We start from the raw sequence: 144,179 nt of genomic DNA on the forward strand, positions 1-144,179 counted from the left end.
CTAGCAGAGGCCTTTATCTCGAATTTTCACACGTTTACTCCTGGTTGTCAAATAGCTTGAAAATTGTACTAAATTCAAATGGAAATTCTTCAGTTTCTTGCGGAGATTGTTTAAGTAGCTTTCTTAATCCGAAATATTTCCTCATGACGTTTGGTTAACGTGGTTAACCAAACATGTCTTGAGAGAACATTTTAGAAAATGTTAAAAGGGCAACTGAGGTAAATAGTGCAAATTCTACTTTGGCACCTGCATTGTTCGTTGGACAGCGGCGAAAACACCTAAAACTGACCATCCAAAAGCTTTAAAAGCCAATATTACGGATGTTCATTGGTGTCAGGTTTTCGTATAAGCAGAGGAAGAAAAAAAATATCTCATTGAATTCTGGACGGGTTTCATTTTTCCTGACTACGGGTGACCCTCTCCTTATACATAAGTATTTCTAAAGCTTGTTATTCCTAAGGTTCGTTATTGCAAAATGGGACTATTAAAGGCTCGTTTCTCCGAAGGTTCGTTAATCTGAAAATGAACTAAGGTTCGTTATTCCGAAGGTTTACTAATCCTAAAATGGGGGGGGGGGGGGGAGAAAAAGTTCGTTATTCTAAAGGTTTGTTAATCCGAAAATGAAAAGAAGTTGCGCACAAACGAACCTTCGGAATAGGGAACCTTATGTCATTTTCGGATTTACGAACCTTCGGAATATTAAACGAACAATGCATACGATGAGGCACAGGGGTAATGGTTTTAGATAACTGTGTAATGGCAATGTCTCTGAAGTTAATAAATGTAACATCTTCATGCAACATTCTACTTCTGCTACTACCATGACTACTACTACTCATGGCCGGCGCCACCCCCGGTTCCGCCGGCCCTCCTACTGCTGCTGCCACTACCACCACCACCACCACCACCACCACCGCTACTACTACTACTACTACTACTACTACTACTACTACTACTACTACTACTACTACTACTACTAACTACTACTATTACTACTACCACTACTATACTGGTATACTACTCATGATACTACTATTGGTATTATACTCAGAATTATCATTATGTTATCATCGTCATATGATAAACGTTATTATCATTCTTAATCTGCCTGTGGACACACGGGGATGTTCTGAGTAGTATCACAAGATGGCACTGTTGATGATTTTCATGGAAATGGCAGCCCCCTCCTAGTTCAAAGTTATTACGAGTTTACAATTTAACGCAATTGCGCGATCATCAGTGCTTCTATGTCACTCCAATATCTTATTATTGTCATCTGTCTGCCCGGAACTGTAACTGATAGTATTTTATGCTGCGCATAACTTTCTTGTTGAAAATATATATATTTTTTTCTTCATAGAACAGCCCCCTTATCATTATCCTAAAAAAACAACAACAACTGCATACCAACGATATCGAAAACCCTTGCTATTGTGTTAATCTAATCCTTACGTTCAACATAAAGGTCTGCGTCCAACCCATCTGACTGAGTTGGGATTTAAAGGGATGATAATTACTATAGTTGTGGTTGAGATGGGGATTCAGGTTTTAACTTTTTGTGAGATAACTGATAACCACTTGTGAAATATTAAAGCGCGTACAATAAGGAATTCAAGCTTATTCTATGAGAATCGGTTTGAAATAGCTAATTAAGATGTCCAAAAACAGAGAAGTCCTAATAAAAGATGGGACCCACCATCTATCAGAACCACTTTGTTTTTACTTTGTTTTTGGATATTTCATCCATTTCAAAAACAATTCTCAGCAAAATAAACTTTGAATATTATTCTTTTTAGAATTGTATGCTCTTTAATATTTCATAAGTAGCTCCTAATTATCTCACACAAACAAAAATGTGGATCCCCAACCTCAGCCAAGACTGTACCATCCCTTAAAGAAGGAGAGAAAAAGAAATATTCGTCCTTTTTTTGCTTTAAAAAATATGACAAAGGATATGGCGTGCCATACTCATCATTACAGGTCGTAATAAATGTATTTTGGTTCAATATCTGTATTATTTGAACTGCCTATTTCATTATTGCATCCTCACAGTAAAGTAACCCGCTTCAAAGTTGTTCTCTTGTTTCCGTCACGGTTAAAACATCGCAACTTGGAATATTATATTTCAATTTACATGCCACCGTTGCAATAGAATGAAATTATATCCATCAGTTCAAGTCAAAGCTTTGGATGGAATTAGTAATGTAGTGTAAGATTACTGAGCTCTATGGATATAAGCGAGAACCATAGAATAAATCTCTATAACACTCTACACCCTCAGGGTAGAGATCATTGGCGAAAACACAGTAAAGAAGAAGGCCGCCATCTACGTTAGAAAGTCGGCTACGAGAATGAACCTAATCATGCAAGGGACCGTGCCAGTGGAGTGTGTAAATGAAAACGTAGGTGCCTATTCCTGTTTTACACAGCACCTCGGTCCTTTTAGCGGAAATCATAAAATTGCGATTACTAATTTAGACTATTAATAGATGTGAAGCTCTGATAATGATATGATGTACACAAGTGAAACATGCGGATATTGGCACATGCGTGTTGTATGTGTAAACAAAGACGACAGTACGAACGTGAATAATCGACTTACTGGTTGAATCATTCTTCATTTGTCGATAAAATTTCGGATTTTTATTCTTTTTGCACCATAGCTATCAGATATAGATGAGCGACCCTGAAACGGGAAAATCGATTCCCGATGTGGGTGTCCCTGACCAAGTGCAAACGCTCCGAAAAGCATCATTGTTGGGGACGGCGAGAATCCTCAGAAAAGTACTAGAAGTGTTTGGCTTCAGAATAGAACTTGACGTGATATTAACTTCCAAGAGGCATGTTGTGATGATAAAAACAATAATGGTTTATAGTATTCATAAAACACTTATCGCATGAAAAAAGAAGAGGGAGAGAAGAGAAGAAGATGCAATTTCAGAATGTTCAGACGTTAAAGGTGGAATGTTTTGGTCGAGACCTAATTTCAGGTTTCTAACATTTTTGGTGAGATAATGAGAAACCTTTTATGAAATATGAAAGAGCATAATAATACTAATTCTATGAGGAATTCAACGTTTATTTGATAGAAATTGGTTTTGAAATGGCCGAGATATCCAAAAAAGGGCGATTCTAATAAAGTGTGGGACCCACACTTTGTTACGCTCGTTTTGTTTTACTTTGTTTTTGGATGTTTCAGTCATTCTTAACCTGATTTTCATCTAATAAACCTTAAATTCCTCTAAAAATGGTATGCTTTGTTCTATATCATAAGTGTTTTCTTGGTAAAAAGTTAATAGCCCAATTCTCATCTCCACCAATATTGTACCATCCCTTTAAATAACAATTGCCAGCTGTGTATACTAGAAATGAGACTCTTGGATGAACATATCATTAGGTTTTAAGCATATTATTTAAATGTGCATTCAGCATGCCTTTTATGCTTTCAGAGAGATTATTCCACAGCTGATGGGATGCTGACTGAAAAAGAGATCGGGGACCGTATAAGAGTTATGTTAGTTATAGACGGTAAGTTCCGGGAAGGCGCGCATTCCGGTATTAGCTCTTGAAGATATAGATCGGTTCAGTGTTTTTCAAACATTTAAAAGTTAACAAAAGAATCTCAAAGCTTTATCATTTTTTGAGAGGGACGGGGACACCCTGTTTAGAAGATTTCTTTTCTTTAATGTCTTAATCGTGCGTATATTCTTCCTAGTCGTGTGTATAGTGCTTGGGTGCCGTCACAACGTCCTGAAATTGACACAAGGTTGCCATAATATGAATATGGGATTTTCAATTTTACACGAAGTTGACCAAGAATTTAAATAAAAGCCAATCAACAGTCAAAGCAAATACGATGCCTACAGAAAGTCAAACGATGAAACCCGAACCTCATGAGAAGGTTGCACGAAGATGTGAATCTTTATCATAAACTGAACCTTTGGATTGCCAAACATCAATTGGCGTCACTCACGAAACACGAAATAATGTTGTATCCATTATGCGAATGACCTGAAGTTTACTAAAAGATCAGAGCAGAGTTTGAACATTTCCTCTAACATGTGTCCATCTTTCCTCAATTTCTGAACAGTGTGGCACCTATGACTATGCACCTCCACACACTCACAACCCCACACCCACCCCAGAAGCGGATCTAGCCAACCCCCCCCCAAAAAAAAAAAAAAAAAATCCGGGGATCTTAATCTTATCTTTTTTTAAACTTGCATTTTTTTTTCTATTTATGTATTGCACATGGCAATGACCTCTTTACCAAAAATAGTGGTGTTTTAGATGCAAGAAAACGCCATTTTCACACACAGATTTTCAAAAATACTCCCTACTGTGGGAGGGGGGACATCCCCCTCCCACACCCTCCCCCCCCCCTCGCTCGCTCCGCTCGCTCGGGCTCGGTCGCTACGCTCCCTCGCATACTGTCCCCAACCCCCCTCTTATAAAAAGCTGGATCCGCCCCTGTACCCCGCGCTTCAATGGGAAGGTACTAGGATGGAACCCTCTGGAAGTTATTTTCCCCGGTCTTTTGTTATGTTTTCGATTCATTCGATTTGTATTTTGTATTTTGTATTTATTTACTTACCACTTGTGGGATGGATATCCCTTTCAGCAAATTGCTGTTTTTCGAAGGGGTTCAACCAAAGTAAAAACAACATAACAATACACAAAACATTCAGTAGGGGAGAGTAGTAAAAAACAACAACAAATTAAAAATGACTATACAAGAAATACACAAATTTAGCTGAAACAGTAAACAAATATAAATATATGCGAGGTACATCTAAGGAAAAAAGGAACTCTAACAATAAGGAGCAAAAAAAAAGTCAGAGGTAGGGAGGGGAAAAATGAAGAAGAAGAGAGAGAGAGAAAAAAAAGAAGAAGAAAAAAACAAAAATAATATCTCGTACATTATACCAAATCAAAATGCCATAAACTCAATAATGTAAAGCATTCAATGCAATTGGAATGGTCTTCAAACAGGATGCTCGCATTGGTTCACATTGTATGGCATATCATTAACAAAAATAGAAAATAATAAAGGGCCTAGAAGTGAGCCCTGGGGTACACCACATTTCAAATCGGATTCAGTAGATATATAACCATTCACAGACGTATATTGTTTTCTATCTTCAAAATGATTTCTGAACCACCTCAGTGCATGTTGTGTCGATATACATACAATTGTTTATATATATCTCTGGTTTTTTTTTTTGTGGAAGAGCTAGAAGTATATCGATAGGTGTGTGTGGGGATGTGGGGGTGGGGAAGGGGGCTGAAGCCCTAGTCTCTCTCCCACCCTGTCCCCCTGCCCCTGCAGAGTATATAAAGACTGTTGAGAGACTCATCAGGGCGGATCCAGGAATGCCGTAAAGGGGGGCGCAAACAATATTTTTGGTGCTACTTCCGGGCTTCATCTCATTTTTTAAAATTTCTTTTGTCTTAAATAGGAAATAATGGGTTAAGGGTTAGGTAGGGTTGTATTTATGGTTAAATTGGCCGTTAAATTAGTCGAAGGGACATTAGGGAGTCCTTCGAGAATAAAAAGTTGAAGACCAAAGGAAAAAAAAAACGAGAAAAGGGAGGAGGAAAGATGCTATGCTGTGGAAACTCGCGTAAACGCCGTTTGGTGGGGCCGCATTCACGAGTATTTTTTAGGACTTTTCGATTGCGTGGACGTGGCCGCCAGTCTCGTACGGAAGCGGCTCGAAATGGCCGCAGTCCACTTGGCACGACCGCGGTGTTATCATACATTTCGATTTCAGGGCACGCCGTTCGTGACGTACTGTGATGACGTCATCACGTCATAAATCTCTGGTGGCCGTGAAATCCCTCGAATACATCACGCGTTAGCGATTCTGGCGTTGGACGTGCTGGAGAACCTTGAACATGAGCAGTTCCTTAAAATGACGTCATTTCCTCGACGGCCACGTCCACGGGGGGAATCGAAAAGTCCCTAGGATATACGGTGGAAGAAAGCCCCACCGCCGTGCTAATCTTCCGATGAACGACACACGGCGGGGCTGAATTCATGAGTAGAAACAGGCGAACCGCTGTAGTATTAGTACGGACACGCAGTGGTAGGGCCTATTTCACGAGTATGCCCACTATACTCTAATTTCGTTGACTCCTTTGAGAAAAATGAGCAAGTTAATAAGCGTGTTCGAAGCTACTGATACGCAGGGAGGATCTGTCGTCAGGGGCCTGCTGGAAAATACATCTTACAAGGTGCGAGGAATCACAAGGAATGTGGAGAGCGCTGAGGCAAAGGCTTTGAGCGAGCAAGGTACTAGTATGGCGTATAGACAAAGCTCTTGTTCTTTTCTTGTGTGTGTCCTATCCTTTTTATGTCGCCCTCTTGTGTTTAATAACCGCATAAGCCTATCGCACCGCGCGGCGAACGAATCGTTTTGTGTTTAATAACCGCATAAGCCTATCGCACCGCGCGGCGAACGAATCGTTGGCAAAGTGATCGCGACACCTCACAAATTACTACTCCACGAAAAAAGAAAAAAAAAAAAGAAAAAAAAAGTGGGGTTGGGTCTACCACATAGTCTACCATCTACGAGCCCTCTCTGATACTGAGCTACAGAGGGTGGTTTTATTGATGTATGATATTCAGCTCTTCTGCCATATGCGTGAGGGTGATGCAGATCGTATGTCGACAGGGGAAATCCCGTTGTAACATGATTCGATACAACGAGAATCCGCTTATAACGAGATGAATCGCCCGGTCCCAAATAGATTAGCGTGTTAGCCTATGGTGATATGGAGTTCCGGTTATTGCAAGATAATTTTTGGACAAAAAAAAAAAAAGACGATTATCTTTGCGTGCAAGCAGAGACTACTAACATCTGCCAGTGCAAAACAATCACAATCAAGGTGACGCGCCGCAAGTTCATACAGTTAAGATCGTTTCGAGGGCTAGGGCTGTGATGAAACAGCATCGGAATATTTATAAGCTAAAACTTTCGCTATTTATGCCGAAATGTTATCACAAACACTATACAATTCGAATTAATGTTCTTCAGTGTCTAAAACAAGAAAAAAAAAATGGTGTACATGTATTTACGTATCCGAAATGTTTCCAAAGATACGTAACGGGATCAAGTTTCTAACTGTGAGCGGAGAAAACAGCGAATTGAAATTTTGAACATGTTCAAAAATCCTCTGCGATAAGAAAAACTGGTTGCACAAATGAAAACTGTTTTTTAGTTTGATCACAACTGTTACCGAGCCCTGACGAAAGTTAGAATCTACTATTATTCGATACTTTCGCAAACATTAGCCGCTCAGTTATGATACCCATTTATTGTATAAGATAAATTGAGTTAGATGTCAAAGTTAGAATACGATGGGGGCGTCGGATGATAAAATTCTAATTAACTCAACTCTAGCTTCTCGAAATACAAATACATGTACTATTTAAGTCGATTTTGCAATCCACAGTTACCCGGTACGTGTACTGGTTTTTGTTTTCGTAAACGGCTTTCACCCGTCAGTCTCGTCGGTTAACCCGTTCCGTACGGGAACCCGGTGGTTTGTATATTAAGTCTATGGGGATTTCAGAATTCAGTATGGAACGGGTCAAAACATTCAAGCAAAGCACGCATTCAACCTGATGCATCGCAACAAGCTGGAAGCACATGACGCTCTTGCAGTAAAAGTAGCACGCGTTTCGCTCATCGCACTGTACCGTATGTATAATAGCGAGAGAATAGATAGGATGTTGGGCACGGTCTCCTTGGAGGAAATAAAATACAAGAGTATAAATATTGTGGTGTAAACTTTCACCATAATACAAGTGGTTTATATCAATAATTTGTCATAATATCACTCGCAGCTTTCATCGATCCACGCGAGTTTGATACGCTAAACGCAGCGTTGATAGCGCGATTACCTTACCTTTGGTTGCATCAATTTTGCTTCATCTCTCTCGCTCTCTTGTCAGATGTGCAGATTGATCGGCATGGGGATAACAAATTCAAGGCAGGCCCCATTTACGACATGAGCATATGATTTGTCAAATCTGAAATATTCGATAACAAGCGTCGGGAAAAAAAATAATTGTAATTATCGCGAGAATGCTGCTCTTGCATTTTACTGTCGCATTTCTTGTTTTTCTACTCATCAATATGACGTCGTCATGTTATTTAATGTATGTAACCCAATTTTAACAGAGCATGTTTATAATTATAAAGTGTACACTAGCCTGCAGCCTGGATTTTGATCCTATGCAAAATTCTTTCAACCATAGACCTATGATGCAGGGGTTGCGGGGCGGGGGTGGTGGTGGGATGGGAGTGCTTAAATGGGCTGCAACTCTCCCCCTCCTTTGGATCTTGGGAAAAAAAAACCAAATACAAAAAGACAAATCCTTAAAAAAAATAAAGCAAAGGACTCCGGGGGAGGGGAGGGGGAAAGCAGAGCACTACCCCCTCCCCGGTCGTATGGTAGTTAATACGGCTTACAAGGTGCGTGATGGAATCACTGTAGTAACGTAGAGAGCGCAAAGGCGAATTAGAGGGTTTGCTGGATTTTGAGCTCGCAAAGGGATGGTGTATGATAATGATATCGCCGTGTATGTAATTCACCTGCTTTTGTGCAATGCCATGCGCAGGTATAATGCCAAGATTGTGCATTTATTTTTGTGTAGCGCAGAGTAAGGAGGGCGCGCGCCCTTTTGTTGTCAGCACGCTCTTCGAGAAATGGGTCACTGGGTATTATAATTATAGCACTTCCAGTCGGTCTCTAATACCGGAGGAACTTCGCGTGTCGAGTGAATTTCCGAGGATGGAGCGTGCATTGATTGTTTTCCGATGATAACAAAATTGAACTGCGACCCAGTTTCTTCAAAAAACTGAAGTAGTATACTAAGTAGATCCTTTTAACCTATAAAAAGGATACATTTGTCAGATTTTGATTTCGTAAAAATCAGCCAACCATCCAACCAAAAACTCAACGGCAATTTCCTTTGTCCCCCACCAAAAATTATGTAAGTATAGAGTCTCTTTCCAATGGCTGGAAGTATAATTGATTTCCAACCATGCGCTACTTTAAACCGTTCTGGCATTGTCTTAAATTATACTTGGCTAAGCATATGCAAATAAGTATTTCATTAGATTAGCTTGCTTTTTAGTGGACCTCTCAGTTCTTTTTTTTTTCCAACAGAAACATAACCTTGTATTTTTTTGCGTATACATGCATGTAACTTTATTATTGTATCATTTGATATCATTTGCAAGATGTATGTACACGATTGTGATATGATTCCTAATTTATACTGTGTTATGTTCTGTTGGAAAAAGGAGAAGAATACAATAAAATGAAATGAAATGAAATGAAATGAAATGTTGGTTCACGATGACCGGATATCAATGGATATTGCAGCCATTTGTCCCATCAGTCAAAATCTCTCTCCCCACTCCCACTCCCCGACACACACACAAGACAGGAAACACACACACACACAAAACAAAACAAAACAAAAATAGAAAAACAATTGGAGAGTGCAGACCCATATTGTGAATTATACCCTGTATTTTAGTCAAACATTTATATCACCTGCAGGGGCGGATTCAAGAATTCCGTAAAGGGGAAGCACCTTTACAAAATCAAAGGGGAGATGCGTACTCACCCCCATTTTTTCTATTCATTTCTTTTGCTTTAACAAATAAACCACACACACACACACACACACACACAAAACCACACACAAAAAAAGAGGGGCGCCGCCCGCCCGATGCGCCCCCTCTGGATCCGCCACTTACTTGCGTTATTAGAGTTCTTGACCATAAAAAGATACCTTCACGACCGACCAATCGTTACTGCTTCCGCCGTACTTTCTGGCTAAGATCGCGAGGACTCAGAGGGTCGCAAAAGCAACCGCGCCATGTAGGACTCATGACGGACCATACTTTTGTTGAAAACGAAGAAAGTACCTGAAAAACGAACAAAACAAAACAAACAAACAAACTGAAAGGTCATGTGCCAATATGCACATGAGCTAATTATGAACTGCTTTTTATGATAGCAATTAGAACAAACCCAAGCCGCCAAAGCGAAATTTTGCCCCATTAGATACATATAAAGGCGTTACGAACGGGGAAGAACTTCGAAATTATCACAAAACAATATGTAATTTCTAGCGATATCATGAGCGTTTGTGTGTAACTTTAAGGGAAAACTTCCGGATGATCCTCATACCTTAGCATTTGAACATCTTAAATTGGTTAAACTAGTTACAGAGTTTCAGAAATATACTTGCGATGAGGAAATTAGAATGTTTTCAAAATTCATTAAAAAAATCAAAATGAACGAGGATGGTGAAATTAAAGCTTTACACACGAATGCATGATTGGATGTTCAAGGAAGCAGAACAAAAGAATAAAGCATGCATGAATTCTACACAGGTGAAGTTAAGCAAGTGCAATTACAGTGCTGCATTACTGAAATATGTATGCCTCCTATGTCATCTTCCTCGTTCAATGTAATTCTTTTTTTTTTTGATTTTTCAGAATATTCATTTATCTTCTCAGGGACCACAATGAGTTCCCCAAATCTATCGATTTAAGTACTTCACTTACTGAGTAAATTATGAAAATTGTATGGTATTCTCCTTTAGGGACCTACAAATCAGTTATGTTCTTCTGAAAACATGTCCTCTTTGTCTTGCCTCACACCATCTCAAGTGACTCTATTACACTCGATAACTACACCGAATAAAGTTATTTTTTCCGTTTCTGTATTATACAATGTTAGGGTGTGAGATCCGCGGGAGGAACTAATATCTAATATCCAAAATTTGAACTTACCTGGCAAATCAAAATTACGAATACCAGGCTACTTTATGTGATATTTGGTATTTTTGAAGTTATTTGTTTATTTGTTTGTTTTTTACGTTTTCTTGAATGTGTTAACTTTCGAATTGCCTCTTTACTGTTCACGTTGACATCTTCTGTAGAGACGTGACAACAACGTAGGCCTACAGAATTGGTGATACAAATTCAAGGTGGACTGTAAAGTATACTGGTTGAGGTGAAAATTCAGCTTGTAACGTTTTGCGAGATGTTTAGAAACCACTCTATGGAATGTTAAAGAGCATACAATTTTAAGGGGAATCAAACGTTTACTTAATGAAATCGGTTTTGAAATGACTGAGATATCTAAAAACGAGGTAAAACAAAGAGATCCTAATAAAAGTCATGGCCTGTCAATTTTATATGGATCGCTTTTTGGATATCTCGGCCATTTCAAGGCCAATTTTCATCAAATAAACATTGAATCTTGAAATTACACGCTCTTTCATATTTCATAAGAGGCTTCTCATTATCTCACTAAAAATGTTATACTTAATTAAATCTGAATCCTCACATCAAGCAGTACTGTACAGTCCCTTTAAGGGCTATCTCACTAGAGGAGAAGTAATAGCAGCGATTGTCGCAACGCTTGCCCCTCGAAAGACCCAAAAGTGGCACGCCCTCTCACCAAAAAGGCGACTCCGGAGCGACGTCTGAGACATCTTCAAACAAGGTAACGCCTTATTCTTCCGGAAGTCAGCAGGACTTCTCCGAGACGCTTTCTTAGTTGCCAGGACGTCTCCGCGAAGTCTCCACATCGTCGCCATTTATAGAGGTTGTAATTGGTCTCCGCAAGGTTGAGAGACGTCTTGCAGACGTTGCGGACAATGTCATTCACTGCGACGTGGCCGCAACAAGGGAGACGCCGCGGGGATGCAGTCAGTCCGCAGCACCCGATAATTCGCTCGTATTTATTCAACTCGTATGCAAGCCCGCTGTAGGCTTGCATACGTAATGAGCTGCGTAAGGGGATTTTGTCCTTGGGCTTTCGGCAACAAAAATACACTTTATGTTCAGAAATTTGGTATCAAATTCAAGGAAAATATGTAAAATATCGTCACATGTTACTCAAATTATTGTAAATGAAAAATATCATCGCGTAATTTGAGCTTGAAAAATGATGAAAAAGGTAATTCGTGCAGTACACGTTCAAGACGTCAAAAAATATCAAGTTCACCATGCGTCTCAATGAAAATGCTTTATTTGGTAGTCCATCTCCTAATCTTTGTATCCACGTAAATATCTTGACAATTTGTTGCTTAATCCGGTCAGGAACCAGTAAAATATACATCGATGTCAGTGCTGATCAGCTTGAAACCGTGTAATCTCAAGAGTAAGCTCTCTCATTGGACAGCGCTTACATTCAGCGCTTGCATTACGTTATTACGCTGCTACATAACGGTTTCATGCCACTTGCGGTTTCTTGGCATGCGTGTAGTTCAAGCGCTGAATGCAAGCACTGTCCAATGAGAGAACGCTTTCGCGCCACAGTACACTTTGCGTGGAGCATACTTCCGGCTTAGTAGTGAATTTTACAGACATTTCAAAACGGAAAAACTAGTATAAATCATGCTTGCGTCTCCTTGACTCCAATATATGATGAGCATCTAAGTTTCCTCTCTACGAAAAAGCCAAAATCAGAAACAACAGTTTCTTAATCCGGTCAGGAACCAAAAAAGAACTTTAGACGACAAAATCTTCCGTGAAAAGCAGGTAAAATTTACGCAAATTCAACTGATAATAGGGAGTTTTCGATTGGGTGAACGAGAAGGACGTGCCGCCGAGCGCAACCGTACGTCAAGGCGTCACGTCAGTACGTTGACCCGCTGCTAAAACACATTTCGATTTCGTGACGCCGCGGCGTCACGTCTCGTGCGTGGCGTGTGCAGGAGGCAACCTGTGCCTTGCGTGCATATACTAGTATGCGGAATTTGTGACTCGTTTATGTACTTGTAATATTTATTTTGTCTTTGACTAGATGCGTATCCTGGGAGGAATTATGTGGATTTTAAAACATGATGCATGGTAAGACTACTAGGCAAATGCACTGCTGCACTAGCTAGGCCAAAAGCACCAAGATCTGTTTGCGTAAAGCATTACGTGTAAATGCATGTGTGGGACTACGGTAGGCAGTTGCAAATTGCGAAACAGTGAAAACGGACAAATAAAGTATGTACCAAAGGCTGTAGTTTGTATGTCAGCGCTGCTGCTGTGACGTATCGAGATCATAAGCTTTCATGTAATTAGAATATAAATATTCTCTCGAAAGAAAAAGGAAAACAGGTGAACTGAGCACGGATTTCCCGAGAGTCATCGTGCTCTTCCGCACGATACCCGAGAGGAGTTTGACGTCATAGCAAGGTGGGTTGAGCGCGGCGCAACCGATTTGGGTGGACGGTGATAACCGGGGTTAACGCGTTCGAAATTTGTGCGACGAGCCGAGGGTCGACACTCGCGCATGCGCAGTACGTAAAAACTACGTCATAACAGGGTGACGCCTGGCTCAACGTGCAAATCGAAAAGTCCCTAATATAGTCATGATAAGATCCGATGTTTTACGCAAATTTAGTATCAAAATAAAGATCAAAGTCTGGAGAACAATTTACTGTGACTTGTAGCCATGACAAATGTATGTACAAGTCGCTACACTGTGAAAACCATAGCCCTATCAAAGTCTCGCAAAATCTCGCACGACGAGACACCTTTCGAACGCAAAGATCGTCAACGAGAGTGCTGAATAAATCTTGCCGGATCGGCTCATTAGCATACGTGCTGCGGACTGACTGGGATGTCTCCAACACCAGCTGAAAACTACAAAAAGTCTCCGGCTGGTCTCCAAAAGACATCGTGGACACGTCTCCGCAACTAGCAAAATTTTAGTCACCATCAGCTCGCCACCGAGTCTCTAAACCAATAATATACCAACAGCATGTACTTTACTGGAATATAAATTATTACAAATTAGCACACTCTTTTTACCAACAGGTGTCGAGATGGTGCAGGCATCCATGGAGGACGTTGCGTCTCTAGAGGGGGCCCTGGCGGGAAGCTACGGTGTGTTTGCAGTCACAAACTACTGGGAAATGTTTAAAGTGCCAATGGTGAGAATGGGTTTAACAATCTTCTTTTATGTATGAGGATCTTTCAGTGATTTTTGGAAGACCAGGTTACGCAGGAATGGTATGTTACCCTCTCCTTTTTTTTTCATCGTTAAAATTTGCGAAATTATAGCAATGGTATATTAGTATATCCTCGATTTCCCTCTTTTTGAAAACGTTTCCAACAACATAATTAATTGTTAGAAGGTGTATGTAGAGCACCTGCATTATCGAAGGAAATTGAATAAAATTCGCTGATTAGAAGGGGAGATCCAAGTTATATAGACACGGTCTACATGAGAAGCCGTCAGGCGATATAGGTTTGATTGTATGCGAGTAACTGCGTAACTAACCCAAATTTGTACGTTTCACATCTGTTTTCGCAACCAGTAGGTGATCAATATCATACTAAGTAGTAGGTACGTGATAAACAGTGACGTGAAGATTATTTTGGGTTGTAAACAGCCCTCTTCTACATGTTCGTAGAGTTCTTTGGTGCGGCTCTTCCGATTTTGAAGATGTTGTTCCAAACATGGACCCTACCACATAGGGTCCATGTTCCAAGTGACTTGGCAACGAGCCATCTAAAGACATAATATCCCAAAGACAGGGATTTTTTTCCTTCTATACCGTAGTATGTCCAGTAAGCTTAGGATTTGGGGGGGGGGGGTTGTTTGTTTGTTTGTTTGTTTGTTTGTTGTAATGAAATTCTGCATATTCTTGGAATATTTTATTAACTTGTCAGTGGGTATCTTACTTTTCGTTCTTCTTCAGGGCAAGAACATCGTTGATGCAGCTGAGGAAGTCGGCGTCCAGCACATTGTCTATAGTGGCTTGCCTGCGGTCAAAAAGGTATGAATGCATAATGTCAACGCAAAGTAATGTGCTCTTTCAATATGATGTACATGTGAAAATATGCTGATTTTTCGTCATTGGGTATTATGTTCTTTGTATCGTTGTGTATGCATGATTTGTTCTAATATTGCTGCATTCCTTAACTCACTTATCAGGTATTAGGGTTTAGTTCTACTTAAATCTCTCGGTGTTCCTGATACATGCTTTACTTGTTTTTCATTCATCTGGATATCATTCGCTCAGCTGATTTTGTTTTTGCCATTTATTCTTATTCATTTGTACAAACACAACATATATATATATATTTTTGTTTAATTTCTTTCTTTTTTGTTTTAAGCTGACTGGTGAGGCATGCTCCCATTTCGACGGTAAGTCAGAGGTGGACGAATACATGTTCCAGTCTGGTTTGACAGCAACGTCGGTTCAATATGCAGCATACATGGAAAACTTCCTGGCAGAAACAAATTACACGAAGCTTGAATCGGGAGGATATCTCTTCAGTAAGTATGTCATGTCTGTCGTCAGGACCAGCTAATACGCAACTCATGTGTTTCCAATTCGGAAATGTCACACCTTTTAGATGAAACTTGATTTCAGAGAAAACGTTGCACTGTGTTTAAGATTTTGCGCTGATCGTTTGACGTAAATGTCAATAAATGATTGCCGCTAAAGCCTTCAACGCACTGTGCATGAGCGCATGTAGGACATTATTACTTGCCCTTGATATGTATGTGTTCGTATGGTCAGTCTGTCGTTGTGTATGTTTGTCTGTCCATTTGTACCTTAGTTCCTGTAACCTTTGGAACTTCCCATATAACCACTCAAAGTAAACTCATTTGATTTTAGTCCTTCGGGGCTTACAGCCAAACAAGCTTGCTTTCATGTAGGTCCCGTTATACTTCTCTTTGTACAACCCGGAACGGAGATTTCGACCAGTTATCATTATAGTTATACCATGTGTATCATACTACAAATGTATATTGTTTTTGTTTGTTTTGTTCATCATTGACAAGGTACAAGAACTTGTGCTATTACTTGTGATGTAATATTGATATATATGAGAAGTATGAAATAAAAAAAAAGGATTGAAAATGAAATTGAAATAGATTGCGAGGCCAGTTGTCACAGATAAAGGGCTTATGGAGAAATGAAAATTCATGTTTGATGCAATGATTCCAGAAGCATTGGCTCACTTCTACTAGTATACCAGACTCTGTTATCCCGTTACACCGATTTACACTGGCTTCCGATTCGTAAACGAATATTGTTTAAGATTTTTTTGATTGTATATAAGTCACTCATCGGTCAAGCCCCCGGGTACATATCCGAATTATTATTATTTAAACCTCGTAGTCACACTCACAATTTGCGCAGTTTTAAGGACACTCTTCTTTTACAAATTCCAACATGTAAAACAAAAGTAACACTGGGAGACATAGCATTTGCCTGTGCAGCTCCCAAACTCTGGAATGATCTACCAATAGAAGTCCGGAAATCCCCAACAGTAGCAGTCTCTAAATCGCGGCTCAAAACACATCTTTTCGTTTAACTGTTCATTATTATCAAGCACATCAGAAGCTTTTGCAGCGCAGAAGAATATATGTCTATAGGTTTTGCGCTTTATTAATTGATATATTATTATTATTACACTGTGTGAATGACCAATGCGATCCTTGTATACAATAAAATTGGTCAAATTAAATTCCATCAAAGTTCGTATGAGGACATGCCCTGAGATGCCATTGTGATAGATGTATATCAACAATCAAAGAAGGACGTGGGGAAAAATGTTGCTGTTTACAGCCTTTAGGTGTCAGAAACATCACAATGCACTTTCTTCATTTAGTTATGAAAAAGGGGCGTGGTATACGAAGTTTGAAAGTTCCCAACGCAAGCCCAGGAAGCAGTATAGGTCTTCAGTGCAGCAGATTACGAACAGATATATTGGGAACAGAGCGTAGTCCTTGTAATGACAAAAACGAAGACTAATTATTTTCTTCATTCCGACGTACCATCAGACTTTCCAATGCGTGAGACACCGCTTGACCTCATCTACGCCCGCTCTGCGGGGGCTGCGGTGGCCGCTATCTTCAATGACGTCGAGAAGTTCAAAGGAAGGGTGATTTCGCTGTCAGGGGACAGGAAGACGGTGGCAGAATATTGCGACATCATCAACAAAGTTCTTGGGCCACCAGCACAAGTGAACCCCAATCCCGTATGTTAGAACATGTTATTCAATTTTAGATTGGTCAGCTTGATTCGTTTAACATTGAATACTCACCATTAAGCAAAAACAGGATGCTTAATCAGTCACTTATGTACGAGCGAGCAGTAAAAAATAATGTGCTGCTGCAACAGTAACAACATCGTACGAATCATGGTGGACAGTTGAACAACACCTATAAACATTAAACATCATCAAGCCAACCACATTAGCCATACCCATGAAATATTTCTGTTGAGTCATAAAATAAGTCTTTGAAGTCTGTCGAGGTCTATCGAGAACTTTCACGAAGTCAAAATCACGTAAAAGCAGCCGATGTAATGATGACACATTGTCTTCAGTAAATGAAAATGAATAAGCATTGGTTTCCTTTTTATTTATTTTTTTTCTCGTTTATTCACTTTATTCAACGGCAGATGTCTCCTGAAGAATTTGGAAAACTAAGCTTCCCCGGAGTCGATGACCTTGCAGCTATGTTTGCCTTCTACCAGACGGAGCACCCCAAGTACAGTGTCAGCGAGACAAAAAGCCTGGATCCTAAGACTAAGGATTTTATGGCGTTCGTACAAGATAACAAGGAGAAGATTCGTACAATCCTGAAGTAATACCCCCCCCCCCCCCATATGAGGTTTTACATATCAAATGTCGTTATACCAAGGAGGTATACCTCCTTGGTTATACAGTGTATCCCCGTTATAACGACGTCCTCGGGACCGGCAAATTTCATTCATTGTATCGAATTTCATTGTAGTTGAACAGTATAAATAGCATATAAAGACATATAGATGATACTTTTCGGGCCTGGATTTTGATTTCGTTGTATCAAGAATTTTGTTATAACGGTAGTGCACTGTATTTGAAGTAGTATAGGAGCCCTTGTTTCAGAAACAGGCATGAGTAGCATCAATAAAGTTATAATTACATCATTAACTGCTACGGTGATTGGTAATGTAATTATTTCAGATGGTGTGGTTGTAATGGAAAGAAAGAAAAAATAGCAAACTGACCAAAAAAAGTTATCTTCAAAAGATTTTTTTTTAAAATCAAAATAATAAACAAGCCATTTTATTAGAAATACGAGAATATTCTTGTCTCTACGAAATAAATCAAAGAAAGAAACTAACAGACACAAACCCCACAAACATTACTTCTCCAACTTAAGTGTCCTCTCTGAGACCAGTAAAATGGCTTTAGAAGTGCTACTTTTGCAATTGCAGGATATGTTGTATTACATGTATATTGTTCTGTTCTTCTTGGAAGAAGCGAAATCCGACTTGGTCAAGTCCACATTCGAACCGGAGTTGGGACGTCCTTTGTATAGTCTGCCCAACAGTGGGAAGTGCATTCGTTACAAGTCTTGAAGAGAGAAAGTATAGGAGTTTCTTTCTAATTAGTGATGAATTTTGAAGACATCTTCTGTGGTGATTTTTAGCAAAAAGACTGGTAGAAACGCATACAATGCGAATACGACTGCATGTTATAGCTATTAAGCCGAAATCCATTAAAACGATACAGTATATTGTAGCTTCATTATATCTTTGCACTCTGTATTATACCAGTCATTTGCATGAATGTAAGGAGGGGGGGGGGGGGGGGTGCCTACGTATAACATGATATGCCAAACAAACAGGAGATCAGGGTTAACTGTAGTTATAGTTTAGCAATAATACTGGAGGCTTACTTAATGACTACATGAAGTCGACAACGGCTGAATATTGTATGCAAGACAGAAAATGAGACAAAAAAACAACAACCAAGAAAACAAACTTGGAAACAGAGAAATGTTTACTATGAGCTGCATGACGTGTTTTAAAGTGTTAGATAAAAGTACCCCGTGTAGGTAAATGTAATGGGTGATATTTGGAGAAGAACCGTCTACATTCTGTACGTGTCAATTCTCCTGCTTTCAAGTCATAATTCGAAGCAGTTATAAGTAATTGTGAGAAAAGTAATAATTTTACCATCATTGGATGGATTGTTTTGGACGGATGTTTACATGCTTGATCAGAAGTGTTTTTCTGTTGGTGATATTATAACCATACGGAGATTTCTCATGTCAGACGTAGGGAATGAATTCTATATGCCAGCTTTTGTTGCCAATGTATTATTATGTATGAGTTCTGATACATATCTATATAGTAAATAAAATGTGTCAGGTGCCCATTTCTGTTTTATACAGCAATTCGGTCCTTTAAGCGGAACTAACAACATTGCGACTGGAAACCTAGACTAGATGTGAAGCTCTGATAATGATACGATGTAGGGAGTGAAACATGCGGGTGATTAGCAAACATGCGTGCTGTATGTGGACCAAAGACGACAGAACGAACGCGAATAATCGCCTTACTTGTTACAGGTGGAATCGCCCCTTACTTGTCGATAAAAATTCTCTCCAGAGATATCAGGTATAGAAGAGCAACCCTAAAACGGGAAAATCGATTCTCGATGTGGGTGTGTCTGACCATGGAGCTACTAACAGAGAAGCTCCATGGTCTGACCATGGTGCATGTGCAAACTCTCCAAAAAGCGTCATTTCTTAGGACGGCGAGAATCCTTGGAAAAGTGCTAGAAGTATAAGGTTTCAAAATGATTGACGTGATACAAAATGCATTGATCCCCGAGAGACATGTTGTGATGATAGAGACAGTAATGGTTTAGGTTTGAGAAGAAAGAGGAAGAGGAGAGAAGAAGATACCATTTTAGAATGTTCAGACATTTATAACAATCTCCAGCTGTGTATGCGAAGACATGAGACTATTGATGAACGTGAATTTTAAAGGGATTGTATAGTTTTGGTTGAGACCTAATTTCAGGTTTCGAACTTTTTTGGTGAGATAATGAGAAACCTCATATGATATATGAAAGAGCATGTAATTCTATGAGGAATTCAATGTTTATTTGATGAAAATTGGTTTTGAAATGGCCGAGATATCCAAAAAAGAGTGATTAAAGTGTGGGACCTACACTTTATTACGATCGCTTTGTTTTACTTTGTGTTTTTGATGTTTCAGTCATTCCAAACCCGATTTTCATCAAATAAACTTTGAATTCCTTATATCTAAGTGTTTTCTTGGTATCTCGCAAAAAGTTAAAAGCCCAATTCTCATCTCCACCAATACTGTACCATCCCTTTAAGCATAAATCCAAATGTATCTGTTGAGTCAGTATATGTTTAATGCATTCAGAGAGATTATCCCACTGCTGATAGGATGCTGACTGACAGAGATCGGGAACGGTAAGATTGAGTATTGGTAGGAGGAAGTATCTGTGAGACCGCAAGTTTTGGGAAGGTGAACATTCCGTCACTATAAAGGTGTTGGAGATAGACCGGTGCAGTGTTTCTCAAACATATTTTGAAAGTTAACAAAGGAATCTTCCGGCTTGTTTTATCATTTTTCGGGGACACCCTGCTTAGAATATTTTCTTTCTTTACTGTCTTGATCATGGGTATCCTTCAGCCGTGTGTATAGTGTTTCAGTGGCGTTACTATGTCCTGAAATTGACACAAGATGGAGATATGAATATGGAAATTTCAATTTCACACGAAGTTGACCAAGAATTTGGATAAAAGCCAATCACAAGTCAAAGCAAATACAATGCCTACAGAAAGCCATACGGTGAAACCCGAGTGGCGCCAATTAATGTTTGGCAATCCAAAGGTTCAGTTTATGACAAATATTCACATCTTCGTGCAACCTTCTAATGAGGTTCGAACCTCATTAGAAGGTTGCACGAAGATGTGAATATTCATCATAAACTGAACCTTTGGATTGCCAAACATTAATTGGCGCCACTAACGAAATTAATGTTGTATCCATTATGCGAATGACCTGAAGCTTACTAAAAGATCAGAGCCGAATTTGAACATTTCCTCTATCGTGTGTCCATCTTTCCTCCATTTCCGGACAGTGTGGCACCTACATTATGCACCCCACACCCCTACCCCACGCTTCGATTGTAGGACGGAACCCTCTGGAAATAATGCATGTTGTTGTTATTTTCCCCGATCTTTTGTTTTGTTGTCGATTCGTTCGAATTGTATCGATATTGATGTGTGTGCGTGTGTGTGTAAGGGGGAGGGGGTGGGGAAGGAATGAAGCTCTAGTCCCCCCCCCCCCCCGCTCAGTCCCGCTGTCCCTGCAAAGTAAATACTGTTCAGAGACTCATCAGAGGCGGATCCAGGAATTCCATAAACAAGATAAAGGGGGGGGGGGGCGCAAACAATATTTCTGGTGCTACTTCCAGGTTTCATGTCTTTTTTATTTTTATTTCTTTTGTTAAAAATAAAGAGGGGGCACGGGCCCGGTGCGTGCGCTCCCTCTGGGTCCGCCACTGCTCATATTTCACGAACCAAGGAGCCTCATGTACTAGTAATCACGCCACATAGACACGAGGTTCCTGCTATCCCTTTAGTCTTGTTTTGCAGCCGCTCTTCGGGAGTCACTGCGCAAAATGACAGAGCAGCTACGGTATAAAAGATATAGTATAGTACGTGTACATGTAACAATGAAAGATAGGCGTGGCGGTTCGTGCCTAGATTCTGACCTCTCACACACGGGATCAACACACACACACACGCGATCAATGGGCTAGCTCCATGGAGCTAGACCTCATCGTTCCACACACAGGTAGGCTGCACAGGGCGCTGGCGTGAAAATTACCTAAACATCGACCCATACACGAGTCTCTAATCACTTTACTCAAATTTCGTTAATTCCTTCTCTAAAATGAGCAAGTTAGTAACCGTGTTTGGAGCTACTGGTACGCAGGGAGGGTCTGTCGTCAGGGGCCTGCTGGAAAATACGTCTTACAAGGTGCGAGGAATCACGAGAAATGTGGAGAGCGCTAAGGCAAAGGCTTTGAGCGAGCAAGGTATGGCGTACGTATGTATGGTATTCAACTCTTCTGCTATGTAATGGGGGTAGGTGATGCAGATCGAGATATAATGCGCTTTGTGCGAAGTTTCAGGGAATACGTCTGGCTCTGGAGGGCATATGTCCGTACCAACGACGAATATGTTATGACTAGATGTTGTACCAAGGAGGTTCTAGAGAATGGAGTCACAACCGTCTTATTTCCTTTGCTAGATGTTCGAAGCCGCCGCTCAAAAATATTTGAAGCATGTGCAAAACAGGATAGGAAGACAATTGACTCGTGTCTCATTGCACAATACTAGCCACTTTCAAAGGAAGATATTTCTTTGTGATGGTAATTACTTTTCGCTATCCCTTCTTATAAAAGGTGAGTGGTACAGACATGAGGATGCGCGAATAGAAATTGAGCAAAAAATGCTGAAATGAAGATGAAAATTACTCGACTGGGCATATGCGGGCACTAGGCCTAATCTAATATATCTATCAATAAAGATCAAGAATTATACTTGAAGATTATTCCATATTAGTTTCATTTGTGGAAACTAAGCGGAAAAGTGATCAAACCAGTTTTCCAGGATGGTACCGTTTTAAACATTTTCACATGATGTACATCTCATATTTACACTTTTGCGCAAATTTCTTGACGGAAATGTCTTGTGTTTTACATGCTTTAATCATTAATTGAAATTTCATTTTATTTAATAAATAGATAAGTAAAATATGGCCAAAATTATGATAACGTTCAAAATTAATCATCAGAATGCTGAGCAAGACGGCGGCAAGGAACATCGATCATCAAAGGCACAAGTGCACCTGTGGAATTCCTTTGTACATCAATAGAAATCTGACAACTGTTTGAATAATCACAGCCAGTTGGAACTCCAATGTATAAAACCTCCTTGGTTGTACCATGGAGCTACTGAGTAGCTCCATTTATACAGTAATGATAGCTAGAATGAATTGCTTTGGAAGTGAATAAATATCACGGGAAAAACAAACAGTCCTGTAAAAGGTTATGGAAATGGTATCAACAAACTCTTCGGGGTATGGTTTTAGTGGGAAAGTAAACGCTTCTTATTAGGATTTCTAAGTTGAGGATCGAGGAACTCCGAGTGAAACTCCCGATCAGTGTGGATTGAGAATGTATTGATTCTGCGTTACGATACTACGATAAAAAAGAACCTATTACCTGATTACGCAAAATTCTTTAACATAGACATACATGTAGTAATGATACCGGGGTCACGGGACGGGGGTGGGGTGCTTAAAGGGGCTGCAGCTCCCCCCTTCTTGGACTCTTCAAAAAAATAAAAAACAAAAAACCTAACAACAACAAACAAACAAAAAGAGAAGTCATTACAAAAATAAAGCAAAGGATTCCCCCTCTCCCCAGGAAGGGGGGGGGGGGGGCAGGGCCAGGAACCGTAGCACTACCCCCTCCCCGGTCCTATGGACATGGTGGAAAGTACGGCTTACAAGGTGCGAGTAATCATTATGTAGAGAGCGCAAAGGCGAATTAGAAGCTGTTGAGCCAGCGAGGGATGGTGTATAATATACATTGTAATATGAGTATCGCCGTGTATGGAATTCACCTGCTTTTGTGCAATGTCATGCGCGGGTGATGCCGAGATTTTGCATTTTGTATTGCGCAGAGTCCAGAGGGTGGGCTGTGTTCGTGTCGTGTCAGCACACTCTTCGAGAAATGGGTCACTGGGTTTAAGCAGGGAGGTGAGAGCCTTTCCTCTCACCTCCCTGGTTTAAGTCAAATTAACTTCCTATCGGGCTCTACTGGAGGAACTTCGCGTGTCGAGTGAATTTCCGAGGATGGAGCATGCATTGATTCCGTGTTTTCCGATGATAACAAAATTGAACTGCGACCCGGCCAGTTTCTGCGGAAACTGAAGGAGTACTGAGTAGATCCTTCCAACCTAAAAGAATATATTTGTCAGATTCAGATTTCGTCAAAAGCAACCAACCATCCAACCAAACACCCAACAGCAAGCATTAGTATTCCTTTTGTCCCCCACTCAAAATTATAAAAGTGCAGAGTCTCTAACCTAGTAATGGCTGGAAATATATTTCCAACCATGCGTTGCATTAACCATATGTGCTGGCATTGCCTTGTTATTCGTCCACTATGACTGGATATCAATGGATATTGCACCTGCTTGCACCATTAGTCCAAATCCACCCCCCCCCAACACACACACAAGACAAGAAACAAACAAACACCGACCAAAACAAAACAAAACAAGACAAAGACAAAGCAAAAATACAATAGAAGAGCACTCGCAGAGCGCAGACCCATATTGTGAATCATACCCTATATTTTAGTCCAACATTCATATCACTTGCATTATTAGAGTTCTTGACCATCAAAACATTCCCTCACGACTGATCAATTGCACTGCTTCCGCCGTACTTCAAAAAGCAACCGCGCCATGTAGGACTCATGACGGACCATACTTTTGTTGAAAACGAGGGAAGTGCTTGTGAAAAAAAACCCCCAAAAACAGAAAAACAAAAAACAGAAAGGTAATTTGTGTCAATATGCACATGAGCTAATCATGAACTGCTTTATGAAAGCAAGAACAAAATCTCTAAAGCTGATAAGGCGAAATTTTGGCCCTTTGCTTACATACATTGCAAGCATGACCACTACAGTGAATTATAGTTAATTACCATTTCACAGACTCTGAGGTGAGGCGTTACGAACGGAACTTTGAAATTATCACAAAACAAAATGTAATTCTTAGCGATATCGTGTGCGCGCGTGTGTTACTTTAAAGGAGACTTCCGGGTGATTTTCGGACCTTTGCATTTGAACATAAACTTATTATAGTGGGTACAGAGTTACATAATTTATAGTGATTGCGATGTGGAATAAGACTGTTTTCAAAATTCATTTAAAAAATCACAATGAATGAGGATGGTGACATATCAGCTTTACATGCGAATGCCTAATTGGATGCTGAAGGGAGCAGAACAATAGAAGAAAGCGTGCACAAATCCAACACAGGTGAAGTTGTTAATCAAAGGGTATTGTAATGAATTACATCTCTACATGACAGGAATATGTGAGCCTTCTATGTCATTGTCCTTGTTCAGTGTAATTTGCTTCGGATTTTTCAGAGTATCGGTTTATCTCCTCAAGTACCATGGCACTATCGATTCAAATACTGTATCATGTGAAATTATGAAAATTGTCTGGAATTCACCTTTAAGGGCCTTCAAATTAGCTTTGGATTTCTGAAAACATGTTCTCTTTCTCTTACCTTACGCCATCTCACCTGACTTATTACACTCGATACCTACACCGAAGAAAGTGATTTTTCCTTTTCCTTATTAAACAATGTTAGGGTGTGAAATCCGCGGGAGAAACTAAAATCTAATACCCAAACAACTAACCTTAACTGACAGATTATAATTACGAATACCAGAATTGGGCTACTGCTTACTTTGAAATGATATCTCTCGTTTTTTATTATTGTTATCATTTTTTTTTTTGCTTTGCTTTGCTTGAACGGGATATTTTTCACATGCCTCTTTGCGGTGATGTTTTCTGTAGACTTGACAACAACGTACAAAATGGGTAACTCAAATTCACGGTTGGCCTAACCTCTCAAAGAGCCTTTTAAACGTACGTCGCAGCCTGTCTCTTGCCACTCGAAGGGACAAGAATGACATGACCTCTTACCAAGAAGGCGACTTTTGAGCGGCGTCCGAGACGTCTTCAATTAAGGTGTCGACTTCCTCATCCGGGAGTCGCGGGGACGTCGTCGCAACGTCTCCAGCAGTCGCGGGGATTTCTCCGAGACGTCCTCTTAATTGCCAGGACATCTCCGCGACGTCTCCACATCATTGCCGTTTCTACAGGTCGCTATGGGTCTCCGCAATGTTGCAGAGACGTTTCGGAGACGGCATGGATGATATCAGTCCCTGCGAAGTGGCCACGTCAGGGAAGTTGTCGCGGAGATGTCCCTGACACCAGTTTAAGACAATAAAAAGTCTCCGAAAAAAAAAAAAAAATCGAACATGTTCGTTTTTCCCGTGACTCCTCGGAGACCCGGCTGGTCTCCAGAAGACATCGCGGACACATCTCTGCTACCAGCAAAACTTGAGTCACCATCAGCTCGCCACCGAGTCTCCAAACCAATAAGATACCTTCGTGTACTTTACCGGAAACGAAATTATCAGCACACTTTTTTTTTTTTTCTCTCCAACAGGTGTCGAGATGGTGCAGGCATCCATGGAGGACGTTTCGTCTCTAGAGGGGGCCCTGGCGGGAAGCTATGGTGTCTTTGCAGTCACAAACTACTGGGAAATCTTTGATCAAGCAAGAGAGGTGCAAATGGTGAGAATGGATGTAGCAATCATCTGTCATAATGTGAAGATCTTTCAATGATAACACAATCCTGATCCCCCCCCCCCCCCAGCATTCTAGAGGAAGACCGGGTTGTACGCAGAAATAATATTTAGCTCCCCGTTTTTTATCAATGTTAATATTTTCGAAGTTGTAGCAAGCGTATGTCACTATAACCTCGATTTCCCCCAGTTTTTGAAAGACATCTCTCACAAGAATTTTGAAAAGCATTACTTGGAGTATCTGTAGTTTTGAAGGAAATTGAATTAAATTCACTGATTAAAGGGACAGATCCATTCTATGAGGGGCCGTCAGGCGATAAAGGTTTCGTTTATCTGCGAGTAACTGCGTAAATCCCAATTTATATGTTTCACATCTGGTTTTGCAACCAGTAGGTGATCAATATCATAGTACATGTATAGGTACGGGATCAACAGTGACATGAAGCCTGTTTAGCGCTGTAAATGGCTCTTGTATGGTTCTTTGGTCCAGCTTTTCCGATTTTGAAGATGTTGTTCCGAATGTGACTTGGCAGCAAGCCATCCAATTACCCATCCCAATAAAAAACACATGGATTTCTTTTTTTTTTCTGTACATTAGTATGTTCAGCAAGCCTAGATTTCGGATTTGTTTGTGTTTTTTTTTAACGAATGTCTGCATGTTCTTTGAATATTTTGTTATTCAAACTGGTCAGAGGGTTTGTCGTTCGTTCTTCTTCAGGGCAAGAACATCGTTGATGCAGCTAAGAAAGTCGGCGTTCAGCACATTGTCTTTAGTGGCTTGCCTGCGGTCAAAAAGGTATGAGTGCATAATGTCAACGCAAAGTAGAGTGCTCTTTCAATATGATATAAATGTGAAAATATGTTGATTTTTCGTCATATGTTCTTTATATCGGTATTCATGCATAATGTGTTCTACTAATATTGATGCATTCCTTAATTCACTTATCAGGTATTTGGGTTTAATTCTCCTTAAATCTCTCAGTGTTCCTGATCCATGCTATGCTTGTTTTTCATTCATCTAGATATCATTCGCTCAGCTGATTTTGTTTTTGTCATTTTATTTTTATTCACCTGTACAAACATGAAATATTGTTGTTGTTTTTTTAAATTTAATTTCTTGTTTTTCTTTTTAAGCTGACTGGTAAGGCATGCCCCCATTTCGACGGGAAGGCAGAGGTGGACAAATACATGTTCCAATCTGGTTTGACAGCAACGTCGGTTCAATATGCAGCATACATGGAAAACTTCCTGGCAGAAACAAATTACACGAAGCTTGAATCGGGAGGATACCTCTTCAGTAAGTATGTCAGATCGGGCGCTGTTCGTTATTCCGAAGGTTCGTTATTCTGAAGGTTCGTTAATCCGAAATACACAAATTCTCTATACCTAAATGTTCGTTAATCCGAAAATGAAAAAGGGTTCGTTAATCCGAACATTTGTGGCGTTATACCGGTTAGTTATTCCGAAGGTTCGTTAATCCGAAAATGAAATAGGGTTCGCTATTCCGAAGGCTCGTTTATCCGAAAATGAAACAGTGTTCGTTACTCCGAAGGTTCGTTAATCCGAAAATGAAATAGGGTTCATTATTCCGAAGGTTCGTTGACCCGACAATGAAATAGGGTCCGTAAAGAACCTTCGGAATAACGAGCTTTGTTTCTTTTTCGGATTAACGAATCTTCAGAATAATTAACCTTATTTCATTTTCGGATTAATGAACCTTCGGAATAACAAACCTTATCACATTTTCGGATTAACGAACCTTCGGACTAATGAACCTTCGGAATAACGAAATGTAACCGTCAGGTCTGTCGTCAGGACCAGCTAATGTGTAACCCATGTGTTTCCAATTCGGAAATGTCATACCTTTTAGATGAAACCTGAATTTGGAGAAAACATTGCACTATGTTTAAGATGTGCGCTGATCGTCAGACGTATATGTCAAAAAATAATTGCTGCTAAAGCCTTCAACGCACTCTACATCGGTGCATGTATGACCTATAATACTTGTAATAGGCCTGTATGTATGTGTTCGTATGGTCAGATGGTCAATCTGTCCTTGTGTACGTTTGTCCGTCCATTTGTAGTTAATTTCCTCTGACCGTTGGAACTTTCCATAGATATAACCACTCAAAGTAAACTCATTTGATTTTAGCTATTCGGGGCTTAGAGCCAAACAAGCTTGCTTTCATGTAGGTCCCGTTATACTTCTCTATGTACAACCCGGAACCGAGACTTCGACCAGTTATCATTATAGTTATACCATGTATATCATACTGTTTGTTTTGTATATCATTGACAAGGTACAAGAACCTGTGTTATTACTTTTGATGTAATATTGATATATATGAGAAGTGTGAAACAAAATTGAAAACGTTTACGAGGCTAGTTGTCACAGATATAGGGTTTATGGAGAAATGATAATCCACGTTTTAAGCAGTGATTCCAGAAGCATTGGCTCACTTCTACTAGTATACGAGACTTTGTTATCCCGTTAGACTGTGTAACTACCAATGAGGTTCTTGTTTAATTGGTCAAATGACATTCCGTCAAAGTTGGTAAAAAGACTACTCTGAGGGAGTGTCTTACCTTTCCACAATGTGATAGATATATGTCAACAATGAAAGGAGGAAGGGAACATTTTGCTCTTTACAGCCTTTAGGTGTCAGAAACATCACAATGCACTTTCTTCATTTAGTTATAAAAAAGGGCGTGGTAACTGAAGTTTGAAAGTTCCCAACGCAATCCCAGGAAGCAGTATATGTCTTCAGTGCAGCAGATATATACGAACATTTTGGGAACAGGGCGTAGTCCTTGTAATGGGACAAAATGAAGACTTAGTATCTTCTTCATTCCGACGTACTATCAGACTTTCCAATGCGTGGAACACCGCTTGACCTCATCTACGCCGGCTCTGCGGGGGCTGCGGTGGCGGCTATCTTTAATGACGTCGAGAAGTTCAAGGGAAGGGTGATTTCGCTGTCAGGGGACAGGAAGACGGTGGCAGATTATTGCGACATCATCAACAAAGTTCTTGGGCCACCAGTACAAGTGAACCCCAGTCCCGTATGTTAAAACCTTTTATTCAATTTCAATTTGGTCAGCTTGATTTGTTCTACATTGAATACTCATCCCTTAACCCTATTCCCACTGGGGGGCATTTTGGCAACGCGCAACGCGTGATGCTCTCGCCGCGACATTTTATGACTTTTTTCTTTCAAGTATCGCGCAACTTTTGAGACCAAATTTGTCGCTCCCGGGCATACCATTTTGAAGCCACGCCCCTTTGAAAAAAAAAATCGTCGACCCAAAATTGCTCAAAAATATGATTTTGTGTACAAATCCAATGTAAATTGTGTTGTTGCAATTAATTTATATAAAAATAAATGTTCTTACTTTCAATGGCTGATAATGATTTATTTTAGCCTGATTATGCTTTAGAAAGTTTCTGCAACAAATTCTGACGAAAAAACAACAAAAACAAAAAATAAAAACAAAGAAATACATAAGAAATTCAATAAACAATTAAATACATAAGAAATAATTATGAAGCCGAATGTTTGCTTCAATATTATTGTTGGGGATATTGAAAGGAATATGTTCACCAAAAATTAGAAGTCTTGAAGTTTTATTTTTCTATTCATAGGCAAATTTCTTTTTGCATAAATTAGCATAAATTAATTAGTAAAAAATAAATGAATTAAAATTTGAAAAATCTAACTATGCAGTCTTGTAGATTACATTGGCCTCTACTTTCGTGCAAATTTTCGCGAGGATCGCGTGATCCACGACCGAGATCTGAAGGGGGCCAAAAAGGCTCCCCCCCCCGACCCCGTGGTTTCAAGTCCCTAAAAAAAACAAAACAAAAACGGTGGGATTAGGGTTAAGCAAAGCAGGATGCTTAATCAGTCACTTATGTACGAACGAGCAGTGAAAAATAATGTGGTGCTGCAACAGTGACAACATCGTACGAATCATGGTGGACAGCACCTTACATTATAAACACCACTACTACCAACAACGAGCCAACCACATTTAATATTTCTGCTGAGTGATAAAATAAGGCTTTGAAGTCTTTCGAGGTCTATCGAGAACTTTCACGAAGTCAAAATCACGTCAAAAGCAGCCGATTTAATGATAACACGTAGTCTTCAGTAAATGAAAATGAATAAGCATTGGTTTCCTTTTTATCTATTTTTTTCTCGTTTATTTTTTTTTCATTTACTTTATTCAACGGCAGATGTCTCCTGACGAGTTTGGAAAACTAGGCTTCCCCGGAGCCGATGACCTTGCAGCTATGTTTGCCTTCTACCAGACGGAGCACCCCAAGTACAGTGTCAGCGAGACGAAAAGCCTGGATCCTAAGACTAAGGATTTTATGGCGTTCGTACAAGATAACAAGGAGAAGATTCGTACAATCCTGAAGTAATACCCCCCTCCCCCCATATGAGGTTTTACAAACCAAATGTCGTTATACAGCGTACCCCCGTTATAACGACGTCCTCGGGACCGGCAAATTCCATTCAGTAAAACAAATTATATTGTAGTCGAACAGTATAATATATGAAGACATAATTATAGATTATAATTTTTAGGCCTGAATTTTGATTTCGTTGTATCGAGAATTTTGTTATAACGGGAGTGCACTATACTTGAAGTAGTATAGGAGCCCTTGTTTCAGAAACAGGCATGAGTAACATCAATAAAGTTATAATTACATCATTAACTGCTACGGTGATGGGTAATGTAATTATTTCAGATGGTGTGGTTGTAACGGAAAGAAAGAAAGAATAGCAAGCTGACCAAAAAAAAAATTATCTTAAAATGATTTAAAAAATCAAAATAATAAATAAGCCATTTTCTTAGAAATACGAGAATAGTCTTGTCTTTACGAAATAAATAAAAGAAAGAAACTAACAAACACAAACACCACAACTTCTCCAGCTAAGTGTCCTCTCTGAGACCAGTAAAATGGCTTAAGAAATGCTACATTTGCAATTGCAGGATATATTATATTACATAAAATTATATACTATTCTGTTCCTCTCCTTGGAAAGAAACGAAATCGGACTTGGTCAAGACTTAAAAAAAAGTCCACATTCGAACCGGAGTTGGGACCTCTTTGTTAACCTCTAGTCTGCCCAGCTGTTGGAAGTGCATTCTTTATATACAAGTCTTGAAGAGAGAAAGTATAGGAGTTTCGTGCTGATTAATAGTGCTGAATTTTGAAGACATCTCATGTGATGATTTTTAGCAAAAAGACTCATAGAAACGTATCAACATGGGACTACGATACGACTGCATGTGATAACCAAGCCGGATTCCATGAAAACGATTTATTGTAGCTTTATTATATCTTTGCACTCTGTATTGTACCAATCATCTGCATGACTGTAAGGAGAGGGGGGGGGGGGGGTGCCTACGTATAACATGATATGCCAAACAAACAGGAGATCAGGGTTAACTGTAGATTATAGTTTAGCAATACCGGAGATGAGGCTTATACTGAATGAGTACATCAACTCGAGAGACGGTAGAGAAGCAAAGGCTGAATATTGTAGACGAGACAGACAGTGAGACAAAAAACAAACAAACAAACAAACAAACAAACAAACGAACACCAAAAAACCCCAAAAACAAAACAACAACAACAAACAAACAAACTTGGAAACAGAGAAATGTTTGCTATGAGCTGCATGACGTGTTTTAAAGTGTTAGATAAAAATACCCCGTGCAGATAAATGTATAAAGGGTGATAGTTCCCTATTGATGCGTTCTCTTATTCTTTTCATTAATCTGTACACGTATATCTCAGTTATGTTCGAATGTATACACGTATGTTCTATTGTCTTGAAAACAATAAGAAATGACTGTATTTCATTTGTACATGTAATATACATTCAATGCAGAAAATTCCCAATAAATTCATTTGAATTTGATTGAAAATTTGGAGAAGAACGGTCTACATACTGTACGTGTCAATTCCCCTGCTGTCAAGTCATAATTCGAAGCATTGTGAGAAAAGTAATAATTTTACCATCATTGGATGGATTGTTTTTGACGGATGTTTACATGCTTGATCAGAAGTGCTTTTCTGTTGGTGATATAATAACCATACGGAGATTCCGCATGTCAGTCATAGGGAATGGACTCTATATGCCAGCTTTTGTTGCCAATGTATATAATGTATGAGTTCTGATACATATCTATGCACATTTATTAATCTGTAGTATCCACTTTACACTCTGGACTTTTTTTTTTCTTTCAGGCTGACCATCCCCAACTTTCCAAACTATACCGTCATTAAAATTCTGTCATGATCACGAAACAGTCGCATACTAGTGGATACTTTTGGACGTTTGTGTGTTACAATAAATTAAAGCGCACAGTTTCGATTTGCTTCCCATATATCCTCAAAGATGGAGGTGATGACGTAATTCAGGGGCGGATCCAAGAATTCTGTAAAGGGGGGGGGGGGGCGTGACTAATTATTTCTGGTGCCACTTCCGGGTTTCATTTCATTTTTTCTTTTTATTTCTTTTGTTTTTAACGAAAAATAAAGGGGGGGGGGGGCGTGCGCCGGTTGCGCCCCCCTCTGGATCCGCCAGTGTAATTGAAGACATCGTATTCCGCACAGCTTGTATACTGTATAGGGCTCACACGGGTAAATAACTCCCCATAGAGACGTGCGTTAAAATTCAAATGTCAAAAAAATCTGTAAAATAGCTGGGAGAAATGAGGTGTTTCATCTTCACTAACCTGAATAAGTGAGATATACCCTTTCATCCATCCGAAATTTCCAAGGCAGGTTCTTCGGCTCAAACTCTGTCCAAGGGTCCGCAAAGCCAGACTACGAGTTCTTTTCACTCAAAAAATCACCTATTTTCTGTACATGCAGCCAATGAAATATAGTCCCCTCAAATTCCATCAGAAAAGCTTTCATCTTCCAACCAAAATGCAGTTTGTAGAAGAATTCATACTCAATATCCACAGCTATTCAGTTTTTTTTTTGTTTGGCCAAACTGCATCACTGATTTTTAATTAATTTTTTTCTTCACTTATTTTGGTATCTTTGGTACGAATTTGTGAAGGGGTCTGGGACATTCCATTTTATTTACAGGTGTGAGCCCTTTACAGATGGGGTCAGCCAATTAGCGCCCTCTTTGCACTGATCTAGTTAAATTCGTAATGTTATTGATCATTAATAATTTTATGGAATCTTGAAAGGCGCACTAGCCTCAGCAAACATTGGGCCCCTATGGAACAATGATTGTGTATTGGTCTAGGGAACATCACTTCGACCATTCTTACTTTGGACGGATATCATAGTCATGTATGAATGTGACATTGTCGTATATGATGTATAATACACTACGTCAATAGTGGTTGTGGAAGCTGATTTTTGAAACTGCACAGGCGATATTATCGGACTGTACACGGTGTTCCTGCAGTGGGAAACTAAAAAAATGATCAGTCAAAAAAAAAAAAAAAAAAGAAAAGAAAAAAAAAAGAAAACAAATCCAAACAAATCCAAACAAATCCAAACAAATCCTTAAAACAAATCAAAACAAATCAAAGTAATCAAATCAAAGCAAATAAAATAGAATTAAAATAAAATAAACAACACCAAAAACAAAACAAAACAAAACAAAAAAAATCCTGTAGAATCTATATCATGTGACATGTTACAGGAAAGAAGCTTCAGCTCATGGCGTTTCATCTATGGCCTAATTCCCATGGATTGCATAGTAATTTATGTCACTTGCGTTTGCTCTATAGATTGACAATGCAAGGACGGGAAAGTGACATGAAGCTTTCTCACACAATGAAACGTGAGAATTTGATATGGAACGATGATTGTAAGTGACTGATTTTATATTCCTCCATTGAAGTTGATGTACAGAAGTTAGATAAAATCCGGACTGCAACATACCACAGATTAAATCAAATATACACGAAAAGAACAAGGGCAGAAAGAGATATTGTATGATATCGAATATGCAGCAGCAAGTAATTATGAACCTCGCAGAAGTCGATATCACATATGTCGACAAACCATGTCAAACCATGACAAACATTACTGGCTTTATTGGGTTGCCAGTCCCCTTCAGTTTTTATAGCAGCACGCAGAGCGTTTCCTCTCACCTCCCTGGTTGAAAATAGCGCCCTCACACTGCTTACTGCTATCCGAGGAGCAATACCTTGATAAAAATGATCCAGATCTGAGTCGTCGCTTTCATTAGCTATCCTCCTTCTCACCCAGGACACTGAATTTGCTTCTTCTCGTCGCTTCTAAGACTTTTCTTTTGCTTCGATTCGCCGAGCAAAACATGAGAAAGCTGATAACTGTGTTTGGAGCCAGCGGCACTCAGGGTGGATCTGTGGCGAGGGCTTTGCTGAAGGATGGTACGTTCAAGGTTCGAGGAATCACGAGAAACGTGAACAGCGAGAAAGCCAAAACTCTCACTGAGCAAGGTAAGGACTACCAGCGGATTTTTGAAAGATGGACAGAATGGACCAATGGAAGAGTGGAGGGGAATGCTTAGGACATCGGAGCAATGTTAAGTTAACATTACTAGTACTTTAATAGCCCCTCTTTGACCAGCGAACAAAATCGCGGGCCGAAAAATGGTACTGCCCGAGGACGAAAGTCGATGGCATTTTGCATGCAAGATAGATTATCTAAAGTGGAGTATCAAATTAGAGTATTTTGTCTCGTCTGGCTACAAGCGTGCAAACTCTTTCAAAAGCGCAAGCAGAAAATCCCGGTGAGTTAATCTATATTCTTTTTGTTGTTTTTTTCTCTCCTTTGAAATGCAATTTAAAATGCGACTACATTAATTGTCAATATTTGCGAGTTCGCTATGGATGTCTGATTTTGTTAATACTAATGATATGGACTGGCTTCTTTCGGGGGATACGACAGTCAGGTCTAATTGTCCTCGTCTCTGCAATTCGGGCAACGCGATTCTACTTCAGGCAATAATGTCCAGTCCCTCTCAAGGCCAGTCCATATTAGACTAATGTATCCACTTTACCAACAACTGTCGGAGAAATAACTTATGATATGTGTGTGTGCGTGTGTATGTGTGTGTGTGCGCGCGCGCGTGTTCTTGTAAACGGAAATAATTGATTATTGCAGTGTTTCACCATGGAGCTACTAATCGAGCATGGTTCAAGTTCAAGTTCAAGTTGATTTATTTCATTTCCAACAAACAAATAATTAGAAATACAATGAAACACTCGTATATACAGATGTCAGGAAATCAGTACCACAATGCGATGAACAGAATAACATATTGCAAAAGAGATACAGGTAAATTATCAACAGAGATACAAATAACTTACGTCACTGTGGTAAAGGCAGAAACAAAATTGCTGGAAATGGAGGGGACTGCTAAAAAGCAGAGCTTTTAGAATGCAGTCCCCTCATTAAAAGAAAAGAAATGGTATAGGTAGCTCTACACTTTTGAGTCTTTCACTTAATTTCGCTTAATCTCTTTCCAGTCCTCGGGTAGAATCAAAATCAAAGATTACAGACAATTCTTAAATGCCCGAAAATTTATATGGTTATTTCTATGTTAACAAATAGGGAGAAAAACATTTAACGTAGAAATTGAAAGTGAATAAGCGGGATCCGGGAAAAGCCGCGGATTGCCCACATCTATTAATATATGCATGAAATAATTTTGAAAGTGAAAGGAAGTCAGCATGTGAGTTGTGGTAAAAATGCTTTGGCGAGATTAAAGAGTGTACCTTCACATGGATTTCATTATTAAGTAAACTTTTTACCGCTTGTTCATATATGGCAAAAACAAATCTTCTGATGGAGAATCTATATACACCCCACAACCACGGGGCAGGCTCACGTGTACCTTCACAATGCGGATTCCGGAAATTATATGTGAAAGTCGCGCTATCGAACAAGCAAAGTCGTCAAAATTAATTAAACGTGTTTGATGTGTTATAACGAGAGTCATAAATTAGATATGTACAGTAAACAGATGCAAAGTGTCAAATATCGCCGGCATTACTTTGTATCTGAATCCCCCCCCAAAAAAACCAAAACAAAACAAAAAAAAAAACCAAACAATTCAGAAATATATCAAGCCAAATTAATGCAAACCAAAACCAAACCAAACAAAGCAACAATCGTGGGATCATAATTCTCCTGTAAGCTGGGAGGTGGAAATCTCTGATTCCTCTTTCCACCTTCCTGGTTCTATGTGCCGCGTTTTTTTCCTGCCTAATCATAAAGCTTGTGCAGCCATTGTCCTACAACACGCAATATTTAAAGAATGGAGAAAGAAGAATGTTAACAGAGTGTTCACAAATCCACTGGGAGAACTGTTTAGATTACCAAAACATCGTTCATTCCAGCCTGGATGAGCCATAAAAGAATATCGTTGATTAATTTTTGAAAGTTCCCAACAACCAACATTTAACAAAAATAATGTAATCTAGTCTCATTTTCCCTTGAAAAGTATCATGTTCTCTTAAAGAAAATCCGTAAAGTCAGTGGTAGGGAAGAGTTGTTGGAAAGAACAAATTGTTTCCAGTGGTCACATAGGCCTATTTTTCTCCAGTTTACACATCTGTCATGTTCCATGTCGACGTATGATTAAATGTTTTATATAGTTGATGGTACACAGAGCCTGCTAAAGTAAAGTGATGATATTGAAAGTACTGTAAATTTTACACCAAGTCAAGAGCTGGAGAAAGGAGGGGGCGCAGGGACGATCAAAAAGGCAATCACGTATGTGGCTGCATGAAACATTTTGTTAATTGAAAAAAAAAATCACTTTATCATCTTTATCATAGCAGCTATCTTGTTCGATCAGTTACTTCCCCCAATGAATTAAAAAAAAAATGTATTCGTTCCATTTGAAATAAAGAAAGGAGTGTGCTTTACTAATTGGTATTTTATTGTATTGTATAAATAAAAGCATGACATTGGTTACAATTTTTGATTATGTCTGTGTGGGTAGGGTGAAGGTAGAAAACAACATGGTCTAGGTACGAATGCCTGGACAACAATATTATGTTTGCGGAGCAAACTTCCTTTCCTTTTTCGGTCTTTGGTGTTTGGCTTTATTTCAATAACAGCAACCCTTTTATCATTCAAAATGATCGACAGGAATCGAAATGGTTGAGGCCTCGATGGAGGATCCATCGTCCCTCAAAAGAGCTCTGGTTGGTAGTTACGGCGTTTTTGCGCTGACAGACTTCTGGGAGGTGCTTGATAAGGACAAAGAGGCACAAATGGTGAGAAAAAGGAGAGAACAAATCACAGTGATTAATTTGCTGACCACACCCAAACTCTGAGAATGAGAAAATTTAAACCTGCTTAAAAGTTGGTTTCCATGCACTGGTTGCGTCTGCCGACATTGGTCGTAATAATTTGAAAGGAAGGCAATGTTCAATCTTTTTACCTATTAAAAAACAAGTACCAGCAACCCCGGCCTTTTTTCACGAATATAACCAGCACTGACTTCAGAAATGAAGTGCTGATAAACACGACATCACTTAGAGCAGGAACAGAAACATAATTTCTAACGTTCAGATGGGAAAATCTGAATATCTTTGCACTATCTAACATCTAACTTCACCATGTTCCAAATTTCTTGTGTTGACATCATTTCAAAGGGCAAAAATATCGTTGATGCGGCGAAGGATGCTGGCGTCCAGCATATGGTATACACCGGGCTGCCCTCTCCGCTGAAGCTGGCGGGAATCCCTTGTCCACACTTGGATGGCAAAGCCGAGGTGGACGAGTACATGTTCCAGTCCGGCGTGACGGCGACTTCCGTCCACTTCCCTACCTACATGGAGGTGACCTTCCGGCCACATATGTTACGGAAAGTTGAGCCGGGAAAATTCGTCTTGGGTGAGTGCGTTATTTCTGGTTCGCCGTCAGAGTATTATGTACTTTATACCCTTCGGACCTGCCCAGTCCATGATTATGTCTAGGGGCCTATACCTCATCCACAACCCTCATGTATATAGGACCAACTTTACTGTTGATAACAGGATCATCACGTTTTATATTCATTAGTGTGGCCGTAAATCATTTTGTTTTGTTTTGTTTGTTTGTTTGTTTTTTTGGATGCAGTATTTCAGTTTGGTTGATTTAAAATCGCCTTAACTTAGAATCATCATGGTTTAACTGAAATGTAAAATTTTCCGAAGGTGATTACAAAATATCTCCTCTATCTTAATTTCCATAAATACTTAAGCAAAAGTATAATACAAAATGCAAGAAACGTCACTGCTAACCCCTATCTTTGTAGAGTCGTGGCGTAACCGCCTTTCCGAGTGTAATCATTCGCATGTCCTACTTGCTGAAAAAAAAAGAAACGAAAAGAAAAGAGAGAAAAAAGGGACTTGTCATTCAAGTGCTCATGAAGTTGCCTGAGCTCATGATAAGCTTTAAGAGATGTGAAAATTATGAAGTGTGAAAATTATGTAGAACACGTCGGTTTACTAATATTTCATATAGGTGTTGCATATTTCCTAACAACCTAAATGATGAGTTTTATTTATGTTTTTCTTCATTGATTCGTCCTTTTTTCTTCCTGCCTTCTTCTTTTTATCTCTCTCATCGCACCTAATATCTTATCCCTATAGGTTTTCCTATGGAAGGCAAACCTCTGCATTTGATCTATGCAAGAGAGGCGGGGACTGCCATTGTGGCTATTTTCAAAGACGCGGAGAAGTTCAAGGGAAAGGTGGTATCGCTTTCTGGAGACAAGAAGACTGTAGCAGAGTACTGCGAAATACTGAGTGAAGTGTTAGCACCAGCGCACTTCACAGCCAACCAGGTACATGCATATAATCATAGTATTTACATACATGCTTACATAACACACAAACATACACCAACACACGCATACACCACCAACCAACAACCCCCACCAACAACAGCAACAAACTACAGTGAATGTGTATGTACATTATCATGGTGTTATGGCATTTAATTGAATGAATATATATATATATCAATCCCATATAACTAGATATATAGAAAGATATATCAGATGAGTGCCCGGACATGCCCAGTCGAATTATTTTCATTTTTATTTTATCATTTTTTTGCGCAATTTCTATTCACACATCTCAGTGTCTTTACCATTATATATCATTTATCTTTTATAAGTAGGGATGGAGAAAAGTAATTACTTACAATCACAAAGTTATATCTTCCCTATTTAGAAAGTGGCTGGTGATCATGCAATGAGACACGAGTCAATTGTCTTCCTATCCAGTTTGGCACATGCCTCAAATATTTTTGAGTGGCGGCATCGAACATCTTTAGCAAAGGAAATAAGACGATTGTGACTCCATTCCATTCAGTGGTACTGACGGATTTACTCTTCCCGTTACATTTCAGATGACTGCCGAAGAATTCAGTCACTTAGGACGCCCCAAGACTGCCGAGTTAGGCGCTATGTTTAAATTTTTGCAAACGGAGCACGTGAAGTACAATCAAGAAGAAACAAAGCGACTGGATCCTGAGACCAAGGATTTCCGTACATTTGTCACGGAGAACAAGGACGTTTATCTCTCTCTTATGAACTGAAGCTTCACTGTTGTCTAATTTTTACGATTTTGTGCAATTCCAATGATATCACAAAGCTCTTTTTGTGTTTTCCTATCGCCTATCATAATTAATATATAGATCCAACTATTATGAAATATTCTATACTCTGTGTAGTGACGGAAATTATTCGGGTGATATAAACAACAGATATTGGACGATATCTTTTTACTTAATGCGGCAAAGAAAAACTTTGTGTCCTATCCAATTCATGCATTGGTACAAAATCAAATCTCGATTACATATAGGGAAAGAAGAAAGAGCATGAGACTCGTCTGTAAGTCGAGATTGTGACAGAATAAAAAAAAAACACAAACTTATCGAACTGCTCAACGCGTATATCTTTGGATAAAATGTTTTACTCACGATACCCCCTTTGACTCGTGCGTTGATGGCGGTATATCAATAGAGGGGACTTATTGTGGAGTGGTGTTACCTCTTGTGAATGACACGTCTAAATTATCAGTGGCACAATAACAGTTGACGTTTAATGATAATTATATATAATGACATGCTGTTCTTCGCTATTTTCAAGTTTGTAAACTCTTTTTTTTTAAACATGCTGTTAAAAAGAAAAATAATCCGAAATGACATCTTAATTTTGTTCACGATACGTTCTAGAAAATATGCTAATGTTATGCTGCAACCGTATATAGAAAGGAAAGTTATAATCTTCATCATAATATATTATATACAAGTCCAAACGTCTGGGACGTTGAAAAAACAAACCTCATTCCTTTACGATGACTTCAAGTTTGTATCCGAAGCCACATCATGTATCATGATGAGATACTTTGAATTTTCGATGAAGAAATGGGGCGTTACAAGGTAAGCCCTGGTCACGTCATCTTCCAATGATATCTAACTTTTGTGGTAGGGAAAGCTCAAATCATGTGGCTACAGCACATCTATGCTCAAAAGAACGCTAGACATGACGAGCCTTGTCAGCATTTGGCTTAATAGCCACCTAAAGCCGAGAAATCACAGGAACATATAGACGAAGAAACACAGTTCATTTGGTACCCTTCGGACCAAAATTGTTCGAACACATACTGTACTTTCCGAAGTTGATTGACACAATATCATCATTTACAATATTAAAGGTACTGTTTAATATGTGGAGCAGTGATTTAAAACATGTTCTAGATAGCACATTTGATGCACATGTGTAGGTCAGTTGTATAAAATAAAATCCTACCATATAAAAAATTCCCAATAAAGCCTAAGATATAAGGAGATGCCACTGTTTTTTCTCAATAAACCATAACTGTAGACGGTTTAGTTTAGAAACATTTTTATTCATACTGTTCACATGTTGAATACTAGTATTTAACAATACAGTGTACTACTTAACACTGACTATGCTGATTCAGATTTTTAACATGGGTTGTGTCTATTCGTAACTCACATTTTTAGAACTGTTTTGAAGCACTAAAACTGGGGGGTTCATCTGCAAATGCTTCGTAATGCTTTTAAAAATGCATGCATGCATGGTTCCGTGTATGTTTAAAGGGATCGTATAGTTTTAGTTGAGACCTAATTTCAGGTTTCTAGCATTTTTGAGTGAGATAATGAGAAACCTCTCGTAAAATATGAAAGAGTATGTATTTCCATGAGGAATTCCACCTTTATTTGATGAAAATTGAATTTTGAAATGGCTGAGATATCCAAAACAGAGCGATTCTAATAAAGTGTGGGACCCACATTTCAGTTTGTTTCACTTTTTTGGATGTTTCAGTCATTCCAAACCCGATTTTCATCAAATAAACTTTGAATTCCTCTAAAAATGGTATGCTTTGTACTATTTCATAAGTGTTTTCTTGGTATCTCGCAAAAAGTTAAAAGCTAAATTCTCATCTCCACCAATACTGTACCATCCATTTAAGAATCTTAGAAGAAAGAGGTGTCAATATGTTATGGGGACACAAGATGATTATTTATGTAACGAATTCACCAATACGATTAGTGCTTTGTAAGATTGTGTGTTAGCGTGTGTGTACTCACAGAAGTTCTGAATTTATAATAATACATATTTCTGATTTAAAAATTTCATCGTGACTTGTTGGTTTGCAAGACACGTTACATAGATTATCTAGCCGATTTTCGAATTCAGCGTCATGTTAAACACATTTCTAAGAGGCACTAAAAATGTGTATCGTCAATAAATAACACAATTTTAAATCACTTGACCAATAACAGGTATGTGTTTGTTTTCTTTTAGATTTCTGACAAACGCAGATGTAATGTATATATAGAAGAAAAAAAAAACAAACAACCCCGGAATATGGGAATGTATTAAATCCCGACCATGTAGTCGTTGCATTAAGAAAAAAGGTTTGAACACATTACTAAACTTGAATGTAAGCTTATCTTTCAACAATGTTCAAGATTTACCAACAGTGTCATTAGACAGCTTATAATACAAATAAAGCCATTTTTTACTTAAAAACCCCCAATAAGACGTGCAATCAGAACATTCAAACGTGACTAAAATCACATTATACAACAATCTGATATTACAATGGAAAAAGTACGTTGATTTGAGCTATTCAAATACATGGACAAACGGCAATCTGACTGATACATAGTAGAATAGGGGGATTGGAATGCAAAAGTTTGTCGTCAATTATTTTTGGTGAAGATACACATTCCCTCCACTTGTTAATGACATAATGACATGCTAAAGCGAATATTTCCCCTTGAGTCAAGTGCTCTTTCATAATGCCAGAAAGGTTAAAATATTTTGGATTTTCTTCATATCTTTATTTTATTGTTGATAAGCCAATGATTTGAAGAGACGACAGACTGATTATCAAAGCGTGTTGGCGAAGGCATCACAATCCTACGCACTCAATCAATATAACATATTATTTATGTTATACTCAACTTTAATTTTGCCTTATATTGATTATGGTGTGCTTGCATGGGGCAAATATCATGAAACTCAATTGGGCAAATTGTTTGTGGTTCAAAAAAGAGTCATAAGAATAATATGTAATACAAATTTTCGCGCTCATACCAATCTTCTTTTTTTTTTTTAATGATAATCAAATCTTAAAATTAGAAGACGTTTATTATGTGCAATTGGGTTCATTAATGTATAATCTTAATTCAGGTGCTCTGCCTATGGCTTTGGCCAAATTATTTACGAGAAATAATCAAATTCATAATTATGCCACGAGACAGGCTTCTGCATACCACTTACCTCATGCAAGGACAACATTTACTTCCAATACTTTAGTTTGTACTGGACCCAGATTCTGGAATTCTTTAGATTCGAGCATTACCTGTGCTGTCAGTATATCTGTCTTTAAGCGTAAACTGAAGTTATACTTATTAAGTAATTACTCGGTTGACTCGTAAACTTACACTCTAAATTGCTGTGTTGCCTTTTTTAAATCATGGTGTTCTAAACAGTTCATTATTTTGTTGCTGCATAACCTTTGTTTAGAGAACTGCGGACTTTCTTTTGTCTTCTCAGTTGTAGCCAACTTATTTATTCCCCCCTTGTTGTTCTGAGAATTACATCATTCATTTACTTGCTTTTGTTCCTTCTTTCTTTTTTCTCTATCTTTGTGTTTGTTTTATGTTATGTCCCTTTTGTAAATAGTTTTTTTCTCTATCTGTATCCCCTTGCTTGTTATAGTAAAGTGTTATATAGTTTTTTTTTAACTCTTGTATTTGATAAGTTGTTCAATACTCTTTTTGATTATGAGGACCCCTAATTTCACAAGCTCTGCTTTTCTATAGGGTCTCCTCGTCTTTCTTCTTTTTTCTGCTTTAACCAGTGTACTCTATTATATTTGTATGCTTGTTATTCTCTTGTTAATTGACACATTTAATGTAAATTATACTGTAACGAAGGAAGAAAGATGAATAAACTTGAACTTGAACTTGAACTCGAATATTGTGGCGCGACACACACAGATGACACACTGACAGTGACGTCACATCGACAGTATGACGAGAGTTCAAGTTGTCGACTCAGCCATGACACAAGAACCGCTACATTCTTCATGCAAATTTCTGTTTCAAACCATTCCATATATAGAAGAAGAGTTCATGATGGTCTTGTGCAGATGACGTAGGCCTATTATGCGGAGGTATCATCGTGTTTGTGACATCATGACTAATGAGTTTCTGAAGTATGTTCCTCTTCGCTAACATATCTCTAACAACTGACCTTCCCCTCGACTACTCTTGTCTGTCTTCATGTCCTGTCCGTTTTCTTCGATGAGAGTCGCTTGATCATGCTGTCGAGTAACAACCGGTTTGTGTGATCAGTCGAAATGTGTACACCTTTAATATTGGCATGATAACTCATGCCAAGAAAAGACGACGTGCTCATAGATTTTGAGATGATCACAATACGCAGTGAAAGGGGGTTTTAAAGTAACGCTGCTTTTATCCATATACTTTCTTTCTCCTTCAAGTTTGCGATTAACTTCCTGCCTTGTTTCAGGGTTTGAAAGTAAAGCTGTTTTTATCCAAATACTTTCTATCTCTTTCAAGTTTGCGATGAACTTCCTTCCTCGTTTCCATCATAATACATGTTAACCTCTTGTTGATTTCGTTTACGTTAAAGGGGCATTCAAGACGATTTTCATAATTTCACATCATGTAGTACATAAATCAACAGCTCCATGTATAGATTTGTGGAATGTATTTATTGTGTTTCTTGAGCAGAGAAACAATACTTTAAAAAACTTCAAACAAATTACACTGAACGAGGATAATGACATATGAGGCTCACATATTTCAGAAATGTAGCAGTGTCATTCCATTACAATACCGCTTGATTGCGAGTTCACCAGTATATAGTCTATGCATGCCTTCTTCATTTTGTTCTGCTTCCTTGAGCCCCAACTCATCCATTCTTATGGTAACCATACCATGTCATCATCCTAGTTCATTGCAATTTGTTATAAATTTTCATCCCAATTATCATTAATCCTGAAACTCTGTCCTATGTCTTCTTTAAGGTCTCTGCACTCATCACCCCCTCTTTGTCTGTACTATACTGTACTATACTCCCTACCTACGATATCACTAAAAACCTCGTTTGGCGCAAACTCACTGTTTCGCTTTTATAACTTAAAGGAGACCTCCGGATGATTTTCAGATTTTTACATTTGAACGACTATAAATTAGGTATACTGAGGGCAAAGTTTCAAAATTCATGATAATTAGGATGAAGAATACGAATATTTTCGATTTTTTTATTTACAACAAATTGCAATGACCAAGGATGATCATATGGCAGGGTCACCATAAGAATGCACGAGTTGGGGCTCAAGGAAACAGCACAAAAGAAGAAGGCATGCATAGATTATAAACAGGTGAACTTGGAAACAAGTGGTATTGTAATGGATTACACTGCTACATTTCTGAAATATGTGATCCTCCTCAGTCATCATCCTCGTTTAGTGTAATTTGTTTAAGGTTTTTCAAGATATGGTTTCTCTGCTAAAGAACCACGATAAATTCCACAAATCTATACATGGAGCTGTTGATTTATGTACTACATGATGTGAAATCATAAAAAATCGTCTGGTATGCCCCTTTAAGTTGACTTTCACATATCACATGATCGAAGTAAGGTCATAGGAAGTCAACCATCATTTTACATAATTTGACACTGCCTATGCTATACATCTTATTATTTTCAACGTTAAAGGTAAAGAGTGCCTTACGAAACAACGTAACTCTACTGTTAAAATTCCATGAGTCATACCTAAAGATGGAGTACCAACACCATTCTACATCAACACGTGCATTGTTTCTATACACCGAGTGATTTATAGGTCGTCGTGATCATTAAGTTCACACTGATCAACACCATTTCCACGTCATAAAAAAACTTGAACTTCTATATCGTGTCATCACTGGTTTCGATAACGATGGTGCAATATCCATATCCCCACTGTATTCACATATATTTACACATAGAAAAGGGATCACATGTACTGTACAGTGTTGTATAAACATTTCCCTCCTTAAAACTCATATACTTACGTCTATATATACATATATATATATATATATATATATATATATATATATATTGTAGATGGGTGAAAACGTTGAACGATGTATAATTGGGCAAATCAGGGGTCAAAATTAAAACATGTGACTCTTTGATATAAATATATCTCAGTGAAATGTCATTATTGTCAGCTTTCTTGCAAACCCAATTATACTGGGATATCTCCAAGGGAGTTGTCTTTATTCAAGGTTAAATAGAACTGTGACATAATGGCGAACGTCTCTGACTAAAATAAACATCGTTTTAGTGAAAATTCAAATGAAGGGTGAAAAAAAAAACATTCAAATGAAGATGGAAGATGGAAGTTAAAGAAAAAGTGGAGTTTTTGTCATTTAAGCAGAGATTTTCATATTCTTATCTTCACTTTCATCTCATTTGAACAAAACATGTAGCAGGGGTCTCATTTGTTTAAATGTTAATGTTCAGTAGATACTAATAATGAATTTAGTGCATTTCGTTTGATCAAATCACCATAAAAGCCCTATACAGACGCTGGAAGTAAGCCATGTTTTGATCAGAGACGTTCTGGTTTCACTCATAGACGTTCCTCAGACATAGGCAATACAAGTGATGTCCTTTGATCCATGTTTAAAAAGTTTTGTGAGCAAACAACATTTTCCTTTATTAAACACATGTTAATCATTTGTCAACAATTCAGAATGGTAATTTCAACTTGAATTATTTTTCATACTAACTGATTGTAACTACGAATCTCCAAATTGTAAGAGGAATTTCGATTTTTGCACCAAAATCAACAACAAGCCTGTTCTTGATATATTATTCAGATCTTACAACACCTTTTAATGACAGACAACAAAATTACATGAAAAACTTGCAAATTCAACTACTTTACCTGATTACTCATTTATATCAGAGACATTTGCTTTTCCATCAGGGACGTTTCGGCTGTAAGTTATCACTAAAATTAAACATCAAACTCCCTATTTTAAAAGATGCTCGCAACTGGACATTCTACATTCATTGAGAAATCATTTACCTAGACCTAAATGTCGAGAATTGTTTTTGTTTATGATGACCACTACTTTGCATTTTACCTTCAGGTGTATATGCAGGTGTGCCCACACGCTATCAATTTTGTATATCATGTTTGCTTTCAATTGTAGTCCAAATCTATAACAAAGGTAAACACAAATTTAATGATACTAATTTAATTTGACCCCTTAGTCTAAAATATGATTGTATGAGTATAAGCCAGTTTGGATTTTCATTAGGGACCGTACCTGGGCCACTGTTATGATGTCGTCTCAGAAAGCTGTAATTAACCTTTGCTTATCCCAGAAGCATCAAATTTCGCTGCGCTTTTTTTTTTTTTCATACTATGGCAGATATAAATTGTAAACAATGTAATGCACTTGCCACAACACCAAACAGTATGGTATAGCAACTGTTTGTTGACCAAAAGTGAACTGAAAACTTCTTTCAAGAGGTTGGCAATGATAACATAACAATATCACATTTTATCTGTCACATCGTTAGGGGATTATTAATCCTTCTTCCTTCAACTCAAAGGCGATGCATATTAGTGTTCATAGTGGAAACTAGGTAAGGGACATTCTTAATAGACGTTTCCTTGTTTCATCACAGACGTTAGTATTTTTCATTTTCTCATGTATTTGGCTTACAAACCTCAAAAATATCACTAGAATATTTCATCTTACTTCCAAAGGAAAGAGCTTCATTAAAGGGGAAATTCAGCCCAAATGTATAAAGTTATTCGCTGATAAGAAAGAAAATCATACGGGCTCCACAAAAATTAGAAGATTGTGACATGTTGATGTTTCGCTAGTTCTTCAGTAAACAGTTTTTGAATGGTCATTATGAATGTGCAAATGGCAAAATGAGCATGTCATCCCCTCACAACTTGCCATAACATTTGAACATAATATTTTGAAATTTCCAGTTTTTCTTTCAAACATAATTATGCCCCAGGCTTAAATCCGGGTATATATGTAACTGATCACTATTCCGAAGGTAATCAACCAGGAATAGCATTATGTTTCAGATTTCAATGCCAGAAAGATTAAATTTTCGTTATTTTTTGTACACGATCAATGGAAAATGGAGAGGTTATGACATGGTTAGCTCACTCATTTGCATATTCTTATCCACTGTACAAAAACCTTATTTGCAGAAATTGGCAAAAATTCAAAAAGGCAGTTAAGTAAGGGTGTAATTAAACATAATTAAGGGTTCAAGTGTGTCCTGCCATTGTTTCAAATTGGGTGCAAATTATTTGAGCCATTACTTCTTAGCGTGTAAGCCTCAAATTTCACAGGCTCAAAAGCAAATGTAGTGATGTGCATTAAAAACGGAGTCGGCATTATAACATTGAACTGAATTTCTCCTTCATTTGGTATTCAATGTCCTCAATCAGTGCATAGTATCGACTGTGTCGCTTGCGATACCTGAAACCGGGGTTGGGAAAGTCATTATTGTGTAATCAGATGGCACCTCCAAGATGTCCATCCGGTCTTGCCAGTACCACGGCCGTGCTCCATGAACATGACTGAGACTAAAGATCCTAAACAGGATATTCGGAGTGTTTACAATCCATCCGGTCTTCCCATCTTGCTGTAAGAAAAAAAAATAGAGTAAAAATGATATTAAAGTTAACTTGCCATGCAGTCGAGCAATGTACGCACAAAATGAACGTCTCTGATCAAAATTATAAAATCAACATTGTTTTTAGATTGCGCAAATTACCTAGAACAATATATGTATACGAGGGCCATCTACTGTGGAACAATGAAAGATCTGTACTCCCAATTGTAGTAGTTGAAAAGATGTAAAACGTCCCGTATAACGTCCCTGACGTAAACATCTTTGCTTATCAGTACTTAATGGGTTTGATTTTTACAAAATATTAGCATTATATTCGGATTGAGGAACCTATGTGCTACAAACGTAGGCAGCAATTCGCCATGATGAGTCATTAATATTGGTTTGAGAACAGATCTTATTTGTTCAGAGAACGCCCCTGACCTAAACCTGTTTTTCTTAAATTTCTGCTTCTCTCACACACACAAAAAATACGTAATTTAAACTACATTATAATTATAGACTACTGACCTATTACTAGTCACAAAACACAGTTTCTGTCCAGGCAATGTGTTTACACTTGCTCAATCAACAGAAAACCTTACATTTGAAACTCTTCTACATATTATCAACATCTTTCAGGAAGCTTCATTTTTCTTAATATCATAACACGCCCGTGTAAACTTTGTTCTTCTTGTTCCTAGAATACTAACCGCACCCATCCAGACCTAATTTTACTTTAATGTTCTCATAATTTGTAGAATGGATGTCTTTATTTCATGAAACAGTAATTATCAGAGACGTTTTTCATTTTGCTCAGAGACGTGCGGTCTTTGATTTTCATGTAGAATCTTACATATTTACTGTCTATCCTTCTTTAATTTATTTCTAATCCAAAGATTAAAATACATAATTTCACAGATGATACTAATTGGCAAATCTACGGAATGATAACTCTTATAAATCGGCACAAACACCAGGAAAGTTTTTGTTATTACTCATATTTTCAGGATTTGTGGGCAATTCCGTTGTTGAATTATGCCGACTCGATTCCAGGATGGCGCGTCAGTGCGTAATATAAGCGCGCAAATAAAGTATCAAGCAGTGTGTAAGTGTCAGATAAGGGAATATCCCTTCAGAGATTTTCAATCAGAGACATTCGCTTTGATCAGAGACGTTTGCCAAATTGGATTTTCAACCAGAACTCATTTTTATGGACAGTACTATGTTGCTCTTGTTGCCAATCATCATAATCGCCTGGCTCACACTGACGTACTGATCACCAGTTTTTATCTCAAGCATAATCAACTTTCATTAATGACACCATTAACCAATCGAACATCTCTGATGATTATTCAGTATAATTTTCTTTAATGAGCCACCACGCGATTATTTTATACAGCTCACTCACAAATTTTGATGGAATGGTAGTATGGATAAGACGCTAAATAAATATGGCCTTACATGTTTTCATATTCATCCTGAAGTTTTTGCGTCAAGGAAAAGATAATTCATTCAGAGACGTTCTTTTTTAGACATGAGTGAATTCAAAAGTTCCTGATAAGATAAATAATAAACACGTTCATGGCAGAAGTACTTGATTAAATAGTTGGAGTATGTGGGCTTACTCACAAGGAAAAACAAAGCTGTAGAATTGGATAAGAACAAAAAACGTCTGATTCTGGGATTTTTTCATAAAATATGTATTTTTGTCAATTTTTTCAGCTTTAAGGCATTATTTTTTAAGGAAATGCGGTAACAACAATACAAAGTGTATATTTTCTGAAAGGCACATTCCTCCCCTACCAAATGATACCTAAAACTATGAAAAACACCCACAGGTGACAATTTCACAAGGGTTTGAATATCGCAATGCCCGAAAATGGCCAATTGTACATCGTTCAACGTTTTCACCCATATATATATAGCCAGTAGAAAAGTACGTATACGTATAAAGTGCAATACTTTGTGCATTCAGCTCACAATGAAAGAGATAGAATTACTTTATCATATTTTAATCCCATTTACAGGTACACTAACATGGATTAGCGATAATGACACGAGGAAAACAGAGAGGAACTCAGTGCAGTATACTTTCATGCAAATTCTAGCAACTATGTGCGCTAACCAGTCAATGTAATCATTATAATGAAATTCGTGAAACATCAATTCAAGTCAGTCTACCGTATTCGAGTGTCATTATTCTTTTCAGACTTCTTGCATCTTATTTGTTGCTTTTTATAAAATTCAAATACACTGCTCGCCATTCATGGAAACAAATGAAGAAAGAATCACTCTTTAAACAAAAATCATTCGAGGAAATTAGCTGTTCAAGTAAAGTTTTGTTTCATTTTTCCTTTTCAGTTAACGAAAAATATCGTCGGTTATCCATCTGCCAAACATTCAAGTTCTTTACTACCTTTTATAACTGCTTGTTTTTAGTGATATCATGCAAACCTTTGAAAATGATGGTAATGCATATACTTGCCAGCTTTGCACTCTGGCATACCATATCTAAGACCTGAAAGTATCTCTAAAGACACACACACACACACACACACACACACACACACAATGTTGGACATCATAATTCACCTCAAAATCGTTTGACAGACAATAGAAACACATACGAGACCCTACGATCACAGTCATGCGGAAAATCACGAAGTACACATGCACCACCACAATGTCTGAAAGGGGAATTCCAGTGCAGCTGAAAAATTTAGTCTGAAAAGAAGGTGTAATCTTTTTTTCACTGTAGCGAAACAGTGGAAATTTGATCAAAATGGGATGAAAAATAAGGAAGTTATGACATTTTATTGTTTCGCTAATTTTTCAGGATAAATTTCTTGAACAGTCAATATGAATATGCAAATAGTGAAATGATGACGATATCTTCCCCTCACAACTTGCCATGTAGGTTGTACATAAAGTGTCGAAATTTTCATTCTTGTTTTCATTCAAACACATTTACGTCCGAGTCTCAAATACCACATTTCACTGATCAGTATTATGAAGTTATTTAATCAGGAGTGATTATCATGTTTTACAGTTTGATAACAGAAACATTGAATTTTCGTCGGTTTTTTTTTTCCTGTTCATCATCAATAGAGAATTGTGAGGTGATGACAGCATCATGGCAGCTCAATCATTTACATATTCGTATCAACTGTACAAGAACTGCGCGGCAGAAATGAGCGAAACTTCACAATTTCATAACTTTCCTAATTTTTACCCGATTTCGCTCGAATTTTCACTGTTGTACGCGTAAGGTTTTACTCTTCCTTATCAGACAGACTTATAACTGGAGTGGAATTCCTCTTTCAAACGGGAATGAACCAAGATATATGTGGATTGAGGGAATTACAGCAATATAAGAAGAACAAATCAGCATCACAGGGCGGGGGGGGGGGGAGGATTAGCCCTCCCCCATTTCTTTTTTTTTTTTGCACCATACATAAGCAGCTTTTGTTTTTGTTTGGAAGGCCTTTTTTTCTGATTTTCAGCTGAAGCAACCCGGAAGTGGCGCCATAAGTTGCGCTGGAGGCATCTTTTTTTTTTTTTTTCAGCAGAAGAATCCCGGATTTGCCCCCTCCCCCCCCCCCCACTTGAAAACGTGGCGTCGGCGGTGAGTGATGCTTGATGAAAAATAGTCAGTGCAGGACGAGGAAATAAAGAGAATTCCACAAGCTTCTCAGCTCTCTCAGACTCTATATCAATCTTGTTTGACTTGTCTGTCTTCTTGGAGCGTTGTTATTCCTTTCAACCGGCATGTGTCTCCGTAAGGGTGGGTACTTAGGCAAGAAGTAGATTTTTTTCTCGATCCCTTGCTTGATTGCCTGAGGTGTTTGATACGTGACGTGCTTGTACCCCTTGTATTCGATCTCTCCCTTTAACTTCTTTACACGCCTCGCCACCTAAAAAAGAGGACAAGGCAATATTGATTCCTCTTTTAAAATAGTAAACTTTAGATGATAAACAGTCAAGCCAAATTGTCTTCCAATTTTGCCGACCCATTGAAAAGCGACAAAGTACATATTGCAAGAGAATCAGGATTATTTAAACCACCTTGGACATATGGATAAGTAGGATAACACTGTATTGATACTTTAGATTATACTATGCATTGTAAGAATCAGAAACCTCTGATATCAGAACATGTATGTTTGGACTTTCACAGTTGAACGAATCGGTATAAATATTCTGAGCTGTAACATCTGAGTTTTCATCAGTGTGGGCTGGTAACGAGTCATATTCACTATACTGAAAATCTTCGTTAAAACACTTTTCCAGATTGTCTTGTCTCCCATAACAGACACGAGCATTAATTATTTGATATCCTGGTCACACAGCTCTTGATTTTAGAGCTAGGAAAATGCTTTTGTTAAATGTACATAGCATTGCATAATTTTCATTAGCAGTATTTTCGCTTTTGCCTTTGGTAAAGAGCTGCCTTTTATACAGGCTTTTTTTTTCAGTGGCCTTGGTTTTTTATTTGGTTTTGCAAATTGATTAATTTACTTTATTGATCTCTGAGGCTACCGCAGTATATAGGTGTTGCGGTAGCGCCCTCCGGGCGCCATACCACATACTGAATAGATGCAAACGATTTCCGTTTGCTAACGTGCGCGGCACCCTTTATTTCTCACTCTCAAGAAATGCAATCAACTCCCAATTCAGTGCAGTATACCGAAATGTTATAATTCCTACAGAATTTAATACTAAAGAGATTGATCCTGAAACAAAGAAACAAAAATTGATCCCCTTACCTTGGTCATTATTGTGTCGAGGTCGTACAGATGGGATCCCGTAATGAGTTCTTCACACAAAGCTTGGATGAACCACGAACCATTGACTCGGTCTCTGATCGCAAAGTAGCCTTTGATAAGAGAACAGGGGAAATGCAGGGAGGAAATCAAAAGCTATTATTGTTACTTTCGCTTCACTATTGCCTCTCTGTTAGACTACAATATCTCCCTTTGAGGAATATCTCATTTCAATATTGCCATGGGAACTATTATTATGTTTTTGTTGTTTTTTGTGTTTGTGTTTGTGATGTCATGTATTTTGTAAGACAGCTCACCACAAGCTCTGCTTTTTTGAGGTTCTGCCTTCCTGTACAATAATTTCATGCATGTGATTTCCTACATGAAAAAGATGGAAATGAAAAAAATGTTTCACAAACTATTAACAAATTAAAGCATTTTCTTTCTTTTTTTCTGTTTTTATCTACCCTTCATGTAGTAGCGCTTTCATTTGATTTAAGTTTCATTTCGATCTTTATTTTATTTCCATCGTTTACCGTTTGTCCAGCAGGTGAATGATGGTAAAATGTGTTTATAAATATCAAGCGGACTAGATTTTGCATATAGGCGTGTGCGGCATCTCTCCATGCCATTTCGTGCAATCACAACAACGGTAACTGTTACTGTATTACTGCATTACGTTTTACGTATTCGTCAAAGATTAATGAATTTCTTACTTCTCTCACGCCTGATTCTGACAGATAGAATACCGTCTGTTTTTATAAAAAATAGTTAAAAATGTCATTCGTTGAAAGCCGATATCAGAAGTATAAGGTTTGTCATTTTTCTTTTTTTCTTTTTTTTGGTGCGGGGGGGGGGGGGTCAGCTATCTATGGTGAGCTATACCTTCTGAGGTTGCATGAGCGATGTACATGTCGGCATTATCGGGAACACCGTCCGTTTCGAGTGCTGGCAAGCGATCCGTTGCCGTACTTCCGGTACTCAGGGTTTGTAGTTCACTGTCTCTCGCTGGATCGATGCCTTCCGTATCCTGCGCAAGTGCGTTGAGGATGCCCGAGGCGTTCTCCACGTCAGGTGACGTTGATACGACTGACATGGGCCGGTCGTCGGTGGCGCTCGTTGTTAGTTTGTCTATTGTTTTGGGGTAGGAACATTTTTTTTTTTTCACACAGTGAATGACTGAGAAAAACAAACAACCTACATTATGTTCTCCTTGCATGATAACGAGATTCACACAACCTTATAGGCCTACACTTATCAATATGTGAAAACAAGTTACCTAAATTCCAACTAGACGGTTTTGTTGGGGGGGGGGGGGGTAGAAAAGGAGACAAAGTATAGGCCATGATAAAATCAAAGTCAGTCGAAATGGGCAATGGATTATTTAAAAAGTGGTTTATTGATTATAATACAGATGTTATATTGGATGGCCATAATTTTTTTTTTTTTAATTGTCTACCTTTTTTTTTTGTTCTGTAGAACAGGAATGTTCTGAAACAGACTTAAGAGGAAAGTATAGATAAGAACGGACGGCCCCTTAACTTGCCAGGTACCCATTTTTACACCTGGGTCGAGAGGGACATTGTGGGTAAAATCATCTTGTCCAAGGGGGTAAGCACCTTGCGGGAATCGAACTCGTCTCCTCCGATTGGGAATCGGGAGTCTTAGCCATTATATGCCACAGCGCCCCCCCCCCCCCCGAATTTACAATATACTTTCCTTTTGGTTGATCATAGTTATTTTCATGTTAGAGCTCTTTTTATCTTTTAAATCTCCACCGCGTTCATAATGCTATTTAGTGTATTGTATAGGCCCAGCGGAGTCAACCAACTTCTCGATAAAAATGAAAGCAGGGCGAAAGAATGGTTATCTAGATTTGACGAGATGCGAACGCCGATTAGCAGTGCCACCTCGTGGAAAGGTTCGCATGTGCACACCTGCTCTGAGAGACGCCAGTTCATTCGGCGGCAGATGTTACCCGATATCGCGTTCGGGACAGGTCAAGGTGGTAAATAGTTCTTACTTCCTCTGCATGCTTGGAAGAAGAAGATCTTGGGTTTCCCGATGAGGGCGGGACAGTTCTTTCCCGAGAACATCTCTTTGATATCCTCCACAGAGATGACGACACCGTCGCTGCCGTAGATCCCTTCCTGTACCCCATGACTCATGAAGACCAGTACCACTGATGTGTGAATCTTCCGGATGGCTGTTTTGACCTCAGCCAGAGCTCCTAGTATCTCCTTCGTTAAAAAAGAAGCATCCAAATACAAATCGTGACTATAACACATTGGGTGATGCGTGAAAGAACCACAAGCATGGATGCTTTTCTGTAATGCACTAATGAAAATTTCTTATATCTAACATATATTTACTTATCTATCTCTAGATTTATATCTTGTAAACGATTAAAAAATATTTCATGACAGATCATTCATGCCCCCGTCACACTAGAGACGGAATGAACCGGAATGCCGTTGGAATGAAAATTCTTCCTGCATTCCCGCATATTCGAAGTGCATTCTGAAAATTCTGACGCCATTCTGAGTGCGTTCCAAACATTCGGGTCCATGCTTGTGGCCAGCCGGAATAATTTACCCATGCTTAAAAAATTCGAGGAGCATTCGAAGTTGAGAAATATCGATCTGCATTCGAAGTGTATGCTAATTGGACTCTGATTGCATTCTAAACATTTGAAACAATCTGACCTCATTTGAGGGAGAATCGGAACGGTGTTGCACCTCAAATTCTGCCAAAATATCTCAAGTTCTAATGCTCAAATGCTCATACAATTACCCCGAGTTAAATACTGGTTAGTGAAAAGGTTAGAGTAAAGATTGGAGTTAGGGTTAGGTGTGAAGTTATAGTTTGGGTAAGGGTTAGGATTAGGAGTAGGGTTAGTGTCACGGGAAGGGCCTGGGGTAATTGCCCAGGGGGTAATTGGCGTAGACACTCTCTTTCAAGGACCCCGTTTACAGTGCGGGGCTCGGCGGCCGAGCCCGCCTTCATTTCAGTGTAAACGCGCAAAAGGCCAAATGCGGGGCCAAAATTGGCCGCGCATTTGGCCACGCTCTGGAGATGGTTTCGGCCGCGGCCGAGCCCGGCCTTTTCTCAGTGTAAACGCAAACAGGGCCAAATGCGAGGCCAATTTTAGTCTGGCTTCCAAACCCTCTGCCCGTACTATTTCGCTATTCAGGATATTAACCCCCTCAACGTCGAAAACTAGTATAGTTTAAGGAGGTTTTGTCCTGCAAAGGATTTTTCCTTCGGCAAAGGCCTTTGCCCGAACGGCGACTTCGTCGCCACGGAATTAGTTGGCAAAGGGTCTGAAAACCAGACTATACCAAATTCCGTTTGTTTACAAGCAGAGCGCCACTACGACAAAATATTGAAAGGTTTGAATTAAAAGCGCTGCCGAGCCCGCGGCAGCCCGGCAGTGTAAACGGACAAAATTGCGGGGCTCGGCCCCGAAATTGAGGCTGGGCTCGGCCGCGGCTCGGCCCAGCCCCGCACTGTAAACGGGGTCTAGGAGGTCTTGTTGGAGGACAGCAATCTGTAGCAAAGCAACGGCCGAGACCACCTCCTGAGCGTGGCCAAATGCGCGGCCAATTTTGGCCCCGCATTTGGCCTTTTGCGCGTGTACACTGAAATGAAGGTGTGCTCGGCCGCGGCTCGGCCGCGGCCGAGCCTCGCATTGTAAACGGGGTCATAGTCCAAGGATGATCGCGTTGAGACGGGTGAAAATCACCATTTTATACGCTATCGGAGACCATTTCAGCGGCATTCTTGACACACACGGTACATTCGTGTTGCATTCTAAGTACATTCTAAATGTGTTCTAACTTTTCGGGCTGCATTCTGTCTGAATTCGTGAACATTCAAAGTATATTCGGTAGCCATTCCGGGAACGTTCTGACCGCATTCGAAATTTGTTCGTACTGCATTCGAGGCGCTTTCCAACCATCAGACTTCGGGCAGCAATCGAACCGCGCTCGTGCGGCATTCGAAGTGCTTTCTAAAAATTATGACCGCATTCTAACAGCATAAGGAATATTCCTACAGAGTTCCAAGTACATTCGAGCAGCATTCGAGAGCTAATTCATTCGGAATGTGCAAGAATGATTCGAGAAGGGTTCGAAGTGCATTTCAAGTATTCGAACAGCATTCCCTACCAAGCTGTTAGAATTTGAATTTTTCTCCCGAATGTGCAATGGCGCGAATTTTGAAAATCCTTAATTCCGGCTGGTTCTGCTTGATTCGTACTGATTCAGAATTAGCGTGACGGGGGCATCAATCAGAAGAACTTCTTGTGAGTGGCGTGGCATGGTAATAACATTGCATATGGCAAAATTAACAGTTGATACAAAATGTGCTCGGAACAAACCTAAAAGCAGAGAGAAGGGAAGAAAGGACAAATTTGACAATCATGGATAGAAAAAGTACGTCGTCATGATTGCAAAGCATTCTTCATCTCAATGTTTTCTATCAAACCAGCGAATATAAAGCCATAGACTTTGCTTCCGGCACTTTTGGTTGGCAGCAACAATAAGTTCCCTTGTAATAAGAAGATATTTAAAAGCAAATTACTCAATCAGATAACAAGCTCAATTTACAGCTCAACAAAAAGAAAATGCAAAATCAAGAGTAATAACTAAATATATATCTTTGTTGTCATTGATGTTTGAAAATAAAAATGAGAAATATTGCAGCGTGTAGCCATAATCTAAAGCTCACATAAAAATTGAAGAAAAGGACGACGCGCTGGTGATATTTCCAGTAATTAATAATTAGGCTGACAACTCATAGGAATCGAATGCAATGAAAATTGAGATACGTGATAATGATTATTGATTAACATGGAAACTGCCAGAAAATTTCTTATAAAACCCTTAAAATGAAACCCCACCATCAGCCCAATTTAGGGACAAAAAAGATTACAATACAGTCATTTGGATAAGAGCAAGAAAAAAAAAAAAACAACCGAAAAATAAGATAAGACCAAACAACAACAACATTGAAACAAAAACCAACCAACCAACCAACAAACAAATTAATCAAAACAGGGGACGTGTGGTTACAGCATGCACCTTGAACAAGTTAGCCTCCTACTTTCTCACAATAAACATGACACCATGGAGCTACACGAACTAACCTGTGCGGTCAAATTTTGTTTGACAACAGGAGTGTAGCCGATCTCGTTGAAAACGTGCGTCACATTGATGACGTCGATTTCTGACCCTTTCCTGACCCCTCTGTCCACGTAGTTGTTGTTGTTGAGAACGAATACAATTCCTTTATTCCTCAGGCTCATGCAGTAACACTTCAAGAAAAAAAAATCAAATAAAATAACTTGTTATATTACAATTATATATGCATATGATTAGTGAAATAGATGATGTCCAGCAAGGAGAGTATCCGTTAACAATGACAGCTCATGTGGAGTCCCCATATATCTATTTATTAACAGAAAGAAAAAAAAGCCCTCTTTGTAGGACTGTCTTCACATGACTTTGAGTGTTTGATTGCCTCCTCCCTTACAGTCAATAAGTAACGAAATGACAGAAAAGATACCTTCTGCGCTTGCAATGTACCAGATCTGGTTTGCGTATCGAATGGTTGTGAAATTGCATTCAAATCACAACTTGTTCTAACAAAGCCCAAATATCTCTTGCAACATTTTCTTTTAAACCTTCCGCATATATCTACGTCACCTCCACACGCAATTCAACAAATTATATCGAGCATGTAACTTTATCATGAGCAACTATCTCACGCTACTCAATACGAACTACATTGTTCTCATTTCAGAGGAATGTACAGTATATACCATCAAAATGGAGTTTCCTACTTTCGTGTCGGATTTTTAATACATATACGATAAACGCTTAGATTACCTATAATGAATCTGTAGCGATCAATGTCTCAGTGTTTCGAACCATTTACTTTTCTATCACTTATTGGGTTAACTGTACGATAGACCAATGTCACAATCAAACGAACAAACACACACACACACATGAACTCGCAAACCGTGATCGCACTGATGATCCAGGACTTCCATAGTTACCTCACTAGGATCGAGCTGCTCCCTGGTGGGCGCGGCTGGAGTCACGTGTTCATGCTTGTAGTATCCGTCAACGTCTGGAGAGATGTCTTTATACGAGGATCATACACAAGTTATGTACAAGATTTTATAACCCTGCCTTATACATGGCATTATACACCATTATATAGGATTATACGAACTGACCACGTTCAAGCACCTCCCCATTGACTCACAACAGAGGTCATATTAACACAACAATTAAAAAAACATGCTTCGAAAGGGATTTACAAACGATTGATAGTGAAAATTGCAACGTGTTTAAAACATTGGAAAGTTAATACACGCAACCGTTGTAACATAAATCTTGAGTCTTTTGGGAGTCACATTTTCCTTTTATATCGTAATACACTGGTACCCTCTGCTATGATATCTTTTAAAATAGTGAATCAATCTAAATAAACATTCAGGGTATGAAACTGTAACTCACTGCCCACATCTTACAGAAAACCCCATTCGATTTGCTTCAGTAGTCAAAGAGAAATGAGGAATTTTGTAGAGGATGTCAAGAATCTCTTCCCTCCAAGTTCTGTCCACTGTATTCACACGCAAGAGCATCGAAGTGCTAAACTTGGAAGAATCAGACTCATGACATGCTTTACAACAATTCACATTATTCTGTGACCGCTTAACCAAATCGAATGGGGTTTTCTGCAAGATAGGGCTAAGATGTTATATTTTAAGACCCTGAAGTAGCATTTAGACAGTTTAATCATATTGGGTGTTATCAATGCGAAAATCTGATTGTATTTTTTTTTACATACTGTATATTTTCCATCAACGCTGCGAGTTTCGGGGAAATATAACTCCCGCGGGGCTGTTGAGTGTTATATCACACCTCTTAAAAGGCAATTTGTATGATGAGAAGGCATACATTTTACTATAACATCTCTCTTTTTTTTTCTCCACAGGGGAAGGGTGCACGTCACGAGACCGACACCCACGAGTCATACAGCCCACAAGTCATGCAGCTCACAAGTCATACAGCCCACGAGTCATACAGCTCACAAGTCATACAGCCCACGAGTTCGACACTGAGTAAATAAAGCCCACGAGTTCGACATCAAGTAAAATAAGCCCACGAGTTATACAGCCCATGAGTTCGACACTACGCACAAAAGGCTCACGAGACCGACACTAGGCAAAAGAAGCCCACGAGACCGACACTAGGCAAAAGAGGCTCACGAGACCGACACTATAAGCAAAGAAGGACACGAGACCGACAGGATGAACAGCGCCACCTGCAGACCAATTAATTGTATAGGGTGTTCAGATAATGGCATAAGGAAGATATAAGAGATGGAAAAGGAGAGTTGCTAAGGTTTTACCCCGTCAATTGCCCGCCTTCACCCCTGGACGGTTCAAGATCTTTTATTGTGTTTGCGTATGTGAGTGTTTGTGAAAAAAATAAAAGAAAATTCAGTAAAAGTGCAGAAGATGTTTCAACATTAAATTCGAAAATGCCAAAACACGTTCGTTTCCCCTTCTGCAAAGCCCATACCGGTATACACCTACTTTGAAAAAAAAATAATAACATGATGTGGACATTCATATCAACCAACTAGAAAAATACCCAGGTATGAAATGAAGTTCACTACAAGAAAGTTATTCACAAAATGGTCAATGTTGCAGTGCACACCTGTTTTACATGATGTGGGGGGGGGGGGGGTAGTCATCTGCGAAGGTGTTGATTCAGTATAAAGTCACAGAAAATAATGTAATCGTCTATTATGGTAGCGTTAAGTATTCGGAAACAGAAGATGCATCCATGGAAACAACTATTCTATTTCATGAAAAAACGTACCGTTTTGAGAATAATTCTAGAAAAACAAGCTACAAATCGAGGTGAATCACTGCGATATAAAACGTTTTCATCCGTTGAATTTCATACATTATAGTTACAGAGAAATCACAAATGTATTACCCTAAGCAGGGGGATATAAGCAGGCGGATAGGATATCTGATAAGGCCTACTTAACTTGTAAAGCGAGAAAGAAAAGGGTGAATAAAAAAACCCTTAGATCCTGTCCAGATCCTGTTCAGTTACTTACAGTCTCTCGCTCGACAGCGTGACGAAATTGCACCCGCCAGTAAGTAATTTCCCCTTAATGGAACACCCTGTACAGGTACATATTTGTAATTGACATGTAGATGGCGCTGTTCATCCTGTCAGACTCGTGAGCCTTCTTTGCCTGGTGTCGGTCTTGTGGGCTCTCTTTGCCTAGTGTCGGTCTCATGAGCCTCTTTTGCGTACTGTCGGTCTCGTGAGCCTTTATTGTGTAGTGTCGGTCTCGTGGGCTTTGTTTGTTTAGTGTCGGTCTCGTAAGCCTTTTGTGTGTAGTGTCGAACTCATGGGCTGTATGACTCGTGAGCCGTATAACTCATGGACCTATTTTTGATGTCGGTCTCGTGGACCGTATGACTCGTGGGTGTGGGTCTCGTGGGATGACCCCATATTTGAGGCCCCCCCCTTTTTTTAATGGGTTACTGTGGTCATGACGCTTCACGACTATTCCAAAGTAGGCTCAGATGGCGTGGTATCTGTGCCTACACGACTGTGCCATTTACCGTCCAATTCGGTGGATTCCAAATACGGTGCGCCACCTATCGGTTGTAGCCGACAGGCCGATTTTCAACTTTGACGGTGTTTTGTATTGAAATGTTAAAAAAATGGAGAAAAATCAAATCCAGCCAAGAGTGTTGAATATAGCTATCAAACTGAAATATTGATGGAGACAGAATATACTCACTTGTTAAGGCACATTCTTGGGAGTTATCCAGCGGTTGGTAATCCTTCAAAAAATGGTACAAAATAATGTCATTACAAAATTTGCAGTTCACTTTCACCATCTGCAACCTGATCCTTATGTAGTTAGACTCCACAGGGCTCGGAGGCTGTCCATAACATCAGAGCTGTGCTGTGGAAGGTCAATAGCAAGGGCAAAGCCCTCTTGGTGCCATTTTGTACACTGTCATCTGCCCACTATAAAATTTTAGTCAAAGACATAATTATGCAGATGTGTTTGAAATATCTCTCATTCGATGCAAAAAAAGAGGGAAGATTTACATATCCTTCAGTGTGCAAGTGCCCAGTCATATTTTATAAAATCACACTCTGAGTCGTTTTGAGGCATAATAAGAGTAACAAATCAGCCCTAATTCTAAGCTATTCAAACTCTGTCTGTATACTTGGTTGTTAGAAAGATTATCACCACATCATGATTGTACAATGAGGAAACCATTGAACTCTCGAATGATAACTTTGTATCTGACTCGATAACCCTCTGTTATACGATTTAAAGGCATGATACAGTTTTGGTTGAGATGGGACTTCAGGTTTCCACTTTTTGTGTAATAAAGAGAAATCTCTTATTAAATATGAAAGAGGAGACACTTCTAAGAGGAAATCAATGTTTATCTGATGAAAATTGACTTTGAAATGGCTGAGACATTCAAAAACAAAGATGCCCTAATAAAAGGTGGAACCTACCTTTTATTAGGACCACTTTGTTTTACTTTGTTTTTGGATATCTCAGCCATTTCAAAATCGATTTTCCTCTAATAAACTTTGAACTCCTCTTAAAATTGTATGCTTTTTATTACTTTTATGAGTGATTTCTAATTATCTCGCAAAAATTGAAACCTGAATCCACAATCTCAACCGAAACCAAACCATTCCTTTAAGGTGTCAGGCTCCGTTTACGAAACAAATACAATGACAAAAGCAACACAGGGAACCAGACGCAATTAATTTCTGCTTTTAAGCACCATAAATATCTTCAGGATCGTAAAAAGGTGGTGAATTAGATCAATCATCCTATTTTAAAGTCCAAAGTTTGTGTTGCCGTTATCTTACGTAAGGTAGCGAACAAGGTTTTGATGTTATGATCGAATGCCGAACTGCTTCTACCATCTTTTGAATAATGACCTTGATTAAGACTGACAAAACAAAAATGTTCTTTGTAAAAGCCGGGGAAACAAAAGCTGGAAGACAGTCGTAAAATCAGTTAAATAAGAGTCTTTATTACGCGGACTTTGGTCTGTTAAAAATTCATGACGTCGATATGTAAAGTAAACTAGGGAATATACATTATATCTATATGAATTCCCCTTTCTATTTCCTTTATGATTATCCTCGTTCATATCTCTCCTTCTCTATCCCTCTCCCTCTCTCTCTTTCCTTATACATGCATTTCTTCCATAATGATTTGACTGGATACTTAAAGAGTATGTATTAATATCGTCTAGAGCATTTGGCATACGTTTCGAAACTAGTTTCTTGCGGAAAGCACATATTACTGCATGGTTATAATAATAGGTGTGTAAGGTGTTAAGGTGTGAAAGGTCACGGGAGGCGCTATGTCCTTAGAATCCTGATACGAAATTTTATTTTTTTCCAAACGATAAGCAAAAAGCTGCACTTTCAACATCAATCTTCTCGGAACTTAATATTTCAAGAAATCTTTTTATTATCTTGTACGTAAGATCTCGAAAAATTTACCCGATTCCGTTCGAAACATGACATTAGTAAATGTATCGAAAAGGCACTACCAATTTTTTTTGTTTGTTTGTTTGAATGATGTACATATAGAAGTACTTGCAAGCGTGAGCGGTATCAGTATGTATGTGTGTGTGGGGACGGGGGGGGGGGGGGTGGGTGGGTGGGAGGGGAGTGGTACTTGTGTAATGGTGAATGTGTACTTTATCTCTCCCGGAGTATTTTCTTTTTACTTAAATGGCTTGCGTACGACCTTTTATCTAAGATAGTTTTTAATTAATTTTGTTTTGATATAGTTATGTACTTGTATTTCCAACTTTTTCTATGTCCATGATGTCTGCAAGTAACATGTGCTTTCTTTTATTGCTGTTTTGTATATGTTGTAGGGCCCTTCGCAGTTCCGAGAAAGCAGAAAAGACTACCCTGGTGAAAGAAAATTTTGCTGTGTTTAAAAAAAAAAAATAATTTGAGTGTCTCCCATGAAAATAATTCAAAAGTTGAATTCTACCATATGAATCAAGCCAACCTCTGCTCTAGCAGTGATCACTTCTTTGAGTGGAACTGAATATTATGTTCTCTATAATTCTATTTTTAGATTTATTATTATTATTATTATTATTATTATTATTATTATTATTATTATTATTATTATTATTATTATTTAGATTTTAGACAAACGGGGAAGAGAATCCCCCCCCCCCATCATTACTACAGCACAGCCGAGTGTTTTCTTTTGTTGGGTTGTAATCAAACTTTGCTTTTCTAAAATGCTCGAGTAGACAGGTGCTATCCCCTCAAAACACAAACAAACCAAACCAACACATAAAACAAACCTTGCCGTTCAATGTATTTTCATTTTAATGCGATACTGGGCAAAGTCTAAGTTTGATCAGCTTTGTATTTCTTTCCCGATTCTTTTTTTGATAACGAAACTGTTAGCACAGGAAATGTTTACTGTTCTAAGCTAAGACCCTTCATCCAGCCTTTCTCATCCTATATGTGCAACACTCATTTTGATCGAACGGAAGTGTCTCATTGGACAACGTTTCCTTCGTCGACTGACGTTCCTGAATTCCAACATAATGTTTCATGTAACAAAATCTTTATGAACACCATAACCAACCAATAATTGTTAGGTGAACAGTATATGCATATGAAATATTTCGTGTGTTTATTTTCCTTTCTTCACCCCTGTTTAGCACAGGAAACTATGAACTATGAACAATTTTTACACCTACAACATGACATCACTGATTCGCAAACTATCATGGCAGGCACGTGAAGACATAAAAGTACCATTCTAGAAAGAGAAACAAAGTCAGGTTTATATATATATATATATATATATATATATATATATATATATATATATATATTTGTCAATATGCTAATTTATGTCCCCACAGGCCAAACCCGATGAAACAAAGAAGTTTGCTAAAGGGGAGGGGGTAACTACCCTTTAGTATGCTTACCGTTGGCACGCATGACCTCTTCCTGATGTATATTGCAAGGGGGATAACGAGAAAGACAAGAGACAGAAATGCCAAATATGGCAGCCGTGATTTACCTGAGAAGCAAGGCAGACAGAAATGAGATATCTTATCTATTCACAATAGTCATGTTGACATGTTTCGTGCAGAATAAAATATCTTTAACCGTCCATCATGCTACTACAGCCCCCAACACTTACACACACACAAACACACACACACAACCCATTATTTTGATATGCAGATACTGTTGTCATTACCTTATCGTGTTTCATTCCTAATTCATAGAAACGTATATTATTTACCTGGCAGAGGGCAGCTTCCCTTCATAAACCATAGCTGTTGCAACTGTTGTGTAAGTCGATAAAAACAATTTCTTCATGTCTATTGTATCTTACAACGACTGGCTACTGTTCAAGATCTCATCAAATTTGGGGCAAGATTGATGTGAAAATTTTTCAAACGGACAATTTAATCAGATCACCGAAAACTGAATAATGAATAATCAAGGTGACAAAAAGAAAAATCATACAGGGATCAAAACCAGATCACAATTCTAAGCTCTTAGATTCTTACTTATTTTTTCCTTTACTCCGTTAACGGTCACAGATCTTTGCTAAGTGTTAGAAGTTTGAAAACGTATGTAAACAATTAAACAAATACACGATTATTCAAGCTTTTCTAAACATGACTGCATGATATTGGCAGTATTGGTTTCACAACCATGGCATCAATGTAAGACAGAGCATTGAACCGAATGTTGATATATCACATTAAGCTAAATACAGTGTACCACTTAATGTTGGTTGCAGTAAATGTAGTAGGAACAAACAAACAAATTTATTAAAGGAGGGTTCAAGATTTTTTTTTTTTTTTTTTAAATGATGTCATCACGTTCGCCTCATTTCGGCACCTACCGCAATTAGTAAGTAAGCAACCACATACCTTTTTTTTTTTTCTTTCGAAGTCAATGTAACTTAGCTTTCGGGCATATTGATTCTTTATTCATGTTATATAATTCATTCTGCTTTCTGTTGGAAAAAAAAAATGTTCGATCATGATGGAACTCCTTCCGTTCTAGTTGCTCGATCTAAATCTTCATATGTTTCGTAAATATAGCCCTTCAGTACCACAGAGTGAAGTGTCACTAGGAAAGGAATAAGATCTCAAGCTCCAAAAGCGCAATGATGATAAACATTGCAAGTTACCTCTCCCCTCTCCATGGTCGGTATTTTTTTCTCTCTCTTTTTGAAGAAATTAATCTCAATTCCACAAATTGCAGAGAAATCGTTCGTATATGTAGCTATGCTGAATGAGAAAATAAACATGATGAAATCACAAACCTCGTTGATTGCTATGAACATCGTCATTCTTGTCTGCCCTGTGTGACACAGCGTTGTTGTCCGTGGTTGTAACGTCGGTCACATGTTTTAGTGAGGCACATGAAGTCACGTGGCTGTTGGGGGTCGATGCACCTGGCGGATAATGTATTTTTCCCCGGAGGTAAATAAAATGACCATAAAACACTCTCAAACCTTATCAACAAAGCTATTCATATATTTTCTTTTTAGGGAACCTTTTCATTACAATTATCATAGCATAGTAGCAAAATCTTAACCACTTTCGTTGTTATCACAGTTTGTTACCATTGCCATCATTCTCCCCCTTGTTGTCATTATTATCATCTTTAACAAAATATGAGAGGCAAAGTGGACCTTTTCCTCGCGACGCTTGTGAAGACTGCTGCTAATGTCTCGACAGCCTTATTCCCTATAAGATTTCTCTTGAATCCCTCTTTTCCATATAGAGTTAAAAATATTATTTTATTAGCTTTATATTTGTTTATTCATTGAAATACAAAGTTGATATTACTATAATTGTATCCATGTTTTGTTCAAGCTTATGTTAACCAAATTCCTTGAAATATTCTGTACTAATTTTAGCGTTATACATATTACTTTGTAATTCTTAATTATGGAAATAAATAATTTCAATTTGAATTTGAATTTGAAGACTTGTGAAAACTTCAGCAGATAATGACAAAGTAGGCCTACTGACGACATTACGGCAACGCGCTGGATCTGAATGCCTCAGAAACACGGAACCTGACTCTGCACACATAAAAAAAAACCCGTCTTACTTTTACATGTTGGAAAGGGCGAAGAGAACCTTCCGTCACTCCCGCAAGTTGAGGAGTCACTGCCTAAGAGATGGTACCCTTCTTCGCAGGCGAATTCGCATTTGGTTTCGATGTCGACTCGACAATTGGCAAGGCATTTGCCCCTTAAGACAACGAGGTGGTCTGTGATCCATGAGGAACTTACAAGGCAGGAGTCAACTGTAGATGACAAAAATAAATGGACACAGATAAGCAAGTTCAAGAATAAGACTTAAAGACCATAATGTGTGACAATATACATATACGTATATATATATATATATATATATATATATATATATATACATATATATATATAGTAAACATACATGTATAAATGTATATGTATAGATATATGTATATATATAATGTATATATATATATATATATATATATATAAATATATATATATATGATATATATATATATATATATATATATATATACACACACACACACAGTTCCCTGATCTATCCTATGTGACAATGACTTGCGTATAACTGTGACAATAAAGGCGAAAGCTGTATTTACCGATGCAAGTCGGAAATGGCGATGAAAACGATCCGTCACTACCACAGGTCGACGTGTTGCTTCCCGACAGACGAAATCCGAGGTCGCAGGAAAATTCGCACTGCGCATCGATATCGACTCGGTTACCGGCGAGACAATTCTTCGTTTGGACAACGAGGTGGTCTGTTATCCATGGGGGGTTGACTAGGCAAGAGTCCACTGGATATCGAACGAAGGAAAAGCAGACTAATGAAGACGCAGAATTATTTTGAGACAAGATAAAAGTGTCCACGCGAAAATGGAAGTAAAAAAAAAAAATATTGTGAGACCAATGAGATGACAAAATGAAATCTTAACCCCCCTCCCCAAACCACTACTTTCATTCAGATTTATGCTTTCAAATTTCAAATCAAAATAGAACAAATTAATAGAAGTCCTTCAAAAAGTACCAACGATTACAAATCAGCACTGAAGATCACATGAGACAAGTTGACTAACTATCAAACTATGAATACGCCGGAGCGTATTTGTTGTTGTTGTCGAGCAGAGCCCTATCTCAGTACGACATACAAATCATATAAATGTATTGTCACATTTATCAATAGCACTGTAAGAGTAGTGATTGCAAGCAGGTGTCTATTACCTATGCAAGTTGGAAATGGAGGAGAAAATGTTCCGTCTCGACCGCACGTCGAAACGGCACTGCCTGAAAGCCGGTAGCCGACGTCGCAAGAGAATTCACATCCGATATCGACTTCGACCCGTTGGCCGGCTGCGCAGTTGCCGTTTCTCACAATGAGATGCTCTGTCATCGACGACGTACTCACAACGCAGGAATCAGCTGAGATAAAGGGCGAGTCAACATACGGAAATCATTATGATAGCCATAAAAAAATCCTCTCAGGATTTTTTTTATTCACTGTTCCATTTTCCACATTTGATACAATTTTACACTACATTTGATTTCGAGAGAGAAATACAACACAAAATAGTCAACTTGAGATGGAAATATTAAATATAAAATAAGCAAATATGAACAATGTGTAATGTGATGAATCTAACAAAAAATGACCTTGTAGAATGTAGGGTCAATACGAATGAATTTAGAGTCTAGCACGATATATCAAGGACGAAAATGACGAACCATTCAACAACAAAAAATGTCCATAATGTAATTAAGTTACGTACCGCGCAACGATATGATACAGTGCTCATTATTACACCTGAGGTAAGAAAGCATATCATATCGTAGAAAGGAAGTTACGGAGAGTACATAAATGAGCTAGGTGAATAGTACCTTTGTTTTGGTTTTTCTTGTTTGTTTGTTTGTTTGTTTGTTTGTTTTTTTTTTTTAAAGATTGTAGTGTGTGTTCTTGCGCCTTTGGTTTGTTTTGTCTGGTCTTTGGTAATAGCATATTTAGTGTTTCCATTGAAGGCTATTTTTTCTTTTCCCTCGTTTTCTGTGTATACGATTCTAGAATTATTGGTGTTAACGTGTGTTAGAGACTATAGTCCAAAAAAGGATCAGACGCCTGGTAGTTTTACTATCATTGAATGCTATCAAACTTTTGTTTTGTGATGTCAAAAATGTATTTGTCATATGACCTGTGAAAAAGCACGATGTTTTTCGATCTGATCAATAAAATCCAGAAATACAAAAAAAAAAAAAAAAGAAGAAAGCATATCAGCAATTTCTTAAAACAAATACCCATGCATATGTCTTTTTCAGGGTTGACATGAATGGATTCATGAATCAATAAATGAATTAACGAATAAACTAACAAAATGTAGTATTAATGAAAATCACTGTTGGACTTAAACATGCATTCATTCTCTACTTTGGCATCTCTTCGGTATTTATCCGTTACTACTATTCCATTCCGTAAAAAGGGTACAAGAGCCCATCAAAAAGCATTCCTGCGCATGAATAGAACTGGAAAAGTTTACCTTGGCATGATGGCACTTTGGGTATAAAACTTCCATTGTTACAGCACTGCACTTGCGCACTGCCAACCAACTGGAATCCCGGCGTTCTACACGAAAACGAACACGTCTGGTCACAGCTTATGCTATCGCCCGGCGCACAGGAACTCAGCAAAGGGTAGGAGTAGGTAGGGATGGTGCACGGAATATCTATGTATGGGAAATTAAGAAGAGCGCTTGAACTTTTCTGAAGGCGGGTGCGGATGATATGGAGGGCGACGCGAAACATTCTTTTAATATTGACAGTTGCACTCCAAAAATGTCGTGGAACCATGGAGCATAACAATGAGCTGTTTTTGAGAATCTTTTTAATTTCCTGCATACTTGTTTGTGATTTTAACTTTGCATATGATATTCGTTGTATCGAACGTCGATAATGGGTGAAATATTATTTGCTTTTGTGCATTTTTCATTGTAAGTATGATTTCCATACTGGGCAAACGCGATGAGTTGGGGTTAGACTTTGTGGTGGGGCAGGTTAATTGGTGGGGAATGAAGTGGAGTACATGTATTAGCTTGTGATAATGATATTCATATGTGCATCCATTCTGATATAACGGTGGGGTCAAGGACAATCATGTAACATTTGAATTATTTGTTTCAAATTGTTACGTACTTATTGAGTAAGCACTTATTTGATTCCTGAATATCAGAAATACTGGAACGATTTTTTTTTTTTTACTCATGTACAATTGCATTTAAATAAAATATGTTGTTTTTGCTCTGCTTCTGAGCACAATCCTATAGAATGTAAAAATGCATTTGTACTTACGGGGAAAAAATGCAAATTACTGCAAAGGGTACATACCAGCGAGAATTCCTAGTGACGTCAGATAATCTATCATAGCCAGGCGCAAAGCGTCATTAATTGTTCCGACATGGTAATAATGCTTGATAAGCAGTTTCTTCTGGGTCTCAACGTCAGTCGCTACTCCATCGTAAACCCAGAGTTGATCCAGGCTATGTACTCGGCCCTTCACAATGAAATTGACCTTGCGACAACATATATAAACCTATCCAAGAAAAGAATTAGAAATCAAGTTAACAACAGCCTTGAAAAATAATGAACAACCAAAAAAAAAAAATGATGCATTTAATGTAATGCAACTACCTAACTATCAAGAGTAGCTATCAAGAGTATATTAATTTATATGACCAATTAAATTGACTTAATTTCTTCTTTATAAAGTCTTCATGTAATTGGACCATCAACAAACAAAGAATACGAGTGTACAACCAGTTTATATTTTTCTTTTTCATAACTTACAGTAGAAAAAAAAAAGAGAAGAAAATCAGTGACCTTTTAAGAGAAGATTTACTTACGGTTGCTTTGTGTGGATTCAGTACAAATTTGCCCTCGAAATGAGCTATGGCGTCTGTGTCAGGGAATGAAAAGATAATCATTTTGGAGTTGTTTTCACACTATTAACTACATCTCCCTTTGAGAAAATTGTTGTTCCTTAAAAAAGAAAATACTATCATTTAAATGGATTTGAATTTGATTTCTTTACCAAACCATAGTTTTTACAGAGATTTATTTATCAGAATGAAGCACGCCTGTTGTTTCAACTTTCTCCTTTGTTTCTTTCTCAGCGTTCCCAGCGTCTCTTGATAAAAAATCCATGAATACTTTAACTCCTCAAATAAAATCATTCAAGGAACAGGAATGCAATACATACTTGATTGTCGTCGGACCCTAGGAAGCGTAAAGAGATGAAAAACATACTGAAACAATACCACAGATTTAAGGCCAGATTTAAAACTTCTTTGAGCATAGATATCAGTGGTAAACATCCCAGAGCTAAAGGTAAATTCATTTCTTTTTTACTCATCGTCTTTTCTAGTATTCCTTGAATTTTTACCACACACACACACACACACATTATATATATATATATATATACATATATATATATATATTATATATACATATATTCACTTATTCCATATCTTGCTTGCCGTTTACATTGCCGTCTATATGCTAACAGTACACACTTTCGCCTGACATTTTTACCTTCAGTTTTTTCATCCGTCCTAATGTATACCTTGGAAAAAGAACATGCAGTTAAAGTGCCATATACCAAGGTGAAGGGAATTCATGGAAACGTTCTCCCTGAGAGTAATCACGATGGCTGACTAAACCTTTCCGGACCACCTCGAAGATGAATTATAAAATATGGATAATATGAAGCAAGGGGAATCATACCTGGGTTTGTGTCGTAATCTATAGTCACTCCTGCACCGATCAAGGTCTTCAAACAACCTGGTGATTGTAGGATGCAAGAAACATTTACTTTCCGTATCTCTCTATGAACTATATGTATATTTTTTCATGTGTTCTTTAGCACGTAAGCGTAACCAGTCGGTTGATGACAAGATACTAAAATCTTCATAGGCTTTGCCCAGAACACCAAGGGTTCCCGCATTACGTCAGCGTTTCTGGATTGTGTATGTAATGTTATACATATTTTAGCGTTTTGCATAGTTCTTGTCAATATACTTAAGGAAGTTGTGTGTACGTGCCCTTGCAGGAAATATTCTCACATACATACATTTATATCATACTTATTTTGTCTGATTAAAGCAGGTTGACAACAGGAACAACAACTAAAAGCGAATCCTAGTAGCTTATTCATAACATGAAGTACGATTGTTTATATTCATAAGAGTTTGCAAATGTTTAAAGGAATTCAACTATTATATTTTTCACATCATGTACACATCATAATAATACAGTACCTAATGGTGCATGATCTATCATGCATATACACCTCATTTCATGAATCCTCGTTTCTGATTGGTCAAATGTACAGTCACTAGTTTTCGCTATACTGTCCTGCAATCAGCTAGAGGATTTTTGAACATCCGCGCTTTTGATATTTGTGCATTGTAAAATGTAATTTTAAGTATTTTTTCTGACCGGCAGCACGACAGCTTGATTTCAAACATACATACATTTCAAACATAGATACATTTCAAACATAGATACTTTAGATTAAGTTAGGTGCGGTATATAAAACATATATGGCATGCATCTTCTTGGGTAACTGTAAGAATATCTGCTCTCGATGATTTCTCAACAGTGCTATGCCCCTTGAATTCGTTTCGTCTCGGGGCAAAGCACTGTTGAGAAATGACCTCTGGGCACGCAATTATAACCGTTCCCGTCGAAACAATCGATATTTGTTTACGATTCTCTCGATCTAACGTACACACAATGAAATAGAATCACTGGCAATTCATGTATTTGTGTGGTATAGCGCAATTAAGATCCTGCGTTATTAATGATTATATCATTCGTGAAAACTGATAGAGGCGACATGCAGTACTATCGAACACATACCAATGAGGATGATCATTGAAATAGCCGATGAAGTTTTCATGATTTAAGCGCCCCAGCAGTCAGATCAGAAATTCCTTGCCTCTGGGATGCCCGCATGTGATGTTCCTGAACATCAAAAGTATTTTGATAGACCTGTTTTAAATTTTGTTAATTTCATCTCTGCGTTTTCTCCAAATACGATAACAAAATTTATACAAACTTTATACCGTTTGACCGAGAAAAATTGAACAAAGAAAAGGTTAAGTTTGGAGAAGAACATTGAAAAGTGTTTATCTTACCAAGGTACAACATTTTGAAATGATCTACCAGCCAGAATTAGGAAGAAAACATCAAGGTCAAGTTTTCGTAAAGCTATCGTAGACCTTTTATCAGAGAGTTAACATGCTCGTTGGTATAATTATTGTTAACAAATATTTATCCTATAAATGTAAATACTTTGGTTCTATTAATAGCAGACATTGTGTATGACATGCTTATATTGCAAGTATCAGTATTTTCATTATGGAATTAATTGTTAATTTAATCATTTTTTTTTATTAGCACTATAATATCTCATTGATAACTATCTAACAGTAACCGTGGTAACGGATTACTACACAGTTAAAAAAAAACAAACAAACACTTTGTAACTGCCTGGAACTTCAAGGGGCCAGACTCGACTAGCAAACATGCTATTTTCTGGTTCCTTGTTATCCTTTCATTTTTTCATTTGACTGCATACATGTTAACATGTACAATGGTTATGAAAAACATTGGATAATAAAATTCAAATTCGAATTCAAATTCAAATTCAAATTCAAATGTTGTCATCAAATCCTGATATGCTCAATATCAAGGAAAATGTCTCGAATCTTGAACCGTTGTGCACTCTCGTAAATGCTTTCATTTGCTCATAATTTATGCTTGTATTCTCGTGTTTTGGTTTTTTGTTTTTGTTTTTTAGATTGTACAGGCATTCACTATTGAATCACTTTTTGTCGAGTAAATCGTGACCACGGTTTACGTCTTTTTATCAAGGGGGTGATTTTCTTCCCATTCCAAACAATCTATACGGGAATGCAATTACAATTTTTGAATATTTGTTATTAGCACAATTTTAACCAAGACCTGTTCCTAATGGAGAATCTCTGAGACAACAAAGTTTATATGTCATTAAACTTAATTTGTTTGACGGCAAGACGTGACATTTCTGGAGGTAAAGGTTTTGGTTATAAAAAGGGAACAAAAAAAAAAAACCCACACCATACACAAAACAACAACAACAACACATCACCTTATACGTGCACCACATCGAAACCGATGCTATCGTTGCTACAACTCGTCAAAGAACAAAAAACACATTATTCGCGCTTTTTTATTCCTTCACATATAGACTTGAGAATTATCATAATACTAAATTATTGTATCACTTATGAGGGAGACGTCGTATCAGGATAAAAGGTGCGAAAAGGCCCTCCCGCTGTAACAATTGCAAAAGGAGCTATTAGATGGTCAATCACGAGAGAAACTCATCAAACTACCACCAGGAGCCAAGACCAAGCGGGTGCATGTCATGAGCTGGACACCCACAAGCCACACAGCCTACGAGTCATTCAATCCACGAGTTATAAATCCCACGAGTCATACAGCTAGACACTAACTAAAATAAGCCCACGAACTGTACGGTCCACCAGCTTGATACTAGGCAAATAATACCCATATGCTCGACACTGTAGGGAATTAAGGACCACAAGCTCGACACTAGGCATAAAATGGCCCACCAGATCGACATTACTTCACAGGGCTTAGTGTACGCAGTGTCGAATTGGTGGGCCTTTTTGCCTAGAGTAGAGGTGGTGGCTGTATACTCGTGGGCTGCATTACTTATGGACCTTGTTTTCTTTATAAAGGGATTTTTTTCATGAAAATTACACATTCCATCAACTTGATACTGACATATGTTAGGGGTAGCAAATAGTCCCCCTGCTTTCTGAAAGCGGTTAGTCAAGTGCTCTTTCATTATCCTAGAAGATTGAATTTTGTGGAATTCCCTTTATATTTTCTTTATATTATTGTCCAGACATACGTCATATCCTCTAGTAGTTTTCTCATCCAGCGGTTCCAACACCAAAACTTTAAAAATTCATAACTTTTGCATCGATTGTCCGATTTCCCTCAAACTTTCATTGATGTGTTCTACTAATGTTGCTGCTTTCACTCAATCCACATTGCTCCTTGGGTTTGGGTTCCCTTTAAGGGTAAAATTATTGCCCTGCTTTTTGATAGAGGTAAGTCAAGTGCTCTTTTAACTATGCTTAAAAAGTGAACATAATCAGACTAGATTATCCTCAATACTTTTTTTTATATCGTTTTCGGTACGTAACGTCATAAAATGTTACAGTCTTCTCATATCGTACAGCCATGGCTGCACCGAAACCTTGATTTGTTTTCCTTCCCAATTAATTTGATTGCATATCAGTTGACATTGGTTCGTTTGATTTTGTTTTATATCGGTTTGTAACTCCGTTAATTCATTATTCGCTGTTTTATGTATTTTCCGTATTTTCCGTTTTATGTATATTCACTGTTTTATGTATGTACATACATACATACATGTACATATACTTGATAATCTTGTTTATATTTTTCTAAGATTTATAATGTCTGTTTTATGTTTGGGGCAAATTATTTGTATAGGGCCCCATTTTTCTCTCTCTTTTTTCTTTCTATAAAACAACAACAACATATTTTCCGAGGGACTCACATCGCACAAGCATTGCTTTTATATATTTATACAAAAAATACAGTTGTGTTTTCTTCATTTGTTACTCACTTTCACATGCAATTTGATAATTCACGTTTTTTGGCAATTATTACAAAAATGTTTTGCTTATTCATTGTATATAATTACTATGTTTATTTGATGGAAATGAAATATATTTGAATCTTGAATCTTAAAAATTCATTACTTTTCAATTGATAGACCAATTTTCCTCAAACTTTCACTGATGTGGTCTACTAATATTATTGCATCCACTTAGTGCACATGTATTTTGGGTTGTATTCTCCTTTAATCCACCAAGTCCCATATCATCATTATGTGGTTTTGGGCTGTATCTTTCCATTCTAATTTTTACTAATCATCGTTAGCGTTACATAATAAGGTGAAGTATTTCAAAAAGAAACACTCTTTTGTCATCTGGTCTCTTTGTTGTTCATATTGATTTCTTACCGCTTCAAAAGCGTCTTCATTTCAAATTTAAAGATGAATCTTAAATTGCCAAAAAATTTCAGGATATTCCAGTTTCCCTGTCATTTTCATTTCAATTCAGCTTTATTTTTGCATTCCTTTTTTTCAATTTTATACAATACAGCAAAATTCTTTAAAAAAGTCGGCATAATGGTATCATTTTTTTTTTACATCACTACACATCACTTAGCAATCTAAATTTTTGGGAGCGCTGTGGCATAGTGGATAAGATTCCCGACTCCCGATCGGAGAACCCCAGTTCGAATCCCGCCCAGTGCTTACGTCCTTGGACAAGATGTTTTTACCCACCATGTCCCTCTCGACCCAAGTGTATAAATGGGTACCTGGCAATGCTGGGGTGATAATAATGGCAGGGCCCTCTGGTAAAGCAGTGGCACAACTGAAGAGGCTACCCTTGGCAAATAAGACATATTATTATTATTATTGTTATTATTATTATTAGTAGTAGTAGTAGTAGATCTCAGGCAATCAATCAATCGATACAAACATTGTAATCAGAATTTTTATTGGCTTGTGAAGAATCGTGTTTCAAACGTATAAAACGTTCCCATTGTTGTTCAAATTTGTTGGAAAATTCCCAACTATTTTTCCAACAATGTTTCGATATACTTATATAATATTGGATGCACTTGAGTGGTATATCAGATATATTGCATTCATCAACATGAATATTGCACGAGTCGAAGACGAGTGCAATATTCATGTTGATGAATGCAATATATCTGATTTACCACGAAAGAAATCCAATATCATTATTATAATACATACAAACCACTTTCCACGACAACACCACATTCGATTTCAAAAAAAAAAAACACACCTAGAAATGTCGCTATGGCGACTGATGCCTCGGCCATAATGCATGATTCTCCAAATAGGTGTATAGTACAATGTCTTCACAATGTGTGATGACAGTTTCACATAACTGGTAAAATATTGAAATGACAGGTTTGTCAGAAATATCTTGAATGTTCACTTTCCTTGCACTGGGTTTGCTATGATTGTCTAAGAGTGCAGGTACACATATTTAGGGAATTGAGAATTTTCACTTGACTTCTGACAGACCCTTGTATAAGTGTAATTACAGTACAAAATAGATTATTTGGGGGCATTGAAACCTGGCCTTTGACCCTTAACCTTTGACCTTTGACCTTCTGGCTGGAAATTTCCCGGAGAATCTCCATTAAGTAATGCATGTATATATTAAGTTTTTAAACTAAGAATGCAAGCATTGCATATACTAGTATATGAGGGAAATAGTAAAATTTTGAGGAGTTGACCTTGACCTTTGACCCCCTGACTATTGACCCATGACCCCTAAATTCCCTAGATAATCCCTGCCAGTCAGTACATGCGTATGTACCAAGTTCCATGAAGATACATTGCACCATTTGCGAGAAAAGTGATATTGCAACATTTTCACCTAACCTTTGACCTTTTGACCTTTGACCTTATGACATGAATCTCTCTGGAGAATCTTTATGCAGTAGTACATGTCTACACTAAGTTTCAAGAAAATACCTTTGGCATTGCATAGCTTTGGGGGAAATAGCAACATTTTTAGCATTTGACCTTGACCTTTTGACCTTTGGCCAATGTCCCTAAAATCTATTCAACTAATTGTCCCATCATACATCATCCTTGGACCAAGTTTGGTGAAAGCTGCTTCATCCAGTTTTGAGTTATCACATAAAGAGATAAATTTTAGGATTTGACCTTGATCTTTGACCTTTGACCTCTGTCCGATTTCACTAAAAAACTAACCAAGTAATTACCCCATCATACATCATCCTCCGACAAAGTTTGGTGAAATTGGCTTGATCCAGTCTTGAGTTATCGCGTAAACGGATATAATTTCATGATTTGACCTTGACCTTTGACCTTTGACCTTTGGCCGATTTCACCCAAAATCTAATGAAATAATTGCCCTATCATACTTTATACTTGGACCAAGTTTGGTAAAATTCCAGTCAATATTACTCAAGTTATCGCGTACAGTAAACGAAAGCGGACGGACGTACGGACGTACGGACGGACGGACGGACAACCCGAAAACATAATGCCTCCGGCACCACTTCGTGGCGGAGGCATAAAAAGAAAAAGGGTTTCACTCACATTCGACATGAAAGTGATCAAAACGTCCACGGCAATTCCTTCTCTGTTAAATATGCTCTAAAGACATCTAGAGCACTTTTGTTGCCTTTCGTGTGTTTAACGCGTCTTTTTCTTTCAGAATGTTTTCGAATTCGTCAGAGTCTAGAATCGCGAACCGTGGAGGCCGCCATTGTTGTGTACAAAATCTAACCTTTCAACTTGTATACGGAGGTACAGTACAGTACAGTACAGTACAGCATATCAGCGAGCGACTGCCGCAGACCGGGCCGCACAGACGATTTACGTGTACTCCTATGGGATTTCTCAACCTCATCGCGCATTTCTATACAAATGATGCACAGGATAGAGTGTGTTAGTGAAGGTGCGGCGCGCTCGAGAGTATTGACAATGGTGCGACATGCACGAGGCGCAGCCGAGTGCATGTTTGCAACCGTTGTCAATACTCGAGAGTGCGCCGCACCTTCACTAACGCCACGAAATAATCCTGTGCATCATTTGTTTTATAAAATGGGTCGAAAACTAACAGCATTATTCACGTACCTTTGTGGGTCAATACCAGTCAGCTACATGTAGCACTCGCTCAAAAGTCAAGATGTCCGAAGATGTTCGTCCCAAACATTTACGCACGTCGCACTCGGAAATCCCGCACATAAGTACTGTACGTACGTATAAGAGTATACGTACGCCACGTGTTATGCACAAGAAAGGCCGCCGGCTGTTGTGGCAGCCCGCGGCCCGAACTAGAAGTTGTTTACAGGATTGACAGCGCGTATAGTAGCGCGTGACGCACTTGTAACAATTGATTGAGTGCGCACTGCTAGTGTAAACATTGTGACGTACGTCAGGCCAGGGAGGTGGAAGAGAGACTCTTCTTTATATATAGTGCATTTACTAAGAAATTAATGAACGCACACGTGACTCATTTCAGCGCTTCCAATTGGCTACATTCTTGAACCCATTATAATCAACCTCATCGCGCAATGCCACTGCACTTTGCTTTCTTTGCAAGCGATACTGCGCATGCGTATAAAGATACATTTGAGTGCGTTATTGACAGCAGAGTACAATATTGGAAACAATATTGTACTCTTTTTCTCCATTGATACGGGTAATGTAAAATGCATAGGACAAGTATTATGCAAACAATATTGCATGTCATTAAGCAAACCCCTTGCAGGAATATTGATACATGGTTTTATTGTATCGAAAAAGTGGCTTGTATGTATAATAATAGACAGTATATAATCAGTCTGCAGTTATTCAGAAGAGACGGGTCATCCTTTTAAAAAACTGAAACTCCTTTCGTTATTTAGGGGCTCTATAGGCATATCCCTGAACACAAACCAAAAAGGTGCAAAGTTGCACCTTTGAAGGTGCTGTCATTGTGACAATGGTCTGAAAGGTGCAAAGTTGCACTCATATAAGGTGCTTCCAGCATTGTAAAAGGAGAACATTTGTATAGATAGTTGTAAAAGCTGTTACATAATGTATGTTCACATGTAAAGAAAATATAGAGGTACATAAGTATTAAGATAACTGTAAGTTTCCTTACCAGACGAACTTCCGTTATTCTGATGCTATTCTTTATTTCCCACTCGTTCATACAGACAAAATATTTCATAATATGGACACCTAAAAGATAAAATAAGCCACGTTTTACACTAAAAAAAAATAGAGACATGTTATTTGATGATAAAGGTAAACATGGAGACGTCAAACAACCGATGTGGATTTAAACGCCCACGTAAAGGGCTGTCTCAATGTGTCTCCCCTGACAATCTATAACAGTGTATAAGGAATGACGATTACTTTTGATGTTTTATTTCTTGATCTGAAATTTGCTTTTATTTTTCTACGTTCGCGAAGTGTCTACATATCGAGGTGACAGACGATTAGTTATAGCGCATCACAAGGAAGCGCATCACAAGGAAGTCATAAAAAAAAAATACCGACGACTTACTGAAAACCAGAATCGGCACACCATTTTCTGAACTATACTTTAATTGACAACTTTATCACTGTCATCAGCCGGAGATAGCAAAGAGGAAACGGAGTATTGCTGATAATCAAATATTTGATAATAGAGGCATTTGTGTGTGAGTGTGTGTGTGAGTGTGTGTGTGTGTGGGCGCGTGAAGACATTTCTTAGTTGCTATCAACTACACATGCAGAGGAACCTTAATGAACCGAATGCTCGGATATCGTCTTATAGTGATACCAACATGCTCATTGAACCATAATAAGTATACCCCATTTGTATCCCTGCTGGAAAGAGCACAGTGTTGTCCCACAGAGTGATAAACACAGTGTGAAATCTCTTCACATTTTTGAATTCAAACGTTTTAACAGTGTGAACGCAATCTGAGTCATCAATTCACAGTGTGAAACAAAACATTACTATGTGAACACTCTTTGAAAACCACACCACAGTGTGAAATCATCTTCATACTGTTAAATTCGAGCGTTTTCACATAGTCGGCTATATGAACACTCTGTCAACACACTGTAAGACACTGTGTTCTTTCCAGTAGGGTATACAAACATGTGTCAATGATAATCCCAGAGTTTAACAAAGGTTTATCAATTGACATTCTTACAGCTGATTATAGAAAACAAAATAAATGAATGAAAGCTGCTGTTAATCATCACGGAATCAAACAAATAAAATAAAATATACATAAAATGATACGCGCCGATCTATGTCGTAGAGATGACGTTCAAGGGGTAAATTCAAAATGATTCATTACAGCACAATGTAATATAACATAAGGCAAACTAATACATTGAAAAATTAACTTGAAGCAAACTCTGGATACATACTCGTGCTTTAGATTATAAGACTGAATATCTGTCTGAACATTAAACGGAAACCTCAGGATGATTTCACATTTGAACAACTATGCATTAGTTATTACTGAGTACAGAGTTTCAGGATTTACATGAATTGGGATAGGAATAAGAATGTTTTCAAAGTAAATTGCAATGAACAAGGATGATGACATGGTAGCCCCACCGTAAGAATGCATGACTTGGAGCTGAAGGAAGCAGAAAAGAAGAAGAAAGCATGCATAGATTCTACACACGAATATGTGAGGCTCCTATGCCATCAGCAGTGTTCAGTGCAAGTAATCTAAGATTACCAGAGTATTAGTTTCTGTGCTCAAGGACCACAATATATTCCACAAATCTATACCTGAAACTGTCGATTTATGAAAATTGTCTGGAATGCCCATTTAAATAACATTAATGCAACAGAAAGAGAAGAAAAGAGAAACAGTACTAGAGTGTAGTATCATTTCTTAAATATAACCATATAACCATATAACCAAGTGAGGAGGAGGTGTTGGTAATCAAATTTATGCCGCCTATCACAGATAAAAGACTTGCGAGAAAATTAACCGAAACCATGTCCTGATGGGTTGCGGTAGGACAGTCGAAAAGAGATGCTTGTGGTCATGACAATCTCGTGCTTCTTTTTTTCGAGTCCTCTCAGTTTTTATCATGTGGTTTATTAATTCATTCTTTAGTATGGATGCTAACCCAGCAGACTCATAAAAACTCTCATTTCCTGATATTGTCTTAGGCATGTTATTTGCAGAGAGCAAGACAACACTTCATATCCTTTTCAACGTAAAACGGGAAAAACTGAACTCATGGAAAAAAAGTTATGTCAAGTGACTTTAATGCGTACATGTTGTATACAAAATATAACACACATTTTACCATCGCTGTGAAGTATATATTTTTAACTTTTGTCAAGTTGACCTACTCCTTCATTAGAGAATTAGAAAAAGCTTCCCTCCCCTTCATAAAGTTAAATGAAGATAGATTAAGCAAATTGTACGCTGACCATCACGAATGTAGTTACCTTTGAGATTGCCAATTCAGAGAATGTAGAAATCAAGGAGGTGGTAATACTTTAATCGTTATCACGATAAGTATCTATCTAAATGCATTTAAAGGTCATTGATGGAAAACAAATCTAGCAGGGCAAGGAATGTTGGTACCCCTAATAACAAAAAAGTGAAAATTTAGTGATAATCCCGATGAAAGAGTCATAACAATATGATTACTTTAGATATTACAGTGTGCATTGTCTCATATTACTGCACCTGATACTGACAAGTTTTTCGATTCCTTTGCACGCAAACCTGTAATTCTACATATTTTTTCCCTAGTAAATATAAGTAACAAGGACATTTAGAACATGCACAAATAAGTACACTGAAATGTTAATGAAAAAAAAAGAAGAAAATGTGAAGATGAATTAAGAACTATTTTATATAAGCCATTTCAAGAACGCTTTCATAATGAATATGTAAAAATGATGTGAACAACAAGTCATATAATAATCTTGAAAAATGTTATAACTTTTAACATTCTCTTCTATCGCAATTACCCTTGTTTGGCAAGTTTAAGAAAAGTGCAACTACATGCGTGTATTCCAGTGTAGAAAAAAAAAAAAAAAAAGCTTGAAGACGCTGGATTGTAAATAATATTTCTGGCATGCGGAGCTGCACTGTCCTATACGCTTACATTGTCTCTGCCATTTTGTGACAAAACGTTGTGACAGAAAAAAAAAAAGATCGTTAAATGCTTGATATATAAAAGCGTGTAAATTAAATCTGTTCGACTGGACTAACTTGTTAAAATCACGGAGAGAACAGTTTCGTGACTCGTCCAAGTCACTTCTTCTGTATGTCCCCCCCCCCAAAAAAAAAAAAAAAATTACAACGGGACCCTCCGCAATGATAACTTTAAAAATAGTGACTCAATCCAAATACAATTTCAGGGTATGAAATTATAACTCATTGCATACATCTTACTGAAAATCCCATTCAATTTGCTTTAGTGGTCAAAGAGAAATAAGGAATTTTGTAGAGCATGTCAAAAATCTCTTCCCTCCAAGTTCTGTCCACTGTGTTGACACATGAATATGCAGTTCCAAGAGCATTAAGCGCGAAACTTGAAAAAAATCAGACTCATGACATGCTGTACAACAATCCACATTTCTCTGTGACCACTTAACCAAATTGAATAGGAACACGCTAAGATGTTATATTTTAAGACCCTGAATAGCATTTAGCATTGTTTAGGCAGTTTAACCATATAGGGAGTAATCAATGCGAAAATCCCAATGCAGTTTTGTTTGGGACATACTGTTCAGCTCTATCCGGCTGGCGAGCCATTCAGACAAAGAAGTCGACATCATTGCAAAGGAAACCAGATGGTTTGAAAGAGGTGTCTGTGAAGCTGTGTATGTGAATGCAGAAAATCCTCCACTGAACAGGGGGGAGGGGGGGGGGGGGGTGACTCCGCCACAATCTTTCAATGGCTAATGCAGATATTATTTTGTAACAAACAACTCCTCTTCTAACCCAACCTTATCAACGTAATGTATGATTAACCCAGGAAGACATTGCTTCGGGTTTAACAGTATTAAAGGAATAGGCGCATTCGACAACAAACGATACAATTCACATTTGTTCTCTCAATCTTTGAAGATATCACAGTTGTAAATACAAAGAATCTTCCAAAGCCCTATGCATTAATTTACCCTTTGAAATCGAGCTGAAAGTGCATTCAATATAAGACTTGTAAGCGGGAAATCCGAATTGACGATGGCAGACTCCTTCACGAACTCAACCTCATTTTGAGGCTGGACATGCTTTCTTCTGAATTTAGAGAATTTCACTTACTCATTTATTGTACATATATTTAATATGTACACATAAACATGATGTCTCTCTTTGAATTGATAAACGAATATTACTTGTGTAATGTAGTCTTTGTATTTTGTTTCATTGTTTTGTTGGATGGAAATAAATGGTAACTGAATTCAATTGCATTGAGAACTCCCCCCACAAGAAAACCCAACAACAACAAAACAAAACACCGTTACATATGGTACGGCTTATCTCTGAAATACTTGACATAGACACCTACTTTTGCATTCTTTTTTATTTGTATGAACTTTTGTATTTTTATATTGGATATGCTGATTTGGTAAATCGTTATCCAATGTGCAAATACCTACTGTATATACATTGTCTTATAGCTCTCGCATAAACACTTGGCTCGCTCCTTTATATCACATCCCGTTTATTCTCTTTGCCCCCAAACAAAACAAAACAAAACAAAACAGACGTGTACGTTCTATTAATGTAATATCTTACCCACTACATGTAATTATTTTGTTTATCTAGTTTTATTGTTACGGAAGAATTACATCTTCCCAGCATTACGTTCCTGCTAGGTTGAACGATCTTTACGATCAATACTTGAAAAGACTAAGCTTGTCGTTCGCAAGAAATTTTCAGGCTACACAAGTCTTCGGCCTGCTTGAAGCAAGCGCACATTATGCTCATGCTTTCCACACATGATAATGTATACGCTTTCGCTAACAAAGAGTGGACGATACATAATTTTCAGCTCATATGAGCAACAGGCACGGAAGGACCGGGAAAATTTGGTATGATATTAAGTACTGACCTTCAGCGAGTCGTTCAGAATATCTTCTTCTTGAGGGCGAATCTTTTAATCTAAACTTTACTTCCATTTACAAGTGAAACCAACGATCCAGCCATTCAAGCGAAAACGTTTGGACCAACACCAGAACAAGAAGGACTTACAATAGGTAGACTACCGGCTTACACAGTCCGGATGGTCGTAACTGTTGCCACACTGCTGTGTACTAGGGCAGTCTGTGGCGAGGCTGTACATTACTTGAAAACGCAAACTGTATAGCATAGAAGGACGTCCAAAGGGGGATTTCCCCTATGACGTATTTCACCTCAGTGCTCTTTGTTTTTTCTCCCGCTCCTCCCCTTTCTTTCTATCTTTCCTCATCACTTTGCCAACAATTACAGAATAAATCATGAAACGTTCATTAAAAATGAACATTAGCAGCTGGAAAAAATATCATTTAATGTGTCTGAAAACGCTGCAAAAAAGGAGCCTTTTGAGGAGATTCATCTGTCATTTCTTTTTGATAGTAAAAAGAAATAACAATATGAGATTCACAGATTACATTTTAAATCAAAGCAATTATAAAGAAAATGTATACAAGTAGTCTTCCAGGGGTACCCCTACAAGCAGTGACAGCAGATAAAACGTCTTTGCACACCTCCGGACTAGTGAAGCTAGTAAACCGAGTTGGTTTACATGCATTTCTCGATAACACAGACATTGAATATTCCTTGACATTTTTTTTTTTTTTTTGTGGGGGGGGGGGATTTTTTTTTCAACTGTTATCATTATTCTCTAAAATGTGTTTTCATGCAAAAATTATCTGCCAATGCGAAACTTTCAGTATGCTATCATATGCGGAGAAAATGTGAACTCTTCGACAACCGTACAGGTTAAATTTCAATTCAATTTCAATTTCAATTTATTTTCGTATTTCTCGATGGAAAATACATGGTATATTATAACAAAATGTAATACAGAATGTCCAGCTTGGATATATACATGACGAAATAGGAATACAAAAGTAATACATAACGGTCGATGTGTTATTTTCAATCAAAGTAAAGGATGCGAAGAGAAATACGATGGAACCTACTAAAAAGCAAAGCTTGTTGAGTGTAGGTCCCAACAAAAGCCTAGTAAGGGGAACAGGATGAGGAGCACGGGTACAATTAAGACCAAAAGTAAGGATAAATAAAAGAGAATGACTATTACTCGAGGCTCAGAAGATTCTTCTCACATGTATTTATGTGTGTGATAAAATGAGAACAAGTAACCACATGCTGCACACTATAGCAGTTGCTCAAAAGCAATTTTGACATGGGAGTGATAATGACGTGAATACTTAAGTACTATATAATTTTAGGGTTTAAACATTCCGGCTTCCATAGACACGGGGAAGGATTTGAAAAATGGAGAACATGAGTCAATTGCAATTCCCTTATGTGATATACCAGCCAGCTGCAATGATGCATAAAAGAAAGGAAAGAAAGAAAAGAGGGGAAACTATGCGACACGACCAAGGTCTTACTAGAAGTGGAAGGAAAAACACCGATGGGAAGGAATTTGAGAGAGCATGCAACTAAAATGTATATGCATGAGTCTGTTCACATGGCAACAAACGAGTAGTATAATAGAGCAGCCATCAGCATAATAAAAAGGAATTTTAGTGCACTTGTGTGTTGTAGCTATTCAATACATGCTGTCTGAGTTTACGCTTAAAAGATGATAATGACAGACAGCTTTTAACCTCTGTTGGGAGATCATTCCAATATTTAGGACCTGTATACATAATTGTGTTTTTAGCGAAAACTGTTCGAGTTCGTGGAAGGTGATAAGCGTCACTCTGGCGAGTTGGATAGTGGTGGACAGAATTGTTTCTTATGAACATCTGTAAAAAGACACCAGGAAGATCTTTTGAGGAAAATTTATACATAAAAATACCTAAATTATAACCAAACAAATCTATCAGTTTTAAAATCTTATTTTTCTGAAATAAAGCGTTAGTGTGAGATAAATACCCAGCATGGTTAATGATTCTGATCGCTCGCTTTTGAAGAAGAAAAAGTGAATCCAGTAAGTATTTAGATGCGTTACCCCACGCAAGAATTCCATAATTAAGATATGGGGAAATCATGGTTGAATATACAATCTGCAAAATATGGTTGGGCAAAAAATGTTTCAGTTTGTTTAGGATTCCTGTATTTCGTGACAAAATTTTGCTTAAAAAATTAAAGTGAGTTTTCCAGGACAGGTCACTATCGATGTAAAGTCCTAAAAACTTTGTACTATTTAGTTAAAGGGACTGTTATTTAGTTAAAGGGACTATTATTTAGTTAAAGGGACTGTACAGTACTGGTTGAGGTGGGGATTCATGTTTTGAACATTCCTAAGTGAGATAATGAAAGGCCTCTTATGAAATATGAAAGAGCATGTAATTCTAAGAAGGATTCAACGTTTATTTGATGAAAGTTGGTTTTCAAATGGCTGAGATATCCAAAAAAAAAGTGCAAATAATAAAAGGCGACATGCCACAACTTTATTAGGATCTCTTTGTTTCACCTTGTTTTTGGATATCTCAGCCATTTCAAAACCGATTTTCATCGAATAGACTTTTGATACCCCTTAGAACTGCATGCTCTTTGACATCTCATAGAGTGGTTTCTGAGTATCTCGTAAAACATTAAAAGCTAAATCCTCACCTCAACCAGAACTGTACACACCCTTTAAAGCTGTCACGCATATTCTGTCTTACTCAGTGGTAATGGGAGTTGGCCTCTACTATCAAAAGAAGCTGATATATGTGTGTATGTGCATATATTCATGTATGTATGTATTATATATATATATATATATATATATATATATGAAGAGTTTGTTTGCAAAAACCGATAAGTCCATTTTTTAAGATTTTGAAGTACGGTCTCTGTCATTAAGTACAAAATAATACCTTTTAAATGACATATTGGTCACTACATATAAAGGTACATTTTTGAAGTTATGGTCAAAAGAAGCGAAACTTTTCTTATTATTCTCTTTATTTTTCTTGACCTTTAATCGCAAATATCTCCATTTGACAAATATGGACTTATCGGTTTTTGCAAACAAACTCTTCATATATATATATATAATATATATATATATATATATATATATATATATATATATGAAATACTAAAAGATTGGCCAAAACAAACGGCGATACCCCGTCAGGAGTTAGAAAAAAAAAACCAAAAAAAAAAAAAAACCAAAAAACTGAAATTGAAACAGGTTAGTTTCAATTTCAACATATTCTTACATACATGCAACTAAATATCATATTCAATTCAATTCGTTTATTTATCATCTCATTTTTACATAAAACAATACAAAGTATTGAATTTCACAATAGAGAACAGAAAAAAATAATCAATCATTTACATATATCTGTGAAAATGAAAAAAGAGAAGTTGAATAAAGCCAAAAAGCCCCGTAAAGTGATTTCCCTTACGTACGAGTGTGCACAAAACAAAGGATTTCAAAGTATAAAGTGTAGACATGGACAGAAAACCAACAAATACAACACAACAAAACGAAACAAACCAAACAAAACTGAAGACAAATGATATAATAGATTGACTATGTGTGATTTGCTAGAAGGTATATTTTACAAAATTTCTTAAATAAAGGCCGAGTAGGCTAATTGCGTGAACAAACATCTGTAGGAATCGAATACCAGATTAATGGAAATTGGTGACGTAAGGAGTTTGAAACCAGATTTGTTTTTACTACCAACATATGGAATCTATTGCAATTTCGTGTGTTGTATTTTTGAATTTCATTATCGGTGCAAGACATACATGCAATAACAATAATGAGGTAGTAGAGCAGATAAGCCGAAAAATTGTGCAAAATTTGACTAAAGCATGAAACTTTCACCAGTGTTAGTACATGTTATAAGATTCATTTTGAGATCGGGAGGTAAGTCTGAATTGACCTCTGATGACCTCCAAAGGTCAATGACCTCAAAATTTGATAAAAATTGATATTTTGCGTCATTGATTAATGTTAAATATGGTAATGATGTACTAAAAACTCATTTTTGTTACAGTGGAATTGTCTTCATGTTCCATAGAACCCTGACAGGTTTCTACCTTTGACCTCTGATGACCTCCAGAGGTCAATGACCTCAAAATTTGATAAAAATTGATATTTTGCGTCATTGATTAATGTTAAATAATATGGTAATGATGTACTAAAAACTCATTTTTGTTACAGTGGAATTGTCGTCATGTTCCATAGATCCTTGACAGGTTTCTACCTTTGACCTCTAATGACCTCCAGAGGTCAATTATTGACCTCAAATTATCAGAATTTTGATATTTTGTGCAATTGGTTGATGATAAACATAACGATGTCCTAAAAATTCATTTGTGTTACAACTGAATCGTTTTCCTATTCCTCAGATCAAGGGAAATTATTTACATGTCTCTGCCTTTGACCTCTGAGGACTGTGGCAAGTCAATGACCTCAAAATATCAAAATATCGATATTTGATGTATATTCAATGGTTAACTGTATACCTGGTGTGCAATCATGCATTATGTTATTAGCATTTATACTACATTGTACAAGAAGTGTCTTCTCATTCCACAGAACATTGGTCATTACCCTGTGTATATCCAACTTTGACCTCTAAGGACAATGTGAGGTCAGACATTTAGAATATCACTAAAAAATTGTGTAGGATTGCAAATATTGATGTTTGGCTTTATTGGTTTAGTCCTAAATGTTTAATCATGTACAAATCACGCCTTGACGTTATAATCAAAGTATGTATGTACATTCCACAAAGCATTGGTTCATAGTAACAGGTCTCAGGAATGTGAGCGGTCAATTACTTCAGAAATGAAGCTTACGTGTCTTCAGTGATGGCAGTGACCTCAAATATATTATTTATGTTTGGGTTAGTTATGCAGACTAGCTTGCATGAAATTATGTGCAACATTTAGATATCCAATTTGCACAGGACAAAATTTGTACGCTTAAACATGGAAGGTGGGGAGAGGAGTACCATATTTTGGGTTGATGCTTAATAGTTTGTGAACAGGCATATGGCAAAGTCCCTTGAACTGGATGAAAGGGTGACAGATGCTAACCAGAAAACAACAGGCCCACCTCATCAGATGTACGTCACGAGTCAAACAACCCGAGTCGTACACTTCCCATGAGTTACGCAGCCCACGAGTCATACATCCCGTGACCTAAATACTATACTAGTAGATGAACAAGGTCAATGAGCTCGACATCAAATATAATAGGCCCAAAAGCTGTGCGGTCCGTGAGCTCGACACTCGAGGAAAACAAGGCCCACGAGATTAATATATGTATTACATCAGAAAGCTTAATCTATTCAGTGTAGGTCTTGTGGACCTCCCCCTCCCCCCATGTGTCGGACTCTTATGGGCCTGGTTTGCCTAAGTGTCAAGCTCATGGGCAATGCTAACTAGTTTCGAGCTGGCGGGCCTAGCTGTGTTGGTCAGTGTCAAGCTCGTGGGCTGTATGGTTCCGGTGAATGACTCATGGTCCTGGAGCATACAGTGACGTCATGGACTATCTGGAAAGCGACATACTGTGAGGCATAACATACATTCCACATGAAGCAACCCTTTGTCTTGCAACTTGCTATTGTCATCCAATTAAGTTGTGGTCATTACGTCAGGAAATTATGGGCATTTTTTCAATGACCTGTTTAAGAACCTCAATTCCAAACAGGAGTGGAACTACTATTTACTCTAATAGTCTTCTTTATGCTCGATACTCCTTAACACTTGGGCCTGGCCAAGAGTTGTGCCCCCATGCCCAAATATTGGTTGTTTCCAATATGCCGCCATCCGGTTTGCATCCAGTGTGTGAATCAGGGTACGCTGGCAGCGGGTAATATCACCTACATGATCCGGTTAAGACTCTCTGCCAGCAAGTGATGATTCAGTGTAACCTGCTGAAATTGGTCTAGATCTACACCCTCGATCTCTTTCAAGACAGGGCAGCATCTGCGTCTTCAGTGAAGCACGCGATCGGCACACAGATCTTCTCCACGACTAAACTGGATAGACATAGACCAGCGTTCTTATAGGTGCACAGCCACTGTATGCGATCATCAGAGTCTTCAAATGGCAATATCTAAACAGTTTGGGTGAAGGCAAGCTTGTCTCTAGATGAGTGCATTGCACATAGAGTACAGGATGAACGAGATGATAAGAAAGCTTCTTTTTGACTCGCGGGATAGGCTACAAGCCTTTCTCAGGCAGTGGTTCTGAATTATCGGGTCGTGCTCAGTCTGCACACAGTGAGCTGAACACCATATCAAGTATACGTGTGTAATGATTGTGTGTAATGATATGGGAAAAATGAATGGAAAAATCAAAATACATGTTTATGTATTTTACGTGGAATCAGTTCCTGCCTGTTGTCTTGGAAGAAATGCATCAATCTTGCAATGTTGTTGTTTACTATTTTCCCTCTCCATCACGAGTATATATGTGACTCTGCACCACAAAAAAAAAGTCGCCAGACAAGGATTTTTAGTTAAGGACAGATTCTGAAAGAGCAGACTTTAAGCTTTAAAATGATGTATAAATCAATTCAAATGGATTCCCCTAACCTATATAAACATTGGAAAGAAAGCCCATACTCTAGAAAAGATGGAACTGAGAAAAGAGGCTCTGAAGTACAGGGTCTATTCAAGCGCTAAATCTTTACTAAGCCGTGCTACCAGTGCCATGAATGGGACAAAAAAAAAATGATGTAAACCACCGGAGCGACAACAATTAAAGGATTATTGGAATTGAAATTGAGCATGTTCTATCAACACATTCTGTCTATGATTAATGCCAACTTTCAAAGCAGTAGCATCATCCTTTCAAAAGTTCTTAGAGTTGAAAGTGAAGACTTTGCAGAGGATTTTCAAGAAATGAAAAGTGGCCTGTAGGAAAAACCTGATCACACTTCTCCAGCAAAAAGGGGGTTGTAGAAAAATTGCTGAAAACCCACGTTCCCATTCAATATATGATCCCGAACTCAAGAATTTTGTAGAAGAAGAATAGCTCTTTCAGAAAATATGAAAAACTCGAAATTAACTTGGTTGACCCATTTCACGTAAAGTCCTCACGTAAAATCAAGGGGTGCGACTTTTTGTTTGTTTTGTGATGCACGGTCACATATGGAACGTGTTGATCAAAGTTTTTGTGATGTCGGAAAATGCGAGGCTGTATTGCAGTTGGGCCTATTGAAGGTGGCTTTCAATTTGTTTTTCACAGTATATTGGCATGTTTAACAGACTGTAACTCACCAAGATGCCTCTTAAATGTTTTGAAAAACTTCTGCTTGATTTTACATGAGCGGATGATTATCAGTTGTCTTTCTGCTTTTTCATCTTGTGTGAAACAGAGTATTGTTTCTCTTTAAAAGATAGCGTGCCAATTAATCTGCACTTACTGTTTTTTTTTTGATATTTATGATATTTATTGTTCAAAGTTCAAAGTTCAAAGTTCAAAGTTTATTTCATTTTTCAACAAAAAACATATGTTTCATTTCATTTTGTAACAGAAAATAAGGTAAGTAGAACATAGTGAAATAAAAAGATTATAACAATTGAGGACCTAAAGTAATCATGCATTGTATTGCAAGAAAGAAACATAAGTGATCAAAGCGAAATACATGTATACCGTTGTTTTAAATGCGAAAAATGGAGGGACCCACTAAAAAGACAGAGCTTGTAGTATGTGGGTCCCTCTGGAGAAGAACATGAACGAAAAGATCCTAAATTGAACCGTCGTATATACAAACAGATAACAAAGTGGAAGAAGTCTGGAAGCCCACTAGAAATTAGATTAACAAATAAATACATTTACATAGACGCGAACTAACATAAAACAGGACTAGACAGCAGGACAACTACTAAAGAAAAGGTTGTAAAGGACAAAACGGGATGGACAAGACTGACGAACTGAAGACAAAATAGCAGACAAGAACGCAAACAAGAGACAGAAACAGTAACAGAACAACAGAAACAACAAACATAAACAGCGATCTTCGGCAGAAGCATGCCGAGAGAAACAGAAGATAGTTGCTGGGGAAAGCGAAATTTTGACGCCTTGAAGAAAGACAAGAAAATAGAAAATAGAGGGATATATGAACCGAAGTAGCACACGGAGAGTCAGCTACTAGACTCTATGGGTAAAAAATGGCATAGATGACAACATTGCAAACCTCCAGGGGGAAAAATACCGTTAATTCTTCAAATAGGGGACAAAATAAACAGGTTAGTATAAAAAAAAAAAACACCAAAAGGTTAATTCAGTATTGTAGAGTCATACGATTGCAATAAAAAAGACTTCAGTCTCCTCTTGAAAGAGTATATGGATGGAGCATCTTTTAAGTCATGATTCAAAGAATTCCAATAATTTGGGCCTACATAAATAAGTGAGTTTTTAGCAAAAATCGTTCTTAAAAGAGGTAAATGAAATTCACCAGATCGCCTAGTGGGATATTTATGAAATGATTGATTTTTGAGGAACATAGAATCAAAAATAGATGGAAGCAAGTTATTACAATACTTGTACATAAATTGCCCTAAATTAAACAAAAACAAATCTGTCATTTTTAAGAGCTTGTTGGAGGCAAACAACATATTTGTATGAGAACATACAGAGGAATTACAGATAACACGAAGAGCTTTCTTTTGTAAAAGGAACACTTTGTCTAATAAATTCTGATGGGTGTTGCCCCAAACTAATACTCCATAATTAAGATGAGGCAATATTAACGACGAATATAACATAAGTAATGATTTTTGTGAAATATAAAATTTCAATCTATTTATTATACCTATATTGCGTGATACTATATTACAAACATTATCAACATGTGATTTCCAGGAAAGTTTGTCATCCACAATGACACCCAAAAATTTGGTATGTGAGACTCTTTGTAGATGAGAGTCATCTAATACTATATTCATACTTAAACTATCAACAGTGTTACTAAAAAGCATATATTTCGTTTTTTGAGCATTGAGTGATAGCCTATTGGCCCTGACCCAATTTGTCACTTTCTTCAACTCAATGTTGATTTTATGAACAAGAAAATCAATATCATTATGGGCAAAAAATACATTTGTGTCATCTGCAAAATGAATAAAAGAGAGGTTGTCGGATACGCGACAAAAATCATTGATATAAATAATGAACAATAACGGCCCTAAAAGACTTCCCTGTGGGACGCCGCATTTGACTTCTCTGACAACTGAATCATAGTTTTTAATTGTTACAAATTGTTTTCTATCAACTAAATAACTCCTGAACCACTCCAAGGCCTTCCCACGTATTCCATAATGCGATAACTTATAAAGTAAAATATCATGATTGATAGTGTCGAAGGCCTTGGAGAAGTCCAAGAAAATACTAACTAAATGAGAATGGTTATCAATTGCATGAACAACTCTATCAACAAAATGCAAAAGAGCATGCGTAGTACTATGTTTCTCGCGAAAACCAAACTGATAATTCGTAATAACCTCATGTGCCTTCAAAAAATTAATCATTCTCTTATAAATGAGTTTTTCTAAGACCTTGGACAATGACGATAATAATGAAATTGGGCGATAATTGCTGATTTCAAACTTATCACCTGCCTTAAATATTGGGATTACTTTAGCTAATTTCATTTTATCGGGAAACACACCGTTAAAAATTGACAAATTGAATATGTGAGCAAGTGGATCAGCAACCGAGGAAATAACACCCTTAAGTACAAAATTATCTATCTCATCATAACCAGAACTACGTTTATTTTCAAAAGAGGAAACTATATCAATAATTTCAAATCTGTTAGTTGGTGTGAAAAATATGGAATCAGAGTTACGCTGACCTAAAAATTCAGTAAAATGAGTCTCTGTTGCAGGAATGTTATGAGCATAATTTTCGCCTATTTTTGAAAAATAAGTATTAAAAATATTTGCAATATAAAGGGGATCATTAATCAATTCATCATTCACTTTAACTCTATCAATGTCAGAGTTTTTACTCGGAACATTCATGGCCTGTTTTAAAACTTTCCAGGTATTTTTCATATCAAACTTATATCTCGATAATTGCTTAGCATAATATCTTTTCTTTTCAGAACGTAAAATCATTGTCAAAGTATTTTTGTATGATGTATATCTATTCTTCGCTCGCTCAGTTTTTTCCATTTTGTACTTATAATACAAACGATTTTTCCTATTAATTGAACGAAGAATTGATCTTGAAATCCAAGGTAACCTGGGTGTTTTTTTTTATACTCTGTTCTATTTCTTTGTTTTGGAATTACATCATCTAAATGATGATTGAAAATTTCCATAAAATTATGAAAAGATATATTAACGTCATCGCTGCCAAATACTCCTGACCAGTCAGCATTCTCGAGAGCCGCATCAAAACTTGCTAACTTTTCAGGTGAAACTCTACGTCTGAACAAAAAAGATGAAACAGGTTTAGTATTAGCTGGTGTTTTTGGTGTAAAACAAGTCATTATTGGAAAATGATCGGTCATATCTGAAAGAATTATAAAAGAATCGGGGAGGGGTAAAATATTACAAAACAAGTTGTCAATGAGGGTGGCAGAGCGATCTGTAACACGTGTGGGTTTAGAAATAAGCGGAAGAAAAGACGAGGACAGAAGTGTGTGGAGAAACTCACTAGAGATATTATCATGCTCAGACTTCAGCAAATCAATATTAAAATCGCCGAGTAAGAAGCAATCCTTATTTTGAAAAACGTGTGAATTAGCCAGATCTGAAAAATAATCTAAAAAATCATTAGAATTTGAATTAGGGGGTCTGTATATAAGATTTCTACATCCTGGGATGAAAATTTCTATAAACAAAGATTCAACAATATTGTCCATTCTAGAGATATCTTCATGAATAATAGTATCATAGGAACGTGCTACATACAATGCAACCCCCCCTCCATTCTTATCAGACCTATTGTTAACAAATAAATTATAACCCTCGATTGCGAAATAATTTTCTGCATTGGAGGCTAACCATGTCTCACTTAATCCGATAACGGATAGCGACTGACTTGCATCAGATTCTAATAAAAATTTTAAATCATCAAAATGTTTATTCAAACTCCTTATATTTAAATGCAAAAAAGAAAATGTATCCTCAGAAAAATTATGAATTATATTTTTGTATTGATTCACTGTAATGTAATTGCACAACTTATTTTGGGTGATATTATCATTACTAAAATCAAAAGACAATTCATTTGCAGCAGTGTTCAGGCTATCGGTAACAAAATTATCGTAAGGGGTGGTTCGTATACTGGTTGACCCACTCACTGGGTCAGAGTCTAAGCCTGTGTCCCTAAACAATTAAAAAAAAATCATCGTTCGATAAGGAATGAAATGGAGCATTCAAAAAATTAGCCATAATTACGAATACAAGACGAATCTTTTAAAGTCTGCGTCATCAACGAAACTAGGATGTAGTGAACGAGTGGACAATACAAGAAAATACCCAGTCGCCGTAATGTGGCAAGACACTGGAGTAAGTTACGAACATGGGTGACGTCAAAATCATGATAAGCAGAAGATCGCTGAGGAGACGTAGAACGTGAAGCGAGAAGAGGAAGAATGAGGTAAGTAAGAGCAGTGAGAAGAATCGACAGAAAAGGACATAGAACACACACAACACAATAACAAGAATAAATCCAGTGTCTCAGTGGGCTTCCGAGAAGACATACATGCATTGGAAAGGATAAAGAGGATTGTGAGAGGCAAGCCGATATGCTAGAGCGAAGAAGGTGGGATAACAAAGCCATGTTGTAGTGTGTTTGGGGGAGGGCTCCCGCCAGATACAGAAAATACGATGGGGAACAGAATTACATTAGATGAAATAAAATTGTAATGAATAATAATCCTTCAATGATAATACGACAATTTAACAGCATAAGAGAATATGTAAGGAGGTTTAAATACATCTTTCTTGAGTTTCGGATATAACATTTCGGAACGATTAATGAAAGAAAGAAAATAAAATAAAAAAAAATAATTACATTCATATATAACATCCAAAAAAACAAATGAGTTCAAGATTGAGGATTAAAGTATTGTACATGGTAATCAAGAATTGTACAATATAACAATGTAATCAATGAGGCGAAAACGTTTTATAATAATGGCCATCAGACAGAAAGGTAACAGAGATATGTACTGGACGGTATGCTGAGGATGCAAAGAGTATGCATTATACCATGTGTGCAGGAAATCAGAGGGAACGCCAGTGCAAGCGAGAGAGGGCGGCATAGAGCCGGAAGCTAGCGTCCCTATTGTGTGACATCAACATTGTTGAGACTAAGTGTAAGCCAACATATAAGTAAAAGGGGAGAAGAACTATGTAGTGCACATAAAATGCATTTTGAAATAGACAACATGTATACTATGAACATGGGAAGTAATATCCGCACAAAAAAAAAAGGAAAAAAATACAGGTATCAAACAGGATAGTGCAAAATTGTACCTCATGACTTCAGGTTATAGGAACAAAATGAGAATAAGGCTGTAGACAAAGGAAATGATAATTCCCGAGGGACCCCCGGAAACCTCACACTGTCCCAGCGAGACACCCGAAATCTGCCACCTGGTGGCTATGAGTATAATGAACAGTATGAATAAAGGCTTTTGAATATACAAGTGGGACAATTTAATTGTGCACTTGTCTGCAAGACGGATCCGTGGTAGCAGGAAGAGAGAGAAGAAGAAAAGAAGAGGAGGAGAAGGATAAAAAAGGAAAAAAAAAAAACTAACAAAGTACCACGGTTAAACCATACACAATAGACATTCGCGTGATATTTAGTACAAGGCACGTCACCTGTGTGTTGAATACATAAAACATCTGGAGTAGTTTTAAGGTCCAGAGCGTATTATAATGTTTCAAAAACATTTCAAAACTTCCATTACTACAAAATAATGTAGTAATGTTGGTGCTCTATCGGCCCTATAAGACATTCAAACCCACCTTCAGCCTAGACATCCGTAGGCGTTGTGGTGTCGAGCGGGATCTGAACATCTCTCATGAAGCGAGACTTCTCTTTTCTTTTTTTTTCTCCACTAACAATGTGAAACAAAGATATCCGTAGGCGTTGTGGTATGAAGACGTGGTATAGCGAAACTTCTCTTTTCTTTTCCCCACTAACCATAAGTTTAGCAGGAAACATAGAAGCATTCGCACGTACTGTTTACATTTCCCATCACATGCTTTTAACATCGGAATTTTCATGTACACATTTTGCCTGGAAAAGAATTACCAAGAACTTTTCAACACAATACATATTCGAAAGAAGCCATTTGGTTCATATATAATTTACTCGACAGAGTGATTTATAGGGGCCTACTTATCACTGTCCACGTACTCGAACAGTTTTCGCTAAAGATACAAGTATGTTTACAAGACTGCAAACAGTAGAATGATTTGCCCCTTAACATACCAGACTACTACATCTGTTGAAATGTCTTCAAACGTAAATGAAAGTCATTCCTCTTAAATGATTACTCTCGGTCGACGAATGAGGTCCTCGTCTGCATGTCATTGTCGATCTCGTCAGTGTGACTGGGCCGTCCGTTGAGCGGTCTGCCGTCACGCTAGTAGGCCTATTCTCTTCGTCACCATCACTCTCCACTTTGTATCAGTCTGACAGGGCGCTTCAACATCTCCATCTCCGATGACACCAGTTGACTATTTGGAGTTTGTAATTGCACTCCAAATTCCTACTGTCCTGCTGCTGGCGGGTTCAGTCAAGACAGTCAGATCCTCATCACATTCACAGCGTAGGTCGATGGTGCATTCAGCGTCAATAAAGATTAGTTGGTTGACTTGGAGGGGGGGGGGGGGGCATGATGTACCAAGAAAGGGGAACTCCTGACTTTATCTCTGTGGTCTCCAACTTCTCAAAGTTCCTCAAAGTTCTCTCAAAATCCTAAAAACTCTGCAGCCTTTGCTTCACTACACAGCGTGAAGCCGCTCCCACTGTACTTGCCACTCTAACTGATTTCTCGGCTGAGACATGTTTTTTTTATAACTAATCTACTAACAAACTTCCTTTCCCTAAAGCATTTCATTGGCTCAATCTTATATTGGGGTGTGGCGTTCACTAGAAATTAATTCCTTACTGGTCATTGAATGTTCAATTTGCTCCTCCTATTCGTTTCTGTGAAAACTCAATTTTCTATGATTCATCTCATTTTCTGATTAACTCGCCCACTGTCTTTTAGTTTCTTCATTCACTTGTTCTCTGTAACTACTGGTAAAGACTTTATTGTTTCTTGGATATCAAAATGATAAACCAAATGAATATAAGTGTCCTTATGGCAACCAGCGTCATCGTTGTTCTGGGTCATTATCCCTGAATTTGTCTTTGGAGTTCCTGTTTGACCCACTCCACTAAACAATAAATGCTAAAATAGAGGGATAAATTCTGACAGGAGGGCCACCTTCCAGCTCAGAGGGTCATTTATCTTTGGGGATCAGAGGGCAAAAACACGTCATCACGTCATTCTCCGTAATTTGGCGCGGGGCTTTGGGGATGGAGAGTGCTGACCACTAGCGGGGAAAGTAGCCAACATCAAACTTTCTTGGAAGAGGTGGTTTTGACCACAAAAAAAAAAGAAGAAAAAGAAAGGAAATAGCTGGAAGGAAGATAAACGGTTTCATAAACTCCAAGAAGGGAAAAAGACTGAGCATATATTGACCTCACAGGGTGTCTAGGAAAACGACTGCAGTGTTCTGTTTTCTTTTACTCTCTATCCTATTCTATTCTATTCTTTATCATAAACATGTACTAGTAGCCATCTGGGCTACAATTGTGTTTGTTTTGTATATCCTCTAAAGGTCACCAGAGGTCAAAGGTAGAGCCCTATCTGTGCTCTTTGGAATATAAAGACAATTTCTTGTAAAACAGGTATGCTTGTTTTGTACATCTTAACCATGTTCATCATTAACTAATGACACTACAGATCAATATTATGATATTTTGAGGTCATTGACCTCTAAAAGGTCACCAGAGGTCAGAGTTCGAAACCTTTCTTTGCTCTTTGGAATATGAAGACAGTTTCATTGCAAAACAGATATGCTTGTTTAACCATATTTATCATTAACTAATAACATCACAGATCAATATTATGGTATTTTGAGGTCATTGACCTCTAAAGGTCATCAGAGGTCAAAGGTAGAAACCTGTCAATGCCCTGTGGAATCCGAAGATTTGTAGTACAAATGCATATTTAGTGCAGCGTAACCAAGATCTAAGCCTATCATTCACAAATGCCTCCAAACATCAATATTCTGATATTTAAAGTTCATTGACCTCTGGAGGTCATCAGAGGTCAAATCAGACTTTATACCTCCCGATCTTAAAATGAATCTTATGGTATGTACTAACACTGGTGAAAGTTTCATTCTTTAGTCAAATTTTGCACAATTCTCATGATTTTGAGGGCTTAACCGCTCTACTAAGGTAAGATATCTTTGAAATAAAAAAAAATCCCAAAATAGCGGTACTATAAATATACAAATCAAATATATACAAAGTATTAAATTTACGAAAAAGAGAAGCCGAATGAGCAAGGTAAAGACCACCAGTACATATAGGTAGTGCTTTTTTTTAATTATATATTTGTTTTATTATATTTACCCCATACAGTTATACAATGATTGAAATACGGAAGCATGAATGTGCTATAAATAAATATTTAAAGGGATCGTATAGTTTTGGTCGAGACCTAATCTAAGGTTTCTAACATTCTTTGGTGAGATAATGAGAAACCTCTTATGAAATATGAAAGAGCATGTGATTCCATGAGGAATTCAACATTATTTTGATGAAAATTGGTTTTGAAATGGCTGAGATATCCAAAACATAGCAATTTAAGTGTGGGACCCACACTTTATTGCGATCGCTTTGTTTTACTTTGTTTTTGGATGTTTCAGTCTTTCCAAACCCGATTTTCGTCAAATAAACTTTGAATTCCTCTTAAAATGGTATGCTCTGTACTATTTCACAAGTGTTTTCTTGGTATCTCGCAAAAAGTTAAAAGCCTAATTCTCATCTCCACCAATACTGTACCATCCATTTAAGCACTACTTTTGTCTAGCCTATACATTATCATAATTATTCGCACTAACTACCATCGAACATCAAACAAACTTTGATTGTTTGCGATTCTACGGGCCGAGTGATGACGTCATGTTCACATGTTGATCACATAAATGGGAATGGAGATTATACACGCAACTGCACAGGACGGCAGATCATGTTTATAATATAAATGTGCATACTACGAATCTGCCGGTGATCAAAACGTGTCAGGTCATATTAGGTGAATTTACTATTTGAACTTGTTCTAACTTTGGACAAAACAACAAGAAGTAAACGAAAAACCCAACATGATATAGGTGTCCGAGGAGTTAAAGGCACAAGTCGAGATAGACGTGGCACTTCAGTCGCTAGCATTTCCTACAACTCTGCACATTGTAGCGAATCTTGGGGGGGGGGGGGGAGGGGGAAGGGGAAGAGGTCATCCCCCACTGGCCATTTCTGTCACAAAAACATATTTTATTAGTGGAAAAAAAATGAGCAAAGATATTGGAATTTCATCGGCATTCGAACCCAAAACCTCTAGATTGCTAGCCCGGTGCTCTCCCTACTGAATTATAGAAAGCCCTAGTTAAGAAAACCTTAATTCTCACTGCTCGACTGTTCAGAAGCTTTAGCAGTGTGTTTGTGTGTGACCCACACGCGCACAATTGAACCTGACATAAACCCAAAGGATAATTCAACTTTGGCAAAGTGTAATTGGCTAATTGCTTTAAAGGAATATCTAGAAATAAATTTAAGTTTTGGTTTGAGTTTGGTTTGATTCAGTTTGTTTCTGCATTTAAACAAATACGAGTTCGAACTCAAATTCCAAATATAATGTCATGAATGTACATTCATTTAGATACAATTTATCAACTGCGTGCATATGTACGAATTGGATTGACCAGATTAGTGGAGAAGTATTTATTTGTTAAAGCTACAATGCATGCATGTGAGAGGAAAGACATCACATAGTCCAGTGCTTTGCCTACATAGTATATTTAGCTATTGATGCAATGCAGCAGAAGATGCTAGGAGTACCTGGTATATTATATTTAAAGGGACATTCCAGACGATTTTCGTGATTTTACACACATAAATCGACAAATCCATGTATGGATTTATGGAATTTATTGTGGCTCTTGAGGAGAGAAACAAAACTTTGAAAACCCTTAAACAAATTACACTTAACAAGGATGATGACATAGGAGGTTCACATATTTCAGAAACTGTAGCAGTGTAATTCCATTACAATATCGCTTGCTTGCGAGTTAACCTGTGTATAATCTATGCATGCCTTCTTCTTTTGTTCTGCTTCCTTGAGCCCCAACTTGTACATTCTTATGGTGACTCTGCCATATCATCATTCCTGTTCATTGCAATTTGTCCTATTTTTTGAAAACATTCTTATTCTTCATCCCGATTGTCACAAGTTCTGAAACTCTGTCCTCAGTATAACTAATTTCTGGTTGTTCAAATGTAAAAAACTGAAAATCATTCGGAGGTCTCCTTTAAGTACAACACTGCTGAGGGGGAATTCCTTTCAGACACATAATATGAGTGTATATGTGTAACCTTGTGTACATAACCCTTCCTGCTGACGTATTGTGTTTGTGTATCAACACACTGAGAGTCAACATATCAATCATACACCGTACAATACATATTTGATTTTTAGTGTGTCGCTAGGTAGGTTTTTGTGTTAGCTATTTTTAGGAATGATGTCATGCACATTGGTGAGTCCAGGTATGTGAAAAGGTCTGGAACTTAAGTATGTCGCGCGAGGTTGGAGATAATTACAGAACATGAAAGGATGGTTGAAGCAAGGAGGTTCGAGAAATGAAGTCACAACAGTCTTATTCACTTTGATCCTATGCTCGAAGCCGCCACTCAAAAAATATTTAAGTATGTGTCAAACTGGATGTGCCCCCCCCCCGATGAAAATGAATTTACGGCTCATTGCATAAGGCAAAAAAAAAAATGTTTGCCCTTAATTGTCAAAACCCAAGAGGGTCGATAGGTCGTGTTTTTTTTTTATAATTTTTTTAATACCCATTTTACCCATGTAATTTTGTAACTTTGGCAGGACATCTCGTACACTCATCCTTCTGGCAATACAGTAAACCTCGCTTAAGTCGACACGATAAAAGAGTTCCGATTTTTGCCTTTGTTATTCCTTGAAAATTTCTTCGTCTTAGTCGACATTTATAAGTCGACAACTCGCGTAAGTCGACCTGATTTTTGAGTGCCAACTGAGCTGAAATACGTGTTAATTCCCTCGTCTCAAAATCTTGTCACTATTCCCTGAAAAAGAATTGTTTTCCCACTATGATTCGCAGCAGTACTACTCTTTAATTCGCTAGTGTACGGCGAGGTAGCGTTCGCGCCATGCGTCCATTGTCTTGTGCGCCAGAATAGAAAGGGCAATCACTCATTTACATTGGAGAATTACACTGGTCATGTAGTATACCTAAAGCGGTTCACTTTCCCCCTTTTCTCCTTCTCGTTATTCTCAAAACGCACAAATTTTGTTCACCTATAGGTCCTAGTAGAGAATCTTTATCAGAACATGAAATGAGTAGGTGTTTCTCCGTTTATCCAACTATTGTAACGTTAATTATTCCGAAGCGGTATTAGAAACCTGGGCCCGTTTTTAGAAAATTAATTAAAATGCAACTACATGTAATTAAATGCAACTAAAAATCAAATGCAGGTGTAGGCCCCCTATCGAATCACGAGCAACTTTGCACATAAACGCAAGTGCGTTGCTGAAAAAACTTGCTTTTGAAAATCATATGAAACTATAAAGAAAATAATTGTAAGAACCTGAAACTCAATTGTGTTTAAACGCAACTCTAGAAATCAAACGAAGTCCATCAAAATCACACGCAACGCTGTATTCAAAGGCAAGAGGGTTGCAGAGAAGACTTGCGGTTTTCGTAAGAAACTAGAAACTGCGTTTAAAAGCATCTCTTTACATCTACGGAGGTGCGTTATTGTTGAAAAGTCTTGCATTATTCTTTTTTATTTTGTACGCAAAATAAAAAATGAAACGCAACTCTGAAAGTCAAATGCAATTCAAGTCTATCATATCACACGGAACGCTGAAAAGACTTGCGTTTGATAATCATACGAAACTAAAAAATTGTAGGGAACTTTAAAAAAAACAACTCAATTGCGTTTAAACGCGATTCTAAAAAGCAAATGCAAGTCCATCAATTCACACGCAACGCTGTATTTCAACGCAAGAGCGTTGCAGAGAAGACTTGCAGTTTTTGTGCGAAACTACAAGAAACTGCGTTTAAACGCATCTCTAAACATATACGGAAGTGCGTTATTGTTGAAAAGACTTGCATTATTTTTTATTTCACCCGCAAAATTAAAAATTAAACGCCACCCCGATATCAAATGCATGTCCGTCAAATCACACGGAACGCTGAAAAGACTTGCGTTCGATAATCATCCGAAACTAGAAGATTGTAAGAAACTTAAACTCAATTGCGTTTTAACGCAATTCTAAAAATCAAATGCAAGTCCAGCAAATCTTAAGCAACGCTGTATTTAAAACGCAAGAGCGTTGCAGAAAAGACTCGCGGTTTTTGTACGAAACTAGGTCATAGAAACTGCGTTTAAACGCATAAAAATCTATACGAAAGTGTGTTACTGTTGAAAAGACTTGCATTATTTTTTAATTCGTAACGGAACTTTCGCCGTGACCGAACTTAGTCTGCACTAGCAGGGGAAAGACATCTCAACATTTACACGTTTCAAACTACCGAAACGCATGCTGCTTCACGAAATGTCAATGAAAAAATAGTAGCAAATTATTGTTACAGTTCGCTATGCCGAAGGTTTAGATCTCAGTCCAAAGTTAAATTAGTCCGACGATGGAAAGAGATTTATCTTTACGAAGGTTAGTAATCCAAAAGATGTCGTTTTCGGATTAACAAACTTTTCTTCTTCTTTTTATTTCAGACTGGCCGCACCGTACAAAGCGGTAATGTTGCGAATCGGAGCGCGAGAACAATTCATTTTCAGAGTATGGCAATAGAAATTTAAGCAAAACAAATATGGCGACTTAGGGAAGGAAAATCACACATCCTATTTCAATTCAGTCTGCACTGAAAAATTATCTCGACAGAATCATACGAATTCACACGTATATCTTCGCAGCAACGCACTTAAATCGCAAAGTTGCTTGCAATTTGGGGAATATGCGTTTGATTTTTCAAATCAAATTTAAAACGTGCAGTGTCTAGAAACGGGCCCAGGTTACCGATCCCGCTCTCTCAAAATCTCTCTAGAGATTTGGGAATTGTGAGTTGTCGTCACTAATCCGCTAGATTTATGCATGAACTAAAACATTGTTGCTATTGTCAGTAGGTATGTTTTGGCGGCAAAAGGAGTAAGACTTGGGTAGCGATCCGCATCGTGATCTTACTCTGTATAGGGGAAATTAGTTTTCATATTCGCGATGAGTTGATCCAAACGCAACTATTTTGGAAGCCGTTTTTAAGGGGCTTTGGAAACGGCTTTTGAAAGCCGTTTCAAACAGTGGAAAGATGATAAACGCATCCTTTGTTTGATTTTGCAAACAGCTCCAAAAAAGTACCTTCCAGTGAGATGCTGGCAAATGAACTCCAAACAGTTTTGGTGCCATGACAGCTGGTAACGGATGCTGCAAAAGTAGCCATCTTGGCAGTCGCGCTGCGCTGCGCCGCGGCCGGTACGGTCGCACTAGCTAGCTAGCGCACTACCTATATGCACGTGAGCCAAATAGGTAGCTAGCATGCAATGCATGCTGTAAAACGTAGCCTGCGGCCCCGCCCGAACACGATAACGACGGGTCGATGAGATGAAAAAACATTTTTAGACTTTTTTTCTTTCTTTCTTTAGCTTAAAATGGATAATTTTGGGTCCAAAGCTGTTCACAAATTTGCAGAAGATGAAATTTGTGGAAAAAAAAAACTTGAAAGAGAGAGAGAGAGAGAGAGAAAAAAAAAAAAAACCGACCCGAAATTTCCGTGATTTTCGGTCGGTCGCGAAGGGCAAACAAACCATTTGTGGGGGACCTAATGACCAGCCACTGTCTAGGGAAGATAAGATATATCTTTATGATGGTAATTACTTTTCGCTATCCCTACTTACAAACGATGGGCGGTAGACAATGGTTAAGGCACGGGAGTGCGCGAATTGAGATTGCTCAAATAATTATTGCTGTAATAGATATCAAAATTACTCGACTGTACGTGTCTGTACGTTAATCTGACATATTAATTTATAAATAACTATACGTAAAGATGATACCATATTAGTTTCATTTGGCGAAAATAATCGGAAAAGTGATAAAACCGGCTTTCCATGAGGGTCAAATTTTAAACACTTTCACAAAATACAGCTCAGATTTACATTTTTGCACATATTTTCGAACGGAATTGATTTTTGTTTTATTTGCTTTATCATTAGATGGAATATCATTGCATTTGATAAATAAACGATCAGCATATACCCGATATTATGTTGCCGTTAAATCTTCAGATTGCTCAGAAAGATGGAGGCTTCAAGCATCAAACATCAAAGGCACAAATGCACCTGTGGAATTTTTTTTTTTGTCCATCCATAGAAAACTGACAGCTGATTGAATTATTATAGTCAGTTGTAACTCCATCTCTCGAATCTCCTTGGTTGAAGGGGTCTACGACTATACATGGTGGCCCAGAAAAAGGAACACTTAAGATCTTTCATTTCAGCAATATCGTTGCAAATATGTCATTATTTTCCATACTATTGGAAAGGCCATTCTTTTTCCAATAAAGTGACATCAAATTCTTTAATTTTGGTTGATGCGTTATGAATTCAGGACCATTTTTGTCAACCCATGCAATTTTCAAAATGTGATCATTTTGCACTCTTAGAGATGCCGAAACCAGCGAGTATTTGGCTTGGCATAGAACCAGTAGCGTTCAAAATGTGTGGAATGCGGGGCGGAAGGTGATTGTTATTGTTCGTTATTATTGAGAATAATGTGAATGTCATTGTGAATATCGAATATCGAGCATCATCTTCCGGACAAGTTGCGGGAATTACGCGGAAACACGTTTGAGTGATCGCATAATATTCATGCAATGCAAACGATTTTATTGACAATTGTACAGAGCAATGTTTGTACCGGAAATACAATTACTTATAAATGGCCGGAACACTAATTCATTGTGAATTTGTGCTATCACTCACAACGTGATTTTGTTGGTAACAATACACACAATACGTAATGTCATAATCAAAATTATGCAAATTGACGCTACACAAGGAGAAAAGCAAGCAATAGTCTTTTGCCATTAACATATACAAAACATATAAATAAGATGAATATATAGCAAGTAATATCTTTCTCAGTAAATGACAGAGATACGAACGCAGAAGCTGGAAATGGATGGGGCCTCGTTGAGTCGTTTCTCAAAAAATGTTGCATCGAGACAAGTAGGTCACATTGAATTCGTTTTATTTCATGGAATTAATCATTGGAGAAATATTTTTTGGCGATTCAAAAGTATTACCTACGCTAGCTAAGCTATCCTTATATATATATATATATATATATATATATATATATAAGGATAGCTTAGCTATATATATATATATATATATATATATATAGCTATATATATATATATATATATATATATATATATATGAAATGAAATGAAATGAGATATATATATATATATATATACTATATATTATATATGCATATATTTATCTATTTATATATAATATGAGGTATAAAGAAGCTTATGAAAAATGTTACAATTCTATGGGCTTGAGGATAATACCTGAAGATGAAGAAAGCACCCATCCAAAGCAATAGAGGCATTTTCCTAAGCCGAGTACAATTCCAATTCTAGTGATAAAGTGACACAAATGAAGCAAAATTGTTATACGGAAGAAATGACTCCATGAAAGAAGCTGTTCAAATGGCATGAATATAATGTTGTTTCATTCGTTTTTTTTTTTTTTTTTTAACTGTCGTCTATCTTCTAGTTGACAAACACTTTGGCCGTATTCTAAAATTGCTTGTTTGCCAGTGTCACCACGCAGGCGTTTGGAATAATGGGAATATAGTATTAGTACACTCTAAAAAAATCCGGGTCAGAACTAACCAGGAACCGGGTCCGTTGGGGTCACACCCTGTTCTGGGTAAAAAATGACATGGAATTTGGTCATGAAGATCCGTAATGGGGTCACCTGACCCAATTCATGACTCTAAATAGGGTCATATCTGACCCCATTCCTTGTCATTTCTGACCCGGAACGGGGTATGACTCCAACGGACCCTTTCCGGGTCAGTTCTGACCCGGATGTTTTAAGAGTGTAGCTTTGCAATGCTTATCTTGTAGGTTAACAAATCTAGATCATAATGACTGCAGTTATCACTGAAAGTAATGATTAAACTGACATCATTTTCTTTGCTTATTGTTACAGTAACTACGGAAGTATCATACTTCACCTAAGACATGTAAACGTCGTTTGATACAGTCATGTGATATCATGATATATACAACATCACAATTCCATAAAGGGGGATTCCGTACCTGTTAAAAGCTAGTCCGATAAGAAAGATTTAAATTCTATAAGCATTTGATATGAAAATGTGACTTCATTGAATAAGAATTAGGAAAGTTATGAAATTGTACAGTGTTGCTATTTTTTTTTCAAAGCACTTTCCGAACAGTCATGAATATGTACATGAGTAAACTTATGTTATCCACTCTTGCCATACAGTTATTCAGCCAGGAATGATTACATATTACAATTTCATAGCAAAAAAAAAAAAAAAAAACAAACAAACAAACCAAACCAAACCAAACCAAAACAAAACAAAACAAAACAAAACAAAACAAAACAATGTTTGGATGCGACCAATAGAAAATTGGAAGGTGATGATATCATCAGCTTACTGATATGCATATTCAGATCAACTTATCCAGAACTATCTTGCCAAAACTTTTTCATATCTTTCTGAATTTCTATCCAATTTTGATTAAAACTTTAACCGATGTACTTTCCAAATTTTACCTTTCCCTTCAAAATAACTTTTAACCGAGCTGATATATCCCTTTATATCTACTGCTACCTCAAAATTGGTCATCTAGCTCTTCTGAGCTGTCTCAGGCTCCAGACCAAACTCGTTTGACTTGTCCGTCTTTTGACCCCGTTGTCCTGCACGGTGGTTCTATCTGGTGGGTACTTAGCAAAGAAGTAGATTTTTGCTTTCTGGATCCCTTGCTTGATTGAATGAGGTGTTTGATAGGTGGTATGCTTATTCCAGTTGAATTCGATCTCTCCCTTTAACATAGTTACACGTTTGTCCACCTACAAAGACCACAAAGAAGAAGACGGCGAAATAATAACCATTTAGAAATTGCAAACCGTAGATACTAAACACTCAAAGCAGATAGCTTTCCTGCCGTGCAAATTGCAAAAACATGCAAATCAAGTTTCTTACGTTTCCTCTCCCTAGGGAATTCATAGTTTTGTCATTCAAGTTCATATTCTGAGCATTCAGTTTCAGTTGTTTCAAGTTCGCAGCGCTGGTTGTGATATCAAAATTCAAAACAAGGTCCTTCAAATTTAATGCATTTTTAGGCATTTCAAATCTAAAATATAAGCGTGATTTCAGCAATGAGCATTTAAATGAATTTCAAGCGCCGACATTTCGTTGGTCGTTCAAATTCGTAAAAGGGCAATCGTGTTTCAAATAATTAGATTTGATTTAAAAGGAGACTTGCATTAATTTAGTTATAGCTCGGGGCCTATGTGTGTCTTTTTAATTTGTTTTAAATAGATTGGGCTTCATGACGAAGATACTTATTTTGCCTCGTGTTCTTGTGCATTCTCAAATTGTAACTCCATGCAAAAGTGTACATTCTGTAAGACGCATCGGATTTACTGTACTAATAGTATAAAAGCGATAGGGGGTTGTTGACAGACGCCTTCAAGCGCAACAATTATGTTGATTTGTCCACGGTCGCTAGCGCGTCTGCCTCCAGTTCCATAGGATTCGACTTTCTTCAGCAATATTGCTCTCGTCTTGACAACTTTCTCAATGATTTGATTCCTATGTTATTAAGAGTTACAATTATTTAAAAGTCATCCGAAAAAGAGCAGGCATATATATCAATAGAATGGTGTGTTACAGAAGTTATTCAAACATACTTCTGTTGACCTACGACTTCCGATTTCGGGCGGTTCAGTTACAAATGAGTTATCCTTAGTTTCGTCTATTCAATTATTATTCTTATTGCAGTTCTTTTCCAGGGTACTCTCGTTGTGACTAAGTCCTCTGAACCGGCAGTTTTCTTTAGTTATAACAAAGTTTTGTTATAACAGAATGAATAAACAATAAAAAAACAAAACAAAGAGCTAATGATATTGCGGCGTGAATTTTTACTTTGTTGTAACAGGAATTTTGTTGTAACCGTGTTCGTTATATCGCGGGAGTGCACTCCCAACACATGATTTTGAATGTGTACATAACGTTGATGTAATGAACGTAAATTTCTTAAAGCGGATCATGCAATCACCACGACAACGACCATCAAAACGTTTTATAAAATCGCAAAGATTCATCATTTCACCATCTTTCTTTAATCCTGATTTCGACAAATTGAACTTTTTTATTTTCACTTTGGTATGCTTATACAATCATCACATTGCTCTTTCATTTTGTTTTCATAAACTTGACATTACAGCAACAAGTAGAATGAGATTGTTTCTTTTTCTCTTTTTTTTTTGTTCAACGTTGTGAGTTTTACCTTCTGAGGTTGCATGGACGATGTACATGTCGGTATTATCAGGAGCGCCGTCCGTTTCGAGTGCTGGCAAGGGATCTGTTTCCGTACTTCCGCTACTCAGGATTTGTAGTTCACTGTCTCTCGCTGGATCGATGCCTCTTCGCAAATGTGTTGAGGATACCCGCGTCCTCCATGTTGTGTGATGTTGGTACGACTGACAGAAGTCGGTCGTCGGTGGCGCTATTTGTTAATGTGTCTGTCGTAAAGGAACAGAAGACATCAATCATTATTTTTTTTGAATGTGGAAAGGAATTCTTTTTCCTCATCAGTTCCTGGGATGAAAATGTAATATAACTGTGTACACTGATCAATGTGTGAAAACACGGCTTCTGTGTAACATGTAACACCTATTACAGACTTATCATACTAGTTTGATTAATGATATCACATCAAATCAAATCACTCACAGATCTGCTCTTTTCTGCTAATCTGAAGCAGCTGGTCTCTCAGCCTACGCATGCAAGGGGGCATACCTTGGATCTAGTCATTACAAGAGAAGCCAATGAATGCATTAAGGAGCTATATCTTCGAGATGCAATGCCTTCAGATCACAGTGCCATTGTCTTTACAGTAGCATTGTCACGGCCAATGCCAGTTAGAAAAACATTTTGTTTTCGGAAGCTTCGTGACATTGACTGTGACATCTTCAGAAGAGACCTGGAGAACTTGTTTGCGGCTTCTGAGGATCTTGATCACCTCAACATAGACCAAAAGGTCAACCTCTATAACTCCTCACTCTTGAAGACACTTAATCATCATGCGCCTGTGAAGTCTGCCAGTGTCCAGTTAAGACCTCAAGCGCCTTGGTTTGACCACCACCTTATTACTCTTAGGCGCAAAGTCCGTTCAGCTGAAAGAAAATGGAGGAAGTCTCATCTGACTGTTGATAAAATGTCAATGAGGTCTGCTTTGTGTGTGTATCATTCTGCTCTCAAAATAGCTAGGAGAAATTATCGAGAGAAGATGGAAACATGCTGCCAGAAGGAACTGTTCCAGTTCGTAAACGGCATCTCAAGTGGCAACAACACCTCTCCACTTCCATCTCATAGTTCGAAACAAGAGCTAGCTGAACTGTTTCTCAACAGTTTTCAAGCAAAAGTCTCAGACTTATGCCATTCTCTTGTACCTACAGCAAGTGAAGTTCACAGTGCATCATTGAACGACTCAGCAGAGGCTCCACAGGAGTTCATGTTAAAGATATTCGATGCTGTCAGTCAATCTGATGTTCAGAAGATTATTACTACATCCAAGATAAAGACATGTCAGCTTGATCCGCTCCCTGCATCTGTCATAGGAAAATGTGTCGACATTCTCCTTCCAGCTATCACTGATATAACAAATCAGTCATTAGCATCAGGGATCTTTCCACGTGACCTCAAGACTGCTTTAATCACACCTATTCTAAAGAAGCCCAATCTTGACTCTGAAATATTGAAGAATTACCGACCAATCTCCAACCTTCCTTTTTTAGCCAAAGTTATCGAGCGAGCAGCCTGTAGCCAGTTCACTGCTCATCTTCACTCACATTCTCTCTTAGCTAAATCACAATCTGCTTATCGACAAGATCACAGTGTTGAGACGGCTCTTGTGAGAGTGATGAATGATCTTCTCCTTGGCCTTGATGCAAGAAAGGAAGCCGTGGTCATCCTGCTTGATCTGACTGCGGCTTTTGATACCGTTGACCATACAATTTTATCCCATAGAATGAGGCAACGTTTTTGGATATCTGGTACTCCAGCAGAATGGATTGAGTCTTACCTGAAGGAAAGACGACAGCAAGTGGTATTAGGACAACATGTATCTTCCTGTGCACCATTAGAATTTGGAGTACCGCAGGGATCAGTGATTGGTCCACTCCTCTTTGTGTTACACAACACCAGTTCAAGACATCATTGAATCGCATGGTTTGAGCTGTGCCATGTATGCTGATGACACACAGTTGTATATCACCGTAGACCCCATTGACATGGAACACACTCTCGAAGAACTGGCCCGATGTCTGCATGAAGTCCGTCGCTGGATGTCCAACAATTCTCTAGTACTAAATGACAGTAAAATGGAATTGCTTCACATTCGTTCCAACATGAAGCCATGTAAAGAACTCACCCCTTTGTCTGTTGGCAATCTTGTAGTTAATTTTTCTTCATCTGTCCGTGACCTTGGTGTGCTTTTGGACAGTCACCTCAACATGAACAGTCACATAAACAACATTTGCCGTCGCGGATCTTACGCTTTGAGCAAAATAGGGAAAATTCGAAGTTATCTCAGTAAATCCACTACTGAAATTGTGGTCCACGCTCTTGTCTCATCAATCTTGGACTGTTGCAACAGTCTCCTCATTGGTCTGCCGGACAAACAGGTCTCCAAACATCAAAGAATTCAAAATTCCGCTGCCCGCCTTGTTACACTTACCAAGAAACGTGAACGCATAACCCCAATCCTTCAAAATCTGCACTGGCTTCCTATAAGGTATCGCATCCAATACAAGATTCTCCTCATCACTTTCAAAGCACTACATGGAACAGCCCCGCACTACATTACAGAACTCATAACCCCATACAAGCCTTCTAGATGTCTCCGATCCTCTGCTCGAAACTTACTTGTCGTACCCACCATGCGAACAAAGTCTTATGGGGAAAGGGTTTTTTCTTTTGTCGCACCCACTTTATGGAATTCTCTGCCAGACCCACTGAGAAGTCAGATGCCAACAGACAATTTCAAGCAAAAACTCAAAACTTATCTATACAAAGTAGCCTATGATTGTTAAATTTGAAGTCATTAATGCAGTTGTCTCAGTAGTACTGGCAACTCTAATATATTGTGCTTAGTAATTTGTAATTTCTGTTATATTTTATATTATGGTATAATTTGTTTGTTTGTTTGTTTGTTTGTAAAGCGCATTGAAATTCTTTTCAAGTTTGAAATGCGCTATATAAGAACTTGTTATTATTATTATTATTATTATATGCAATCACCATGAGGTAAAAGTTTGTTGTCAGCTGAAACCAGGTATCGGGTTTTGGGACAGGTTGGTAGATACGAGTTTCAAGTGCAGCTGTTCATTGACTATACTCTTGTATTATTATCGTTGTGCATTTTTGTATCAGTGCATGGTTTATGACATTTCACCTTCTTAAAGTAGAAATGGATAATGCTACTTTGTAATTCTTTCGTATTATTTGGATATGGAAACAAATTAATGAAATAAAATAAAATATTTCTTACTTCCTCGGCATGCTTGGAAGAAGATCTTGGGTTTCCCGATGAGAGCGGGGCAGTTCTTTCCCGAGAACATCTCTTTGATTGACATCATTGCAGCCGTAGATTCCTTCCTGTACCCCGTGACTCATAACAACCAGCACCACTAATGGCTGTTCCGGGTGTCTTTCTTGAGCCCAGCCAGTGTTCCTATTATATCCTTCAGACTGGAGCATCCAAATACAAATCGTGATTACAGCACTTGGAATAAGTTCGCGGTCAATCATGGCAGTTTTTCTAGGGTTGGAAATCTGGTATAAGTCAATAGAAAGATCAGTACACACGGTTTGCACGTTCCCGGTTGCTAGTCGTAGGATAGATAGTTTCCTTGTCTTCCTCATGAATTTGCTGGTGTAGTGTTATAGTCTACTTTTTGAGTTTTGCTCTAGCTCCAAGCACCCATGGAATCAGGTGGACTGTGATGGGTCAGCACCTTATCGGCTGGGCTGCCCAGCTTGAGGCGGGCGGTAGCTATCCAATGATAATATCGTCGAAGACAACCCGTAGCGCCCTACTTTACGCCAATCTAGTTGGACTACTATATCCCGTAACTGTTGACTTCCGTGTTGTGCTTACGCTTCATAGTGAAAATTTAGTGTCCTCTCCAGGGCATAAGCCTGGGCAAGTGTATGGATATCCTGAGTTGCCCACACATCAGAGGACCCCTCTCGGCCTTGCTGGTTGAGTCCAAAGGAATGCGATGCAGTACGCTTGGTATCAGTTTGGCTGCAGGAGCTGCCGGAATGTTGACAGATTTTATGCACAGACAGCCTATCGGGGCTCCACTCCGTGTTGCTGGGTGGCCGATGGCTCAAGGTTGAGCGCATACGCTTTTCAGATGGATCTTGTTTTTCATTCCATCAAGGTGCCCAGCCACCCTCCTCACCAACTTCCCTCCTGGGAAGGAAGCCAGTGGGGTTTACGTTTAGTCGCCGAAGGCTCGACCCTGAAACAGGCAGTACTGGGTTACAGGTTACCAGTAGCAAGTCCCTCCAGACCTTCAAACCTGAGAAAAACTTGACCTGACTCCGTGTTGCTGGATGGTTGATGGCTCAAGGTTGAGGTCATACGCCCTTAAGATGGATCTTGTTTTTTTGTTTTTGTTTTGCCCAGCCACCCTCCTCACCAACTTCCCTCCTGAGAAGCCAGTGGGGTTTACGGTTTAGTTGCAGAAAGCTCGACCCTGAAGCAGGTAGTTTTGGGCTACAGCTAACCAGTAGCAGGTCGCCCCCCCCCATACGTATACACATACACTTACATATCATAATCCATATGCATAGTATACGACATAACTATTCATGATAGTATAGTAATCAAATGTCTAATGTATCGAAACATTTTTTAACCGTTTGTTGGTCTTAGACCATCTCACACTCACGCACATTATTTTTTTCCAAGAATTTGTATATCTGATTCTACATTCTGTATGTAATGCCACTGAATTGTATTCAGTCACTTTAAATGTGTTACTATCATGAAACAAATACGATTTTCCCCTTATATATATATGTGTGTATATATATGACACGCTATATCCAGCCATAAGGAGAAATGCGGAATAAATGATAGTTGGGGGAATCTTGATAAAAAGCATAATGATATTCATAAAAAATGCAAATATTGCCTTTTTTGAAAAATTATGCATTAATATGGGCTCAATGAAGCATTGAATTGACAAGAGCACAAAATGCATCTCATATACCACTAAATTCTGTATATTTATGAGAAAGTACACCTTTTTTTTTCTGAGAAAAAGTCAGAAATATCTACATTCCCCTATATACCCATTTTCTATGCACATCCAATATATTACACACTTTTTTCTTTTGCATCGCTGACAATCTCCCTCAATCCTCAATCTACACATACTACGACATATGTGTCTTACTGTAGAGTAGACTTAGGCCCCAGATCACTGATAAGGCATTGAAAAATATTGTCAAAACCTTAAGGGGAATAAAAAATTTCCCCTTTGGAACGAATTCCCCTCAAGATACATCGTTTTCAGACGTATATTCGCCCTATTGACCGTTTCTCTCTCTCTCTCTCTCACACACACACACACACACATATGTATATATATATATATATGTTATATAATATATATATATATATATATATATATATATATATATATATTTAATATAAGGAAAAGCATTTCACATAACTTTGATACTAAATCATTGTGATTAGATGACAAAGGATAATCATAAAAAGCAAACAGACAAAACCCCTCCTGCCCACCTATACCTAAACACTCACCCCGACCAACTTGCCTATCTCGTCCTACTCGTCCTACTAATCCCACATTATTTTATTCTCACTTATAAACACTTGAAGTTTGAAGTTTGAAGTTTTATTAGCAACAGCATTTGAACATATACATTTCAATTATTATACAATTGTATTTACATACATGTATGGAAAAAAATACTTATCTATTACTCCTTTACAATAACATGATTAAATGAAGACATTTGAGATTTAAATGTGATACATGTAGCGTAATTCAACAAAGTTGTTGTTGTTAACAAGGAAACCAAAAGTTAGCACACGTGCTAGTCGAGATTGGTCACCTTGATCTTCATACTAAAAGCTAAACGCAAACGAGAAATTATTAGATGGTTGGTTGAAATGGCAGTTAATATTTAAATACAATGTACATCATATATTTTATAACATAGAAAACTAATTATACTGCATAATTATAAATAACATATCTGTACCACTATTCCAAATCCTCTCATTACCAAAACGATAAGCCACATCCTTTAAACATCCTCTACAACATAATCCATTCTCCACCCCTTTATTTTAATTTCTTACTTCCATCCCCCTAACAGTCCCGGACTAAACCAATATCACGACATACCAGATAAAATACACTAACCTGCATCCCCCAACACACGCAGACACCAAACAACATCTATAATCATCTATAATTATATATGCATATCATACATTGCATTCTATAGACATGCTCATGCTATTGATAATTTTGAGCATACAATTGGAGTTTTTCTTGACTTTAGTACAGCTCTCGATACGATAGATCATGAACAGCCTGATGAAATTCTATTTTATAAACTGTGTCATTGTGGAATCCGCGGGACGCCTTTAGAATGGTTGAAGAGTTATTTAAGAGATAGAAAGCAATATGTTAACATTAACGGCTATTCGCAGTTAAAACCTCATGTGGAGTCCCACAGGGCTCCCTATTGGGGCCACTTTTATTTATCTTATACATAAATGATCTTCAGAAATCATCGCAAATTTTATCATTCGTCTGTTTTGCTGATGACACAAGTCTGTTTTGTTCACATCGATAATACATTAATACATAATACACTAATACATTAATTAACATGATGAATACTGAGCTTAGGCCTGTGCAATCCTGGATTTATGCGAACAAATTATCTCTGAATAAGAAAAACTCATTATATGGTATTCAGTAATTCTTGAATGTTGTCCCACATGAGATCAAAATAAATGATATATGTTTAACACACAGTTTTTAGGGCTTTGGATTGACCGAGAATTATTCTGGAAAACTCATATTAATTTTGTAAGTAAAATTTTGTCCATGAATATCGGGATTTTAAATAAGCTTAAACATTTTTCCTGTTTATATTTTGCAGAGCATATATTCTTCCTTAATATCTCCACACTTAAATTATGGAATTTTGGCGTGGGGAAATGCAATTAATTCATTATTAGATTCCCGTCTTCGTATTCAATAAGAATCATAAACCATGCAGGATATTTTGCTCATACCAACTGCTTTTTTCACCAAAACAGAATTCTGAAAATTCCAGACCTATTTTATTATAATCTCGGGATTTTCATGTATAAACTAACAACTAATGAATTATTACCATCTGTTTTTATCCACATGTTCAAAAGAAATCGCTCTATTCACTGTTAGCCCACTCATCAGAGTGACGCCTATCACCTTCCCCGTACTCACACTATTTTGCAAAGAAAACAATTATGTTTACTGGACCCAGATACTGGAATGACCTCCCTCAAGATATTACTTTTTCTTTATCCCTATTCACCTTCAAACGCAAATTAAACCAGCTATTACTAGTGGATACACTCTTCCAGGCTTTTAGCAACTTTTTTTTTTATATACTCCCAGTCTTTTGTCTTTGTCCGCAGCACCAAGTTATTTAATGGCACCGTTATATGAAACCTATTGCATTCTTTTTCAAACACGGCGAGATCTGTACAGTTTGGTTTGAGCGATATTCATGTGGTTCATTAGTTCATTCCTATATTGATTTTTGCACTGGTATAATTTTTGTTGGTCAAGATAAGAATTCGGGAACCTACAGTTTTACAAGCGTCATTACTTTCATGTAGGCCCATCATATTTTTCACATTTACTTGTAACATCCTGAGATGATATGACCATATATATGTTTTTGTTTGTTTTTTTCTTCTCCAATCAAAAGATATGGTTGTATATATTTTGTATTTCTGTTTTAATATTGTCAATCATTTTGTAATCCCATCACTGAGAAAGTGGACATATGAAAATAAACTTGAACTTGAACTTGAACATGCACACATTCACACGCACACATACACACACACACTCTCTCTCTCTCTCTCATACACACACACGCATACACACACACACACACACACACTCTCTCTCTCTCTCTCTCTCTCTCTCTCTCACACACACACCCCAGAACACGCAAACTGTGATCGTATTGATGATCAGGACTTCTGGTCACCACGTGAGGATTGAGCCGCTCCTCAGTGGGCGTTGCTGGAGTCACATTCTCTTCTCGTGGTTTTCGTCCTCAGCTTGAGAGACAACTTTGAACAAAGACCATACACAGTTTATGAACAAGACAGAGATATCAAATCCTATTGCTTCGTACTGTATTCCATATCATATTATCATAAGCACATTTTATTTGAATGAATGTTTACCAAAGGGCAAGTAAAACAGTCACTTTTGTGTAGTCTTAATGCTAAACTGACATGGTCTGTGAATGGAAACGAAGTGTGAGTGGCTTTCTTTGATTTTATTTTTGCTGGTTGTGTGTAGGCCTATTCGATCAGTTTACACAATCGCTTATGACTGAATTTGTATACAGACACATGTCTTTTTACACATGTATGATTATGTATATATGTATATATATATATAATGTGAAGCGGGCTTGGCCTCGTACGTGGTGGGTACTGCATCATTGGTATATGTGAGACGGAAGGAAAACTTGCAGTATAGACGTTGCAGTGGTGTTCAGTCTTGCCTTTATTCCCCGAGCTTTCGGCTATTTCACTAGCCTTTTTCAAGGGCTTGATGAGACATAACATAAAAGCAAAATAGCAACCAATTTGCATGCATTTGAACAGAAATAGAAATAGAAATAGTAATAACAAGAAGCCAATCAAACGGAATACAGGCAGTGACACCAATTCGCATACATTTCAACAGAATAAGGCAGACAACAGAACAAAAACAAAAACAAAACCAAAAACAGAAAACAAAGCAAAAGAAACATGGGCAGCAATATTACATTCGCTCCAACGGAAAGGTAGTATTATCACATACACTTGCGGTGAAAAAGTACAGTTGTAGTAGTAGTTTAGTATAGGTAATACCAACGGTAATACATAAACCAACATAAATTGAAGCACAATAGTTACCTTGAGGGCGTGGGGATTTGCTTGTGTGTGGTGTGTGTGGTGTCCGGAGGGTGAGTGTGATGGGTTCGTAATGCGGGGGCAGTGAAGTGTGGCGTGGGGGTATTTGGGACGGTGACACAGTAATAATTACATGCCTTTGAAGGTCATTCGCGCCGTGAAACTCTTTTATAAGATATAGGTACAAGGTCTTTATAGCAAATAAGGTGCACCTACATTCTTGACACTGTGAGTAGGTGCTCAATAAACTTCAAAACTTCTCGTACGTTCTGGATAGAGATTAAAACAGAACCTATGAAAAATTAAGGATCGGCATTAATTCCATGTGGACGTAAAGTTCGAAGTTTAGATATCCAGTACGATTCTCGTTTGAGTATGATATGGCTTTCCTTCTTTTTGATGAGTTCAATACCTGTGATTTGTACATCCCGAACTGAGTGATTTGGTAGGTTAAAATGTAAGGTGTAGGGAAGGATTTTGCGGCTGGAGGTGTTGTGGTTGATAATTGTTCAGGCGGGTGTACAGAGACGTTTGAGTTTTACCGACATACTGTAGGCCACATTGACAGCATGTGATGAGGTATATTACCCAAGATGATTTGCAGTTAATAAAGTCTGTGATGAAGTAGGTTTTCTTTGTTGATGAGCTTGTGAATGTGTGTGTGTCTTGAATGTGCTGGTGCAGGATGCATTTTTTTGACTTACATTGGTAGAAACCAGGCGTTGAAGAGCTGATGTCTGTAGGTGTGCTGTGGAACTGTGGTGGGGTTGGGTGGGGTGGGCTTGGAGGATTGTGTGAGTTAGTGTTTGTTGTTGATTCAGAGCTTTGTAGGGCGTCTTCCTGAATTGCATCTACAAGCATGGATATTGTTTGTGTTTGTGTATGTTCTTCATGATCTGTGGCTGGAGTGTGTTGTTTGGGTGATTTGGCATTCACTAGCATGTCCCGTAGCGTTCTACTACGTCGGAAGGATGTGATGGGTGGCCTTGGGAAGATATTTCGTAGGGTGTCGCATTCGCTGATGATGGAGAAATGTTTGTGGATGATGCGCGAGACGTTGGCTGTGGCGGGTGTGTATGTGATAGGGAAGTGTATGTTGTTTGTTGTGGTTCGTTCCTTGTATGAGAGGAGATTTTCCCTAGTGATTTGTGATGCTCGCGAGATTTGTTTGTTTACCATTTTGGTATTGTAATTTCTGTCTTTGAGGTGCATTTTTAGTTGTTCTAAGTGGTGAGAGGTCTTGTCGGGGTCTGAACAGATGCGGTGGATGCGTGTTGCTTGACTATATGGGATGCTGTTGAAGACATGTTTGGGATGACAGGATGAGGGAAGTAGGTAGGCGTGCGTGTTGGTGGGTTTAGTGTGGAGTTGTGTTTGTAAGGTGTCTCCTTCAAGATAGAGGGTGACATCCAAGAAATTGATGTTTGTGTCGGATGAATCAAACGTGTATTTGATGGTTGCATGTTTTTGATTCATGTCATTTTGAAATTTTGACAGGCTGCGTGGGGAACCAATCCAGATGAATTGAATATCCTCTATATAACGCCGCCATGATTTTTTCAGCATAGGCATGTGCATCGATTTGAGGATTGCCTCTTCTTTTTCTGCCATGAAGAGATTAGCGTAAGAGGGGGCTACAGGAGTGCCCATAGCTGTGCCCTCGATTTGAAGGTAGTTGGTGCCCTGGAACTGAAAATTGTTGAGGGTCAGGACCAGCTCCAGTAGGCGCATCAGTTGTGGTGTGGGCGGTTGGGGGTGCTCTCGCAGCGAGAGGGCGTTTTGTATTGATTTTAGTCCTTCAGCATGGGGTATGTTAGTATAGAGTGATGACACATCGGCTGTCACTAAAATAGTGCGTGATGAAAATGGGGCAGACTCAGCATTGAGCTTTTCAATATGTTGTAGAAAATGAGTAGTGTCTCTAAGATATGACGGGATTTTTTCAACCAGGGGTCGCAAGTGGAAGTCTAGGTATTTGGAGATCTGTACTGTGGGACAGGCACAACCGGAGACAATCGGTCTTCCCGGGTTGTTTTCTTTGTGTAGTTTAGGCAGAAGATACAGATTGGGACTAGAGCAGTTTTGGGGTATCAGAGCTTTTTTTTATGCTCTTTTCTTCGTCCAAACATTGCACTGCATCTTTTACTTTGAGGAGATTGTTTTGTGTTGGATCGTGGTCGAGCTTTTTGTAGGTCCCCGTGTCCGACAGCTGTCGGAGACCTTCGTCGACATAGTTTTGGGATGACATAACTAATACTGCCGAGCCTTTGTCGGCTGGCTTGATGACAATTTGATCATTGTTTCTCAGAGCTCTTAAAGCCTTCCGTTCACCTTTGGTCAGATTGTCCGAACACCTCCGTGATTCATGTTTTCGGGCGGAGTCTAAGATTTCTCTCTCTACGTTTTCAAAAAAACAGACCCAGGCGTGGATTTTCGGTGCGTGGGGTCCAGAGGCTTTTCTTTTTGATTAGCGATTTAAGTCTATCTGTTTCAGGATGGGGGTTGTGCCGACTTTCGGCATCAGTCGTGTTTTGACCAGTTTGATTTTCTTCCGCATAGTATGCTTTCAGACTAATTTTCCTTTTGAGTTCATTTACATCTGCTTGTAATTGAAGAGTGTCGATAAGGGGAGGGGTGGGACAGAAATTCAACCCTTTGGACAAAAGTGTGACTTCAGAGTGAGAGAGGTTGTAATCAGAAAGATTTACAATTTGTACACTGGGTTGGGAAGGAATTAGCTCTTTGTTGGACGTTCTAGCTACGTTTCTAAACGAATTCCGTCGCTTTTTGTATGCACTTTTGTTGTACCGTCTTACTTTGTTTCTGTTTGTGCGAGCAAAGCGAGAGCGGTCAGCAGAGGCGCGCGTGTTATTTTCGCAATGAGGGCAGCGACCGCCTCCGTCTTTGTCTCCGCATTGTGAAGACTACATGTGCTTTTTCACCTAATTGCACAGTTCATCATCCCTTATTAGTTTGTCTTTCTTTGTTACACTCAAAGGCATGTAATTATTACTGTGTCACCGTCCCAAATACCCCCACGCCACACTTCACTGCCCCCGCATTACGAACCCCTCACACTCACCCTCCGGACACCACACACACCACACACAAGCAAATCCCCACGCCCTAAAGGTAACTATTGTGCTTCAATTTATGTTGGTTTATGTATTACCGTTGGTATTACCTATACTAAACTACTACTACAACTGTACTTTTTCACCGCAAGTGTATGTGATAATACTACCTTTCCGTTGGAGCGAATGTAATATTGCTGCCCATGTTTCTTTTGCTTTGTTTTCTGTTTTTGGTTTTGTTTTTGTTTTTGTTCTGTTGTCTGCCTTATTCTGTTGAAATGTATGCGAATTGGTGTCACTGCCTGTATTCCGTTTGATTGGCTTCTTGTTATTACTATTTCTATTTCTATTTCTGTTCAAATGCATGCAAATTGGTTGCTATTTTGCTTTTATGTTATGTCTGATCAAGCCCTTGAAAAAGGCTAGTGAAATAGCCGAAAGCTCGGGGAATAAAGGCAAGACTGAACACCACTGCAACGTCTATACTGCAAGTTTTCCTTCCGTCTGACATATGTATATATATATATATATATATATATATATATATATATATGTGTGTGTGTGTGTGTGTGTGTGTGTGCAAAGAAAGTTGCTGATGTTAGGGGAAAATTTTGACAACTCTGGTATTTAGATTATATGGACCGGGGGATGGTTATGGACATAGGAGAGGAAGGAATAAGGCACGAAAGCAATGTCTTATGTGACAGGATATTCGAGAGGGGTCTATGTTTTAGGATGCGATTTACGGAGCGATATCCAAAAAATTGGACATAAGTTGTGTTGAAGATTACCAGCAGGTAGTCTGGCTGTTGATCAAATTTTTAACAGGACCAATGGGATTTGGTAGCCAATAGCAGGCTGGAAAAAGACCGCATGATTATGCAAGAACCAATAAGAAGTTAGAAAATTTCGAAATTAATCATCCCCTCCCCTCCCTTTAAGAGTAAGTTGGTATAAAAGTCTGACACCGCCACTTTGGGGTAATACGTAGAAGTGTAGAAGACGAATTGTAATCATTAGGTTTACAACCATGTGTACTATTATGGAGAGCTTTCCTCCAAAAGGTGTAAATCTATAGAAAAATAATGGATTTGGAGCCTTTTGAAAGCAAGCTCTTCAAATAGAGTAGAACACAACTCAAGCAATGTAAAAACACGCTGTCAATACCAATAGTTTATTGAAAAGAACACACATTTTTAGGCTCCCTGCTCTTTGTCAAATGATTTTAATTATGCATAATATATTGGGACAGTATAGCCTATGTGTCAACTGAATGAGACGAATAATCAATCGTTTTTGCTTGTTTTCTTTTTTTATTGCCCTGGAAGTCAGGCCCTTTTATTGGAAATGTTGGTAAATAAACATGCGAATATGATATCCTACATTGTAACACTAATATATATATATATATATATATATATATATATATATATATATATATATTCCAGTTTTATCTCATTTGCATAACAAAAGTAATGTAAGGATAACTATTTTCAAGACTTTCCAGACTTTATCCCAACTCGGACATCAGTTATCAATATTGATCCCAAGCCATTTGTTTGTAGGCTAATGGCAACATGCAATGCACTGGATTTCACCATATTCCAGCGAGAATTCTTATTCCCTCCCCCCCCCCGAAAAAAGTCAACTAAATCAGGACAGCTAAAAGGATGAAAATGTCAATATTTCTATTGTCATTAAAAAAAAAAAATCCAAGTTTACTTTAGTTGTGACCTTGCATCACAAAACCAACAAAAAGTCGCCAGATATACGGAATTTAGTTGAGGGCAGATTCTGAAAGAACAGATTCTAAGCTTTAGTTTAACTCAATCCAAATGGACTCTTCTAACCTACTTAACTTAATGATACTTTTTTTGATAATTATGTTTCAGATAGTTTTAATTCATTGTCGCAAAAATTTGAATATGATTTTGACATAGAAAACCAATTGCAAAGTCCATCTTCTGAATATCTCACTCACAACCAGTTTAATAATGTTGTTAAGGAGTATAAACATTTTGAAGAATTGCAATGGTTTTTGAATAAACCCATCAGGCAAAAATTCTCAGCGATAGGTTTGACCGAAACCTGGCTTTCCCATGATTCAAGTCTTCCATACGCTCTTGACGGATATGATTTTGTAGTTAACAACAGACAACATAGGATGGGTGGGGGCGTTGCGTTATTTGTTTCACAAATATATGATTACGTAGTTCGTGATGAGCTTAACAGCATGACTGATTCCATTGAATCTCTTTTTATTGAAATAACCGTTTTTGGCAGTAAAAATATTATCATAGGTGTAGTATATAGACCTCCAAATGCAATCATTAAATCATTTTTAGATTATCTTTCAGATTTGGTAAAGAACTCAATTTTTATTCACAAAAAAAATGTTTCATAATGGGAGATTTTAATACAGATTTATTAAAACAAAATAATATGTCACAAGATTTTTAGGAAATATTTTCATCTGCTTCTTTTTTGCCTTTGATATCTAAGCCCACACGAATAGTTAATGAATCCGCCTCCCTTATTATTAGGTGATCCGAGAATCCTCTCGGATCACCTATTGTATCTGTACGGATTCTTTCTTTTCTTTCTTTCTTTCTTTCTTTCCGGACAAAAGTTGTGCAGAGGTTAGCTCAGAAAGTGCATTGCCTATCAATGTCAAACTTATACCATATATGTATCGTGTCCCAAAGACGACATATCTAGTAAAATCATTGTGATCAGTCGACCGTGACGTCATTATGACGTCATTGTATGAAAACACATTTTCATTCATATCTCATTAATGGAATGGCATTTTTCAATCAAATTTACGTCACATATAGTTCAAGTCAAACGCATTATACTCATATTCTCAAAATTCATATTAACCCTTGAGACGTGCGCGTACGCGCGCGTTGAAATATTTGTATTCTCCAATCGAGCTCAAAATTTTTTGCACACGTTTCAGACCATTTGGAGCATTTTTTGAAAAATAGAAAGAATTGGATGGACGCGTACGCGCGCGCACATATATGCACGCAAAGCTCATAAGCAGCAAAAAATTCCCGTTTTTTCACACGGATCGGATGTCTGAAATGTCAAGGAATTTTTCTACCAAGTTTCAAGTCAATCCAACTCAATATGACGTCATACGGGCCCGTCAAAGTTGAAATTCTGCGCGCGCGTCAATGGCGATATACAGTGCAACTATGCCAAAAACCCCGCCAATTTTAAATCCGATTTTACTCGTCAGGATGGACGGTGACCCCCCCCCCCATTTTCTTTACATATTCTGAAAGCTGATGAGTTGTACATATCATTCCATGGGCTGGCGATGCTGAAAAAAATAATTAAAAGATATCAAATTTCTTAATAAAGTAAAAAAAGTAAATTTTCAAAATGACGTCATCAAATTTCAAATTTACTCGAGTGTATCTCACTAATCCTTTGCCAATTTTTACCCAGATTTCAGTATGTTGTAGCTTATTTAATGGTCTTTCAACAGTGTAATAACACAGTTTTGATTGGATGACGGCATCAACTCGTAAAAATGGATTGAAAGTAATCTTGTCAAATTTGACCAGTTTACGTGTTATCTCTACGGGAGTGCAGTTTTTCTGGAAATGAAAATTGACATGACTATCTTTATCGAGCACTAGCTCACTTATGCTTCGGTGAATTTCTCCCAGATTTCAATATGTTGTAGCTGAGACTTTGTGCGATCGGAACTGTACCTATATTTTTTTTTCATGTGACGTGAGGATCATGTCGAAAGACTTGGTTGAAATTAAAGCTTATCTTCGATGTATTGAGATATTTCTTTCTTTCTGCAACTTTCTTTGCAATAACTCAAGAAAAACAGCCTCTATCACCCCAATATTTTGCACATGTTTAGTTCATGTCACTTACATTATTTCATAAAATAACAACTACCTGATCGGACACCATCTTGGGTATGTAAGTTAGAGTCAAAGGTCATAAATGTTTCATCCTGTATCTTGGTAAATACCTGTCCTATCTTTCCCATATTTTGCACACGCAGAGACCATGTTACAAGAATCATTTCACAAAATAACTACTTTTTGCTCAGATGCCATCTTGTCTGTGCAAAGTGGGGTCAAAGGTCATGTGTACTTCTTTCTGTATCTTCGTCATGACGTGTTATCTCTATGGGACGGAATTTTTCTAGATGTGAAAATTGACATGATTGTCTTTATCGAGCACAAGCTCACTTACCCTTCGGTGAATTTCTCCCAGATTTTAATATGTTGTAGCTGAGACTTTGCGCTATCGTTATGTGGTTATATGCCTTTTGCTTTTTCATTCGATGTCGGGATCATGTTAAAAAACTTGGTTGAAATTAAAGCTTATCTTCGATGTATTGAGATATTTCTTTCTTTTTACAACTTTCTTTGCAATAACTCAAGAAAAACAGCCCCTATCACCCCCATATTTTAAACATGTTTAGTTCATGTCACGTACATTATTTCATAAATAAACAACTACTTGATCGGACACCATCTTGGGTATGTAAATTAGGGTCAAAGGTCATAAATGTTTCATCCTGTATCTTGGTGAATACATGTCCTATCTTTCCCATATTTTGCACACGCAAAGACCATGTTACAAGAATCATTTCACAAAATAACCACTTTTTTGCTCAGATGCCATCTTGTCTGTGCAAAACGGGGTCAAACGTCAAATAGACTTCATTCTGTATCTTCGTTAGTGTATACGGAATTCGGTACCAAAGATGGCAGGTCTGACTCCCTTTTCTAAATGAGACTCCAAACGTCACATGGCCAATGTCCCCTCAACACAGATGAAACCTGTATGGTCATGCCTATTGGGATTAGGACTCAAATCATTGATTTCCCAATAGATCGGATCACCTAACTTGTCAGTGTTGACAAATTCCGAGTCTAGTTGATATTTTTTTTTTTTGGTAATATTCTTCCTCCTCCCGATTCCCTTATACTGCTTTCAGATATTACAGACCATTTCCCCATCTCTACTAGTTTCTCTTTAAATGATACTATTAACCGGGGGGCCAAAAGCTAAAAACAGAGGTCGAGTTGCACTCTCTCTACAAACTAAGTAGACCATGCTTATTTTCAAGTTTTTATTGTAACAAACAACATTCCACTGGTCTACCTCAAAAAATTTGTTGCGAAAGCCTCCAAATCCAAGATGGCGTCCAAGATGGCCGCCATATTTACTGAATTTGTTATTTGCAAGATAGAATTTGATTGAAACATCAGACTTCAACAAATTTGATGTCATATGAAAGAGAATAAAATTATCTACAAGTTGATACCATTTTTGTTAGTTATTGTGATCATTGGATTGAGATTTTAAGGAAAAAACACTCATTTTTTGATATTTTTCTTAAAAAAGGAAAATCATAAAAATGCTTGATTCAGCATAAATCAAAGAAAGACTGAAGGATTATCTTGAAATGTTTCAAGAATTTTGTTTGACATATAATTAATGTTTGGAGAAAATTAGGGGACAGTACCATTTTCGGTTCAGGAGTTATAATGTCTCAAACTTGAAAACTCACTACGTAAAAATGGGCACTTTAGTTGTGACCAAGACCTTGTTGGTCATAAAAAAGTCTGCGCGCGCTAAGACTACTACACGCACCACTGGCACTGGCGCTTGTAGCAGTGCCAATGGTGCGTGTAGTAGTCTTGGTAAATGCAGACTTTTTCTTTGACAAACAAGGGTTTGTGCCTGCAAACTAACTTTTCATACCAAGTGGTAGCTCAGGTGATACTGATCGCTATTATTTCAAAGTAGATTGTTCTGAAGCAGATGAGATGAAGCCAAAAAAAAAAAAAAATCAAATAGAGGTAATAGCTTGAAACTTGGCATCAATCTTGTTGTAGATAGTTTAAGACAGAATTTAGATCAACCGCCATCAAAGTTGACATAGTGTATTGCGCCAAAATGAAATGTATTATTTCGATTTTGATACAATTTTGTCTGTTGCGCTATCTTAAACGGTCTTAGGTTTTTATGGACATATTTTTAAAACCAGTGATATTCTACTCTCCGAAAAAGAAAAAACAAATCGAGTGGAAGTTTTCACTTTTGATGTGAGGAGAGAATAACAGAAAACGGTGAATTTAGAGTGAAATTGGAGTGACTTTTGAGTGAAAATGTTCATTTTCACTCATTTTAGAGTGACCTTAGGCAGGGCCCAACACTAACTTTTATTTTTGGTGGCCCAAAGGCAAATATCCGACCTTTTTCGTTGGCCCGATCAGGCCACCAATTTCTTCATTTCTGACATTTTGTTGACCCGACGTGCGTTTTTGGTGGCCCTGGGCCACCGGATCACAGTTAGTTTCGAGCCCTGCCTTAGGGATCACTCGTCACTCTTCGAGTGATCCACGAGGTCACTCTAAAATGAATGAAAATGAACATTTTCACTCTCGAGAGATCCTTATATCTAATATGGGAAAGCATCTAGACATACCAATGGCATAAGTTCAGATCAATTGTGACACTATAACCCACATGAAATCGGCCTAAAAACAATGTAAGAAAATCTGATAACAGTAAATACAGTTTCAGCATACTTATTTGTAAATGTGAATATACAGCACGAATAAAAAATTTGGACAATTTTATTCGAACAATATACTGAAAAGTAATTTCGCACAACACATTTAAGAACAAAGTTGAGAAATTGCCGCCATGTCGGATTCTTTTGTTGTTGTTGTTTTTTTTTTTTTTTTGGGGGGGGGGTTCGGATCAGAAGGGCTTTCAAGGACATCTGCGGATCAGACATTATTACACATATACCATCATCATTCACGTTTCTACAACAGCAGAGTAACATACAAGTAAAAAAGCATATCTTTGATACAGAAGCATTTCTTTTTTATCAAAGATTGGGCCTTACCCAAACACTGGAATGAGCTCCACCCCCCCCCCAAAAAAAAGACCCTCAATATGGTTTACACTAGTACAATATCGTTCGGATGTATAGAAACATGTAATAGACAGCAATATAAGAAGATTTAAAGAATATATAAAATTATAAGTTACAGTATATAAGTTGAGATTTAACTTTCATGCAACACACTAAAGGTATTGTTTACCATTGGGATAACTATCCCATTCGATTTATATGTGCAGGTTAGTTGTATCACAAAACATTCTACCATGTAAAAAAAAAAATAAAATAAAGCCTAAACCATACGGAGATATCACCATTTCTTTTCAAGAAACCATAACCATGATAACTGTTAACAATTTAGTATATATAAAAAAAATCCTATCAGATCTATTTAGTATATCTAACAATATTTCGCATTAATTTTACTGATTTAAGTTTGTGCATTAGTTGTTCTATCCCTAAGTCACAGTTTAGAACCGGTAGTTTGAGACATTATAAGTAAAGCCGGGTTTTCGTTTTACGTGCACTAATGGTAAATAATGCCTTGAACGACAACCTTGATTAATTACTGCCATCTTGAATTTTGTGTGGATACTATTTTTATCGCTAAATATTACACATTGGCAAAATTTGTGCCAAATTCCAAGCTCCTATCTCTTTTTGGAAAATACTTTCTGTTCAATCTTATCTGCCTCAGAACAATCTACTATGATGAAATGCTACAGTATAGCGACACCTATACACCACTTGGCATGAAAAGTTAGTTTGCAGGTACTTGCAAGTCACTAAATCATAACAATATTGCATGTGACCATGTAAACACATTGTATGCAAAATTTATAATGCATAGATATAATTTTTTTCAAGTTTCAGATGTTAACTTGTCAACAGTGTATGATATTACCTACAATTCCAGAAATATGAATTATGTCTCAATCACAGTAAATCTCAATATCAATCGCAGGTTTCAAAACAATTCTTCAGTTCTTCTTTGGTAAATATTAAATCATGCATTTTTACATTTCTTCCTTTTTTCAAAACAATATAAGATATGTATTCCCCCCCCCCCCAAAAAAAAGAGAAGCAAACAACCCCCCCCCCAATTTATCACAATACACAGCTAAAGTGGTATCAACTTTTATGAAGTTTTGCTCTCCTTCATATGACATCAAATTTGTTGCAATCCAATGTCTCTATCAAATTTTATGTTTGAAATGTTAAATTCAATAAAAATGGCGGCCCTATTGGACCGCATCTGTACTTTGGAGGTTTTTGCAACAAATCTACTGAGGTGTACTTACGGAACATTGCTTAGTATACTTATTATGTATGGTCTTGTTTATAGAGAGAGTGGAACTCGAAAAGTAAGCACGATCGTGGATTTGACCCTCTGTGACGTCTTTGGGAGCAGATGCGTGCGAATATATATTATGTAAAATTGGATTTCAAGTTTGAGACATTTAACTCCTGAACCAAATACAATACTGACCCCTAATTTTCTCCAAATATTGATTATATTATGGGAAAGATGTTAATTTCTGCATGGTTTTCTTAAACATTTTAAATTTTATTTGTTTTTTTTTACTTTTTAGAGAAATATTCATGGTGCATTCTGAAAAATGTCTCCATAAAAGCCTGAGATGATTTGAAATACCATTAAAATGTTCAGAATATATAAAAACCATATAAATAGACAGCAAAACGGACAAAATTGTATCAAAATCAAAATGATACATTTACTTTGGCGCAATACACTATGTCAGCTCTGATGGCCTGCAATCTTGAATTTTTTGAGTGATTGATCCAAATTTTGTTTTAAAGGGACTGTACAGTACTGGTTGAGGTGGGGATTCATGTTTTGAACATTCTTAAGTGAGATAATGAGAAACCTCTTATGAAATATGAAAGAGCATGACATTTTAAGAAGGATTTAACGTTTATTTGATGAAAATTGGTTTTCAAATGGCTGAGATATCCAAAAAAGTGATAATAATAAAAGGCGACAGGCCACAACTTTATTAAGCTCTCTTTGTTTCCCCTTGTTTTTGGATATCTCAGCCATTACAAAACCGATTTTCGTCAAATAAACTCTTGATACCCCTTACAATTGCATGCTCTTTGACATCTCACAGAGTGGTTTCTGAATATCTCGCAAAACGTTAAAAGCTAAATCCTCACCTCGACCAGAACTGTACACACCCTTTAAACTTTCTATAGCAAGGTTAGTGTTTCAAGCTTCTACCTCTATTTAAAAGATATTTTTTGCTTCATTTCATCTGCTTCAGAACAATCTACTTTGAAATAATAGCAATCAGCGTCACCTGAGCTACCACTTGGTATGAAAAGTTATTTTGCAGGCACAAACCCTTGTTTGTCAAAGAAAAAGTCTGCGTTTGCCAAGACTACTACACGCAACACTGGCACAACTACAAGCGCCAGTGCCAGTGGTGCGTGTAGTAGTCTTGGCGTGCGCAGGCTTTTTTTACAACCAACAAGATCTTGTCACAACTAAAGTGGCCATTTTTACGTAGTGAGTTTTCAAGTTTGAGACATTATTACTCCTGATCCAAAGATGGTACTCACCCCTAATTTTCTCCAAATATTAATTATATGTCAATAAAAATTTTTGAAACGTTTCAAGATAATCCTTCAGTCTTTCTTTGATTTATGCTGAATCAAGCATTTTCATGATTTTCCTTTTTTCAGAAAAATATCAAAAAATGAGTGTTTTTTCCTTAAAATCTCAATCCAGTGATCACAATAACCCACAAACATGGTATCAACTTGTAGATAATTTTATTCTCTTTCATATGACATCAAATTTGTTGAAGTGTGATGTTTCAATCAAATTCTATCTTGCAAATAACAAATTCAGTAAATATGGCGGCCATCTTGGACGCCATCTTGGATTTGGAGGCTTTCGCAACAATTTTTTTGAGGTAGACCAGTGGAATGTTGTTTGTTACAATAAAAACTTGAAAATAAGCATGGTCTACTTAGTTTGTAGAGAGAGTGCAACTCACTCGTTAAGTAAGCGACTTTTTGGGGTTTGGCCCTCCGGTTATATTGATAATAAATATGGTTGTTTATTAAGACGAAGAATCACACATGAAAATATAGCAAGTCTAGGTGTTAGTTTAGACATGACAGACTGGTCTTGTATCTTTGATACAAATGATGTTAATTTGTCTTTTGAATATTTTATGCAGATTTTTCTTCTACTCTTGGATATCCATATTCCAAAACGTAGACAAAAACCATCTGATTATAAAAAAAATACCCAGGCTCCCATGGATCTCTAAATCACTCTTGCGTCCAATAAACAGAAAGAATAATTTATATCATAAATTCAAAATGAAACCTACTGAGCAAAACTTAAATATACTAGTTATAACTAGAAATGTCGCTACAGCGACTGGTTATACCCCCGCCAAACAACATTTCATAAGCTTTGGTCAAAACAACATTTGATAAGCTTTGGTCAAAAAACTGAGGAAGTAGTTAAATCCGCAAGATCTTTCCTTGATCTTTTGCCATTAATATGCCGTTACCATGGCAACGTACTTTCGGGTACTGTCGAAAAATGCGTCTTGCACATCTACAACCAAAGGCACACATCTGTACCAAGTTTCATGGAAATTGGGCAAAAACTGAGGAAGTAGTTTGCAACACAAAATTTTCCATCATTTTGGCTCATAATATGTGACCTGTTACCATGGCAACATACTTTTTGTCACTGTCAAGAAATGTGTCATGCTGACCTATATCCTAAGACAAACATTCAATATGAATTCCATGAGAATCGGAAGAACACTGATGAAGCAGTTTTGCCATGAAGCATTTTGCCCTATATTTTACCAATAACATGCAGTTACCATGGCAACGCACTTTTTGCCACTGCGGAAATATGTGTCTTGCACATTAATATATTCAGATGAACATCTGTACCTAATTTCATAAAAATTGATCAAAAACTGTGGGAGGAGTTCGCGACGCAAGATTTGTACCCATTTTTGCCCATAATATGCCGTTACCATGGCAACGTACTTTTGGGTACTGTCAAAAAATACGTCCTGCACATCTACAACCCAAGGCACACATCTGTGCCAAGTTTTATGGGAATCGGTTGAAAACTGAGGAAGTAGTTCGCGACGCAAGATTTGTACCCATTTTTGCCCATAATATGCCCTTACCATGGCAACGTACTTTTGGGTACTGTCAAAAAATACGTCTTGCACATCTACAACCCAAGGCACACATCTGTGCCAAGTTTTATGGGAATCGGTTGAAAACTGAGGAAGTAGTTCGCGACGCAAGATTTGTACCCATTTATGCCCATAATATGCCCTTACCATGGCAACGTACTTTTGGGTACTGTCAAAAAATACGTCTTGCACATCTACAACCCAAGGCACACATCTGTGCCAAGTTTTATGGGAATCGGTTGAAAACTGAGGAAGTAGTTCGCGACGCAAGATTTGTACCCATTTTTGCCCATAATATGCCGTTACCATGGCAACGTACTTTTGGGTACTGTCAAAAAATACGTCTTGCACATCTACAACCCAAGGCACACATCTTTGCCAAGTTTTATGGGAATCGGTTGAAAACTGAGGAAGTAGTTCGCGACGCAAGATTTGCAACGGACCGACCGCCCGACCGACCGCCCGACCGACCGCCCGACCGACCGACCGACCGTCCGCTGATTCCTATATACCCCCTTCAAACTTCGTTTGGCGGGGGTATAAAAATACGTTGACGTATACGTATACGTATAGGAAAGAAAAAATATATACCAAGCAGTTACACTTTTATAGGCACGATATGCAAAACACATGGAAAGTTTTAAAGCAAGCAATGAATATATCAAATGACAAATTTAATATTACCAAAATTAGGTTTGAAGATGAAATCATTGAAGATTCTCATCAAATTTGTAACATTTTGAATGATTATTTTTCTTCAATCGGGGAAAATCTTGCAAGCAATATTCCTCCTTCAACGAAACATTTTTTTCTGAATTTTTAGGTCCACCAAATTTTAGTTCATTGTTCCTTAGTCTAACATATAAGCAGGAGATAATTAATATCGTTTCTGATTTTAGTTCTAAAAAAAAGTGCTGGACATGATGACATCAGTAATTTTCTTTTGAAGGGGGTAATATCTTCAACTGCGGATCCTTAAGCTCACTTATTCAATTTATCTCTTTCTAATGGCATTGTCCCCGAAAGTATGAAAATAACAAAAGTCATCCCCTTGTTTAAAAAAGGCGACAAATTAGATGTCAATAATTACAGACTGATTTCTTTGTTATGTACATTGTCCAAAATTCTTGAAAAAATTATTTATAAAAGAACTATTACTTTTTTAAAATTCAATAATATACTTTCAAATTCTTAGTTCCGATTTAGAGAAAAACACAGCACTACACATGCATTATTAAGTTTTGTGGAAAAAGTGGCACATGCTATTGACAGATCTTCACATATAATAGCTTTGTTCCTGGACTTCTCCAAGACCTTCGACACCATTAATCATGATATTTTACTTGATAAATTACATCATTACGGAGTGCGTTGGAAGGCCTTGGAGTGGTTCAGGAGCTACCTCATGAACAGGAAGCAATATGTCTCATTGAATGGTTGTAATTCACAAATGTTAAATATCAAATGTGGGGTTCCACAGGGAAGTTTATTAGGTCCACTTTTGTTTCTCGTTTATATAAATGATTTTTGTAGGTCATCAGATGTTCTTTCCTTTATTCTCTTTGCGGATGACTCAAATTTATTTTTTTCGCACAATAATCCTCTTACTCTTGTAAATACAATAAACTCTGAATTAGAAAATGTCGCCCAATGAATAAAGGCAAATAAATCATCTCTTAATTTTCAAAAAACAAAATATATGCTTTTTAGCAACTCTATAGAGACACTACCTGTTTTGATGGGACTCCACTGGAAAATGTTTCCCATATTAAATTTCTGGGTATAACAGTTGATAACAAGCTTCCATGGAAATTCCCTATTGATAGTATATGTAAAACTCTTTCACGAAATATTGGTATAATTAACAAGATTAGATTTTGTCTTCCTTTGTCGTCCCTGATTACATTATATTCATCTCTCATATTGCCATACTTAAATTATGGTATTCTTGCGTGGGGATATACATATCAAACATTCTTAGATAAATTACTTTCATTACAAAAGAAGTCACTCCGTATTATATGTCATACTGCATTTCTGTCTCATACTGACCCCTTATTTTTTGAAAACAAAATATTGAAAATTAAGGATTTGTATTTTTTATAATCTAGGACAATTTATGTTTAATTATGATACAAAAAAATCTTCCAAATATATCTGAAACAATGTTTCCAAGAAATCAGTCCGTTCATAATTACCCAACAAGGCGTTCGAATGAGTTTCATTTGCCCCTTTTCAGAACTCTGCTGGCTCAGAACACCTTTATTTACGATGGGCCAAAGTATTGGAACTCACTTCCAAATAATATTGTAACAGTACGAACTTTGAATTCTTTCAAGAATAAATTGAAATTATTTTTTATTGAAATTTTATAACATACTACCGGATTAGGTTTGTTTCATTAACTCAATTAAGTTGTCATTTTTCTTTCTTTTATATATGCATTAATCATTACATATCAACTATTTTCTATTAGAGTAAGATAATCTGTCGAATATAAGTTCTCCTCAAATGTTACAGTTATTGAACAAGGTATCATTGCGTCTATTCTTTCCTTTTAATATGTCCGCTCTTTTGTATTTATTTTTTCTGGTATATGTACCCCATTCTTATATTTCCAATATCATTCAAGGGTGAGTTTTATTACTCCTATATCCTGCAATTCAGTTTGCTTGTGTCCACAATGGCGTGTGTTGCAGTTTCATTTTCTCTTTCTTGTTTCCCTTTTTTCTTTTTTTTGTTCTTTCCTGTTATTTCATTCATGTCAGTTAACATTGGTTTCTTTGATTTTGTTTCATATATTTGTAATTTCATGAAGTCATTATTCGTTTATTATGTATTTCTGAGGGTCCCATATCGTACAAGCTTGGCTTTTTTAGTGGGACCCTCCATTTCCATTCCCATCGGTGTAATATGCATATGTATATACCTTATAAATGCAATTATGTTGTTACTCATCATCACATGTATTTTGTTAATGTACGTTTTTTGAAATTACTACAAATTTGTTTTGTTTATGCATTCTATATAATTTCTCCTGTCTATTTAATGGAAATGAAAAAAATAAAGTTGACAGTTGAAGTTTAACTTATATTGGAAAGAAAGCACACACTTTGGAAAAGTGTGAACTGGAAAAAAAACACGTTGCTCTGAAGTACAGGGTCTATTCAAGCTGCAATTGGGCAGTCTATACTAACACATTCTGCCAATGATTAATGGAAACTTTCAAATCAATAGCATTATCCTTTTAAAAGTTATTAGAGTTGAAAAAGAAGAGCGTGTAAAAGATTTTCAGAGAAATAAAACGAGGCATATAAGACACACCTGATCACACTACTCTACAAAAAATAAATTGAAGAAAGAATTGCTGAAAACAGTTTTCTTCATGAAAACAATCTTTCTTTATGATCCAAAACGTAAGAACAATGTAGAAGACGAATAGCTCTTTCAGTAAATACAAAAAAAAACAAAAAAACAAACAAACAAAAAAACACTCAAGAGTGACTTGGTCGAACCATTTCACCTGTTTTGAATCCTCACGTTAAATCCAGTGGTGCGACTATTTGTTGGTTTTGTGATGCACGGTCACATGCTGTCTCATAATATTCGTATATACAAAGTTGCTTATTTCTTTTTTCCAGTACAATTGTTGATATTAGTGTTGTTATTACATGCATACAAAACAGAAGTATCAGTAGAAACACAATATACTCACTTAATAATTCGCGTTCGGAGTTTTCCAGGGGTCGGTAATCCTTTAAGGAAAGATACAAAATAGTGTCCCTATAAATTTTGCAATTCACAGTTACTCAACCCCCCCCCCCCCAAAAAAAAAAAAAACCCCTGAAGTTACTCAAATTGAAGCGAACTGAACAACCGATGTGGTTTGTTCTTTGCTTTCAAATTCACTTAGGTTTGCCTTTATTTTCGTCCAGGAACAAGCATACAATTAGGTGACTAACTCATAAACAAAGAGAAAAACAGGCAGAACATTTTCACATCTAATCAATTCATGTATTGCTATTCTTAATGTGGCACTGTTTCCTTTTCATGAGGATCTGTGATCACCTTAATGCATGCCTGCTGTTAGGGTAACAAAATGGTTTGTTCAAATCTACGCAAGGGAGCAAAAGAGCCTTCCAGTATCGTTCAGTTCAGTTAATTTTATTTAGTCACGACGGTTAATTTTATTTAGTCACGACAATTTGCTTCAGCAAAGCTCTTCATCTGAAAATCTGTTAACATAAAAAGAGCAGAAATACATACAGATTGCATACGGTAATAAGTATTCTAAAAGTGGCAAGGGTCAAGTAACAACAAGAACAAGAACAACAAAAACATTAAAACGTGCAAACAAATCTATCAGCAACTCTAGCAAAACAACAACAAACAAAAAACAAACAAACAAACAAACTGCATAACAGAGTAAGGACATAGTACACAAGTTCTTTCAAAATATTTTGTATCTGATAGTGGATTCCCTTCCATCAGCAAAATGAATGGTCCTGGCAGAGAAGTCCAAGAGTGCTGCTGAAGGTGTCATATGTGGAGCTGCATGTCTATTTTCAACAAGTCAACGAGTACCAATGTGGTGCATCAGCTCATCGAATGGTATGTACTTGCATATGAAACAAATCAGTATCACTTAAGATTTAGTAATGCTAATATTTTCTCCCATTCATTCATTTTACTAGAAAGGAGGAGGGGGTTATATTATTCGCATCTACCTTACAACCAACATGGTTAGAAATAAGATTCAAATTGAAGCAAATGTACATGCAATGATACTATCATTACAGGTGATAATAGTGTGTGTAAGACACAAATTACGGTTGCTGCAAGGTTACCAGTATTCCGATTGTACAGTATTTTACTGTCAAAAGGACCTACAGTAATTTACTGTATAAATAAAAAAAAATAAACAACATCCAATGAGTGTGCAGCTGGGCTCAGACAGTAATTTATTGCAACTTCTACAGTATTTTTTTTTTTTTTGTTAGAGCGTGCGTGAAACCTGGTGGAAAAAACCTTGCCAAAGAGGGTTGATACCGATTATGCTTACCGTGTCCACGCGTAATCTCTTCCTGACGTATATTACCATCGGTATCACAAGAAAGGCCAGAGATAAAAATGCCAAATATGGCAGCCATGATTTACCTAAAAAGGAAAGCGAACAAAAACGAGGCATTTTATTTGTTCACATGTTGACACACTTTGAGTAGAGTGAAACAACTTTAATAAGCGTTAATCATGCTACTCCAGCCCCCCCCCCCCGAAAGCAGCAAGAAATAAAAAGAATTAATCAAAAGTAATCTTAATACGCACAGGACAATTGTCTCCAACTTGCTACAAATCATCAATTATGCAGATATTGTTTTAATACGTCGCCATATACCGTTTTCCCTTCCCAATTTGCGAAACATATTTTCACTGTCAAAGGGCATCCTCCATCCATATAGATAGCCAATGTTTCCCTTGTTTTCTCTCCAGATTTAGCTATTTCAAATGTAAAATAATTATACGCTCGAAGTCTTTCTGGTTATTTCTTTTCTCAGTGACCTTTGGTTCTATCGGACTTTTTTTTCCACTCATTTAAAAAAGTAAATATAAACGTCTTTCTAAATATATATAATATATAATATATATATGTATATAATATATATATATATATATATATATATATATATATATATAATATATATATATTCCCCGTAGGCTAGTTCTGACGATTTGTGACACAAATCTTCGGAACTAGACTACGCGGAATATTTTCGTGACGGCTAAAAAGCAAAGAAATTGGGTAATTTGCTTTATAGTTGTTGCAACTTTGTGTATTGACCCATGCACCCCTCGACAACAACTATTTCATCATGTCTTCAGTAACACAGCAATTTTGCAAATCCTGTCCTTTCGGTATAATCAAAAAACAAATGCACCTTATGGAAGACTAATAAAAGCTAGGAAGTACATGTATCATAATAATTCTGAGAGCAGGATTGAAGAAAATTACAGTTCAATCAATGTACTTCCGCGTTCTGAAAATGATTCTTTAAAAAATTGTATTTCACCGCCATACCGTCGGGTATTTTGCTTTCGCTTTAAGGTGTTGCAAGGACGCATGGGTATGAAATTTGTCATAATATTCCTATATATACGCTGGGTTTGGTTAAAATGCGTCGTAATAAGTGACTCAAATATGCTTCCTCAATGATAGAGTCAGGGTTGTCACACTTACAACGAGCAGGTGTCTGTTCCAAAGATATCATCAAATGTGATTCAGGATGGATGGTGAAAAATGTTCACAGGGATAATTTGTCAGGATCGCAACAAGTGGATAATAAACAAGTTGACAAATGGGGACAAGTGGCTAGGTCACAATGACTCCTGAAAAACAAATCTTCGGCAGATTCTAATCATCTGTTCAATTATTATTTCTTTGCTCTTGTCTCTGCGGGATTGGTCACGTATCTCCGTTCAGTGTTGAGACTGTGATATTTGGTCTAAGAAGAATACAAAAGCACTCAATCCTTTCCCTGCATGATATAAGCCATATGTTACACAATCCGAGTATCAAATTGATACAGTTAAAACAATATATACATTGCATCAAACGAAAAACAACGTTGTACAACTCGATATTGAAATTGGTTGGAGTAATGTTATATGATAAAAAAGAAATAACGTTTCACTAAAAACGCTCATAAAATAAGAGAGTTAAACAGGTTAGACATGTTATAAAATGATTTCATCACATACATCGCACAGCATTTATCATGTTTATCCCGTTCATGATAAGATTGGCATCTAAGTAAAACATCATTTATCAAGGCTTTTTTTTGGAGGGGGGGGGGTGGGGTTAAACTACCAACTATGTCCAATCTTTTCCGTTCTACACGTATTCAAGGGGTGTAATTGTATTCCTCTCATCGTAATTAGTTAGCAGTAAAAAAATAGAGTGGTACATGTCACTACAAAAAGATGATACCAAAACCGCAATGACATTCAAAAGCTCCACCTCAATGCCCCTTCTATTGTATGTTTAGTTTTCTCTCTTTTCTTTTTGAAGGAAATTATCTCAATTACACGAAAGTGTAATCGTTCCGCTTTAAGTGTTGTTATTTCGAAGGAGAAAGTAAACATGAAAAATAACAAACCTCGTAGATTGCTAGGAAAATCGTCATTTTTTGCTGTCCTAAGTGACACAGCGTTGCTATCCGTGGTTGGAACGTCGGTCACATGTTCGACTGGAGCAGAGGAAATCACGTGACTGGTTGACGAGTGTCGTGGGGTGGATGAGACTGGCATGTATCCTATTTACCCAGTGGTGAGTGATGAAAACATTGGATGTTTTTATCATCAAAATTATTGGTATCCTCCTCTTATTTATCATTATCATATTCATAGTAATGCATGGAAGAAAAAGTGGATCTTTTCCCTCGCTATGCGAAGAATGGAACCGTTTTGATCATCTAACAATGATATTAATCTCATGTGCTAAATTTTAAGTCAGAAGCTAAAAAACTGAGGGGTATAACCCCAATCACATCATTTTGTACGATTTTCATTAAAAATGCCGTGGTCATGGCAACGCACTGTTCAGAATTAAAAAGAAAAAAAAATGAAGTTTGCACATCTTAATACTGTAGCGGTCACACTCATGTTCCATATCTCAAGTCAAATGCTCAAAAACTGGAGGACCTTCTACACTATCCATTACCAAAAAAAAAAAAAAAAAAAATGGTTCCCACAACACATTGTTCAACATTGACAAAAGATATGTTTTTCACATCTCAAAACTTCACAGTAGTGCTCTGATGTTCCAAAACTCAAGTCAAATGCCCAAAAGCTGAGGAAGTTAGATAAATCTTCAACTGTTTGTAGGCTTTTTTTTTTTGTTAAAAAAAAAGATATGCTGTACCATGTCAACGCATTCTTCAGTATTGACAAAAATGTTTTGCACATCGAAACATCTGATCATATTTGTCGATTGTGCCAAATTTGCAGTCAAATGCCAAAAGATAAAAACAAAGTGAGGGAGTTATAGGTAGCTCCACAACAGTTTTGTGCATTTGTATTTTCATTAAAAAATGACGTTACCATGGCAACAAAGTGTTTGAAACAGACAAAAGATGTGTTTTGTGCACGTAAGAGCTAAATTTCCAGTCAAAAGTTAAAAAAGTAACGGGCTTCCTAAGTTCACTGGTAGTTTGTATACTATTTATTAAAAAATGCCCTTAACCGGTAACACAATGTTTGACAATGATGAAAGATGAACATCTACATAATACAGCTATTACATGTGCCAAAATTCAAGTCCAATGCTCAAAAACTGAGGGAGTTAGGTCAACCCACATATTTTTGTATGATTTGTATAAGAATTGTGGTTGCCATGGTAACATATATATTGGCACTTACAATAAAAGTGTCTTCCTAGTAACATATGATAGCGATCATACGTCCGAGATTCCAATGAAAATGGTTAAAGGGAACGCAAACCCAAAGAGCAATGTGGATTGAGTGAGAGCAGCAACATTAGTAGAACACATCAGTGAAAGTTTGAGGAAAATCGGACAATCGATGCAAAAGTTATGAATTTTTAAAGTTTTGGTGTTGGAACCGCTGGATGAGGAGACTACTAGAGGTTATGACGTATGAGTGGACAACAATATAAAGAAAATATAAAGAAAATTCCACAAAAAAATCATTTTTCATGAAAATTACAAATTCCATCAACTTGATACTGACATATGTTAAGGGTAGCAATTATTCCCCCTGCTTTCTGAAAGCGGTTAGTCAAGTGCTCTTTCATAATGCTAGAGAAGTGAAATTTTGTTGAACTTTCTTTATATTTTCTTTGTGCTGTGGTCCACTCATACGTCATAACCTCTAGTATTCTCCTCATCCAGTGGTTCCAACACCAAAAACTTTAAAAATTCATAACTTTTGCATCGATTGTCCGATTTTCCTCAAACTTTCACTGATGCGTTCTACTAATGTTGCTGCTTTCACTCAATCCACATTGCTCTTTGGGTTTACCTTCCCTTTAAATACTGAGGGAGCAGCTTAATCAACTTCATTTATTTTTTCATAATTTGCATAGAGATTTCTTAACACTCATAAAACAGGTGTCTTGCACAACAAAACATTATACAACGATCACATTTGCCGAATTTCTCCTGAAATTTCATTTTTATTTTTAGAACAAACCTTATCCCATTACATCATATTAATGTTTTATCATAATATCTATGTCTATCTATAACTGTAATGATTGCAAACAGGTGTCTGTAATATACCTATGCAGGTTGGAAATGGAGGAGAAAATGCTCCGTCGGGACCGCATGTCGAAACAGCACTACCCGAAAGGTGGTAACCGGCGTCGCAAGAGAATTCACATCCGATATCGACTTCGACCCGTTGGCCGGCTGCACAGTTGCCGTTTCTCACAATGAGGTGCTCCGTCATCGACGACGTACTCACAAGGCAGGAATCAGCTGAGATGAGGGGCCAGTCAATACGAAGAACAAATGACATACGACGCGGACAAACAGACGGAAAACGTATCCATTAGAGGAAAAATTTAATTTTCCCAGGATATTCATCTCAAACCGACCATTGACATACGTAGTTTGAGTGAAGGATGCCGACTTTAATCAAGGTGCTGACAAAGTTAAAAAGAGACTTATAACTTCAACCATGCAATTACTAAAACGCAAACTGTGGAAGACATTTGAGAGGAAAATATATGTATTTTGTGGACAATTAGAAATTAAAGATATGCAGCTTGTCACATTAAGAAAGGGGCGGTGGGAAGATTTGTATATCAACGTTATCCCTTGCTTTCAGCAATACATTGCTATCCACAACGCCCGCAAATGCACTTAAAACTC

General features: G+C 37.6%; 3 protein-coding genes across 3 annotated transcripts; 2 read left to right on the forward strand and 1 right to left on the reverse strand.

Annotated features, from left to right (window-relative positions):
* Window positions 1-6,150: 6,150 nt before the first annotated feature.
* Window positions 6,151-17,650, forward strand: LOC140244986 (nmrA-like family domain-containing protein 1). The gene is made up of 6 exons (XM_072324580.1): window positions 6,151-6,295; window positions 13,854-13,969; window positions 14,741-14,818; window positions 15,159-15,321; window positions 16,840-17,036; window positions 17,462-17,650. The coding sequence occupies exons 1-6, from the start codon at window positions 6,151-6,153 to the stop codon at window positions 17,648-17,650; spliced, it is 888 nt and encodes a 295-aa protein (XP_072180681.1).
* Window positions 17,651-21,613: 3,963 nt separating this feature from the next.
* Window positions 21,614-39,860, forward strand: LOC140245154 (uncharacterized). Its single transcript, XM_072324753.1, has 12 exons — window positions 21,614-21,917; window positions 26,146-26,273; window positions 27,003-27,080; window positions 27,419-27,581; window positions 29,151-29,347; window positions 30,522-30,706; window positions 33,402-33,423; window positions 34,525-34,756; window positions 37,419-37,546; window positions 37,928-38,168; window positions 38,909-39,102; window positions 39,672-39,860. The coding sequence occupies exons 1-12, from the start codon at window positions 21,773-21,775 to the stop codon at window positions 39,858-39,860; spliced, it is 1,902 nt and encodes a 633-aa protein (XP_072180854.1). The 5' UTR covers window positions 21,614-21,772.
* A 12,245-nt stretch (window positions 39,861-52,105) lies between these two features.
* On the reverse strand, window positions 52,106-73,439 carry LOC140245392 (uncharacterized). The gene is made up of 17 exons (XM_072324968.1): window positions 73,332-73,439; window positions 72,195-72,251; window positions 71,312-71,364; window positions 70,797-71,001; window positions 69,953-70,138; window positions 68,649-68,846; window positions 68,027-68,224; window positions 67,478-67,675; window positions 66,681-66,812; window positions 65,320-65,414; window positions 62,100-62,142; window positions 59,314-59,399; window positions 58,399-58,566; window positions 55,273-55,489; window positions 54,135-54,380; window positions 53,253-53,362; window positions 52,106-52,400 (listed from the first exon to the last, which is right to left on the reverse strand). The coding sequence occupies exons 1-17, from the start codon at window positions 73,369-73,371 to the stop codon at window positions 52,194-52,196; spliced, it is 2,439 nt and encodes an 812-aa protein (XP_072181069.1). The 5' UTR covers window positions 73,372-73,439; the 3' UTR covers window positions 52,106-52,193.
* Window positions 73,440-144,179: the final 70,740 nt, after the last annotated feature.

The sequence above is a fragment of the Diadema setosum genome, chromosome 22 (assembly GCF_964275005.1).
Source record: "Diadema setosum chromosome 22, eeDiaSeto1, whole genome shotgun sequence".
NCBI classification, from domain to species: domain Eukaryota; kingdom Metazoa; phylum Echinodermata; class Echinoidea; order Diadematoida; family Diadematidae; genus Diadema; species Diadema setosum.

Coding starts and splice junctions, on each gene's coding strand:
- LOC140244986 (XM_072324580.1), top strand. CDS start 6,151: ATGAGCAAGTTAATAAGCGTGTTCGAAGCTACTGATACGCAGGGAGGA. Junction 15,322..16,839: donor ATCGGGAGGATATCTCTTCA/GTAAGTATGTCA, acceptor ACGTACCATCAG/ACTTTCCAATGCGTGAGACA. Junction 17,037..17,461: donor CACAAGTGAACCCCAATCCC/GTATGTTAGAAC, acceptor ATTCAACGGCAG/ATGTCTCCTGAAGAATTTGG.
- LOC140245154 (XM_072324753.1), top strand. CDS start 21,773: ATGAGCAAGTTAGTAACCGTGTTTGGAGCTACTGGTACGCAGGGAGGG. Junction 38,169..38,908: donor GCCGGGAAAATTCGTCTTGG/GTGAGTGCGTTA, acceptor TTATCCCTATAG/GTTTTCCTATGGAAGGCAAA. Junction 39,103..39,671: donor CGCACTTCACAGCCAACCAG/GTACATGCATAT, acceptor GTTACATTTCAG/ATGACTGCCGAAGAATTCAG.
- LOC140245392 (XM_072324968.1), bottom strand. CDS start 73,371: ATGAAAACTTCATCGGCTATTTCAATGATCATCCTCATTG. Junction 68,847..69,952: donor CAAAGTGCCATCATGCCAAG/GTAAACTTTTCC, acceptor CCTTTATCTCAG/CTGATTCCTGCGTTGTGAGT. Junction 65,415..66,680: donor TGTTCATAGCAATCAACGAG/GTTTGTGATTTC, acceptor CTTGCTTCTCAG/GTAAATCACGGCTGCCATAT.